At 41.0% G+C, this 143,161-nt stretch overlaps 6 protein-coding genes and 1 long non-coding RNA gene across 11 annotated transcripts; 5 read left to right on the forward strand and 2 right to left on the reverse strand.

Annotated features, from left to right (window-relative positions):
* Nucleotides 1-347: 347 nt before the first annotated feature.
* map3k22 (mitogen-activated protein kinase kinase kinase 22) lies at nt 348-44,257 on the forward strand. Of its 3 annotated transcripts, none has more exons than XM_026179638.2 (18): nt 348-963; nt 14,440-14,523; nt 16,496-16,540; nt 22,135-22,244; nt 26,686-26,723; nt 30,569-30,668; nt 30,947-31,063; nt 31,274-31,388; nt 32,810-32,943; nt 33,499-33,572; nt 35,159-35,220; nt 36,634-36,705; nt 37,232-37,384; nt 38,552-38,700; nt 38,806-38,937; nt 39,905-40,034; nt 41,289-41,466; nt 42,094-44,257. In XM_026179638.2, exons 2-18 carry the CDS (start codon nt 14,505-14,507, stop codon nt 42,320-42,322), a joined length of 1,857 nt encoding a protein of 618 aa, XP_026035423.1. In that variant the 5' UTR covers nt 348-963; nt 14,440-14,504; the 3' UTR covers nt 42,323-44,257. The 3 variants fall into 3 exon arrangements, with proteins under 3 accessions (XP_026035423.1, XP_026035425.1, XP_080162145.1); XM_026179640.2 differs by having other exon boundaries at nt 32,825-32,943; XM_080306019.1 differs by lacking the exon at nt 348-963 and having other exon boundaries at nt 13,423-14,523.
* Nucleotides 44,258-45,897: 1,640 nt separating this feature from the next.
* cry-dash (cryptochrome DASH) lies at nt 45,898-51,459 on the forward strand. Its single transcript, XM_026180178.2, has 14 exons — nt 45,898-46,277; nt 47,471-47,643; nt 48,015-48,108; nt 48,193-48,323; nt 48,417-48,565; nt 48,676-48,764; nt 48,869-48,942; nt 49,056-49,145; nt 49,235-49,314; nt 49,408-49,467; nt 49,571-49,728; nt 49,841-49,960; nt 50,150-50,326; nt 50,953-51,459. Exons 1-14 carry the CDS (start codon nt 46,215-46,217, stop codon nt 51,058-51,060), a joined length of 1,566 nt encoding a protein of 521 aa, XP_026035963.2. The 5' UTR covers nt 45,898-46,214; the 3' UTR covers nt 51,061-51,459.
* On the reverse strand, nt 50,056-57,878 carry LOC145430945 (uncharacterized). The gene is made up of 2 exons (XR_013911292.1): nt 56,118-57,878; nt 50,056-50,294 (listed from the first exon to the last, which is right to left on the reverse strand). It is a non-coding gene; the product is annotated as an uncharacterized LOC145430945 (long non-coding RNA).
* On the forward strand, nt 51,736-55,131 carry myd88 (MYD88 innate immune signal transduction adaptor). The gene is made up of 5 exons (XM_026180179.2): nt 51,736-52,205; nt 52,615-52,746; nt 53,467-53,644; nt 54,192-54,283; nt 54,392-55,131. Exons 1-5 carry the CDS (start codon nt 51,896-51,898, stop codon nt 54,544-54,546), a joined length of 867 nt encoding a protein of 288 aa, XP_026035964.2. The 5' UTR covers nt 51,736-51,895; the 3' UTR covers nt 54,547-55,131.
* Nucleotides 55,649-99,617, forward strand: oxsr1b (oxidative stress responsive kinase 1b). Of its 2 annotated transcripts, XM_080306020.1 has the most exons (19): nt 55,649-56,013; nt 64,615-64,727; nt 70,890-70,998; nt 77,649-77,790; nt 84,924-84,979; nt 85,207-85,316; nt 85,714-85,815; nt 85,907-86,040; nt 86,341-86,389; nt 87,711-87,776; nt 87,855-87,977; nt 88,172-88,249; nt 90,728-90,763; nt 94,333-94,509; nt 94,675-94,730; nt 94,820-94,872; nt 95,254-95,322; nt 96,225-96,289; nt 96,842-99,617. In XM_080306020.1, exons 1-19 carry the CDS (start codon nt 55,944-55,946, stop codon nt 96,914-96,916), a joined length of 1,683 nt encoding a protein of 560 aa, XP_080162146.1. In that variant the 5' UTR covers nt 55,649-55,943; the 3' UTR covers nt 96,917-99,617. The 2 variants fall into 2 exon arrangements, with proteins under 2 accessions (XP_080162146.1, XP_026035427.1); XM_026179642.2 differs by lacking the exon at nt 88,172-88,249 and having other exon boundaries at nt 55,652-56,013.
* Nucleotides 99,618-100,203: 586 nt separating this feature from the next.
* On the forward strand, nt 100,204-104,459 carry slc22a13b (solute carrier family 22 member 13b). The gene is made up of 10 exons (XM_026179641.2): nt 100,204-101,220; nt 101,439-101,542; nt 101,978-102,132; nt 102,646-102,817; nt 102,910-103,030; nt 103,112-103,206; nt 103,294-103,508; nt 103,655-103,763; nt 103,853-104,047; nt 104,126-104,459. The coding sequence occupies exons 1-10, from the start codon at nt 100,846-100,848 to the stop codon at nt 104,199-104,201; spliced, it is 1,617 nt and encodes a 538-aa protein (XP_026035426.1). The 5' UTR covers nt 100,204-100,845; the 3' UTR covers nt 104,202-104,459.
* Nucleotides 104,460-124,173: 19,714 nt separating this feature from the next.
* Nucleotides 124,174-133,582, reverse strand: LOC113029365 (xin actin-binding repeat-containing protein 1). Of its 2 annotated transcripts, XM_080306021.1 has the most exons (8): nt 133,448-133,582; nt 132,996-133,160; nt 132,800-132,887; nt 132,323-132,676; nt 131,222-131,300; nt 129,554-129,699; nt 129,180-129,227; nt 124,174-128,803 (listed from the first exon to the last, which is right to left on the reverse strand). In XM_080306021.1, exons 2-8 carry the CDS (start codon nt 133,121-133,123, stop codon nt 124,502-124,504), a joined length of 5,145 nt encoding a protein of 1,714 aa, XP_080162147.1. In that variant the 5' UTR covers nt 133,124-133,160; nt 133,448-133,582; the 3' UTR covers nt 124,174-124,501. The 2 variants fall into 2 exon arrangements, 1 of the variants encoding a protein (XP_080162147.1); XR_013911294.1 differs by lacking the exons at nt 124,174-128,803; nt 129,180-129,227; nt 131,222-131,300; ... (2 more) ...; nt 132,996-133,160; nt 133,448-133,582 and adding an exon at nt 130,372-130,511 and having other exon boundaries at nt 129,561-129,699.
* Nucleotides 133,583-143,161: the final 9,579 nt, after the last annotated feature.

The raw sequence follows: 143,161 nt of genomic DNA on the forward strand, positions 1-143,161 counted from the left end.
TCGTCTAAGTTCAGCATGTAGCTTTAATTATGTCACAGTTATAGCGCAACAACACACAGCAACAGAAGAGGACCCACAGTGCTTTAGAGACAGGCAAAATTTAAAAACTATGTAAAATTCAGTGTTTTAGTGGTAATTAAAAATGTCTCAATTTGCAAATCGATGATGATTAATCTCACAAGTCATAAACACTGCCCTCCCCTACACAAGCTGCTTTTATACGTTAGGTTGGTATCAGATCAATACCAAAAACTTGCAGTATCTCCCAGCATTAATGTAAGGTCAGCTGCCTTTATAAGTTAAAAGTATTGAGATTGCTATCATCACTGTAAATGTGTTTACTTGGCATTGGATCGATAGTAGTATTTGCAGTATAGCACAGCACCTCCGTCCACCTGAACTTTGCGACACAGAGCGTAGGAGCACAGGAAAATACGTATTTGCCCCTGATGTCCACGGTGTGGCGGTACTCTCTGAGGTTTGAAGCCGCTGCCGTGGAAACGCACCACCGGACAGCGTCACCACTTCCTGGAGCTCACGTTGTTGCTGACATCAGAGGCGCAGCTCCGGGGTGAAACTCGGCTCTCTCGCTCCTCTCCGTAGTGTGTGTTGAGACAAGCAAAGCGCAGGGCGAAGAAGAAGAAGAAAAAAAACTTTACTCTGAAACACATCGGCCACTGCAGGTTATTCCCCTCTGTCCACTCCACTCTGGATTTATGCACCTCTGAAAGAAGAAGAATATCTTTGCGCCTGAGTGCAGCTAGTTCTTGTTGTTATTTCTGCGCTTAGTCCAGAGCGCAGTTTCCGGATATCAGCTCACTGTTTTTGGAAGATTTTCTCCGCATCTGTTAGGATTTTTCCGCTCTTCCTGTCGCGTGTCTGTGATAACTTACAGCCCACAATCAGTTCATTTTCAAAAATCCTGCAGCCGCAACTGGATCATGGACACACACAGATAACAAGGTAAGAACCACTGTGGGGTTTTCCCCCTTATTTGGGAGCACCGCTTGTTACTATTATTTCTCATTTATAGGAAATAAAACTCCACGACAGTACAGTAAACTTGCAGATATTAATTATGTTATTATGGGTTCTTTTTAAGTGAGTGCTCGTAACACAAATCACGTGCAGTGCATTTACAGGTAGGCCTTCCTGCAAGTGGAAAGTGTTAGTTGGAGAGCTTTCAGGTGATTTCAGTGCGGCTGTTATGATGCTGAATTTGGATTTGGACAAGGAAAGAGACACGATAAAGTTTTAAAGACACAACAAACTTTCTGTTGCAACAAAAAGAAAATAGTGGGGAGGGGGGAAGTTTGCTTTTTGCTAAGTGGTCGTTTCCAGTGCACAGCACAGCATCTAAAGACATCTAAATTGCATGTCTTTAGATGTGACTGATTGCTGGAAAGTCAGTGCCATCATATGTGATTGTAGAGTCATTCATAGCCCGTGTCCTTCCCCTCTCTCTGCTGTCAGTTTTCCAGTCCTCTGTGATTCACTGTGGTTACTTTAGCTGGTGTTTTTCTTGAAAAGAGGAAACCTCAGTGTTCTTGTCCTGAAAAGTCCTTCGTGTGTTACTTTTTTTTGTTTCCTGTCCTTTTGTTTTCGGTTTCGAAGAGATTTTTCTGCCTTCCTGAGGCGGTGAGAAAGCGACGAGGATGCAGGTGAGCTTCATCCAGAGATGGCAGAGCTCTGAGATGATGCGCTAAATTAGATCTAATGAGGCCACCGTCTTCATCAAATCAAATCAATTGGAAGTGCACTCACGAGAAGGAGCCTGAGCGGCACCCTGATGGATGAGTTCATCATCGCTGTGGCGTGCCCTGGAGCTCAGGAATAGCCTTAAACTGAGAGTCAAACTGTCAAGTGGAAACCACCCACAGATATGGCTGGCGTGCCTCTAGCAAAACAAACCACTGTGCTGATAAGAGGACAGAATCCCACAGTGAATGGTGCCAGACACAAACGTGCTGGGTTATTAATTGCATTTTGATGGGACTAATGAGGACAAAGGTCAGGGAGGAGGAAAAAAACAGGTAGAAAGTCTGTTAAGCAGAGTTTCACAGCGTCCCATTTAATCTGAAAAACCTTTGAGAACTGCATGGGAGTATGTCATGTGCAACAGAGTTTGCTCATGCAGATTGTATTATTATTAATATTAAGACCCCCCCCCCCCCTGCAGTTTACTTATGAGAAAGTTATGTTCACTCCTTTTAACATCATGGTGTCACCTCTTAGTGTCACACGGGAGGCTTTGCCGGTCATTAGTTCAGCATCACGGCCTCCTTTACCCCACGCTGTCCGCTCCACGATGACCATAAACCCGTGCTATCATATGCTAAATTCACGGGAGCTTCACTGCTTTCCAGATGCCCACTGAGGAAAAGCTGGCCTTTCAAAGATTACTGTGAGAGAGATGACAGAGTACAGAGAGATGGGAGGATTGGTTTCTCTTGAATCCTTGTTTTTTTTAATATATTTTTTAATATTGCTTGATTACCAGCTGTGATAATATGGCTGCTGTTGTTTTCACCGAGTGTTCATGCATGTGCTATCGAGGCAATGTTGTCCCAGTGGCACCGAGTGTGGCGGGAACCTACTAGAGCAAAATGGCCTGTCAGGGATTTATTGGTATTTTCTTAGGTGTTTCTAACAAGACAACTTTTCCCTTTGCAGACCATAATGCAGAAACTGATGCTTGTCGTGACAATCACATAGTTTATCCAGCAGAGCTGCTCAGAATCCTGTGTCAGTAATACTCTACAGTAGGGCTGTTCGATATAACGATACATATCGGATCAGTTTACGCTATCGTTTGTTTCGTTGTGTCGCAAAATAAACTGTTTACAGCAACATTTTTTCATCGTTTTGATGGTCACTGTAGTGGCTATATTCATTTCTTAAAGTTATCTCTTTCTCTTATATTTAATATAACCACACTAAGGACGGACAAGCGCCTGTTTTTATGCGTAGCAACAACGACGGTAAAACCATCACGTGTCCGCTTGTTTATTTTCCACATAAACCTTTCACAATAAAGCTCAAGATCCTGTTGAGACTTTTCAAAATAAACTGAATCACGTGAAAGAGTATGTAGATTATTTATGGATGAAAAGCAAAAAAGAGCCGTCAGGTGCTAAAAAATAAACCTTAGACTCAAACGTTAGAACAGGCTTTTCCCCGCAGCACGCCTTGTAATAAATACTCACAAAGAAACGGCGGCCGTTACAACTTATGTCTAAAATGTATCGTTTCATGCATCGGTTAAAACACTTGACTCCAGGTACACGATGCCCAGCTGGAAACACTTCACACAAGTCGAGCTGCCAGAGGTTCACAGAATTTACAGAAAATGTTAAATTTTTGTGATTTATATCGTTATCGGGACAGTAGATGTCTTCTATCGGGATATGATATTTTGGTCATATCGCACAGCCCTACTCTGCAGTGAGTCCTGCAGCACATGTTGCAGAGTAGCGTCACAGCTGAGCAGACAGTGCAAAGTCAAACTGTCTTCATAGTGAATCGCAATCTATTTTGTGAAGTGCAGTGCTGCAAAGTTAATAGACAATAACTCCATTATTTGTTCCTATTTCTATACAACTCTTTTATACTGTATGTACAGTACTGTGCAAAAATCTTGAGCTACCCCTAATTTCTTGATATTTTGCAATGAAAGTGCGGCGGGGCAGCAATCTATTAAAATGCGCAAACATGCAAAAAAGTACTGTAAATAGTCACTGTTGTACCTGTGTCCTGGCCCCCTCTCTACATATTGACAGTTTGAACCAGAGCTTTCAAATTTGGATTCATCACTCCATCAGACCTGTTGCCACTGATTTTTTCAGTCCATTTCTTGTGTAACATAGCCTCTCCTCTCCGTTTACCTTCCTTAAGAATGGTTTCTTGACAGCCAGTCTTCCACTGAGGCCATTTCTGATGAGGCTTCAGCAAACCGTAGATGGATCTGCTCAAGGTCCAGATGCATCTCTGAGGTCACGCGTCAGGTTCTTTGATGGATTTGTTAAAGACGTGACTTCCCGGTCATGTTCATCTGCTGTAGATTGTTTTTACTTCTGCCGCTTCTTGTTTTGTCCTCTTGTTGTCCAGTTTTGTCAAAAATGTTTAAGAACAAACTGCACAACATCCTGAATTATGCCAAGTTTTCAGCAAATGACTCATTTGGAATCATTTTCTTGGTGCCAAAATACTATTTTACGCCTGTCACACTGTGTTATCTTTGGCATTTTATTGTGAATTCAGCTAAAGAAAGGGGAACAAATTATGTTTTTCCAGTGTGCTGGTAGTAACAAAGTAACAGAAGATACCATTTTAAAATGTTTTTCAGTTATCTGTTATACTGCATGTATACAGAGTGATTCATAGGTCAGCGTTAAGTGATGTAACAAACAAAAAAAAATCTTCAAGTACAAGGACTGGACTGAAAATCTGTGAAAAAGCACCAATGTCGAAAGAAAAACTTTAAAAAGGCCTCCAGAAAGCCTGGAGAACTGTTGCTCAAGACCACTTAAAAATTACAAGAAAGCCTTCAAAGCAAAATATAAAGAAATAAGGGGTATTTTGTGCAGCACTGTTTAAATCTATAAACACCAGATGTAAACAGATCAGTTTCAGATGTGTTTCTCAAAAATCTGGTTTGACTACAAAAACCAACCTTTGGTTTGGCAGCTTTTATAATATACATTTAAACTTTTAATGTATGAAGTCAGAGTTTGACGAAGGTTGTAGTCTAAGACATGGATACTGTGTGAAGACTGATGGACCAAAAGAGAAGACAAAGAAAACCTTTTTCAGTTCAGTTAATGGAAAGGTGCAGTTTAAAAATGTGGAATTGAGCTTCGGCTATAGTTTTGTCCTTTTGATTTCCATCATTCTTTAATAGACTCCCCATAAAATCTGAGCTGAGTCCATGTCTGTCAGATTCACTTGAAAGCCAAAATCCTGGCTTTGATGCGCAGAGCAGAGAGAAAGTTTTCAGGAGCACTGCAGTTTTTATTTAAGGCTCATAATAAAAATGTTTAAATACCAACACTGTGACTCTTTCTAAAGAAGTTTAAGTGAACTTGTTGGTCATGTTGGTGCTGTGAAGTGCAAGTCACCATGCTCTGCCAGGTCTTTCTAGTAGATTGGTGAAAGACATCATTCAAAAGTAAAAGACTCATAAAAGCGTTTCAGGCTTTGATGAATCAGTCTGAGGTTGAATGAAACAAAGACTGTGTCGTCTGGTGTGACTAAAAAAGGGCATTGGCCTGATTTCTATGTACTGTATTTGCAAAGTGAAATAAAAGCCACATGGATTTCGCCAACTCTACGGCAAAGCCTGATAGTGGCAGTAACATATTTCCACAGCAGGAACTCGGAAGCAGATCCAAACCAAAGCAGCATATATTCAAATATACAAAGAGATCATGCTTAAGGAAAAATATACAGCCTCAGTGGAAAGATTGACTAAAAATGCTTTAGTGGTTTTGAGACTATTTTCTGTCTTTACCCAGCCAAACCCAGACATCCATGAAAAATCTGTAAATCGACTTCAAGATAACAGTTGTTGCACAGCTCGTGTTAACACGTCATGTTTAAAGAACACAGATTGACGCTGGACAAATACAGGTGTGTAGTGCTTCCTTTGCCACACATTGCTAAGAGTAGCATTACCATTACGTGCTGCTAGTTTGCATAGATAAATTTAAGCCTCTTTTCATTCATCTCGGACACAGTTGCAACATGTTAGGACATGTTCTGTCACGATGTAGTTGCGCGGGGGGGGGGGGCAAAAATACGACTCTGATCGAATGTAAAGTGAGCCTACGACAAGCAGATATATGGACAAAGTGGAAGGACTTAGTCTGGGTCAGCTTACTTTATCTGTGAAAGTGCAGTAAGGTCCGGCCCCCGCTGCTCCAGAAACCAAGAGGAAGTTGTCCTGATTGAGCTTTGTCTGCACGGCTTTTTTGACCGTAAGGACAATGCCGTCAGCAGCAGCAGAGCCCGAAGCTGCAAGGACAGGCGGCCAGAGAGCAGAAAGTCTACATACTAAGTCATACATGTTGAGGCTTGTGTGTACACAGTTATATAAAATGCTACACAAGGCAGGTGTCATTCTTTTCCATGTATAATGGTTTATCCCTATAAACAGAAGTGAGGCCAGTTTGCAGTTTGTTGCAGAGACTTTAAATAAAAATGACTCGGGAGACTCTTGGAACTTAATTATCACTTTGCTTTTGGATTCTTCACTGTCGCACTTATTTAGCCTCTGTGAGCATCAAATGCCCAGAAACGAGACGCTCTTCATGGATAAACAGCTTGCTGGCAAAGCCGAAACGCTTCCTTTAGTCTTCCTGAACCACAGCTGTTTGACATTCTGTCTCGTGAAATGGGTTTAAGTCCACGAGCTGTCTCTGCATGACTGCCTGTGGGTGGAGAAACACAATGAATCAATGTGCTTGTAACAGCATGCCACCTCGTAACGGAAAATACAGCTTACTTTACAGATCGTACAGATTTCTCTCGGGTGGTGAGTAGGGGTCTGGTGATCCAGGGAGTGGATGCATTGTGGATGGCAGGAGAAACCACTCTTTCTTTTGGCTATTTTTAGCCACTGCTGTGCGGTTGATGATAATGGAGGGCAGATCTACTTATCTCCTAGCTAACAGAGCCATCACTATCAATGAGGAAGATCATCTTACGCTGGAATCTGATTGGTAGCACTGGACTGAGTGAAGATAAAACACTGAGCTCCAGTTCATACACCTCTTTAGGTTCTGGTTACACGCCTTTCTCCCAACATTTGTACCGTCTTCTCAGATTGCCGCAAACAGAAGTGATGAAATGAAAGTTTAAACTTTCAAGCCAGCGTTCGACCCGGCAAACATGCTAAACCTTGATTGGTTCCAGATTTATAAAGCCTGACGTTTGCTGGTAATGTCTCTTTTATACCATTGGAAACTGACAGTGTTAAGAAATTTGACTTCAGGAAATTGATATAATGTTGACCTTGCATGCTGAAAATGGTATGCTAGCTTTCGGTGGTTAACCGATCATTTTAACCATGCACATCATCTGTTACCTGTTGCGTTACATCAGTTTTCCCCAAGTTGAATGTTCCAAGATGGTGTGATAAAGGGCTGCATGACTTTAGAACAGTGATATTCATTCATACAATGAAAATCTATTGGTTCTTCTGGAACAAAGTGAGCCATTGCATAACTGAAGTAGAATAAACAAAGATGACGATATCAACGTTGGCCGTTGGCCAGATTTCTATTTTTAAGCTTCGGTGTTTGCCTAGAATTTCGCAATCAGTGCATTCCTATGTAGGATGAAGGGAAAGCTGTTGGGTTTTGCAGCTTAAATGAAACTTTTAAATGGTTGTGCTGCATAAAATCTGCTTGTTTTGGACGTCCTTTTTTATAGTGTCGATGTAAACGTTTCAGTCTCCATCTTAGTTGCTTAAAATCGTGTGCAATATGAAGCAGTGGGTCTGAATGTGAGACTACAAGCTCCTTGGCTAAGCACTTAAGTTAGGCTTAAGTTAGCCACCGATCATTTGGTTTCACACCATAATAATCCTTCGTTTTATAGTCATATGGTATGACCAAGATTTATTAAAAAAAACAACTTTTTGACCCAAAATGAGCAACTGGTAAGGTTCATACTTGGTGATTTCCCCCTACATTTTCCCTCTTAATAAACCTTCTATCGCACTCATTTGTGCAAAGAGATAAGTTTAGTCATTGACCTTCTAGTGCAGCGTCTCTAACTGAACATGCATTTGACGTAGAGCTGGGCGATATGAGATTTCTTCATATCACGATATGTTTTTTTCATTTCAGGCGATAACTATATCACGATATAAGCCAAATAACTATATTTGTAAGATTTAAATGTGCCGTTGCTCACAAGTAAAATGTGAAATAATCAGCAGCTTGTTTTTATTTAAATATTTATTTCCCATAATAAGTTCAACAGGGTAGATGTACTTAAGGAACATGAGACTTTTTCAGATAAATAAAGGCAAATATTGCAAACTACACAAAAGGCAGCCGCTAAAGCGTTTAAGTTTCAAAATAGAACAAACGAAACAGACTAAATTGTCAATTCCACTTAGAAACAAAATATTAATTCTAAAAATAAATCTTAGTTTGTTTTACAGAAGAACAGACAAAACTGACTAACTTTTGTCAATATCAAATAAACTGAGAACTAAAAGGAAATTCTCAATCTCTCCTTGTTGTATAGCTTAGCTTTTCAAACAGTTTTAACAGTTACATTAGTCTGACAAAAGCCGAATGACGAATTAGCGCTTCCAGTCAGAGACTGAGGCTACGTCCACACGTACACGAGTAGTTTTGAAAACGGAGATTTTCCGTTTCAGTTTTAAAAAATAATCCCGTCCACACATAAAGGCAGAAATGAAGGAAAAGGCTGCTATGAACATGCCAAAGCAGCAGGTGGCGCTAGATTCCTAACCGTGCAGAAATGTTGGCCAATCAGAAGTCTAGAAGCCTCGGTGGGAAAAAGTAAACAAAGCTGGGGCATAGAAGCAGAACAGAGTCGTATGTGTGGACGGACAGTAACTGTGTGTATATGTAAGCATTTAAACACTGCAGAGAGTAGAATTAACAGTAACAGTATTGTAGAAATTCATTTCACCGAAACAATAACGTAGCGCACAGTGTGACGCATGCACCAGTTTATTGTATTTCCAGACTTGCTTTTGGCACAATTTACAGTGCACGCTACTCTGTTTTTTGTCAGACTTGAAATAGCCGAAATACCTTCACACTACGGAACTTCTATGGCTCTTCCGTTCGACAATCTCTCCGGCATTGGAACCATCGTCTGTTTTCTCTTCGGTCACGCTCGGTTGATTTTTCTAGTCGGCACACTCATTTCCTCCATTACGCGCTGGCTCCATTACCCGCTGGCTGCTTCCCAAACAAACACACGTGCGGCTTGGCACTTGTGCTGTAAGTAACAAGTCACGCGACGTGACGCTGCGGCTGTGATTGGTTCGGCTCTGCGCTACTTAATTTGGATTGGCTGACCTTTTTTTTTTTTTTTTTTTTTTTAAGAGGACAAGAGCGGCGAGGTCTATCGCGATAGAGAAATTAAGCTATCGAGTAAAAGTTATATCGCGATACTTATCGTTCTATCGCCCAGCTCTAATTTGACGTATAAATAATGGCTTCACATCCAACGGGAAATTTCCTTTATTTGAAATACACCGTAGATTTAGTGCTGGAGGACAGGAAAAATCCTCTTCATGTGCTGTAGGACACAATCATTAAGCCTGTTGTTCCACTAAAGGGCTTAGATCTCTTCTCAGCAATAACTCTCCTGAGACAAAGAAAGGGGAACCAAGGTTATGATAAAGCGCTTAGGCCCCACACAGAATGACATTCTCCCACCCACACGTGTCTTCCACCACCCAGAGGTCCTCAACTGTGTCCCTGCATAGAAATCCCTCAGTGGGCTTATTGAGCAATAGGACATAAGGTATTGTCTTACTTCCCAGAATCAGCAAGCATAACCCTCTGACTCATGCGGGGTGGCCACAACACAATCTTGGCAAGCGTTTAGCAGACAGGACACCCCTGCTGCTGACCTTTTTAAAAAGCGTAAGTCACCTAAATAGCCACGTCTCGCTTAATCACCCTGCACTTCCTGCGGGAGTTGCAATTCAGACAGTCCACCGGGTATTATGATGTCAGGCTTGCGATGCATTGTGCGGTTTCATTAACAGTAAAAGATGTTTGTTTTAACCTTATTTTGGATACAGCGACCTCCATTACGACCTTTGCTTTTGTTATAACAGGTAGTACTGTTGCTACACTGTAACAGGACCTTGGATGTATTTTGTCCACTGTTGCAGATCTGTTGGCTTCCAATAACTCCCACATGATTTGGAAATCATTTAGCAGACTCCTGAAACTTGAATGTGTAATTCATCACTGCCTGTAACATCTTGCCTGGATTAGCTGGTGTCACTTTGATTACTTGCACAACATAGGCGGTTTCACGTGTTTCATATCAAGCGTTGTTGGAACTGAAGGAAAAAAAACGGAAACTGTGGAGGTATTTGGGTTTAACGGTGTGTGTTATCGTTGGATGTCTCTTTCTCCCTGTTTCCATTCTTCAATCTGAACTGAGATGACCGTATGATGAGAAATATTACAGGAAGAATAAAAGGGACCAGAATAGCCTGGTGCTTTGCATATCTTCCACAGGTATACTGCCACAACATTCCTTTATCTCATCACTGATCACTTCCTCTTCTGATGTCTGTGGATCAATTTCTTGTTCTGTGATTGTTGGAGAGGGGAAACCCAGCACCCAACCCCGTCAAATAAGAAAAAAATATATCTAGAGGTTGACCTCTGAAATGGTGATTTCTCTGGGACTCCATGTCAAGAGTGATGTCACATATGAGATCATGCTGCTTTGGCTATCAGGCAGCTGGAGGACAGACCTCCCACTTTCTCTAGTCTAAATTAGGAGGGTGTTTCCCTCAGAGATGTGGCCCACTTAGTTACTTAGTTGGAGAGTGATGTATAGACCTGTAGAAGGTTAGTGTACAGGCGTGCGGTTGAAGAGTTTAGCTCTCCTTTGTTATTTCTCTATAAAGCGCCGTTCTCTTATGTAGTGACAAAGGAGAGGTATCTAACAGTGAAACATTAGCCTGCCTGACTGCTGACTTTTCCCTCCATATCTTGACGGTGGAGTGCGTCACAGTGTTTCAGACACTTCTGGAGCATTTGCAGGCTCAATGCATGCTTTTCCTCATAGACCATCTAGCGCACAGACTTGACAGTCCCCTCTCGTAAGACACGTGGCTGCTGAGCAACAAGAGCGAGCGGCGATTAGCATTTGATCTTCAACAAGCGGGGCTGTCACATTACCCGCCTGCCAAGAAGTGTGTGGAGAACTGGGCTTGCGATCAGTGGGTACCACTAGCCTGGCATCATGCTGGGCAGAGGAGGGAAGCAGATGGCCCATCTGGTGACTTGCTGGCATAAAACAGAGGCTGTTCTGTTCCTGTGTGCGTGCGTGCATTTGTGTGTGGCATCAACAGACTGGGCGACGTGGTGTTAGGAGACCACCTGTCTCGTGGCTCATCGTCTCTTTCATGTGTGGTCAACGGCACCGTACAGGCGGAGCTTTGCTCGTATTCCCTTTCCTAATAACGTCCTGGTCTTTACACCAGATGTACCGAACACACTGAATTAGAGCTGGGCGATATGAGATTTTTTCATATCACGATATGTTTTTTTCATTTCAGGCGATAACGATATCTATCACGATATAAGCCAAATAACTATATTTGTAAGATTTAAATGTGCCGTTGCTCACAAGTAAAATGTGAAATAATCAGCAGCTTGTTTTTATTTAAATATTTATTTCCCATAATAAGTTCAACAGGGTAGATGTACTTAAGGAACATGAGACTTTTTCAGATAAATAAAGGCAAATATTGCAAACTACACAAAAGGCAGCCGCTAAAGCGTTTAAGTTTCAAAATAGAACAAACGAAACAGACTAAATTGTCAATTCCACTTAGAAACAAAATATTAATTCTAAAAATAAATCTTAGTTTGTTTTACAGAAGAACAGACAAAACTGACTAACTTTTGTCAATATCAAATAAACTGAGAACTAAAAGGAAATTCTCAATCTCTCCTTGTTGTATAGCTGAGCTTTTCAAACAGTTTTAACAGTTACTTTAGTCTGACAAAAGCCGAATGACGAATTAGCGCTTCCAGTCAGAGACTGAGGCTACGTCCACACGTACACGGGTATTTTTGAAAACGGAGATTTTCCGTTTCCGTTTTAAAAAATAATCCCGTCCACACATAAAGGCAGAAATGAAGGAAAAGGCTGCTATGAACATGCCAAAGCAGCGGGTGGCGCTAGATTCCTAACCGTGCAGAAATGTTGGCCAATCAGAAGTCTAGAAGCCTCGGTGGGAAAAAGTAAACAAAGCTGGGGCATAGAAGCAGAACAGAGTCGTATGTGTGGAGGGACAGTAACTGTGTGTATATGTAAGCATTTAAACACTGCAGAGAGTAGAATTAACAGTAACAGTATTGTAGAAATTCATTTCACCGAAACAATAACGTGGCGCACAGTGTGACGCATGCACCAGTTTATTGTATTTCCAGACTTGCTTTCGGCACAATTTACAGTGCATGCTACTCTGTTTTTTGTCAGACTTGAAATAGCCGAAATACCTTCACACTACGGAACTTCTATGGCTCTTCCGTTCGACAATCTCTCCGGCATTGGAACCATCGTCTGTTTTCTCTTCGGTCACGCTCGGTTGACTTTTCTAGTCGGCACACTCATTTCCTCCATTACGCGCTGGCTCCATTACCCGCTGGCTGCTTCCCAAACAAACACACGTGCGGCTTGGCACTTGTGCTGTAAGTAACAAGTCACGCGACGTGACGCTGCGGCTGTGATTGGTTCGGCTCTGTGCTACTTAATTTGGATTGGCTGACCTTTTTATTTTTTTATTTTTATTTTTATTTTTTTTTTAAGAGGACAAGAGCGGCGAGGTCTATCGCGATAGCTTAATTTCTCTATCGAGTAAGTTATATCGCGATACATATCGTTATCGTTCTATCGCCCAGCTCTACACTGAATATATTAGTTCTTTGCAATCGTATTATCCGGTGAATTCAGCCAAATTTAACGCTGGTATCACGACACATTTAGAGCACCCTTGCTCTTCCACATTTCCTTTAAGTTTCAGCTTTCCAGCTTTTTAGCTCGTGTGATGCCAGTGCACTGACAGCAGTACCCTGTCTGTTCCCTTGTTCAAACTCTGTTGGCACTCTGTGACTCTACCCCTCAGGCTGTAAATTGCTCCAGTGGCCGCTTTTTATTGCTTTTATGAAAAGTTTTCTGGCTGACACAAAGAGAAAGTGTTTGTGTCTCTGCAGGCACGCCGGAGCATTTATCTGGGCTCAGTGGGGTAACACAGACTTTGGCGTAGGTGAAAACACACAAACTGACTTCTTTTGTGTTTTAATTTCCTTTTGTGGCTTGTGTTTGCTATTTTGTTTTCCGTATTAGCTCTTCTCTTCACTGTGGTGTTCTGACTTTGAGCTGGACCGTCCAGTTAACCATGCGATTGCGGAGTTTACGGCAAGGAATTAGAGCAGCATTACTCAGGGATTTTAGCCAAAACTGACATCAAGTGTGTCACCGGTGACTCTGCTAGTGTCAGACTGTAGCCACTGACAACAGTAGCTGTGATTTTTGTGTTGTCTGTGTGTAGCAACGAGCAGCCATTAGCAGCTAGGCCTCTGATTGCTCAGCCAAAAGAACCTTTTAACCCTCTACTGCAAGAAGAACTTGTGTAACTAAAATGTAGTTTTGCTTCATCTAAATACCCAGAGCTGCTAGGTAATATGTGGCTAACATTAGCAATCTGAGCTTCAATTAAGATTGAATTTCCCATGTAGCTAGCAATCACTCATAGCTAGAAGTGTATTTTAGCATTTACTAAAAATAATATCGCGTTACGTTTGAGCTCAATTGCTTTTCTTCAAGCTGCTTCAAGCTGTCTTTAAATGGATGTAAACATAGGTTTAAAAAGGTCTTGACCTTTTTTGGATTTCTGAAGTGTGCACAATACCTTCTATGGCTCTGTGATTGATGCTGTAATGGGGAACACACTGAAGTCCCAACCACTGCAAATATTCAAATACCACAACACCGTTTGGAGCAGCTGAGGCACTAGTTCTTGTTCCTCTTTTTTTTTTTTTTTTTGTTGTTGCATAGACTGCATTCAAAGAACAAACAAATGCTTCCTGCAGTCTTTGCGTGAGAAATATGTGCACGTTGGCCTGTTTAAGGGGAACGCTTCAGTGGCCGTAAGCATGAAGTGGTGATGCACGAATACTGTGAGATGGATGTATTTGGCTTGAGATCTACCATAAGCATGCATTTTCACTCACTGTGCTGACTGCAACACAAAATACGGATGCGAGTACAGATTCTCCGCTACTTTGTTTTGGAAATTCTCATGGTCTTTACTTGCGGCAGGTGTTCGGGCAAACCCCCATGCCCGCCTTCACTGATGCCGTCTTGCGGTTTTTGTGGTGGCAGTAAACACACACCGGGGGCATTCACAGGACTATGACTAATGGCTTTCATGCTATTTTTCAGAGTAGAGGATATGTCAATCTCAAGAGACTAGTTTAAATAAAAAAATAAATAAAAAAAAAAGAACAAATAAAAAACACAAGCAGTCACACCGTTGTGGAAAAATAACGCGCTGTGTTGATACTACCACCTGCGTCCTGTTTTGTCTTTGTTTTTGTGCACTCTCAGAAATAATGCTCGCCTCGCTGAAAGAAAATGGCACAGTTCTTGGATGTTGAAACCTTGTTGTTTTTTTTGCCTCACTCTCAGGGTGAAGTCTTCAGCAGCAGAGAGAAGTTGAGCTCCGTGCTCTAGTTCAACAGGGCCACTTCCTGATGATGACAGTAAACATGGGTGAGTAGCGTTTGAAAGCGAGTTGCTTTAGGCTGCACTGTGTACGTACAGAAACATGCTTGCTTACTGGGAATATACACACCTCTCGCTCTTCCTCTGGCAGGAACAGTGCAGAGAAAAACAACACATGTAAAAGCACAGTGTTTTAAAAAAAAAAAAAAAAAGAGGGAAAGAAAAGACAGTTATTTTCAGATTTTGCATTGTTTTTTTTTTTTCTGTTGTTCCTCATTTTTAAACCTTTCCTCAGATATGAAGTCTTGATTTTGGCAACTTGAAGGTTGTAGAAGAGAAAAATAACGCCTTAATACCTGTAACAACAGTGTGCATGTTTCCAGTGTACTGTGTTTATTTATCTCCTGCAAAATAAACTGTATAAGAATGTCTCTGAATGCACTCATGCATGCCTAAATTATGCAAAAAAAAAAATTGCTAGCTGTGGACGCAGTGCTGTAAAAAAGTATCCGCACCCTTCCTGATTTTTTTTTAGTTATTTTGCATATTTGTCACAATCGCATGTTTCAGACAAAGTAAATTTCATGTAAATAATATTAGACATGAATAAATACAACATGCAGTTAATGAAGAAATGAAATGACCATTTTATTTACTAAGGGAAATAAGTCATCCAAACCTATCTGACCCTGTGTGGAAAAAGTAATTGTCCCCACAACCTGAGGAGTGTTTGTGCCACCCTTGGCAGCAAGAACTGCAATCAAGTGTTTGCGATAACTGGAATGAAGTGTTTTACATCATAGAGGAGGAACTTTGGCCCACTATTCTTGGGTTCCTGCTTCCAGAACAAAATGCTTGGATGTGCATTAGAAGTTAGTGAGGGTGATCTCTGCCTATGCAGCTTACTAGGGCTACCCTTGGAAAAAAACCCTGATCTGGTGGTTGTCACACCACATCCTTTTTGACACACATTGAGGTCTCAAAACACATTACAGGAGGTTTTCAAATGCTATCATTATGGGGGAGAAATTAAGGTTCAGCAAAAGCATTGCAATCAAATTTGAGTGTGGACTTTGACTAGGCCACTCCAAAACCTTTATGCTGGTTTTTTATTGTTTTTTTTTTTTGTTTTTTTTTGCGTCATTCAGAGGTGGACTTGCTGGTGTTTTTTGGATCATTGTCCTTCTGCATAACCCAACTTGAGCTTTAGAACACAAACTGATCGCCCGACAGTCTCGTTCAGGATTTTCTGGTAGAGAGACGAATTCATGGTTCCATCAATTACGACAAGTCGTCCAGGTCCTGACGCAGCAAAGCAGCCACAGACCATCGCACTACCATCATTATGTTTGACTGTTGGCTTGATGTTCTTTGGTCAGCAGTGTTTTTTTCCTTTGAACTCTCCCATGGAGGCCATTTTTGCCCATTGTCTTTCTTGTTGTTGAATCCTGAACTTTGACCTTAACTGATGCGAGGCTTTCAGTTCCTTAGATGTTGTTCTGAATTGTTTTATGACAACCTGGATGAGTCATTGATCTGCTCTGGGGAGTAATTTGGTAGGTTGGCCACTCACCACTGTGCCAAGTTTTCTTCATTTGTGGATAATGGCTCTCACCGTGGTTCACTGGAATCCCAAAGCCTTAGAAATGGCTTTGTAACACTTAACAGACTGACAGATGTCCATGACGTTGTTACTCAGCTGGTTCTTTAGCTCAAGATCTTTTAGCTTACTTCACTTTTGTCACACGGGTTCTTTTGGGGTTATAGGGTTTTTTTCCCCCAAAAAATGAAATCATCATTTAAAAATTTATTTTTTTTTAATTTGCATTTACACATAAGTGTGACAAATATGCAAAAAATGTGGATGGGGATGAATGCTTTTCACAGCACTGCATGTTGTTGTTTCTCAACAGTAGATTCTCTGAACTCAAAGTATCAGCAGCCAGCATATGCTGTCAATTGTTTTATTTTGGACCTGCTTTCACTGTGATCCAAAATGATGATGTTTTTTTTTCCACAGATGACGGTCTCCAAAATGGATCTGGACAGCACAGAAACTCACAAGGTAAACACCCAGCCTTGATGGAGCTACAGGAATTGTATGACATACTAGGCCTGTTCTGTAAATGTATGTAATGCTTTCTGGACAAAAGAAGAAATCATCCCCACAGTCACGTCAGTGTGTTACGTAAGGTTTTCCACCTGACATAAATGTTGCTGCATGTGGTTGTTCTTGGCATTGGGCTTGGCGTGTCCATGCATCAGTGCAACAACGCGAATGGCTGGAAGCGTTTCCTGATCCAGGTGTTATAAAGATGATTTAAGTTTTGGAAACGGGAGCAGGAATTGTGCGATGCAACCTCTACCCTCTGGCGTTATGGAATTCTCCTGTAGATTTTTTCCTGCTCTTTTAGACAGTGTGCGTCTCTTATTTTAGCGTGGCTTCGTATAAAGTCTTTCAGCTCTGTCGAGAGTTCAGTAAATAGAGCTGCAGCAAATTTCCTAGCTGATTGTGAGCTTTGAAAAAAAAAAAGAACTCTGAAATTCTGAATTTTGCAAAATGTACATAATGCTAAAAACTACTCCCCATATTCAACACACATTAGACTGCTATTAATAGCTCTCCTCAAATAATTGCTTAACAGATCTTTCCAGATCTGTAACAGTAGTGGTGACACGGCTAAGCCAAGCTGACGCAGGCTGAGAGAGGAATGCCACGGCCTGCAGATACTGAATGGGCATATTTGCAAACATTGTCCAGTGAAAAGCCTTTAGCACAGACCTTGTACAAACATTAATTGCACAACCACTGTTGCACACCCACCTACATTACATCAGGGTCATTATTCTTGGTGAAAGATTAACTTCTGAGGTTTAAACATTACATCCATTAGGTGTCCAATTATATCTGCCACGGTTTCGATAAACAGCGAGGTGAGAGCTGGGAAGCCCGCCTTGCTTGTTATGGCTGACTTGTGTGTGTGTGCATGTGCTTGTGTGCTTGTTGTGCGTCAGAGCTCGAACCGTAGTGCTGCAGAGTGAGGACACGTTTGGCTCCAGCCGCTAATCCTGCCGGACGCCTTTGGCATGATGCGTCTCTCGGCACCAGGAAATCCCCTCAATGTCTTCATTCAGGCAGCCTGCATCTCTCACTCTCACACACACGCACACAGACGCTCTGCCTCGCTGGTCCTTAAATACTTTTGGCTTGCAGAAGTCGTATCCTCTCGTAGCTTGTTCTATTTTGTAAGCAACTTTAGGGTTTGGGGGAGTTGTCTCGCTCTACCTTCATCTCCCAGCTTCTGCTCTGCTTTCATAAAACACTCAGCTCGAGCAGCAGTTACGAGAAGACGTCTCCTTTTTATTGTCACCCATCCTGAAGCAAAGTTCTTGCTTTATTTCGTCCACTGCCACTTTCGCAGTTCCCAGAGTTAGCCCGTGACGAGACGAAAGATGCTGGGCGATGATGCAATGGGCAGCAACCGGTCGACATTGTGTAATGTTGCTCGCTCTGCCCGGCTTCCTGGAATTCCCCCTTTTTCTTATGCGTGTCACATTTTGCGCAACACACAATGAGAGCAGATGGGGGGGAGCTGAAGGTAGCCCAATTTATCAACCCTCCCCTCCTCTTCTCAAAACATTTGCAACTATTCTGGGTCACACGTTGCCATGGGGTTCCTGAAGCAGTCACTGAGGCTACTTCTGGCGGTGATGTGTGTTTGGTGTATGTGGCAGTTGCTTTCCACTGTGCTGGTGGTTAGCCTTGGCTGGCCTCAGCCTGGCAGTGGCCGTGGATCAGTTGGGAGTGATGTAATAACTTCACTTACAGGCAGCCATCAGAGCCAGCTCTGTGCACCACCACACATTTCTCACATGCTCTCACTGCCCCCACCCCTGTTCCAATGAACCCTCTCACACTCGTTTCTCCGCTATTATCCATAGGCTACAGAGAGCACAAACACACACACATATGCGCACACACACACACACACATACACATACACATGCTGGCCTCTGTTTGTTTTGTATCCTTGACTGCAAGTGCACAGGGTAGTCTGGAGCTGTAAGCCTGTAGAGGCTGGACTCAAACAGCAGATTTCACAAGAGAGAAGCAGTGCAAATGAGAAACAATGACAGAGGTAATATTTGCAAGAGTTAGATTGTGAGATTAGTATTTGGATATTTAACAGTTTACATATTTATTTATGTATTGTGACTCATTTTCTCTATTTTAACAGAATATTGTTGGATTTGAGGGATTTTGTGCAAAAATTAGCTTATTCAGCAAATTAATTGATAATGGAAAACATTATCACGAGCTGCAGCCTTGCTCTCATGTAAAATCCTGTCACTACAGAAGGAAAAATAAATATTTTTGCATGCTTAATTTATTTTTTTGTCATATTCAGAGTTTTTTCCCTTGTGAGTCAGTCAAAAAATACATGAATATCCTGATGTGGAACAACATGGTTAGCACAGCTCCGCGTTCAGAACTTAAGACAGTGATTCAGTTCCTTCCTGTTCCGAGAGGACATGCCTGGTCGAACGGTTAGTCAGCCACCGCTGCTGACAGCATACGTCATAAGTACCCGGGTCTCCTATCGTCTTCTCAGGGCAGTTTACAGCACTTTGCATGCGTTTGTGTGATGGTGGCAGGACACATTGTGTTGTTTTACAAGGTTATTTACATAAATAGGTGTTATTTCATCTGTCTTATCTCTAGAATCTCCTTAAGGGAGAAAACTACCAGAAATGACTCAGCTGCCTCATAGTTACTGTCCTTTTCTCAAAAAATAAATAAATAAATAAATTCACCCACACAGGTATTCATAAAGTTGTTAGAACATAAAGGAATATATATTTTTGCCTGATTTCCTGTTGGATATACTGACTTTGCAGTCATTTTAGTGCTTTCAGACACTACGCGATCCAATGTGCAGTCTGGACCATGCAAGAGTACTTCTTATACTGTTGTTGTTGTTTGCTCTGTGGGCGCAGCTTTTTTTGTAGGTGGAATTTTTCTTATCAGTTGACATTATTTAGTTTCTTTTTAAGTGGAGGGACTGGACCACACAGCAAAGAAGAGAAACATGTCATTCACACTTCACTCATGTGGCTAATTTGGAAGTGTCCGCTGAAACTTAATGCAACTAAGTGGCAGATGATGGACTAGGGGTAAACATAAGTGGATAATGAGAGAGCTGCTGGAGCAAATGAGCTCTGGTTGAAATGAAGAATACTTTAAATTCAGGTCAGTTTTGTTTACATAGCGCCTAATCACAACAGCTGTCTTAAGGCGCTTTAGATTATAAGGTAAAGACCCTTGACGTCCTGTGAGCAAGCAACAGTGGGAATAAAAAAAACCCTCTCTTTTAGCGGGAAGAAACCTCTAGCAGAACCAGGCTCCGGGAGCGGCAGCCATCTTTTCAGACCAGCTAGGGCAGGGGTGTCAAACTCAAATACACAGTGGGCCAAAATTCAAAACTGGAACAAATTCGCGGACTAACTTTAATATTTATTGAAATATATTTATTCCTCCAGATATAAGAATGAATCTTTTCTTATGGACTCAAACACATTTTGCTAAAAAACTGAATATGGAACAAGCAAAGCTTAATACTAAACAATATATATATTAGCTGTATAATACCAGTAGGCCAGCTCTGATAGTAATTTGGTATGGTATGGCCCGCGGGCCAAATTTGGCCCGCAGCCTAATTACATTTGGCCCGCGGGCCAGAGTTTGACACCTATGAGCTAGGGTAAAGAGATGGAAGAAAATAGTCAAGTTGAGAGAAAATAAAAAAAAAATGAGATAAAACACACTTTTAATACATTCTTAACTCTGATATTTGGTTGATACAGACTGTGTCATCTGTTTTCACCATTAGCTTTTCCTGGCTAACATTAGCTAAAATTAGCTAGCTGCGTGTTTAGCGTCAATGAGCCCAGTTTGTGATTGAATATCTTGTCTACTTGGTTTGCATTTTAATAATATCCCACTACTGTTACCTTGTTTCATTTTAAAGAGCTGGTTGGTCGATACATCTTCCCTGTTCTCTCCCACTTGTCCAGGAGTCAGTAGGCGAGCTTCGTGCCATTGGGGTTTGTGTAGGTTTTATTGGTTAGTCTCTGTGAGCAACTACCTATGCAAATAGATACAACTGCAGCACCACAAAACCAGCATTAGTCAGTAGAGTTGGTCTGTCACGCTTCATAACTGACACTACAAGCCATAGGAGAAATAAATAGGCCCGTATATGTTGGGAAAGATAGCATGTCATTAAAGGTGCCATTAGTATTAATGGCTGTTGCTTTGTACTCATGTAATATGAACCATGAGAAAATTTACCGTACAGTAAGGTATACCAATTTGAATAAGAGTTACAGAGCGCTCGGTATGAGAGGAAAAACGAAAGGTAGTCTGACAGTGACGTGTAAACTGATGTTTATGCATGAGTGCATCCTGACCTCTGAGTGAACCTGGTGTACTGGCCTACTGTCTGAGAACAGCTGGCCACAAGAGCCGTACAGTAGGAGCAAGATCAAATGCCATCCCAGACCCCATCTGCTCCGTGTGTTACTATGACTCTAGCTTTCATTCCCTGTGGTCTTTTACACACACATATAGACATCTATTCTATTAAAGAATGCGGTTTTTCCTGCAGGTGCTGTTTGTATTGCACTGCACACACCCAGCACAGGTGTGTGTGTGTGCCTGCGTGTGCATTTTTTAAAAATTATTATCATGACTAGACCTTGGATATATCTGAGAGACAGGAAGAAGCTGAGGTCAGCGACCTCTTTCTTATACTGTAATCACCCAACTCGGATTCCATTAAAGGCTTTTAATGGTAAAAGATGACCGGATGCCCTTTTTTGTGAGCACATCAAAAAAGGTGAAGTGAGGAGTAGAAAACTGAGAATTGTTGGCTTTAATACCTTAAAGGTTATTTTAATGACACAAACGGATGTGGCACTTTAGTCCCAAAATATTTCATATTGAAACGTTTTCGACTTTCTCTTTTACCGCGCAGTCGCTTTTTTATAACATTTGTAACTGAAGAAAGGCAGCCTTTATCTGAATTATGCTCCTGAAATATCTCCACTGATATATATGTATTAGACTGCTTAATAAACAAGCTGCAGGTGACCACGTCGCCCTTTTTGACAGGCGTGCATGAAGCCCATACACGTGTTCCATTATTAAAACAACTTTATCTTTTGTGGCTTTTCTATGCTTAAGTATAGCATTAAAGAATGGCCTGCATTGTTATGTTTACCCATATCATCAAAGCGAAAGACTTGAGTCACACATATCTCAGAGAAATATTAGGCAATATTTTTGTTTGTTTGTTTGTTTTATAGAGAGATAATTCTACCCTTATTAGGTATGTACCGAACATAAACTAGATTCTTCTCCATTAATGGAAACTCACACATGAAAACAGGAAGAGGCATGCCAGATGTTGCCTCACTGGCTCTTCTGAGCCGGTACAAACTAAAAACTAAGGTCATGCTAAATGTCAAAGAGCACTCGTGTGTGGCCAGTAAAGTCACCAATAAAGTGAGGTCATTTGAAACAGATAAGGTATTTCTGCTGTACTTCCTACATTTAAGCGCAGAGTGTAGCTGACACATTTCTTCTTTCTTCCTTAGACGACGAGGAGGCACTTAACTCCATCATGAAGGACTTAGCAGCCTTGGGCCGTTGTTACACCCAGCACAACAGCCACAAGCCCAAGAACCGAACCTTACTCTACAAACAGGTACTCGTCGCATCCACATGTGCTTTTTCTCCTTTTATACATTCAAAATTGTTGAAGTGCTGATTTGAATCTATAAGAACTTTTAAAATTGGCTGTAAAATGTGTCTAAATATCAATTTTTTTGTTTTTATTTTGATTGCTCTGTTGCCTGTGTAGTATGGGAATCAGTTTGCTTAGCCATATTTTAGTTAAAGAGCTGAGAGGATGTATAATGCTGCAGTATTTCTTTGGTTTAAAACTGCCACACATCCTGCTTAGTTACACTACTTTAACCTTATCTGTCACTCTGTTTTTACTCAATACCTCAGCCCTGCTTCCTTTTTTTATTTTATTCACTGGAGTTTGAAGGTTGTGATCTAGTTTTGGAGATGATGAAACAAAAAAGCAGCATATTCACCGCTAGGGCTGGGCGATATATCGAGTTTTTTAAAAATATCGATATATTTTCATACGAGATATAAGATGTGACAATATCGTTTATATCGATATAGTCTATGTTACGTTATATTTATACTTGTGGAGCCGCAGGTATACCTCTCTTTCGTCCACTTTTGTCTCTACGCAACGTTACTCGGCCTCACCTCTCCTTCACTGAACACAACTCCCCCCTCCCCCTTAGCTTCACCTGCAGGCAATGACAAGATGAAAGCGGAATATCTCCGTTAGCGAGTTACCGTGCGTGGGGCTGGACGGCGTCAACGTGTTAGCGAGCTAACCGCGCTAGCGAGCTAACCGCGCTAACGACATGCAGCCAGGAGGGGCTGCACGGCCTAAAATCCTTTCATTTTCTCAAAAATCGACAGTGCGCCTTATGTATGAATTCTGGTTGTGCTTACTGACCGCGAACCGATTTTATGTGGTACACAGCGCTCAGCAATCTGTCAAAAAATGTTTTAATATGACTTTGCTAAGCTACGGAGCTGCACCACTTGATGGATTGTCGGAGGATTACGGCTACCGAGGAGGAGCCTCGCGGAGTGATACGTACTGTGTGTGTATAAGGACCTGTTCAGAGACGTGGTGCAGCTCTGAAATCTGTCTCTTTGTTATTATGCTCAGCGTCTATTAGTTTACATTTTGACTGCACAATTGTGAGCTTTTTGTTATGCACAAAAACAACATTGTTTTCTTTTATTTATGGACCATGATTATTTAATAAATGCTGATAATTTATTTTTGAGTAATTTCTTCATGTACATCTACGCTGTATGTAAATAAAAGTGCCCGTGTGACATCTGGGACACAGTGTGACTAGGAACTCTCTTTTTGTTCTTAACTTATGGCTTTTAAAAAAAAAATCGAGATATATATCTTATATCGCCATCCAGCTAAAAAATATCGAGATATGAATTTTGGGTCATATCGCCCAGCCCTATTCACCGCCACAGCATGGTGCAAAAGTCTCGAGCCACTCCTCATTTCTTCATATTTTGCTTCCAAGGAGCCAGTCTTTGGATATCAGCTGCTTATTAAAAAAAAACCAAAAAAAAACCACAACTCCTTTTCAGTCCAGTGCATGACACTTTTCAGAGATTTGTTGTTTGTTTGTTCAGATATTAAACGCTGACCTATGAGTCATTCAAGCATAAAAAAAACGATGCCTAAGTCGAGGGATGACATCTTAGCGAAGGACTAATTTTAAATTGTGTCTTTAAGCGCTTTGTTATTTAAAGCCTGCCACACAAACACATTATTTGTTCACATTTCTTTAGTTGAATCTATGAAAAATGTCAAAGATGATGCAGTTTGGCAGACATAAAAAAAATGATATTTTTGCAGAAACAACATGATTTCTGCATGGTGTGCAGCCTGTCCTTATAATAGTCTTCTCAGAACTGATGGAACATATGAAGGCAGAAGAGTAACGTCAGATCGCTTTGCAGTTGCATCAGAAAGGGCATCAAACATAAAAACTGTCAAATCAAACATGCAAAGCTGCCTGCTGTGGTGAACCCCTGTGAATAAGTGAGCAGCTAAAAGTAGCTTCTAGATTTTGATACTCTGTGCAGTGTTATCTGGAAAGCATCTGATTCTCAACAGCCAGGGAAGTGCCTAGAGGGGGACCCGGGGAGGCCTGAGCACTGCTAATCTTACAATACCCAACACTGTTGGGTTAGAGCATGGCCAGGATCACTAGTAATGTAGTTGAGTATATTTACATGTTAGTACATGTTTAATATACGTGCACTTAATTGAAATATTTCTATTTCATGTCACTTTCTGTTTTTACTCTTTAATTCCATTAACCCTTTACAGCTGATCGGAGCGGGCACGCTCTGTTTTGCGTAACTATTTTTAAATCCCAGTAGCACTGCAACCACGTAAGCTAGCGCAAAAATTTTTTTTGCATATGAAACCGGAGGAGTTGTACTTACATCTCATGCCATCAGCTTGTCCTAGGTCACGGTTTCCTTCCACATAAAGCTTTGCAAAAACTGCATAAAAAGCGCTTGCAGGAACAAAAACATAATATTCCAGAAACACGCTGTGCCGGTCCGATCAGCTGTTCATAACACTTCCTACGTTGGAATAGACGTCAGCGCGAACTTTTGCATTTCCGCCATTACCTGCCCGAAACCGGAAGTGACGTCATTTTCCCGGAAATGTAGTCTTTTTTACTATCAGGCCCTCAGAGCCTATACTCGTCTTTTTAAAAGTTATCTTTGACTTTATGACTTTCTGTGTCGTTTTTGGGATGCTTAGGACTCATATTGCACTGCTGGAAATAGTTTATTTTGATGCATATGCTGCTTTTTTGCAAATTTGCAGTATAATATTTATTTTCGTTTTTCCTGCAGTGTATAAAAATTGGTGTATTTCAAAAATAAAACTATGAAGACACTCAAAATAAATTTCCTGTGGTGGGAAACTATTTTGTGCAACTTTTTTGTATTTACAGTTTTGAGGGATAAGCCTCTTAAATTTCTCTAACTAGAAATATATGTTAAAAAAGCAAAAACGATTTTCAATTTTTTTTGTAGTTTATTGCACTTTTTTGCAATTTATGTAATTACTATGCACTTAATGAATACATATTATTAAAATCTGGGCTATAATGGTTGTATTGATGTATAGCAACTTGAAATGCTCCCAAAAATGGCTCCACAGCAGGTAAAAATATAATATAAGCTCTGGCGGACTTGGTTCTATGGTAGGTCTTAAAGGGTTAATTTCACTGTTAATTTTTCACAGTTTTTATTATTTTTCTAGTCTGATTTCTTCTGGCCCCTCCCTTCTTTGTTCTTAGTTAAAAGCATACCTGGATAGAAAAAACACACAACAAATAAGAGTCATGGATTGGCCTCCCCAGAGCCTATACGTCAACATTATTGAAGCACTGTGGGATGATATTGAGAGAGGCAGCAAACATCCAAACAAGAGCTTTAAATGTCCTTCAAGAAGCCTGGAGAACTATTCCTGAAAACTACTTCAAGAAATTATATCAAAACTTGACTAAGAGAGTTCAGGCTGTGTTGAAGAATAAATGAGGTCGTACCAAATATTGATTTTTAAGCCCATTAGAAATGTATAAACTCTTATTTTTGCCTCATATAATATATTTCCATATATGCTGACATGTGAATAATGAAATTGCTGGACTAATCACGTTTTCCTAGCAGAACAAAAAGAAAGGAGGTTTGGCTCAAGACTTGTGCACAGCATTGTCTTTCAAGCGTCTTACAGACACCGTCCGTCAGATTGACAAAATCCTTTCCTGATGCTTGGTGGGCTTTTTATATATCTATCTATCTCTCTATCTATATATATCTATATAGAGATAGAGATAGTATTCCGTATTGGAGTATTCCATTCCAATAGTTTCCGGTATTATGTACATTTATGGCAGTTTAGAAACTAAACCAACACATTTTGGACAGCTTATCGTTCCCTTCAGTCACCTTGTGCCTCTCTGAAGTCGTTTCCTCGTGTATCTTTGCGTGTCTGTGGAATGATAATTGGCGAATCCTCTTAAAGCAGCAATGTTTATGATGAGACATAAACAAACAGCGAGGAGCAGAGAGGGTTTCCGGCCGTCACGGTGCTGCTTTCCTCTGCGAGTTGTTGGGGTAAACCCTTACGTTTTTTCTTCCGCACCGATGTGATGACAGCGTTAGTGTAACACCGTTACCTCATGCAGACATGCAGGCTCCTCCAGATTCCTGCTCCCATTGGCAATGACTACGAATAGAAAACAAAGATTTGTCGGGCCATCGTCAGTGTTGAAGGATAATGTTGTCTTTGTGCTGTAGAACAAAATCCGCAGCAAATCCAGCAACGTGGATATAAAACATGTATCATCATAATGCTTTTTGTCACCTCAATTCCTGGTCCAGCTTATCGTTTTCATTTATTAGGCAGGCCAAATCCCACAGACAACTATGAATCATTTTAACTTTCCACTTCCATAACTCCCCTCTGTTGTTATTTTTCCTCTCAACAGGATTTAAGAGTCAAGCTGGAGCATGAGAGAGAAAAACGGTATGTTTGAACCTCTGTATTGTTTTTTCTGCTCTTCTGTCCAAGCCTTTACTCTGTGCTTCGGATCTTTTTTGTGTGTTATGCTTTGCCATGCCTGGGACTTTGTGTCTAGAGGAAATCACAGTTACATGCCAGAGGAGCATAAAGAGAGGGAAAATTTCTACTTTGACATTTAGCCGAGGCCTTATGTTTCAGGCTCGGATGGGCTGTTTAAGAGGGAGGAGAGGGGGGAAAAAGAGAAGAGGGTCAGAGAGAGAGGGAGATCAAAAAGATGCAGCGAGAGCCAAACGTTTGAGTACAATGCGCAGACTTCCAGGCACACCCCAAATTAATGCTTCATCTTGCGCGTTTTCTCCTGCTTTCCCTCCACATTTTTCAGTCACGAGACATTTGTACTCGCTCACACGGCCAGCTTTTCACTTACTCAAGAGGCAGAGCTGGTTACTCAAACTGTTTGGAGACAGTCTAGCAAGCAGTTTTTTGTTTTTTTGCCTCATAGTTTGTTTACCCAATGGGATGTTTAAAAAAGAGAGAGAGAGAATTTCTGACACTTAACTTGGTGTTGGTCTTCATTTTGTCCGCACTGGGATCCCAGCTCTGTCATGCCACGCACGGATGCTAAGTTGGGTCTCGCAGCTCTGGAGAAGGTCCACTGGTTCCACTGGCAGACTCTGACACTCTAAAACAGGGGTCCCCAATCCCAGTCCACGAGGGCTGGTGTCCCTGCAGGTTTTAGATGTGTTCTTGATCCATCACAGCTGATTTAAATGGATAAATTACCGTCTCAACTGTCTTGAAGTTCTCCAGAAGCCTGGTAATGAACTAATCATGTGATTCAGGTGTGTTGACATCTAAAACCTGCAGGGACACCGGCCCTCGTGGACTGGGATTCTGGACCCCTGGTCTAAAACTTTACTCAGGAGCCCGCAGAGACTGAACTGAAGTGACAAACACGATATGTTCTGTTAACACTGGAGGGAAACTGACCAGAACCTACTGCAATAATTGCCTCGATTCATCAGAATATAGACGAGGGGAACGGGCATCGGTTCAGCGATACTGTGATAAGAAAGCCACAGGCTCAGAGGAGTGGGAAAGAGAAGGAAAGCGGCGTGCTCGGCCAGCAGAGCACTGATTCACACTGGGCCTTTTCACTTTTTCACAGCCCTAATTGGCTACTGCTGAGGAAGAGACGAGTTTTTCATGTTCCTGTCTCTGTGTTTCTGCGCCCCCCCCTCCGCCTCGTCTCGCAGTCTTCCCTTTCTCACGAGCTCCCTTCACTCCACACTGCTCTCTCAGAAAAGACAGCCAACAGCTCACTTTAGAAGATGCCATTCATAGACTTGAAAGGAAAATCTCTTTTTTATTTAATGATTTTTTTCTTTCATCCGCTTTGTCGATTCACACCCTCGTCGACCTCTTTCCAGAACAGAAAAGGATCGAAATCACATTAAAACCTGTGTAACTTAAATATTTATTTAACGCAGCTTTAATCAATATTTCTGTATATTAACAGGGGATCGGGTAACTCGAGGTATGCGACAGTGAAAAGGGTCACTCGGAGAGACAAACCCTCTGAGAATTATTAACAGGCTACAGTCAACACCAGCTCTGCAGAGCGTTGCAGGATCTTTCAGCTCACTGTTTTGGTTTTCCACATCAGGTGGTCTTAAAAGCATGACTCGATGAAAGCTAATGTTGCGTTTATGACTAATAGCTGTGGGTTTTTTATTTAAATAAAATAAAAAAGCAGTTTTGCGATTGTGAACTGATTATTTAAAGTAGGGATGTCAAAGTCATTTTACATTGTAATTCATGTACATCCTACTTTGATTTTAAGAGGGCGGGATCAATGAAACAAAGTGATAAATGTGTGATAAAACTGTCTCTGGAGTCACTGTAGAAAAAAATATATATAAAAGCTGTAAATATTTTTTTTTCATTTAATTGCTACTTAATTATTGTGGTGTAATATGAATTGCAGTAGGAGATTTGTATTATAAGAGTAGGTGTAAAACTGTTAAAAGTTCTTATATTCCAGAAGGACGGATTGAAGTCTCTTTTTGGAACGATTGTGGCCCTCGGGCCTCATGTTGAATACCCCTGGTTTAGAGTTAGCAAAACCTTTTTTTCCTTAGTTTAAGCCTCTAAACGGGGCTTAAACTGCAAATACTCTCAGCTAAGTAAGAAAGCAAAGCCTAAAAAAAAATATAACCCTCATAAAAAATTCAGTGAATGGAAACTGAACTGCATTTCTTCGATCTCGATCTAAAATCTCTTTCAGCACAGACCCTACGAGCCGGCTTATTAGATTAGAAGAAGAAAGAAAATAATCTGAACTTCCTTTCATACTCGAGCAGCTACTATCAAGACGATCTGACTGCACAGATCTAATCCCAGGCTGTGCGGTGAATAGCATTATATTTGAGGGTCCTCTACCTAACTCGAGGTATCAGGAGTCCCTGAGTCAGGATGATCGTGTTGTCCGTCCACAGTGGAATCGGATCTGATGGTCTCTCTCTCTCTTTTCATTGGCAAGCACTGAAGGTTTGGGGCAGGAAATAAGAGCTGTAGAGCGACTCGCTCTCCCCCCTACCTCAAGGTCTACAGCCAGAGAGAGAGAGCGGGAACAGAGCCAAACCTTTTTTTTTCTCTTAGTGTTTATATTATTGTGATTTTTTTTTTTTTTTTCTCCACGAGACAAAAGGGAAAGAGAGTGCGCTGGGACGTGTGAAAGCATTCTTCCAACTCTGCAAACCTCTGCGACTGAGTGTGTCCGCATGCAGAGGAAGAAAAGCCATATCTTTTGGAGCCGCATCCTTGTACAAGCCCCCCAAACCCCCGTCCCCACATCCCTCCAGCTCTTTATCGCACACATCATCACCAAATCTAAACAGAGACGAGGAGTGTTTAGCTGTGCCGCCGCTTGCCTCTGATCTGCAGCCTCCCCCCTTTTCCCAGAATCCATCCAAATGAGGGAACCAATGAGCGGTCATTAAGATAGGCAAAGCTTTGGCCTCTGATGAGGAAGTGATGGGATAAAAACAAGTCCCTTTTATCAGGATACTATAAAGAGATAGTAGCGCTGCAGATTCTTCAGAAGCAGAGAGTGAGGTGGGGGTAGATGGTGGTGTTGGGGGGAGGACAGGACAGGAGTCTCTCTGCTTCTCTCTCTGCTTTATTTTCTCAGGCTGCCTCCCCCTTTATTTTCTCTCACAGACGTCTGTAAATATCTCCATGTCTCTGTATCTTTCACTCTGTCACTCTTTAAAAGACGAGGGAAAGACACACATCCTGCTGCTTTTGCTGCCGCTCCAGATTTTTCCCCCCCTTTCCTCTCAGGAAGTTTCCCATCTGCCTTTGTGCTGGCTTAGCGGAGAGGCCCAATGGTGTTGAAACAGTGGCCGATGCACACACTGATTGGGAAGCACACTCATGCATGTAAAGTTTTACAAACACACATGCGTCTCATATATACACTCACAACAAGACTTTTGCTGATAAGGTCGGTCTCGGACGGGAATACACGTAAGCATACAGTAGATAAGCACAGACATGCAAGTGGAGAGTATGTCTGCACTTTCTGTTTTCACTGCACTGATTAATGCCCTCTTAGCATCTCGGTGGCTCGGCTCACTCCTCTCCTCGACCCTGCTGACCCCCCGTCCGTTTATCTTCTGTTTCCCGCTGCTGTAAAGTAAATGAAAACGGGTTCTTAGAGATTTATCAGGTGCAAGCTAATGCTACAAACCAGTAGCCAGCAGGCTGTCAGCTCTGCTGCAGCCAGACACAACATGACCGTCTTTCTCCCACCTCTGACCCGGCTGGCCTTCTCCTTTTTCCAGAATCATCCTGTTTCAGAGGCCGCTGAAGATCAAAGAGCTGCTGCAGAAAGTGACCGAGGCCTTTGGCCAGCAGATGGACATGTTCTTCATGGAGAAAGAGGTAAGAGAATGACTCGTGTAGCTGGCGTGTTACAGTTTTATCTGTTGTTTTTCGTGACAATCCTCCAGTATGCACTGCAGTACGCGTGTCCTCGAAGTGGCGTTACGTTTGTTTTCTCAAGCTGTCAAGATCCAAGAAAAGCTTTGTTTATTTACATGTTTTTTGTTTTTTATTGTGAAACCCTTGATGTCATACATGTGCTGCTGCATTCACGTGCTCTTGTTGCTGAACAATAGAGAATTGAAGCTCATGTGCTGTGTGCTTTCTTGTCCTATCAGCTGCTGCTGCCCCTGAAGACGCAGGAGGACCTGGATCAGGCGGTGCTGACGCTGGGCTGCAGTTCGGGGACCAATGGGCTGCTCAGGATACTGCTAAAGACTCCTAAAAACAACCATGTGAGTTTTTAAGATGCTCACTTTTGGGCAGTTAGTGGGAACAAAGGTGAATGAAGTCATCCTTTTTAGTTTTTTGTTTTTTTTGCAAAATGAGGAAACAAACTGCTTCCACACACGGTGATGTAACTGAACAATGAGGTAATGCTGTCCTCTCTTCCTCTGCTGAGCCGATTCCCTTTTTTCACTCTCTCCTACTTCCTGTGTTTCCAGTACCTACAGGTGAACAGCAGGGACAAACAGAGCGAGATGAAGTCATCGAGGTCACTGGGAGATTTGAAGGGCTCCTTGCTAAAGGGCTCAGAGAGGGTGCGCAAACACTCAACAGGTGAGCTTCCATGTTTTAAAAAAAGTGTTTTTATGCTGTTTTTATTAGTTGTTAAATGTGAGAGGAGGCAGAAAAGCACTCTGCTGATGCAAAGGTTTCTCAGTCATGTGCTAAAGCCTCAAGGATGACGTATCAGTGTCACCTGACGATGCAGACGGCCGTCAAAGTCGCAGGAATGTTAATGGAAAAGATGGGGCGCATGCTTTATCGGAGTAGAAAATGCAAACCGGAGGTGAAAGCAGCCAAGGACTTGTCATGTCAAAGCAAGGACAAACTCCTGCACTCATGCTAAGCAACTGTCTGGCCGCTGTCTTTGGCCTGTTAGCTTTTTGTCATGTTAACTGTGACCATACTTGGATGTATATAGTAAATATATAGTAGCTTTAGTATTCAAAGCACATGCATGAGAGCAGTTTCTGTCTTCTCATCTAAAACTGTGCACAAAAAAAAAACCTTTTCTTGTCACGTCACACTTTGTAGTCCCCCCCCTCCTCGTCCCCAGGCATGTTTGGTTTATTTTAATATCAGCTCTGTCCAGAAAGGTCAGCGTCTCGGTCGTATCTCGGCCTCAGACACGCTCAGAATCAAACCGGTGCTCGCTCCTGCCATCACGTTTGCATCTTTGCATAGCAGCTGTGATCGCTCTTGCGAGCCTATCTTCGTCATGTGGCCGCAAGCGCATAAATCGTCCAGAATTATCGGCCCTCCATCAGTTTTTCTCCCTGCCAGCGAGGCACGAGTGCGAGACGAGGCGAGCGGGCCGAGATAGGAGCGCGGGGAGTAGCGGCAGATGAGAGGTGACGGGAGAACGGTCACGGTGTACGGCTGAGTGAAGACGAGATGTGAACCCGGGTACCTCGATGACGTATGGGAGCAGACTGTGGCGTCAGGGGGAAAGAGGCAGAAAAGCTGAACAGTCGAGACAAAGCGGTTGTAATTTGCAGCCTTCAGTCAAACAACAAGACTTTGATCGTATTTCCAACGCTTCTATTCGTCTTAGTGCCTTTTAGCCTCTCTGCGCTGTTTCAGTATTCCTGTCAGCCCAGTCTGCGATAGTTTCAGTAGATCTTTTTACCGTGACAAGGACGAGCGCTCAGTCTCCGCCGCAGCTCAGCCAGGAGAGCATTCGTCACAGTAATTGAGGTTAGAGGTGGCGGCAGTGTAGTTTAGTAAATCATTTCTCGCAGTCCTGGCACTGCTGAACTCGTTCCCATGAATAACACTGTGACGCCGTTTTCTCCCCTCTGTCCCTCGTTCCCATCTCTTCATCTTCCCGCACTCCCTCCACTTCTCAATTTCTCCTCTCGCTCTCATTTACCTCCCCCCTTCCACCTTTTGCATTACTCATCCGCTCAACTTTAATTGTTTCATTCCCCTCTCTTTTATTGGCCGCCCCTGGTGCTTCTTTTCGTCACTTTCAGGTTCCCTCCACACAGGTCGGACGTCCCCGCCGCCAGGCAGCGTCCCTGAGGAGCAGCAGCAGATCGCCCGCCAGGGCTCCTACACCAGCATCCACAGTGAAGGGGAGTTCATCCCAGAAAACCCAGACCAAAGTGTAAGAGTCCATCAGCCGAATAAATGCTTTATGCATTGTTGCTTCTTGAAAAAGTTTGAATAGACTTCAGAAAAAAGATCTTTTTGATGTCTTTGGCAGGTTGACATTTATTCAACCAAATGTAGTTAATTTATTGTAGTTAATGCACTGAAATGGCCAATATTGGCTGTTTTCATAGATTCTTTTCCCATATAATATTTTGAGTTCTTGACTGGAAGGCTGAACTCTTGGGCAGAACTGTGTTTTTGTCGAGATTTAATCGTCTGAACAGTCTTCGGTGATTCATTGTTTACTCTGCTCGTATACTGGATTGCCCTGTATTGTTAGCAGCAGCAGAAGTACTAGCACTAATTTGATTTTACAAGGCTATATAGCCACATATAACATTTCTGTGCAGTATTTAAAGAGGATGTCAAACATTATTCAAACCCCTTCAAATTCTTAAGACGTGAGACAGTAACAAGCACAACTCCACCCGCACTGCTTGGTATGCTCTCTCCTGTATGATTGCATGCTCCGTGACCCTCGGTCTCCTTGTGTTATTGTATCTGTCAGATGTTGGATCCCTTTGGGAGTGCAGACAACTCGCTGTCGAGCAGCTGTCAGTCAATAGATCAAGCACTGGACAGGTGAGTCATCATGGAGCGGGTGATTTATAGCCCTCGTCGTTGTGGATTTATACAGTGGCTACTCAAGAACGTGCACTGTTTTCAGCCGATATAGCTGATAGCAGGCTTGAATTCTTTCTTCTTCTTTAATTTTTTTTGTTTGTTTTAAACCAGTGTGCTCAAAGTTTACTGCAGCTTTTTTTTTTCTCATGTGGTTTGTCATCCATGTGCATTACTAGAGTCACACATTTAAGAAAATGCATGACTTGTCATGCACATTGGGGAGTGTGTGTGATAAAGGTTATTTTCTGTAGCAGCACTAAACATATTGTTACGATAAACACCTCATTTGTGGGTTATGTGTTGATGTCAGAGGCTTAAAAGTGTTCCCCAGATGTCTGCAGAAAGTCGGTAGATTCTTTAAGTTCCTGCTGTTCCCTAAACGTCTTAAGTTCAGGCTATCAGTAGGAGCTGCAATTTATTGATGTTGCCTAAATGGCTCACATGCTGGTGATTGGTGTGATCAGCTGTTAAGTAGATGGGACGAGGTTGTCAGCCACACATAAACTGACAGATACGGATTCCTTCATTAATCTGTAATATATATATATGTGTACACGTCCTTGTGAGACATGGTTTGTATCACAGAGTGCTTGTGTACACACTTGGATGTGAGCGCCTGTGTTGCAACAGCCAGAGGCTTTTAGCAAAGTTTGTAAATGTGCTAAAGACCAGCGTAGCTTCCCTGCGACCCTTCCTCCGCTTGTCTGTGTGGAAAAGGAATCGGGTCACTTTGCTGTTGCCATAGCGACAGAACTCTTATCTGGACGCCTGGATTCCTCCGTTATCACGAGAGAGAGTGCGTGAGAGACAGACAGAAACAGAGACTGAGTGGGAGATGTGAGAGAGTGAGCAAGCAACATGCTGGAAAAACTGAGCCAGAAAATGAAAAGTGGCGAAAGAGTGAGAGTAGAGTGGGAAAGGCTGAGGAGAGAAAAGAGTGAATTTGAATCAAAGGGAGAATAAAAGCGAGCAAGCGTGGAGCTGACAGAGAGAGAGCAGGACGGAAACAGTTCTACCTGCACGAGGCTTATCAGGGCTCCAGGCTGCAGAACAATGGCAGGAAACGAGTGCATGGAACTTTTCCCTGCGAACGGGCATGCGTGCCCCTTATCCAGGGGTCTCGTGGCCCCGCGCCGCCCTGCGGTCAACAGAGACGTCACTCTCTGTCGGTTCGTCGGGACGGGGCTTGTTGGAAATGTCCAGGGAGGGAGAGAGGTTGGATGCACATACAGACATTTAGTGACATATGTTATATTGCTGCTAGTTCAGTGGCGAGCAGTTTGACTTTGTGAGTCCACAAATCTTCCTAGAGCTCAACTTTTCAAATTTTGCCACTTTGTTGTTTTACATCAGCTGTGAGTGACAGGAAGATAGTTTGAATACTAAAGCCATTCCCTGCGTTTTGTGCCGCTTTGCAGTCGAGCCCCATTCTGATGTATCAGGCCAGCAGCTGTAGCCAGACTTTGTTTGAAGATAAGGGGAAATTAGCAACTAAAAGAGCAAAAAAATTTTCAACTTTCCCTTCATGCTTTCTGTCATTTCAGCCCTCCTTACTCACAGAACACCCGTGACAATAATTACCTGAACCTTAACTTCGAATACAAAGGTAAGAGGGGACAAATCTTGCAGCAGTTTCTCTCCAATTCTAAAAATGTCTTTTTCTCAGCCCCCAGCTGCCAAACAAAGAGAGGTGTAAAAAGCGTGTTCGTTATTTGGAGGCTTTGTCTGTTCTTACTTTTTGCTGTGGTTCTTATAGCTCCACATTCAGTTTTACAGGAGAGGCTCTTGCTTATCTAGAGTGTTTCCCCTTGAAGAGAATGCTAATGAAAGTGGAGATTATATTATTTTAGGGCTGTATCTGTAAAATGAACAATGGGTTGTGGTGAATCTCGGCTGTGTTTCTTAAGTTTGATGAGGCGGTGAAGTAAGATAGTACTGCGTCTCTTCCTTTGCTATCTTCCATACACTCCCCCTGTACAGACCCCTTTATTCACTGCCTTTTTCTGTTTTACCTCATCCCATCTTAATAGATGTTGCTGCCCTGCCGCAGCATGATCACTTCCCCTCTCTTCTCAATGGCCCCCTGCTCATCTCGTCTCTGTCCCTGGGGTCCCGGTCTGTCCTCTTTTCCTTCAGAAGGCAGATCAAATGAAGCAGGATGAGAGATAAAGCCAAACTAGCCTCCGTGAACAGAGAAGCTGCATTGGCTCTCTCAATCTGGCCATTTCTCTTTCCCCTTTCAGCTCCCCCCATGCTGTAAATGAAAAAAAGAGAGTTCTGCACATTGTCTGTGCCGATGAGGGAACGTCATACTGTAGCTGCAGCAGAACTTGAAGACCCACTTGGGTACACAAGCACGTGCTTGCACACACACGCACCACCCTCCCAGATGTAAAGCTGTGTGGCCCTTCTGCTGAGGGCTACAGTATTTGTTTACCATTCCCTGTGAGTAGATTTTTCCTCTCCATCCCACTCTGCCAAACACAAAAAATAACTCCGGTATCCATGGGATACAGCCACAAAAACAGCATGAGGGGAGGCAGTCATCTGACAGAACAGCTGCTTTCAATTCCAAGTGGCTCCGCTCCTCTCCGTTTATTGTGTGTTTGCTGTGTGAGGGGGGAGAGTGTCAGTGCTCTCATGCGTCAGCCCCCCCACACCCCGCCTTTAGTTACTGCTCCACTGTTCAGAGCTAATGCTAAGCTAGCGCACGCAAGCTGCTTTCAGTTTCCGCATTGGCTGCAGGGAGGCGGCCCCGTTCAGCGTGCAAAGAGCCGCGTTCCATTCTGCTGCTTCACAGCTGGATTTGACACATCAGGGATGAGCAAAAATGGGAATGCAGTGTCTTGAGTGCCCGTCCAAGCATTTAAACCGCCATTATTAGACTTAAAAAGTGGATAAACGCATAACTGTGAATCCAGAAGCATTGTTTCTGTCATTTGGGTGCAATGCGAGACTAATTGTTGAGGCTTTATTTTACTTGCTGACACCTCTCTCTGCCTCAATCCTCTCTTTTCAGGTCGTCATGGAAAAGGAGGGACTTTCCCACGCCAGTTCCAATTGCCAAATCGCAGCAAGGATTACGGAGATAGTAAGAAACCAGCTTTGCTTAAACAATTACAACAGCGCTGTTACACAGAAATAACAACAGAACATGTCTATAGAACAACACGGACACAGACCACTCTTTGTCCTGCAGTGTGGTCACAGTCTTCTAACTTCAGATGCATATTTCTTACTTTCAAACAAGATATTTTGAAATATTATCCTCTTTTAGAGAGTTTCTTTGCACCTCGTGGAGATTTATTACACTGCTGGCTCGCTGTTTCAGGCAGCTGCTAGTAATTGCTTACTCAGAGGCTAACCTTGGCTAGCAGTGATTTACGTTTCCCTGCGGTGAACCCAAGCTTGTATAAAAACACAGCGCCCTGCTTCCTGTCTGAAGGGAAGTGGGATGGAGTGGCGAAAGGCAGTCTGCTCTGGCTGGCCTCACGTTTCGGCCAAGAGCAGACTTTATGCACTGCACCTGTGAAGTTAACTGTGTGAAAACAGATTCACAATGCAATCAAGAGTAAAGTGTATGACAAGTCTGATTATGTTCGTTTATGTGTTTTCAGGACGTAGGACACTTCCGCGGAGCTTCATGCCGCAGGAGAATCTTTTTCAGCTGGTTCCCTCCAGCCGCACTCGAAGCTATAATGGAGACAGCACGCTGCAGTACAGCGATCTGCGCTCACTGGGCAAAAGCTCCCAGCGAGGTACAGCCAAGTGTAAGTGATTCACTTGAAATCTTTTGAAACAGGGGGAACGTGTGCTCGACACTGTAAAATAATCTGTAATAGTTGTGTGTTTGGCTCATGTGACCAATTGCTATCGATGACCTCAATATAAATACAAAAAATGGACACGGGCAATCCAACTGTTAGTGGACATGTGCTGATCATTCGCTTGATTAAATATTAGGCATTTAATCTTTGAAAACTAAGCAGCTACTTAAAAAAAAAAATACTGTACTTGCATTCTCGATCGCATAAAACAGAGAAAAGCAGAAACTCCTCACAGCAGAGAGGCTGAAACTGGAGTATTTTAGTGTGAAAGTGACTGAAAAATGTGAGAAAAATAGCTTCCACATAATTATGTGTTGACTAAACTGTTGATTTGCGGTGTTGTTCACTTCCACTTTGATCAGATGGTTCCTAATTTAAACAGAGGAATGACTGATTTCAATGATTCAAGATAAAACTTTTGCAGTTCCACTATTTCAGGGTTGTATCTTCCTTATACAGATGCATTGTAATGTATAATATATATCAATGAGGATAGATGTAATGCACAGTCGTACTGTATGTCACAGGCAGAATTCCCCCCTCATCGTCCAAATTAAGCCGTTTTACGGGCTCACTAATCACATCTGTCCTCATTTAGTCTATACATCCTGCCCAGAAACTGTCTTCATCATAATACCAAAGCTTGGCTCATAAGTCTGTGGTCGATGTGTCCGTCTCTGGTGTCCGTCTCACCCACGCGCGACCAAACAGTCTAACGCAGCCACAGAGAAGCCTGCTGGTTCCAAAACAAAGTCCCGGAGTCTGAGCCTGAGAACGTGGGAGCCGCGCAGATGAGCTTTCTAGGCTTTCACAGTTTGTGTGTCTGTTGGTGGGTTGCGGTTCCACTGCTTGACTGTGATATCTGGGGTTTCCCCAGTCTAAGAAGGGTCTGCAATGGGAGTGATTTAACAAATTGCGGTGCGCTTAACGTCTGGTCTCTGTGAAGTTGATGTGTGATCAGTGGAGTTTGACGTTTGCTTTAGTTTTTTTTATTTTTATAAACATGCTCTCAGATCCGTATATCATAGAGAAGCTGGCTGTCATAGGAGGCTTAGCAACACAATTAATTACTGAGGGGGGGACTCATAGTCTGGCGTTTCATTTCTGCAGCACCACGGGCGCCAGTCAACTGGAGACAGGGAAAGCTGCTGGGACGAGGAGCGTTCGGGGAGGTCTACCTCTGCTACGATGCCGACACAGGCCGCGAGCTGGCCGCCAAGCAGGTGCCGTTTGATCCTGACTGTCAAGAAACCAGCAAGGTGAGGGGAAATATATCAAAACTGTTTGGATTTGCATGAAGTTGATGGCATACGATGGGCTTTTTTAATAAATTGAAGACTCTAACTTTGGTTTTTCTGCTGCAGGAAGTGAATGCTCTGGAGTGTGAGATTCAGCTGCTGAAGAATCTGCGTCACGAGAGGATTGTGCAGTACTACGGCTGCCTTCGAGACCTCGACCAGAGAAAACTCACCATTTTTGTCGAGTTCATGCCCGGGGTGTGTATTCTGCGGGACATTTTAAGTAAATTTAATCACACTCGAGCAGCCCTTAAATTTCGAAAGAACAATTAACGTCTGAGAATGTGCGCGCCGGACTTGGTTTGGCTATAAAGATAGGTACTGAGACATTTTAACACAAACATTAAAATCAAACCCTTACCAGCCACATCTGCTAGAATCTATTTAGAAATGTCACCAGCTGTCAACAAACATGTCCTCCACGCAGTTGATGTCAGCAGAACAGCTCATTTTATGAGATCATATTCTCCCTAAATGAGCAACTTTTTAATGAGCTACTGTCGCCTGCGGACCCTGTCCCCGAGCCTGCTTTTAATATTTCCTGAGCTATTTTTTTTTTAAATTTCCCAGAGACGCTGAGTGTCTTAGTCACACATTGTCTGGAAATTGGAAATGTTTACGTTTCGCCAGAGTTGGCAGAAGCAAGACAGGAGGTGACAGAGCCAAGCTTTTGTGTGGCTGCGTGGCACGGCTTCACTGCTGCGCCTGACCGATAACACTTTAATGGCCCGAGGGAGGGAGGGCCGTGTGTCCCTCGGAGAGACCCCGAGAGCTCCTAAGGTGTCCCGTTGACAGCTGAAAGTGAGGAGGCAGAGGTTTTGTTTTCACCGCAAGTCCTAAAGTGCGTCACAGGTGTTACAGGATCAGGTCTTAGCTCCTGCCGTGTCCCCAGGAGGAGCGGAAAACAGGAAATTGAAGGAAATGCAGCTCACTGGTGCAGTTTGGACTCAAAGTCAGTCAACAGACTTCTGTCAGCACGTTATATGCTTACATTCTTGGTTTTTGGCCTTGAGAATTGGCTGCTTTCACAAATAAACCCCAAACAAATTAGCTGGAACACCCACGTTTTCCAGAAAAATAAGTGTATGTAGATTTTTCTCTAATTTCGCATGCGTGTCCGTCCCATCCATTCATTCGCTCACAGGCTTTCTGTTTGTCTCTGTAGGGCTCGATAAAAGACCAGCTAAAAGCCTACGGAGCCCTGACGGAGAAGGTGACGAAGAGATACACCAGGCAGATCCTCCAAGGAGTCTCCTACCTGCACAGCAACATGATTGTACACCGGGACATCAAAGGTAAATGAAGCCGCAAGCTCGAAAAAGGCCAAGGTTGGATTTTAATTGGATTTGTAACCGGCAAACACTCACACTTGGAAATGCTTTTTTCAATGGGGTCCTATAGCAGTAGCTGCTGCAATAGGCGGGGGGTCAAAACTACAGATTCATTCATTTTCATTCGGGTTGACATTTCCTCATTTGGTCATTCGTCGTCTGCAGAACGTGCCTGGAAAAATGTGCTATTTTCAACTCCCCTTTGAGATATATTAGGCTTCGTGCTGGTGAAACTGGCTGTTCTAAAAATGCTCAGCACCGGACGGAAAGGTTTTGGTTTGGCTGCCCACAGCTTTGGGAGTTACTGGGTCGTTAAGCGGCGGCCAAGAAAGAGGGGAATATACTGACTGGTGGGGGAAAAAGATAGTCGGTCTCACAGGACCAGGCAGGGCTCTATGAAGAGCACATGTGGGTGTGATCTTTCCACTCAAAAAGGCTCTGCACGTGTAATGTACGGTGTGTTCATCTCACCACAGAACATTTCTGTTTTTGCAGTAAAAAAAAAGGGACTTAAGCTTGGCACCACACGCACGTCCACATTCACTCCGGACCAGCTGGAAGTTTCTCTGAATTTATTTGCAAAGGCTGGAATTATCAGAGAACCTGTTGTCCTACGTACAGGAAACGTGCAGGCAGTGGAAGAAGCAGCTCGGGGCAGTAAAAAGTAAAGGTTATAGTTTGAGCCTCCAAGTTTCTTCTTTTGCAGCCTGCCAGTTCTTTGGTGGGGGTGGAGGGTGAGTGGCAAGTGGTGCACATTAGTCACTGATCAAACAAGCGGCGTGGCTGAAGGAAATGGGATAGACAGAGCTACATTCGGAAAATTACTAAGATAGGAGGAGAAAGGGTGTTGAGGTTCGACGTGTCTCTTGTGGAGCAGACAGTTTATTTAGTATTTCATTTTCTGAACCCAACGAGGCTTTTTCCTCAGTGTGAGAAAAGTGAAAGAAAGATAAACTTCCCTGTTTGGCGTAGCTGACTAAACGCAGGATTTGTATAAAGACTGCTGAAAGATATGCTTTTTAAAAATAAGTCTGCCAGTATTCAGTTACCCAAACAGTCAAGACCTTTTGCCTTCTTCCGTCAGCTTGAATTGCTGGCACCAATCACTTTTTGCCCATAACAATAATTGCAACTCCAAATTGTCAGCGTCCCTTTGCGTCTGACAGCTCTCGGGAGAGTCCTGAATACTTTCAAGCTCGTTTTGTTTCGATCCACCAGGTGCTAACATCCTGAGAGACTCCTCGGGAAACGTGAAGCTGGGAGACTTTGGAGCCAGCAAACGTATCCAGACCATCTGCATGTCTGGTACAGGCATCAAGTCTGTCACTGGCACCCCCTACTGGATGAGCCCTGAAGTCATCAACGGGGAGGGATATGGGAGGAAAGCTGATGTGTGGTAAGGAAATTATTAGATAGAACTGTATTGATTGAAGGGGCGAACAATATCAGATTGCTGCCGTCGCTGTAAAAGCAAAAGCAATAAAATGACCTTGAGCAATAAATGATATTGTTATCAGTTGCTGCGATATGCACTCTGTTTACTAATACTGTTGATATTTAACACACTGAGGCGTTGAAATTAGAAATGCAGTCGAGTAATAAATGGAATAAATGAACTTTTTTAGTTACACGCTACTTCAGAAACTCACATAAATATGAACTTTAAATAAGGGCTGTATGTGCCGATAGATTAGAGCACTTTATACAGTTTTCTAAGAGAGCGCGCTTACTTAAAGACTTGATAAGAAGCCAGATATACTAACGTATCATTGCATTGCCAAACAGTGTTAACTGTAGATTTTTGTGAGATTCAGCAGTTTTTGGGCCCATTGTTCTAGGGTGTAATTGGTTGCTCCAAGCTTTAGAGAAAGAGTACAATACTGGAATAAGTTTGTTTGGATTTGCGCTCGTGTCATAGGGTTAACTCTGGTATTTGACACAACAGTTGGAGGTGCAAGGTAGACAATAGACACAAGCCGAGCTCCATTCAAATCATTTTTCCTGTTGTGCTGTTTTCCTTCAGGAGTGTCGCCTGCACCGTTGTTGAGATGTTGACCCAGAAACCCCCGTGGGCCGAGTACGAAGCCATGGCAGCCATTTTTAAGATCGCCACCCAGCCTACAAAGCCCACGCTTCCCGAGGGTGTGTCCGACGCTTGCAGGGACTTCCTGCGGCAGGTGTTTGTGGAGGAGAAGTGGAGGCCCACTGCAGACTTTCTGCTCAGCCACCCATTCGTTCAGGGCAGCTTCTGAGCTCCTGTGGATCCCCTTCCCCTTCCCTGCCTGTGAGGCCTCCGTGGCCCCGGTGCATCCCCTCCTCTCCGGCCCGTCCCATCCCCAGGGCCCCCTCCCCTCGTCACCAAGCTCCAGGGCTCAGTACCACTCCCAACTTCCTGTTATCCACCACTAGTGTCTGCCTTGTCGAGACTCCTGCATCCTACTAGCTCCACCTGGACTATTCCCTGAGAGGGAAGGGTGACTGCTGTTAAGACCTCCAGAGTCCTCTGAGGTTTTGCATGGTGTTCCCTCAGGAGGGCACTAACAAGAAGGCAGTCTCACAAGCTCCAGACTGCTGTCCTTTTAACAAGCGCAGGAAAAGTGACCAAGGTTAGAGCAAAGTGTCGCGTCTCAACCTTTAGGTATCACTTTACACCCACTTACTGCTGCAGAACAGCGTCTCGGGATCGAGGAGACGTAATTGTGATTACATTGATCACACGTGACCGTACTGTAAGTTTCTTATCAGCCTAAAGAAAGCTGTGGGCAGAATTTAAGATGGTAAAATATTTTTCTATGATGCATATAAAGTCATCCTAGCAGATGAGATGTCTATTGTCATTCTAGAAAAACAAAATGTAAATGTATTTTTTGCCAACGCCTTACAATAAGAATTTGTAAGTAAGAATGTCTTTTATAACGTCTGCGAGGGTCAGCAGTACCCTGCTTTCATAAGCACTCACAAAAACAAGCCCATTTTAGGAAGGATTGTCAATGTTGCACTTTTTGATATCATGCATTGAAACATTTCCGACGTGCAGGATAATCAGCCGAGGAGATATTTTTCTATTTGATGCATTTTTTTTTTATATATTATTGAGAATTGTGTTTCAGTGTAAAAGAAGAAAAAGAAAAAGCGAACTGTTTTTGCGCATTCGTGTGCAATGTCTCTTAAGCAATACCAACACTACTGTTGTCATTCCATCCTCCCATGCAGCGAGCCTTGTTCCATTCAGAAGTGGCCAAAGAAACGTTGCAGAGACTGAAACCTTTCGATAACTTTTAGAAAACGTGCAGTATTAGTCATGTCTGACTTTTTTTGCCACCTCAGAGCCCCATATAGCCTTTCCTGTGTTATGGCAGCTTTGTGCACAGACCAAATCGGACGCATTAACGTCACTTTTTTTTTTATAATTTTTTTTAAAGATTGTGAAATTAGACCGAAGGAAGCGTCTTGTTTATATTTTTGCTGTAACTTCACCCCACGCCTTTATTTAGCTTTCCACGCCATCTCGAATGGGTCTCTTAATGACTTTGACGGCACACCGTGGTCTCTGTGACGTCATGTGAGGCGGAGCTTATTATTACAAGTTGCCAAAAAAAACAAAACATTGAGTTGAAAGGATGGAGTGGAATGATGTGTTCTTTAAAGTGGAGATGAAATGAAAGTTTAACTGTGGGGTGGGGGGGTCGATGTCGGAGGTGTCGTGACTTGCTGTAACACACAGGCACTTAAAAGAATGACGATCCAATCTTTTCAACCCTTAGTGCCTTACCTGAGTGTGCTTGCAAACACAAACGTTCACTGCCAAAGCAGAGAGCTTCCTTGTAAGGCGAGCGGCTGTTTAGTAGAAAGCACACGCAGGATTAGCTGAAAATCTTTTATATGGAAAAACCAACAAAAGATTATACTGTACATACATATTGTTCTGCACTTTTGTATGAAATTTCTTTTTACATTATAAACAAAATCTATTTGAAATAGCTACGTTATACAGTAGATTGTACTGTGATTTAGACAGGAGAATGAATGGTTGCCTCTTTTAAGAGAAGGTAGGCAGGATGAACAGACTGGGAGGCTTTCGAATGGGACGGAGTTTGTTTGGTCTGAATGACAAAGCCTTGAAACATGAAATGTATCAAGTCATTGAACTTTTGTACATTTAACTTAATAAATTGAAGGTCTTAAGACTATGTTTCACAATGATTTTTTTATAATTTGCAAATTGAATTAAAAGTTGACTTTTATGACACTTTTTTCCCCCATTAATGTATGTATTTATAGTTGTGATCTCATGATTGATAGATGGATGGTTGAATGCTGAAATTGATATTTTCTTTTGGACTCTACCAACAACTTTCTTATTGGGCTTATGATTTGGCAGCTGTACCTCCATGGTGGGAATCTCCTGTTTCACCACATCCCAAAGGTGCTCTATTGGATTGTGATATGATGATTGTGGAGGCCATTTGGGTACAGTGAACTCATTGTCATGTTAGAGAAACCAGGCTGAGATGATCTGAGGTTTGTGACATGCTGTGTTATCCTGTTGGAAGTAGCCATCAGAAGATGAGTACACTGTGGTCATAAAGGCATGGACATGGTCAGCAGTAATACTCTGGTATCTAAACAATTCTTAAAAAGGCCAAAAGTGTATCAAAAAAAATCCCCCACACCATTACACCACGACTGCGCTTAACTGCTGGGCAGGTTCGATCCATGTTTTCATGCTGTTTACACCAAATTGTGACCCTGTCATCAAAATATCAACAGAAATTGAGGCACATAAGACCAAGAAATATTTTTCTAATCTGTTCTGTTTCAGTGTGCCTGTGTGAACTGCAGGTTCAATTTGCTGTTCTTTTTCGACAAGAGTAGCACTCAGCATGGTCTTCCATAACTGTAAACAGTAGGGATGGTTGTGTGGAAAAATCCCAGTAGATTAGCAGTTTCTGAAATACTCAGACCAGCTTGTCGGGCACCAACAACCATGCCACGTTCAAATAATTTAAACAGCCTTTCTTCCCCATTCTGATGCTCAGTTTGAACTCCTGCAGGTATTCTTGACCATCCTTAAATGAATAACAGCCACATAGCTGATTATGTTTCCATTCCAAGCAGCTGGACAGGAATAAAGTGGCCATGAGTGTGCATTTTATTTCACCCACTTGCTTAATTCTTTTCTATTTAGATCACAGGTTCTCAAATTTTTCTGAATCTCTTACAGAGAAGAAAATTCTCCATGGATCCCTTCATAATCGTAACGTTAAGGGTATTACGCTTATTACTATTTGTGCTGTTTACATATGTATTCTTACTGGGCACATGTGATGTGACCTATCAAAATCAAAAGTTTCTTTTGGCACCAAGATAAAGTGGATGGGAGTAAAGGACACAGCATGATTGTTTTTGTCATAGATGATCTCCAGCTGTTGATATGTACTTTTATATATTACAGAACAGCTTTATAAATTATTTTGTGGACCTAATGGCTATGGGTGTAGACACATGGGGGTTTTGTGACGTCATTTGTAAGAGGCTCGGTTAAATGACTGAACCTTTTGTAATTGTGCCTTACGTTTTTATTACTTTGTTGTTTTTATATGTCAGTCTAACTGAATAATAGTTAATAGTTATAACAGACACATCCCTATTACATGGTAACTCTGTTTTAAAGAAAAAATGGGATGTAATTTAAAATTGTGTATGTATATTCAATTCAATTAAGACTCAATAAAATAGCTTTTCTTCAACTCTGCAAACTCATGGTTAGGACCATATTTTCATAAGACGGTATAAGAAAAGGCAACACACAAACACACTACTTAGTTATCCAAAGACAATACGAAATATGATTTATTTTTTTAAATGCCAGTATAAAGCCTAATTTGAAAATAACACAATATAAATAGTTAGATAATTTTGACTAAAAACGATTAACACCAACACTGTCGGAGCAGCTGTTAGAAAACCACCTTACAAAACCTGCCGTTTTGTAACGTCGTGTCTGAAAACGTGACTGCCAGAGAGGAGCCGCCGAAGAGACAACTGACGCTAACCCGGGAGGTACAACTCTCTGACACCGAGGTCTCTCTTCCTCAGTGCTTAAAACAAGACTATTGCTGCTGTGGTGGAAACAAAGCAAACATGTCTTCCTCCCGTACAGTAATATGTTTGCTAAGAAACGACTTGCGTCTCCACGACAACGAGGTAAGAACATGAGTTTGTAGAAAAAAGTGCGACGTTGTTAAACTTAAATGTTTTTTTAAAAAAAACACGATTACTTCGCATGTTAATTATTTGATTTGTTGACGACATTAAAGAAATTGTTTAAACATGTTAACGTCGACATTAAAATTACAATAACTCCAATATAGCCTGCAGCCACGTTACAGCGGTATTACTACCGGTACAAGACCTCCAGAATAAAAGCATGTTCCCCAAAGCTAATGATTACACACTTTTAATTTTTAAACTGGACTGCTTTTTAACCCCTATCCTGTTTTAAGTATCTAACACAGTGGTTCATAACCTTTTTGGAGGTACCGAACCCCACCAGTTTCATATGCGCATTCACTGAACCCCTCTTTAGTGAAAATAAAATAAGATTTTTTTCAAATTCAAGACATACATATGTTTTTTACTGGTGCACAAAATGAGCCGTGCATGTCACGGCGGAGGCTCTGCCGAACCCCTGAGACCGACTCACCGAACCGCTAGAGTTCGATCGAACCCAGGTTAAGAACCACTGATCTAACACTATCGAAGGTTATTTTCGTAGCTGCAAAAATTGCATAAATAAATCAAAATTTCGAGTTAGTATCTTGACTTAATAGCCTAAAATTTCGAGTTACGTATCTCGAAACTTCGACTTACTCGAAAATAAATTCCAAATTTTGACTCTGCCCAATGACTGTAGAAAACATTGGTTCTGCCTGGCATTTCCCCCCGGGTGGTGGAAACAAGCTTCCACAAACTTGTGACATCTAGTTACAATTTAAGAAAAAAAGAAATATATATAAAACTGAGCCAAAAACCCCCCAAAACAAAAGCATTGAGCATGCTTGCTAACTTTCAGGGAATTTTAAATATTAAATTCAATTTTCGTTTATTAGGTTTTCTTTTCTTTTCTTTTTTTTTATAAAGTAAACCATATCTAGGGTGGTACTGAGTGGTTAAATGTACAGCAACTTAAGAAAGCAACAGCAAATAGAAAAAAAATGCAAAAGCACACAAAATGTATTTATTTAACACAATTCAGTGAGTCACATACTCTACTTGGAGGACAGAAACAAGCCCACCTCTACCATCCATATCAATAGTCAAAGGTGTTTCTATCATAAAATCAAATGTGCTGTTTCACATAATTGCTGCAGTATGTTTATTGTATGCTCGATATGCAGCTTTTCCACTGGGCCCAAAGAAACACTGAACACATAGTCCCGCTGTACTGCTTCGACCCCAGACACTATGTGGGCACTTACAACTACAGCTTACCAAAGACTGGGCCTTTCCGTCTGCGCTTCTTACTGGAGAGTATCAGAGACCTCAGAAACACACTGATCAGCAAAGGCAGGTAATAAAACTATCACTCACAAGATTTTTCTTTACCTAACCCCACTGTCAAGTTTCGCCTTTGCTACACTGTCGCTAACTCACAGTCTCTATGAAAGGTTTATAAGAGATCAGTTTACTTTTCTATCATGTTATTGTTAACTCAGTGAAGACACTGGCCTTGGCTTTCTAGGATTGAATTGATACGTGTAACAGGATCAGGACGCACCTGGACTTACAGCGGTTATGTTTATATTAGCATTGCTTCTGCACACACTGTTCCCATCACTTTTTCCTGTCAACTAGCACTCTACCCAGGATGCAGCTTGCCTGGCATGGAATGAGGCTTATATATGTGTCTCTGTGTTTATTTTGTGTGTGTGTGTTTGACAGCAATCTCGTGGTGAGACGGGGTAAGCCAGAGGAAGTAGTTGCAGACCTCGTCAGGCAACTGGGCTCTGTCAGTAGTGTGGCTTTCCATGAAGAGGTGCTCTCTCATATTACAGATAACAGCAAAAGTGCTGTCTGGCCATTGGAGCGTGGTTTTCACCATCATGTGCTTTTTCTACAGGTTACCTCAGAAGAGCTGAATGTGGAGAAAAGGGTAAAAGATGTGTGTGCACAGATGAAGGTCAAAGTTCATACCTGCTGGGGCTCTACATTGTACCACAGAGATGATCTTCCATTCCCCCACATGTCCAGGTGTGAAAGCAGATACAGAGAGGAAGCTACCCTTTTTGTAAAAGATACACTGCAGGTTAAGAAGTGCCTTGTAATATTTCCCTCTGTTTTTAGGCTTCCTGATGTGTACACTCAGTTCAGAAAGGCAGTGGAGAGCGAGGGCAGGGTGAGGCTGGTCTTCTCAACCCCAGAGAAGCTAAATCCCCTTCCTCCAGGCCTCGAGGAAGGAGCCATTCCTACAGCAGAGGACCTGCAACAGACAGGTGAACAATCCACCAAGACACATGTCCGCGCATTTATTCTATGTGTTTATGATTCAGGATGTTTATTATGTCTAAAGAAGCCTAATCATGAAACACTTTTCCCCTTCCAGAGCCTGTGATTGATCCTCGCTCAGCCTTCCCCTGCAGTGGTGGGGAGAGTCACGCCCTGGCCAGACTTAAACACTATTTCTGGGACACTGTGAGTGCAAAATGTGTTTTACATTAGCTGCTGTTTAGAGAACTATGGAGAAAAAAAAATCCCAGATGATCTATTAAAGATCCTCCATGATGTCTGTTTTAAAGGATGCAGTTGCAACGTACAAAGAGACTCGTAACGGTTTAATCGGTGTGGATTATTCCACCAAGTTTTCACCTTGGTGAGTACAAATGTATCACTGCCTCTCTGCTCCACTTTGCTACATGGAGTTTAATGTTTCATTGAGGTAATTCCCGTGATTCTGTCTAATGGTGCGGCTTTGGTATCCTGCAGGCTGGCAATGGGTTGCATTTCACCCAGATATATTTATCATCAGATCAAGCAGTACGAGAAGGAGCGGACAGCTAATCAGAGCACATATTGGTGAGCACACAGGCTGGTGATATGTGAAAATCTATATTTGTCATATTTTATTTTTTCCCTATCTGATGAGCTTCCCTGCTGTCCTACAGGGTAATTTTTGAGCTTTTGTGGAGGGACTACTTCAGGTTTGTGAGTGTGAAGTACGGAAATAGGATTTTTCAGGTCAAAGGTACAGTAAGCTGATGTTTTTATGTTACTTTTATTATTATTGTTGTTGTCTGCATGAAAAGGTATATTTCATGTCACTGTGACTTCAACTCAGGACTTCAAGACAAATCTGTGCCATGGAAAAAGGACATGAAGCTATTTGATGCATGGAAAGGTTTGTGCTCTTCACTCATCCTGCATGAATTATTCTTTGAACTGAAACAGTACGTATAGTATATGAATATAAAGGTGAATTTATGTGCAACTGGAACGTACAGAGGGACGCACCGGAGTGCCTTTTGTTGACGCCAACATGAGGGAGTTGGCAGCGACCGGCTTTATGTCCAACAGGGGGCGTCAAAATGTCGCTAGCTTCCTCACAAAGGATCTGGGCCTTGACTGGAGGATGGGAGCTGAGTGGTTTGAGTCCCTTCTGGTAAGCAGTAGTTGTTTATTATCTTTATAAATTATTTCAAAGCTTAGTTGTTTAAGAATATAATATTCAGATATTAATACAAAACTCATCTTTTTAAATGTTCCTTACAAAGATCGACCACGATGTCTGCAGCAATTATGGTAACTGGCTGTACAGCGCTGGGATTGGAAATGACCCCAGAGAGAACAGGAAGTTCAACATGATCAAACAAGGCCTCGACTATGACAATAATGTACGTTTGACAAAGTAAACACCGTTTCATTTCCTTTTGACATTTGTCTAAAACTTTACCTTTTGCGCTTCAAGACAAAACTGCTGAGTCACCTGTTGTGCAGGCTTTGCTGTTTTATTATTGAGATTAAAAATAGGGCAAAATGTGAGGAAATCAGTTTTGACTCATCGGTTTGCGTTTGTCTTTCAGGGAGATTACGTCCGACAGTGGGTTCCAGAGTTGCAGAATATCAGAGGAGGTGATGTGCACACACCATGGTCACTCAGCAACGCTGCGCTGGCCCACGCTCATGTGACCCTCGGCGACACCTATCCCGCTCCCATTGTTACGGCACCTGAATGGAGCAGACACATTAACAAGAAAGCGGTGGGTGTCTGGGGGAAGGGAAGTAGTTAGTGTGATTGTGTAGTGCTGCTATATTAGTGTTTAATCCATAACTGCTGCAAATAAAAGCGCTTAGATATAAATAGACTTACTCCACTATTGTTTGTACGTTCTAGTTCTTGTACTTCTTATCTACTACAGCTCTAAGGCCTAATTGCACTTTTAACCCACTACATGTATCTGGCAGATATTACTACATGTTACTCTTCAGCTTTATCTAAACTTAAACTAAACTTTCCATAAATAATAATATACACTTATATCTCAGTAAATAGAAAAGCGTCTGCTGCTCCAGTCTATTTTGGGGCCCCTTGTCACGTTGTCACCAGTTCCACAACAAGAGAAACACTTCCCCTTAAAGTGTTTCATTTATTAAAATCAGAAGAGGTCGACACTTTCATTGTGTTGTTTTAGAAAATAAAAAAATGTTAATATAATTTGTGACATAACATTGTTTTTGTGTCTTTTCTACCCAGTGAAATATCTTGCCATCCCTCAGATGTATTTGAAAACAAATTCTACATTTCTTTCCTTATTTTATTTTTAATTGTGTGTATTTTCTTTTATGCAGTTTTAAAAAAGTTTTTTTCTTTCTTTCTTTTCTTCAGGGTGGCACAGGACCTTCACCAAGAGGAAAGAAAGGCCCGTCTCACACCCCCAAACAGCATCGGGACAGAGGCATCGACTTCTACTTCTCCAGAAGCAAGAACCTGTGAACACGTGGACGCTCCACTGATTTAATCTTGAACTGTTTCCATGAAAATCTGTCTGGCACGTTGATGTATTGATTCAGGGAAGCTGAAGAATGAGGATTTGAGGAAGCACATGTTACGGTGCTTTAACTTCACTGATCAGGCCATCAGTTCTGTAGAAAATTGCCACATCAAGGGCCTTCTATGGATCCTTCGCTGTGTTTCCGGCTATGCAGCGACTGTGAAAAACCACAATGTGGTTTTTTTATGATTCAGAATCACCTGTAATGACCTCATATGATGTTTTGAACAGATTACTGTTACTTTGTTCTTGCAGGTTTTCTGTGCATTTATACTTTGTTTTTGCTTTATGTGTGATGGTTACAAAACGGCTATATTAAAGTTGCTATCTGATGCACTAAATCTTGACCTCCATTTATCAGAGCAAGGAAGTCAGTCCGCTCTTTCTGAGCAGCTATACAGATGAGAGTAAACGGGAACAGAAAACGTGCGTGTCTATTTATTTTCAGTGGAGCTCGCTCCTGTGAGAACTTTCATTTATCCTTGACAAGCTCTCTTCTCTTGTGGTCGCAGGAGTAATAGTAATAACAATAATGTCGGTGTTTTAAAAATAAAAAAAGAATCGCACTTTGGGTTGTTAGCTCCACTTGGTACATAACACATCTCCTCCCCCCGTCTGTGACGCACTCCGGCGCAAAGACTTCACTTCCTCAGTCAGGTAGGTTGTGTTGTAGACTTCCGACACAACACAGCATTTCAATCACGTCTATCTTTATAATGTTTAGTCTTTCTTACTTATACAAAAAACTCCGTTAACTTAACCGGAAACTTTTGGAACATGGCTTGCGCCGACTTGAAAGTTGACTTGGAGAAGATTCCTCTCGTTGCGCTAAACATGAGCGTGAGGAAAAAGCTGGGACTTTATCTGAACCCCAAGCACACGGTAGCAGCGGACTGGATGGCGCTCGCAGAGGCCATGGGCTTCAACTACCTGGAAATAAAGAACTACGAAGTGTCCAAAAACCCAACCTGTACGGTTCTGGAGAACTGGCAGGCCCGGAGCACAGACACGTCAGTGGGGAAGTTGTTGTCAATGCTCTCGGAGCTGGACAGAGAAGACATCGTGGAGGATCTGCGACCACTGATAAGTGCGTTACTGCCATTCCACTTAGATCCACTTGTCTTTAATAAATAAATGCCTGTCGTCGATTAGGATTGATTTTTTTTTTTTGCATTGATTAGGACCGGTCATAACTTCTGCTTATTCTTAATGCATGCTTGCTTTTGTACCCCACCTTGCCCCTGTCGCCTGGTTCAGGAAATTATTAACAATGAATTCCAATGTTGCTTAAATAGATCTTACACTCTTGACTAAGAGAGTGTCTTTCGCAATATTTGCCCAAATGCGTAAGCGTTAGTGTAATAACCGAGTTTAAACACAGCTATATGTCCATCACATGGAGTCTGCTGCGTTTGTACCTACATTCCCAAGGCATCTCCCTGAACTGACTGCATGTTTGCGCTCATGTGTGCCGTTTTGCGCCGTTTTGTTCCCAGATGAGGATGTCCGGAAGTACTGTGAGAATCTTAAAAAGAAAGCTGAACCCCCGCTCCAGGTTCCTGAGGTCGACAGCTGTGTCCCTCGCACCCCTGAGAGGTCTGGGATCACTGTGGATGATGACCCTGAAGGTGAGCATTTGTATGAACTTACAATAATATATATGCATACACATATGCTCACATTATGTCGAAATATTTTATAAAGAACCTCCCATTAGCATTAACAATAGCGCTTCAAAGACAGCGTAAATGACTCAGCACATGTCCTCTAATCTGCTCATCTTCAGCATCGGTGCAGTATTACTGCCACTGTCACTGAAAAGCTCTCTTTGCTACATTTGGCTGATATGGTTAAGTTCTGCAGCCCTATATGCATTAGTTTTAACTGATTGCAGCTTAACCAGCTACATAACTGTGTTTGCATAATGATTTCCTTCACTTTGTAAATGTAGGCTTCCTTCGAAATTCACAATACTTATTAATATCAACTTATTATAGTTTTTTTCCTTAATAAACAGCACAGACTCATCTGTTATATATTCGAAACTTCGAGACTTTGTAGCTGTTTGTTTTTTTGGGTGTTTTCTGTGGTAAACTATCACAGGGGAAAAAACACTCCTACTTGTCTCTTCATCTGACCATTTATCTGAAGCACTAATCGTGCACTGCTACACGGCCTCGCTGCTCCTGTTTCCTCCGCAGCCTTGTGGTTTTCTTATTATTCTTATGTACTTCGCTCTAGGAGTTTTATGTTGTGTCAGTGATGTCAGTTTCTGATTAATGGCCCTCTGTGTGTGTGTTTGTGTGAAACTTTAACCATTGAGTTGAATCGAGATGTTTTGAATCCAGGGGTTCCCGAGATGTTTGATGCCTTCATCTGCTACTGCCAGAGCGACTTTGCGTTCGTCCACGAAATGATCCGTGAGCTGGAGCAGACGGACTACAAGCTGAAACTGTGTGTGTTCGACAGAGACGTCCTCCCGGGCTCCTGCGTGTGGACCATCACTAGTGAACTCATCGAGAAGAGGTGGGACACTGACACATTTACTAACCTGGTTTTTGTTTGGTCTTTTCAGTTTTTTTGTTTTGTTCTAATTTTAACTTGAAAAAGTGATTAAGCGAATAACGTTATGGGGCCAGGTGTGAGTCTGAAACTCCAAGTAGGTCATTATGGTCCAAAAAAAGCAGTTTACATGATACTGATTTACAGTTTGTTTGTTTTTTTTTGTTTTTTTTGCAATTCAATTTTGCATTTGTTAGTCAGATGCAACACGAATTCCAACAGGCGCAGCCATCAAGCATGCACTAGCGCAGGATGTGGTTCAGACTTGTTTGCCGTTTGGTTAATAATCTGTGTATTCGTGCCTGTGTGTGTCGATAAAATGTAGAAATGGAAAGTTCAGAGATGGTTTAGAAAGCCAGACATAACTAACGTCAGTTTCATCTGAAATTCAGATATTGAAAGTCACCTGACAGAAGAAATCCAATTCTCAGCCAGTCATGTTTCCTGAAATCTCTGTTTTCTTGCTCTCACAGTTTTTGCAACTGACTATAACATGTGACCTTGCACGCAGGTGTAAACGGATGGTGGTGGTGATTTCTGATGAATATCTCGACAGCGATGCCTGTGACTTTCAGACCAAGTTTGCTCTCAGCCTTTGTCCTGGTAATGCACACACACATATATAAATATTTTATATTAAACAACCCTGGTTTAATTTTTCTGGCTTATGCGTGCAGCTTAATCATTTATATTCTTTTTTTTCTATTTCAGGAGCTCGAAGTAAACGCCTCATTCCAGTGATCTACAAGCCGATGACAAAGCCCTTCCCCAGCATTTTACGCTTCCTCACCATTTGTGACTACACCCGGCCTTGCACGCAGGCCTGGTTCTGGACTCGGCTTGCCAAAGCTCTGTCGCTGCCATAACTGTGGAGCAGGTGGTTAATCATATTTCAAAGTGCCTTTTTGTTATTCCATTAAAAGATTATGTTGGACAGTGGCCAAATGCAACATTGGAGGAATCTCATGATTACACTGTATGTATATATTTTACTGCTTCAAATTGCACTTCCTTTGGAGACGATACAGATTCCTGCACACTGTCATTATGAAAGTGAGACTGGACAGTAGTATCCAACGCCAGCAAAGTTCTCAGTGCACAGAGTCATTATCATATTATGAGATTTCCTCTTCTAACAGGGGTTTTGTGTGGCCCTATTTTGTGTTTTATGTGTGTTGCATTGAAAAGAAGGGTACATTCTTTTGCCACTTCCTCTTTTGAGCAAACTTGTTCATGAAATTGAAGCTTAAAGAGGAAGAACTGTTTTGGCTCTGATACTTTCACAAGTTCAGTTCTACTGACAGCTGACACCTGCCTTTTTGTGCAGCAATTCTGTTACTGTGGGATCTCTACTTTTGAGTTTGTGTTTTTAAAATGCTATTTTTAGACCAATTAAAATAATGTTGTTTTTTTAAATAAACGAATAAAGTTAACGTGGTGTATTATTCAAAGTCTTTGTTTGTTTGTTTTTTTTAAATAAAAAATTAATAATATGGAACTATAAAATTAAATATACCTTTAGTTTCCCTGCATTTGTTGCGACTGTGCAAATCCTGTATGGTATAAAATAAACCACCAGAGGTCTCTAATTTAATGCGGTAAGGAAAACTGTGGTCTACGCTTTACAGTAAACGCACGAACACCCAATCAGAAAGCAGTATACGTGGTTCTGTCCAATCAGAGGCAGGCTCTTGCTGGAGAAACATGCCTCCTCTCACAGACTGCTCTTTGAGAATGTTAATCCCTGACTTTTCCCTGTCAGGTGTTTCAGTTGCCTAGCTTGGTGGTTTGATGTTTTCACATTGTACGCCATTCAAACTATATTATATGATGAATCAGTAGAAGCATAATGTGCTAATTTTAGTGGAAAAGAAGTGGTTTATATTGAGGTAATAAGTTGAACCTAAACCTGTAAGGGCACACTCTGGGGCGATGTCGCGTGGGATCCGCCATTAAAAGTGTGGCGGAAGCACTCGGCTTGTTTCGGCAGTTTTCCGAACCGCAGCACTCAGCGTCGATAGTGTGCCACACTCAATATGTCCGCCAGGAAGGGTCACATTTTCTCAGTAGGAATGCGGTAGGCGGGGCTGCTAGGCTAGTGTCAAACTTTGGGAATGACAGGAGTGCTGCAGGATTCGCAAAGAAGGGGAAGTGTCGCTCTTGTTAGTCCTGTTTGGATTACTTTGACTAATTTTTACGCCCGCTTTTTGGATTCACCACCTTTCTACACACAGAGAGTCCTGCCCCAGCGGATCCCTCAGCCATGTCGGAGGACCTGAGCTCCCAACCCTGGTCCATCAACAAAGATGATTACGAGCTACACGAGGTGATTGGTATGTGATCCTTAGCTTGTTAGCTACGTGTAAACCGTCAGTTTGAATTTCCCCGTGAGCTCTCTCTGAACGCAGGGGTTAGGACGATGAACACAAGCTCGTACCATTCAGATGTTAACCGAACAGAAAGAAGGCATCCTCCTTCTCCTGAGCTGCGTTGAGTTCTTCGCCTTTGGTAAATTGGCCAATTCTAGCCGGGCGGTGTTGTGACTTGGGCAGTCAGAGGAATGCCTCCCCCGAGAGCGATGACCCCGTCCGCTGGGGCTATGACGAAGTCGTAAACGAACGTTAATAACGTTATAGTCTACGTTCTGGAAAATAACTGCTTTCATTGAGCAGCTCTTCATACATGTGAACAGCTAGCTTGATACTTTCATAAATGGACTTTAGCTAGAGGACGCCGTATCTGTGGATAGCAATAGTATTAATTGTGTCACATTTAACCTGCAGGATTTATTTATTTCTTTTTTAATAGAAGTGACAAAGTTATTTTTTGGAGGGGGTGGGGCAACTAAAAGTAACCCATGTAAAGATACTGTAGCTAGGCTAAAACTTAAACCCACTGTGTTATTATTCACTCCTATCTCATTTTGTAATACACTAAACACAGGAGCTAAAAGCCCCCCTCCTCAAAAAAAAAAAATAAAAAAAATACATAAAATAATAATAATGATGACAGGGCAGAATTTGCAGGCTGTAGTCCTCAAAGTTGGGTCAATTCACTGCAAGAGCGTTTACTGAGGACCAATCAGTATTAGAGGGCTTCACAATACTAATCTCATGGCTAACATAAGCAATAATCTTTTAATATTTGCTCTTGTTCCTCTGATACTATTCTAAAGTTTAAAAAAAAAAAGATTCCTGGAGGCTTGTTTCACCTTTCCTTGCAGCGTTAAGAGGATGACTTAATGAGGAGCTTTCACTTGTGTAGTTATGAAAAGTCCAGCCCCACAAATAGATGACCTGTCCTACCTTTGGGCTGGCTTTGTTTAAAAAAAAAAAAAAAAAAAATCTCAAAGGGAGAAGGTGAGGAGAAGAGTGTGAAGAATATAAGCAAAGTATTGTTCCCCCAGACTGGTTCATTTGTGCCTCTGGTTCACTTTTGCCCAGGCAGTGCATGCTTCCTCTACAGGGAATCTGTATGTTTACAGAGGGTCAATTTTACAAGCCCTAAAGCACCCTTTTTTGTATTTTTAAAAGAGCTGAAATTAACTTTGACCCAGTTGTGCCCTCCCCAGTTTCTTGGAAAATTTGTACCGGGTCACCACGCAAGATAACGCCCTGAAATTTGGCATGCCCACAAAGATAAAGCCCTTCTTGTACAGCAATCAGCTCTGCTGTATTTTCCTATGAAGTGTTTTTAACACAAAATTGCTCACAAAAGTTTGAAACTAGTGAGACTGTTTCATTGTTGAACCGATTATTAACTTGGCCTCAGAAAGCGGTTGTACAGTGAGCCTTAGTTTTGTCCCCTCAGATTATTTTCAGGTTGTGTCCCTTAAATCTGAACATGCTGGTTTACTTTGCATGTCATCGAGTTTAAGGAGATAACCATCCGTGTGAGGCTGCATCCTCGGGCTCACACTTTAAACAAGAATATTCCTGTTCCTCCTCAGCTTCAAAATTACAGTCCCCTCTCTCTCTCTTTCTCTTTTAAAAGTTGAAGGAAAGATCTAAGATGCTGCAATTTCCTCTCTTGAGACCAACCATGAGAAGAGCTATTGGTTTCTTTTAAAAAAGCTAAATTTCCCTTTCTATTCTCAAAGCTTGTATGTTCTTCTTTAGTCCACGATTACGCTCTTAAAGACTTCTTATGTTCTTAGCACAAGTGGGAATCACATTAAAGCAAAGTCACACAGTCTTGCCCTCGGGAGTTACATATACGTTTTCATGTCATTGTGAAATAACTTGCTGAGTGTCTTCTTTATCATTTGTTTCATAAAACGTCAGGCAGGAAATACAGAAAAATCCTCATGACACCAACTTAAATCTTAAGGTTGTTTGTTTTGAGACAAAACCAAAGCGACTTGCTATTGCAATTACAAGGTTGAAAATGGAAAATCACAGGCCTTTTTCTTTAAGAACCTCATCTCACTTTCTTTTTAATTTAATAAAATAGACGCTGACTTCTTCGCTGCTGATGGACTTTCAATAGACGGACCAATTGGCTTGGCTTTTCTTTAGTTTGTAGCGCTCAGGTATTCATTAGTGGAGCTAAATTACTACTGCAGATAAGAGCAGGAGCAAGCCCGGCTCCCCTCTGAACCCTCCTCTAGTCCTCATCCTAGCAGAAAGTGTTGCATAGATACTGTATAAATGGTCTCTTTTCATGGAGATGCTGCACAGCTCTCTGCTCGGCTGAGAGGCTCCTGCGTCGAGGATGGCTCTGTATACACAGCGTGCCCATCGAAGCTATTGTTTTCTGTAACTTCCCTGGGGAAAGAGGACTTGCGATTACATGGTTCACACCCACTCTCTCCCTCTGTTAAGGATTGGATCATACTGGACATGGTCCATAGGAAAATAATACAGCTCTCTCTCCGATCCTGGATCATAATTTGGATCATTCATGTTGGCAAATCTAGACTGGAAACTTTCTGCTTCCAGTGTTTGTATCCACCAGCAACCATGTTTCCTCCCTAATGCTTGCTCTGTCCCTTAGATGGCTTTAAAAAAACCTTCAGTAGATACCACAACAGGATCCAACCTCAGGCTAAGATATCTGTAATTTAATGCCATTTTAAGGCTTTAAGATTTAGTTTTTAAAGTAGTTCAAGCTGGAAGATGAACATGGAAGAGGAATATGCACTAAAAGGCTGTAAGTGCTGGACCGGTGCAGTTTCTAGTCATGTGTGACATTTCTCGTTGTACCTTTGAATAACTTGTGGAATGTCAGCCAGGTATGCAGAAGAAATGTAATAAAAGACAACTGACGTCAGGCACTGAAATGGCCTGGTGAGAGCAGGAAAGATATGGTGAGAGAGCCGCTGTCACATTGCAGGCCACAGCTGAAAAGGGGAGACATTGACTCAGGCCTTATTTCGTGACATAAAGTATTCTTGCATACAAGCTGGATTATTTTGTATGTCATCGAGTTTTAGGATGTATTGTATACAAGTGCTATTTTGCACTTGTATACAGAGAACGCATAGGTACAGGTGAGAATAAGAAACCACAAAAACATCATCCATCTGGAAAACATTTTGAATTGACTTTTTGCACTTTCATGGACAGAATAACATAATTGTATGTTTAAAAATTGCTTTTAATACTTGGATGAAAATCCTTTGCAGTCAATCACTGCCCAAAGGCTAAAAACCATGGACGGCATCCAATGCTGCGTTTCCTCAGTTGCTGCTTGTTTTTTGGTCTTTCCACATTCAGTTGTATATTTAACAACTGAGCAGAGTGCTCTGTTGGGTTGAAATCAGGCGACTGACCTGCTCGTGCTCGTTTCTTTACCCTGAGAAACTCTCGGGTCGCTTTTGCACTGTGAAGTGCTTTCTGATCGATTTTGCAGCATTTGAGCTGAGAATGTCGCCCTGTATGCTTCGCAATTCATCCTGCTGCTTCTGGGAGCAGTCACATCATCAATAAACACTACCGACCCGTTCCACTGCCAGCCATACGTGCCTGAGCCATAACATTGCCTCCATTATGTTTGACAGATGATGTGGTATACTTCAGATCGTGAGCTGTTTCTCTACTTCTTGATACTTTTCCCATCCAGTTATATTGTTAACCTTCATTTCATCTGTCCAAAGATTAAATTGGACTTTTTTAAGGACTGTGCAAACTCTTTAAGATGTTTTCTGGCAAAGTCTAATCTGTCCTTGACTGTAACCTGTGCTTTGCACCTTGTTGTTTAACACTCTGTATTTACATTCCATCACTTGAATTTAGACCTTGACAATGTTACTCCTACTTCCTTGAGCATGTTCTTGACTTTGTTAGACGTTATGAAGTTATTTTTCTTAACCATGGAAATAATTCTGTCATCATGCACTTTAGTTGTCTTCTGTGCTCTTTCAAGCCTTGGCCACTGGTTTTGCTGTCTGATAAGTTTATTATGATTTTTCAGTCTAATGACTGGCCTCCTTCACTTACATTGACATCTCTTTGGGCTTCATATTTAAAATTGCAGTGAAAGGCTATTAGATAAAACTCAACACTTTGCATCCACTTCAGATATTAAGGAAATGGGCCTCAGGTAATCACGAAACTAGTCGTGCCTCTGAAAATGGTGGACTGTATATATAAATGGGTGTAATTCCTAAACAGTTAAAACAAAACATTTGTAAAAACCCCTCGAATTAAAGCTGAAAGTCTGCTTTTCAATTGGCCATTGTTTGTTTAGTGGCAAAACTACAAAAATTCTGACCCCATGATCTGTATGTTGGCTCTCATTAAACCCTCATTACAGTATTTAGACTCAAATGGTAAATGCTGTTGCCCCAAAAAAAAAAAAATCTATAAACTTTGATGTGTCATTCACAAATAACAGGGTTATAGTATAATGCTGCCATGCCAAACTCAACTTGTTTTGAGGAAACATGCTTACTGAAAACACTTTCTTCTTCTTCTTTTTTTTCCTTCTCCAAAGATGCTTCTCTTACACAAGTTGTTTTCACGCTGTATGCAGCTGTACTTGCTATTTGGAGGCAAGCGGGTTGTTGCACATACAGTGTTTTAAAACTAAATGTGATGAATGATCTTAAACTTCCCTCTGATGGTAATTAAGACTCAGACAGCTTCAGACAGTAAATGGACCCTTTGGTATATGCAAAATCTGTAGGGATGCTTCCTCTTGACTCAGCACTTGGGTAATTATAGATCTTAATTACTGGAAACCAGGAAGCAGTATCCCCACTCTAACTGCGTTCATACAGTCATTTCTTTAGATGTTTTGGCTACAGTTCAGACAAAAAGATAAAAACAACACCTGAAAATCTTGATTTCTATTAAATCTATATGCGTATGAAAACGCATAGAAATAACCAAGGTAGCGTAACACCATGTCAACATGTCACATTTTCAGCTGCCGGCTGGATCGTCTTCATTTGATTTCGCCTAATGAATTAACTTAATATATGAATTTAATTTTGCCATCAACTTCCAGAACAAGCAAAATGTCGTCGTCGTCGTTGTTGTTGTGCTGCTGGAAATAGAAAAAAAAAATAAAAATCTGAGCCAGAACTTTTGAAGTATTTGTTTTCATTTATGTGGTTTGACAGTAAATAAAGTTGATTCATTTATTTATTAATTAATGCACAAAAAAAGAGGGGGGGGGGGGGGGACAGAAGAAGAAGAAAAACTACTGCTTTATATCTGCAGCCTTTGTATCTGTGCCAGACTGCTTAGTAGATTAGATGCTTCAAAGCCCTGGCACTACTGCAGTGCTTGCCTTTTGTGAGTATGGCTCTTTTGTGTGCTCTCTCTCATTCGGGGAGAAAGGTTGGTGATGATGTGCTGTCTGTAAGAATGACGGTGATGTGACTGAGGCTTATTTTGTAAGATCTGGATTTTTTCTTTTTTTGACTTGGCTGTATTCAGTGAGTCATAATAAGGTCAGACTTCTTCTCAAATTGTTATTAGCTTGCTGGCTTTTACCTAATGCATTTCCCTCTGTGTGCATCATAGTATATTTACTTAATTTATGGGGGGTTTTTTTAGAAACTAAAAGATGAGGTATTTAAAAATCCTTTAAATGAACACGTAGCAGACACACGCCTGCTCTGTGAAACTTTGTGCTAAGGTGGGGGAGTTGCAAATAGCAGCTGATAAATTGGACTACATGTCCTGGTGGCTCTTGGTACCCTTTGACCGCGCCTGCTGTTTACCCAACAGCCTTCCTCTTTTCCATGCTCTCCACACACATGCTCTCCAGCCTGTCCAGCCACCCCTGACGACTCACTATTTGTTTGTGTGGAGGAATTTACACTCCACTGTGTACAGGGAAACTGTCTCTCTGTGGTTCTGCCAGGGGCTGAACTCCCATCACTGGCCAGCCTCCAGAGGTTTGTTTGGTATTGGTGCAGGGAGTGGAGGGGTCGGGAGGGGCTGGAGGATACATTTACAGCACTGTTCAGCCACCCCTACAGCGTTCAACGGTGGAGTGATCCATGATTACTTGGACGGTGCAGAGTTGTGCAAGGACAACCGCACATTATGAAGAGGTTACAATTAATAGATCGCACCCACCCTGTAGGAAGTAGGATTTCATATTTTGTGTATTCAAGATCAGTGAGCACTGCTGTAGAGGGATGGAGGGGTGGCAGCGAAAGAGGTGGGGAGAGGACAAGCACTTTTAGTTAGCAATATTTCCTCTGTGCCACTGTTGTTTAAAATACAGAGAAAACATATATTGTAACTTTCTAATGTTTGCAGGTAACAGATTAACATTTGATGGGAACATTTTATTGGAGTTGCAATAATTTGATAAGTAGTCATCAGCTGGAATCGCTTTTTTCTTTTGTCCTTTTCAGTCACCACATCCTTTGCTCCACCTTGCGTTGTTGGTTTGAAGAAGGCAGATACATTAATTATGACAGAAACTTGTACAGGATAAATTGGGATACACAGATTTTGCCATTTTATCCTGTACAGAGCTTGAAAATACGCAGATATCTTGAACAAAAACAGCTGGATTATGTTAACTTCATGTCTGTCATGTCATTAGGGAGAGCATTAGTTTTTAATTTGAAAAGAGTTGGGTTTTTTCCTGTAATATGCCCCCTTTTTAAACTTCTATAAACAACAGTCTCAATGAAAACTCCAAACAATGAGGACTTTGTTAATATTTGGGCATAGCTTAATATGAGGGCACTAGAGGTTAGAAAAAGCATACTGGGGGAGTGGGCCAACTCACCACTAACTCCTTCACTTACCAAAGCCTGTTGCAAGAGGAGAATGTGCTACTTGCATTGGCAGGCGTCACTTATACACGAGAGATCTTGTGGAAGCAACCTTGTTTGCGCGTGCTTGGTGCTAAATGAGAGCAGTGAGGGGGCAGTGAAATTACTGCGCACTATACAGGGGAACATTTACATGCTTTTAGTCCTAAAGTATCATGTTATTCAAGATAATGATCACCCACTTGTGTTTAATTTGCCATAAACTTTATTCAGATTGCAATCTACATTTTTTGTTTTATTGTGCATCAGATTAGTAGTAGGCTAAACAGATTTAAGGGTTTAACGTATGCATTACACTGAAAATGTTGTGTATTGCCAGCTAGAGTTTCTGCTCTGTAAGCCCTGGTTTTTCACTTCAGTAATAGAGCAATGTTAAAAAAAAAAAAGAGGGAGAGGAAAAAAAGGGACTTGTCAGGGATGAAGCTCTTAAGGATATGTAAGGTCAAGCAGTCACTGGCTCCGATCAAGCCTGCTTCATGAGAGAGGATCTGCATGAGCGGATTCATAATTGATGAAAAAAACAGTTAAGCCGTACCAAAGAGAATTTGGATGACATGTCGGAGTATAACACGGTTTAACCTTCTTGAACTCTGAAGGAATTTGAGGTAACAGATAAAAGTTATGTTTATTATCCTGTGGTAGCCGTGAATTTTGGATGTGCTGTGCAAAAGGCTTGAGCCACCGTTCTATTTCTTTTTATTTTGCTTCCAAGGAACCAGATTTTCTTGTAGTTTTCAAAGTGGTCTTCAGCAGTAGTTCATTTTCGGTCCAGTCTTTATATCTTTATACTTTATATAAAAACAATAAATAAATGATAAAGATAATTAATACTCTACTGTGAGTAATTTAACCATTAAAAAGTCACCTAACTCAAAGGATTAACCAGTGTTTACACGTAACGGACAACTTCACCAAGAACCAATTTAAACTATCTTTAGACGCTTTGTTACTAGCAGCCTGTCACAAAAACGGCTTATTTCTTTAGTTAATCTATGAAAAAATGCCAAAGATAACAGTTTGACGAGCATAAAACAGCATTAAAAGCCTCATCAGAAATGGTCTCAGTGGATGGGTGGAAGTCAAGAAGCCATTATTAAGGAAATGTAATGGAGAAAAGGCTGAGGTTTGCCAAATTACATAAGAACTGGACTGAAAATCAGAGGCAGCGAGTCTAATGGAGTGATGGAGCCACATTTTTGGTTCGTCCTCAGGCGGTGAAGGCTCTGTCATGGATATATATATATCGGTTATTTCATTACATATAAACTCTATGTGCTTAACACAGAAGATAAAGACATCAAAACCTGTGTATGACAGTGCATTGAGGAAGCAATAACAGAAAAACAAAAACAAATCAATCACAAAACCAATGAAATCCCAAATAAAAGTTACTATAGGACAGTTTCCTCCACTGAGTGGCTTGAATCACCGTTAGAGTCGGGGTAAAGAGTTCAGACATCTGGAAGGAGCTTAAAATAAAAAGGAGATGGCTGATGTGTATCAAACGGTGATTAGGATTTCTCTTTGATGTCTTCTGTTGGAAGTTTTCAGGGCACATATAACTTTTGGAAAACGCCACCATCCGTCGGGAGAGGCTGAAAAACATTGCCGGGGAGATGAACTATGACCCACCTTTGAAAGAATGACCGATCAAGGTATTAATAACTTGTTTTCTTGTGCGTTTCAGGGAGTGGGGCCACAGCTGTGGTTCAAGCAGCCTACTGTATACCACGCAAGGAGAAGGTGGCTATTAAACGCATCAACCTGGAGAAGTGCCAGACCAGCATGGACGAACTCCTGGTAAGACACATGACACTGCTAATTAAATGTATGTCAGACTGAACATTTTTGTGACCTTGTTACCTTTCATGTGTGATCAAAGGCCAGCTACTCCCTTACAGCACAAGATTTCATTTAGGGCTTTGTCTCTGTGATCTGTACATGTGGATGGAGTTAGTTCCACCTCTGCTTTTCATTACTCGTTTTCTCCGAGCCCTCCTCCAATCATCCCTGTCACTTCAAACACTATTCTGATTGTTCTCTGAAGGAGGACTCCACTTATACTGCCAGGAAACTATTAGACCACCACGGGACATCTTCCTCAGGGCTGTATTGGAGCCTTCAATACAATCGTTTGCTGCCGCTCTGAACATTTGCTTTATGACTTGTGGTTCAGATTTTAACGGGAAAGGTAGAGTGATTAATGAAGTTCCTCTGCAGAGAGGGGGGAGGAAAAAAAATAGGATTCTTGCTCGTGGCTCCTGTTCTGGCTTTGTTGATGAAAAGAAGTTTCTCACGCAGCTTATGTATTTGTCTTCTTTTTACCTTTGTTTCCCACTTCATAACAGGAAGATGGTTTGCTGACAGTTCTCCTATTTCAAAGCAGGGCTTTTTAATAGCACACTACTTGGCTTGGACACAATCTAGGCCAAACTGTGTATTAACTGTCAGTAATGTTTTTACAGAGCGTGCACACACACTCCAGATTTCAGGTCTTTCAGGTGATAAATGAGCTGATGTATAGACCAGAAGTCTGCTCTGCTACTCATCCAAGACTCTGTGGGGGGAAAAAAACCTGTGGGAAATGAATATTGTGTAAACCTATATGTGTGCATAGAAGATCACGATAAGAGATTGCTGTTAGCTCACTTGCAATACAACCTGAAAAGGATCCTATCCCCCTGCTAGCCCTCGAAATTCTGGAGGATGAATCAGGGGAGTGTTGCTCCCGGATTCTCGGAGCAGGCAGTCACATGGAATACAGCAAGATCGGATTTCCTGCCTACAGTTTCTCCCCTAGCTCCACATCCAGCTGGGTGCCCAGTTAAAGGATTTACTCTGTGAAAGAGCTGCTTTAAATTAGGATGCAACAAGCGTTTGAAATTCTTCCTTTACACTCTAGATGTAGAAGGCCCTGAAGTTTATAATTGTTACTGCTTTTAAAGAGATGAACGTCTTCCTGTTGAGGTAGTAGCTGATTTTATGCTGCGTGGATGAGTTTTCAGCTTTTAAAGATGTTTAAACTCTGTTTTGCTCATTACGACCTGTGATCGATATTTTAGAGGTGTTAAAAAATATAAATTCCAAAAATTAAAAATTGGTATTTCTGACAACAAGCAGTCTAAATTGAACCATTTCTGAGAACTAGATGACAAAGACTGATTTTTGGTATATTTTGCCTTAGATTTGCAGTAGTTGTGTGTGCACGCTGTAGTGACATCGAGTCACAGTGAATGTGCGTGTGTGTAAGGTCCAGAGTCGCTGATAATGACGTAAACATTGCTTCTATAGTGGCTTCTCTGTGTGTCTGCCATCAGTGTGTTTCTGTGGCACCAGTTTGTGAGCCACCACTGTATTCAGTTGGGGACAATAGCTCATTTATTTTTTGCTCCGTTTCAAGGCCATCGGATACTGCAGATACTGAATAGATCATTCCTTATATAGAGAAAATCTAAGTGGCGTGAAGTGGTACTCTGTTTCCTGGAAAATGTAAACTTATTTCGAAGGCACAAGCTGGTGATCAGCCTGGCGTCATTGCAAATTTTTAGACCCATCACAAGATGGAGAGACGAGGTCGGTGTCACTTCCTTTCATGTTGCATCACTTGTGTCACAAGGTCATTTTAAAGAGCATCTTTGCTTCCCTATTTTACCCACTCGTGGTTTAGAAAAATGATGTGTAATTGGCAACCGCTGCTATTATTGCTCTATATATAAACAGTATAATTTCAGTTAAGGAGAGCAGCAGTTTTATTCTTCCGTCAAAGGAAAATCACCAGTATTGAAATTAAACTGTTTTAGCCAAGTTGGACTTAATTTAATTAAGAATTAAATACATTTTTGTTTAACAAATATCAGGAAAGTACGCAGACTTGCACTCACTGGCCACTTTAAAAGATCTCTGTTCAACTGCATGTTAATGCAAATATGTAATCAGCCACTCAGAGCAATGCAACTCTGCTTTGACCTGATAGGAAGGCGGCAGCAACTTGAATAACCACTTGTTACAACCAAGGTATGCAGCAGCGCATCTCTGAACACAACACATGGCAAACCTTGGAAATGGGCTGTAGCAGGAGAAGACCACCCTGGTGATCAATAGAAGTGTTATAGCTAACTATGTCCAAGCCTTTGTGGGTATACTTTGTGTACCCACTTTCTGATGGCTGCATCAAGTGTGCTAATGTGCCACAGGATAAGCTCAAATAATCTCAAACTGTTTTCTTGAACATGGCAGTGAGTTCACTGTATTCAAATGGCCTCTGCAGTCACCAGACCTCAGTGCAGCAGAGCACCTTTGGGATGTGGTGGAACAGGAGATTCACATCATGGCTCTGTAGCCAAGAAGTCTACAGCAACAGTGTGATGCTATCATGTCAATATGGCCGAGGTAATGAAGTAGCCAGTGGGTGTAAGATAACCTTAACTACATGCAGAGCAGTTGTACCTCCCGGAGGCCCATTGTGAGTCAGGGAAAGACCCCGGGCAGTCTCTTATTGAAAGATTTTAAAAGGAAAAACAAACCTGAAATATGAGAATTTTTGTTGTTGTCATGATATAATCTTTCTGTAGTGTTGAAGAGCGCATGTCGTGTTCAAAATTAAGGACAAATGCAGGCGAATTTTCTGTTAAGTGAGTAAATCCCAACACAGTGCCACACTACCAGGTTAATGTTTGTACCAAAATAATTATGTAATAAAAACAGAGTGACTAAGTGTGTTTTGGTGTCATTTACAAGCCTGCAGCTTCTGTCCTCTGCTGCCTCTCTGGATGTTTCATACACATATATACACAAAACGCTATTTATTTTTTCCCCGCCCACATTTTACCAAGACATGCCGCTGTGCTGCCCAAGCTCTGACCCTGAGCTTTTTGTTTAACTGTAATCATTTAAGCATAACGCTACCCAACCCGTGAACAGTAGCCAATCAAACAATGACAGTAAAGATGACAGTTTTTGCAGTGGCACCAGGATTCTGTCAGTAGCATTAAGCCAGGAAGTGAGGGGTCTCTGAGGAGATGAATCATTTATTACATATAAGCTAATGTACATACTCATGCAGCTTATGAATATCACACAGATGGTCATTAGTGTAGTTGATTCGACATTTTGTCCTATTTAGGATACCGAAGGTGCTTCTTCTAATTTCTTCAATGGCTTAGATATTAAAATTATAATTGTAATCTGGTCCAGGTGAACTTATTTGTTGTGCAGAGGTGTGTCAGCTGTGTGCTTTGCAGGTTAGATGCACTGAATGAAACGGCTCTATGCGCTGGCATGAAGTCATCGTAACACCCAACAAAGGCCAGGGGAAAGACTGGTTGGAGGAAGTAGTTTTGCAATTTTTATGATTTCAGCTTCAGTAATCCCTCAACAGAAAGCATATAGAACATGTGGATGACAATGAGGTCTATCAAAAAAAATGTCTGACAACAGTTAATGGTTAGCACAGTGACTACACTGCTCAATTTAGGTTTAATGTTTTGACCAAGTTCCTTTTATTAAGAGGATTGAAGAAGAATTTCACCTGTTGCATAAAGTACAAAGTCAAGGACATTGTAGTTTATGCAGGTAAAGTATTTGGAAGATACTTGAACTACTTTTAAGACAAAACACAACGAGTGAGCATCAAGTATTGAAGGTTGCACAGTTAAAAATATAAAAATTGTGTTTTGTGTCATGAGAGCATTTCCAGGATCATTGCTGCAGAATGGGTTTACAGCCACCTAATCCTCACAACAAAGAGTCTCCCTTTCTCACATCGTCTGCTGGAAAAGATGAGAACTGCCAACTGCCCGAGTACCATATATCCCCTGTTATCTCATTGTTTTTCTCTGCTGGGGTTACCCTGCCTGGTCCACAGAGCAAAGAAGAGGGAGGGAGAGCCTGTCTCACCCTGATGGGGAAGACGACTCGCATGGTTCACTTTCATTGACAGACTTAAATTTATTCAGCTGCTTGATGATCAAATATAACTTAGTTTAAGAAGCCAAGTGTGGGTATGTGGGCTCACCTGTTGGTTAGTAAACTCAAAACATCTGTGAGGTTTCTCAGTGTCTTTTTTCCTTGTTTATTTATTTATTTTCTGGGAAACTTGGGTACTACTACCCTTTACACTCTGTGTGCATTTAAACATAACATAATTTTTGTGGTCCAGTCACTTTGATGCACGCCTGTAGACTCCCTTATTATTATGTCACTTCACCTTCTTAACCCTCTTTTTGACTTCTAAGGACAACACGGCATCGCTCACCAACCCCAGCAATTCTTAGGCACTAACTGAAGGACCCAGAGTCAATAGTGATGACTCTGCAGCAGATGCTTGCTGCTGCTAATGCACATTGTGTAGCTAAGCATTTATGCTGATTGAATATTTGACTTTGATTGCTTACTCTTTGGCTCACAGGCATCTATTGATTGATACCTTAGCTTGAGTGTTAAGGCTTCTCCTTTAAGCACCTTACGAGGGGGGGAGCAACCTATCAACCCAATACCCTAATGTCGTAATTTTTGATAAAACCCCAAATCATCTTAAAACGTTGTTTGCACCTTTTGTATCAACAGTATATTTATACTAATAATATGTTTATACTTGTTTATACTATATGTTCAGATGAAATGGTGTCTATTCTGAATCAAAATTATTAGCCAATCACCAAGGGTTTTTTTTTTCCTTCAACGTGGCTATTCAGCGTTCTGCAGAAAGCATACATTATTTCTGTTTGCACACAACAACGGAATTATTTTACTTACTTACTTTATTATCAAGCCGTGTCACAAACCTCTGCTTTAATGATGGGCTTTAACTTTGTAATACTCAAAGACTATAATATTAAGTTAAAACTGAGGGTTGTCTTCCATTTTGCACACAGTACAGAAACTTTAGCAAAGGTTTGAGCTGTCGCTTGATAAACCAACCAAATTAAAAATATAATATAATATAAAATGCTTAAATTTCTTTTTATTTCTTTTTTGGACACAAACCAAACTTTTTGTAATTTTTATTATTTACTCAACACTCATACCAGGGTTGAATGGTGTTTCTCTTGCCTTTATCAGCTGTTGTGAAAGCCGATATCAACAGATGAACAACTGGCAGCTGATCATTTTGGCACTATTTAACTTAAAACTAAAAGGATTTTAAAAGTGGTTGGTGGTCTCCTGACACTCTTCTGCTCGAGTGGTTAATAAGAAATAAGTTGCGGTGGCTCTGCAGCTACAGGTTCATTCACTTGCCGAGCCTTCAAAACCTGCGTGAATCAGTGGTTCCACCCGCAAAGTCGGACAGATTTTATTCCTCTGAGGAAGCTTGTCTGTCCTCGAATGAATTTGGGACTGGTGCTGAAGTGATGGATTAGACCTCTGTGCCAGCATTACCTCAGCTCCCTTCTTTACACACACACACACACACACACACACACACACACACACACACACACACACACACACACACACACACACACACACACACACACACACACACACACAGCTTTAAAGCTGTATAAAAGGCTGAGTACAGACTGCGTTGTCTTTTGTTTTTAATCTTTGCAGGGATGTGCATTACACTGACTGTGCCTGTGTCTCTTGTGAATACTGACATCATTAAAATTTTAAGGATCACGCTAAATTGAAAGAATAGCAGCAGCATCAATGTATTTGTCGTGACTGTTCAAGCTTTTCTCATCCTTTTTGGATGAAGTGAAGTTATTATAATTAGCTATTAGGCTCTATTTGTTTTGGTTTTGTTTTTGAGATGAAATCACAAGTAAGATGTATTGAGTCTTATGATAGCTCATCTTAGAGCCGACAACTCTGTTAAGAGCTCTAAAAATGTTTTTCTTGCTCTTCAAATCATCGGTATAGAACCTTTTGGCTCTGAAAATTTCAAGCCATTTTAATGAAGTGTGTGTGTGTGTGTGTGTTAGCAGATTAACATATATTTCATTTTTCTTCCTTTAACAGAAAGAGATTCAGGCCATGAGCCAGTGCCACCACCCCAACATTGTGTCTTATTACACCTCCTTTGTGGTAAAGGATGAGCTGTGGCTGGTTATGAAGCTGCTCAGTGGCGGTAAGTGATGCTCCCCCCCTTATTTATAATCTGTCAACACCTATCAATTTAAATATTTTGATTCCCCTCGGGCAATTATATGTAATCTTGTTCTAGAAAGAAATTACTGTCTGAGAGGAAGATGCAAAGGATCCATTTGTTTGTCCTGCCCACTTAAGTTATGTTATCGGGGTCCACAATTCTTTGGCAAGAGTGTGAGTGTTAGGAAAGCTGGGCTTCTTGCTGTCGGTGATGTTAACTGTGATTGTGGGGAATGTGACAACACTGATCCTCATTGTGTCCCCTGTGAGCTGCAGTTCTTTCCGGGCTTTAATTCAGTACAGTGCTGGAGCTAATGACAGAGCAGAGGTAATAACAACCCACAGGCTGGCGTCATGGCATCCATGTGGCAGTGCTGCAATTAACTAGTGAGAGGAGCGTGAAGAGGAGGCCACCATGGAAGAAGAAAACCTCAGAATACAACTGTTACATCTGGAACTGATTATATTGTTCAGGTTTAATTTCATCAACAACATGTATTTGGGCTTTTCCATCAGGGCTGTGAGGTAGTCGAGATTTTACCTTGGACCTTGCAGAGACAGAAAAGGCATCCAGAGAAATGTGTTTTCTGCCAAACTTTTGTCATCTATGAGAGTAATGAGAGTGATGGTGATTTGTTTACAGTGATGCAGAGACCACTCATCTGCCTCTTCAACCTGCTTTCCATCTCAAACACTTAGCTGTTCAAGCACAAATGTACACAAACACACTAACATACTAAACATTTACACTCCCTTGGTACTCCAGTCCCCCTGTGTAAACAGCGTCCCACTGTAACGGATAGTGCCCAGGTGGCGTGCTTGGCGCACTCAGATACTCGAGTCAGGAGTCCCTTGGCAGCCGTCTTGCAGCTGTGCCCAGAGCACTGTGCCCGCCAAGCGACGCTTAAGCAAACGGCCAGCTTCACAGCAGGAGCAGACACCACTCAAGATGGGCTCTCTCGTTCCCCTTATCCCAGTTTAACAGAAGGCCTTGATGTTGGGTTTTATTGTGCAGAGTAATTAAATGATGGCCATGGCGACGTCTGCCATGGAGACGGACCTGAAATGAGGTCGAGTTTATAGACCATCACTCCACAGGCAGAGCATACCAGCCCAGAGGAAGGCAAGCTTCTGTCTGCAGCTGCTGTGGCTTGATGGAGCGTAAGAAACCCTCCACCCTACAGCTCCACCCTGATTTCTTTCTTATGCTTCTGGAAGACTGATGACAGCTCAACAATCGGTTAGATAAACACTGGACATGTTTTGGATATTTTTTTAAAGACATTTTAAACAGTTTTTGGCTAAAAAGTCAAGTTCGTCAGGTGTCATTGCTAGTAGAGAAAAATGTTGTTTTACATACTGCAGCACCTATTCACACTTTCAGACATAATTTATGTTTTCTGAAACTATAACATTAAGAATAAGATGATTTCTGACTATTGCTTATGTTGACTAACACAAAAGGAACTCTAAACTGAGGGTACTTTTAGCTATGGAATAACTTGGTTACTTTAACTATCTTACAGTTAGAATTATAATGGTGTGAGACTGATAATACAGACAAATGTAATCAGCCTCTCAAGTGAGTCTCTTATCCTGCTGACAAACTCCACGGTCCCCTTCTTGGACTGCAGGTGGTGATTATAGTTTTTGTTCTCTGCAGCGTCAGGCAGCAGAGCCCATGAACCAGTTCTCCACCTGTGCAGTTTCTGATTAGTGCTGCCTGGCTGTCCGTACTAGTGCCCGACCACATTAACAGACACTAAAGTTTGTCTGACTACAGGAGAGGATGCTGTCTGAACAAGCAGCTGAATAATATTGAGGACCTCTTTGATAGGAGCTTGGCCAATAAGGCAATAACTTAAACCAGAAAGAGCTGGGCCTAGCTGGTTAGCTTAACTTTATTCATGTGTGTCTCTTAGGTAGGTGAAAATGAAAATGCAGAACATCTGGGACTGAATGCCTTTGGAAAATCTGTGTATGGGAAAAGGGTACTGGAAACTATAAGAGACCTGTTGAAGTAGACACTAATCTCAGTAAGTCGTCGAGATCATAGACGGTGATTTGGAGAATGTAAAAGCCAACGAGCACAGAAGCAGAAAAAATTAGATCACTAAAAGTAGTTTGTAAATTGAAGTCAGTTCTTAGAAACCTTTAGAACCTTTTGAATGCCAAGTGTCTGACTTGGCATGTTCAAGTGCCATTTAGGGGTTTTCTACTCCTAACTGGCAACACGCCTGAGGACTAGCATGTGCTACTGGGATAAGAGTGGCACGCTGTTAGCCACCTTTTGATAAGTAGTAAGTTGGTGATGATGCTTCTTTAGTATATGTGCCACAGTGTTGTAGATTTAATGTTCCCTTTAATGTATTTGAGGTCTAACCCTAACACAGGACGGATCTCTTATCTGACTCTCCCATTCAAGGCTTAACTTGCAGAGTTGAGTTTCAAAGTAGGTGCGCTGCAGGCATAGTTTTTCAGGAAATTCCTGTTCTGAATGTGACATGTGAAGGACTGTTTCATTACAGCGTCGCTTAAGCTGTCACTGACTCAACTCTCAACGAAGATACATCTTCGGAAACCCACAGGGATGGAGTGAGTCGTGCCAAAGCAAGAAAAGGAATGCGTTTCCAGATCAAACGGCAACTTTTCCCGGCCAACTGTACCTGCGCTGCTGCTGAGCTCAATGCACTGCCACCCAAAGTAGAGCCCGGCTGACAGCAGATATGATTGAATTTAGCACATGAAAAAGCTCTGCCGAGTTCGGAGCCGGTGGATTTCTCAGATCGTAGTGTGGTCCTCAGCTGCTGCTAAAAGCTGATGGGGAGCTTTTCGAGGCGTCTCCAGGTTCACGTAGAGAAGACTATGAAATCCAACCCTCCTAAAATTTTGCATCTTATTAAAAGTTTCTGACAGGCTTCTTTCAGTCTGAACCAGTAACCATATTTTTACACCACCCTTGCCTTGCTGCAACCCCTCCCATATGCTGTCGTCACTTTCTTCCTCCAACTTTACTTGGCATTCCCCATTGGCCTTTAGCACAGTTGGCAACAGCTCTCACTTCCCCATACCCCTCCTCCCCCTTTTTTACTCTCTCATCCTCTCTAGATCTCTAAGTTCCTGCTCTGATCATAAGAATACTCTTCAAAGGTGACGTTCATAGATAAAGCAGAGAAATGGAAAAGTGCTGCCGCTTAGTCACTAAAAATGTGCATGAATGTAATTGAAATAATTATTTTTGCAGTGTTTATATTCTCCACAGTGCACTCCACTGTGAAGGCTTAATTTATTCCATGTGATTTGTAAGAACTCGTCCTCTGGATTTCTAACCTATCAGGTGTCTTTCCCATGCAGAATGAACCTTTGGACTGTTAACCTGTCAGTCATTGTCAGTTTGCTAAAACAACCTAATGAGGCATGAAGAGTTCAATCAGATGAATCTGAAAGAGGCTGACAAGGCTGGCATTTAGTAATCCTCCAAAGCCTGCATCATGCTGTGTGTGTTTGCACTTGCGGGACCTTTTCCTCGGGCCACTTTAGTTTAAAAGAGACTTGTCAGCAGCCTTGCCAGGCAGTGGGATTCTTGCACAATTCATGAGATCACAATCACAAGAGAATCAATCTCTCCAGATTTCAAGCTATTCACTTGTAGCCAAGCAGTCAGTTACTCACCAAGCAGTGTTCCATGAGAAACTACTGGCCAACACCTGAAACATGCAGCTCTGAGCATGTTATAAGTGAGATATAATAGCTGGTTTGTCCAGTCACTTGCCAAGCAGTTCTGTGAACGTGCTTTCCTGCAAGAATCTTTTTTAAGGTGCAAGTTTTCTTTACAAAAACAGCAACAGTTGCCTAAAGAGATGCGATCAGCGCAGACAGTCGCACAGACGGTGCTCGAGGCCCTTGCGACCGATCAGTTTAAAGTTAGCCCACTGTATGGAGTGATAGAGAACTTGTACAATCATCCAACCACCTGTCAAGTATTGTTTTGAATGTATGTGGTGGTTTTTCTTTCCTCTGTAAAAAACCATCAGGTACCATAGGAGATTATTGATATTTGACATCTTTAACAAATAAATTAGATCAGCTGAAGTAAATGGACCGCTACTTATAAATTGCTTTTCTACTGTAACTGCACTCAAAGCACTTTTTTACTACAGCCCAATCAAATGCACTCATCCTCATACAAGTGCTTTTTTAAATACTTAAGTGCTTTGTCTAACATTTGCACACACATTCGCACAGGGGGTAACCAGCTTGCCCAGGAATACTTCAACAAGCAGACTGGGGAATTGATCCTTTGGATTGGTAGACCCTCCCACTCTACCTACTGAGCCTCAACAGCCCTGTTAGTGGACTTTAGAGGTTCTGGTCGGTGTGTGTTCTGAAATAAAGACTTTTAGTAATGATCTTTTAATCTACCTCTTGGCAAGAAAGTGAAATACTACATTGCCTTATAATAAAGTGATGCTTTTATTTAATAGTATAAAGATCAAGTGGAGTCATGACTTTTCAAATTCTCTTGCGTAAAAAGCCTGTAAGGTCTGCCACATTAGCTTCATAATCATCCTATTATTCATCTGCTAGCTCATTTGGACTACATAACCCCTGATTTGGATTTGGCTCTGTTCACCTAGCCTCCTTTTCCGCAAAGCTTCCCTCATTGTCAGCTGTCACCTCTTTCCTTCTCTCCTCCATCGAGCCATTTCACATATGGAGATGGAAAACAGACTGAGCAGAAGCTCTGCGAGAGGAAGGAAACTATCTACGAAGGAGGGGAGAAAAAATCAAACCGGCTGCCTTTTCTCAATGAGCTTCAAAGAGCCGTCACATCAGAGAAGCTGCACTCTTCTTTTACTCTCCCAGTTCACTCCTTCACATGCTCACGTACACACCTATTATTTCACACTCAAACACACATCTAGGATGCATTTCCTGCTGATCCTCATGTGTTTTTCTTCCTTGAATTTTCGTTGTTTCATTCCCTCAGCGCTGAATCACATTTTCTGCTTTGCACCGTCACTGCGCGATAAACCCGTTGAACTCATCGCCTCTCCCTCGCTCCCCTCTTCCTCTGCCTTTCTGTCTCGCTGTGTGTACGACTCTGTAATAACACTGTCTAGTCTCAGGTGGCCCATCATCCTCGGCTCCTCTGGGGTAATGCAGCGAGTGCTCGACTAAGTGCCGCAGGCGAAGACATCCTGAAATGATTGAGCAAATAAATATCTTTGCACCTCTAGTCTGGCATTGTTTGTTAAAACACAATCAATTTAACCTGGAATTGTCATGAGCCGTCGCCAGACCTTAAAGGGACCTTTTTCCAGCTTCTGTTTTAGAGTTGCAGGGACAGATGCACAGTGTGGCTGTGTGACGTTTGTGTCTCGCTGCAGCACAATAAAGGTTGTCAGGCAAGTGGCTTTCTTTTCGCTTCTCTGCTTTGTTACCACTCACCAGTGTCGCCCAATTTTCTGTCACACAGAATGCAAATAACTCGACCTCTTTTCAGAGAGGTATTTGGTTTTTTTTGTGTGTTTTTTCTTTTTTTATTTTGTGGAAAGCTGCACAAAGGAGCTTGTATACTGACAGCAGTCAGTTATAGCACTCTTTTATGTAACAGGAGCAAAGCAGTTGGAGACACAGTGACCTGTCTTTTTTGCTCTAATCAGGGCAGGTCAGTTAACACAGCTACTCTGGTTCTCCATTCACTGAAGACAAAAACAACTGTTTGACTCGTACCCTCAAATGATGACATATCCCCCCCCCCATGTGGATTTTGATCCATTTCCAACGCATTCACGTCAGGTTGTGCTTAGTTTTGTCCCCTTTCATATAAGATCAATAATCAAGACTCAAATCACTGAGCTGTGCTGAAATTGATCTTGAAATGTTCTGTAATTACTTGCATCTCTGAAAATATTCTCTGCATATTTTCTGCACATGCTGTACATATGGTGTTTACTTATTGTGATTTGCTGGCCTTTTTTCCAGCACCAATGTGGGGCCGTATTTAGTTGTACTGTTGTACAAAGTATGACTGTGCTATGGCAATAAATAGTTAAAGTTATAATGTGATACTTTACACTTTCATCAGAAATTCAAGCGTAGCTGCTGTTTTCTTATTTGATCTTAAAAATCCTAGCACAGTAGGGATTCTTCTAAAGGTTGGGCTTACCCTTTGGTTATTAATGTTCTGGCTTGTTCCAGTCTCCCTCCATTTCCCCATCTATTGTTTGTTTTGCCATTGCCAAATTAAAAGGTCATGGAGCTGTTTATGGTTAAAGTGCTCTATTTTAACAAAGCTGAATGATTTGTTTTTTCCTTTAATTAAATCAGTTTTACTGGAGCCGGGAGAAAGATCCTTGTGTACCCCAAAATCTAATTTGTCCAAACAATGTAAGATTATACTTTGAGTTATCTTGACTGAATGTCTGCCAATCCATGAGGAAGTATGTGTTTTCATAAAAAGGATTTGGTTTGGAGTAGACTTAACAAATGGTACACGCTGGCCTGCGGTGACTCTGGATCATCATTTACAACGAGAAACGATTTTTCTGACCAGTCTGAACATTGTTGAAAACTGATTGTTAGCAGTAAAGTAAAATGAAGAGTTGCAATGTTTTTGCTTTCCAGGCTCAGTGCTGGATGTGATCAAGCATATCATCTCACGAGGGGAGCACAAGACCGGCGTCCTGGATGAGGCCAGCATAGCCACAGTGTTGAGAGATGTTCTTGAGGGCCTGGAGTACCTACACAAGAACGGACAGATCCACAGGTAACCAGGCCTGTTGTGCTTGAGGGTTTATTGAGCAGAAACGCAGCCCCTGATATTCTCTCCTCTGTCGCTAATAGTGTCATGCTAATAATATGCCTGCTTTGCTACCCTAGGACATTATGTTTTTATGCTGGGCAGTTTGTATTTGTATTGAAGCATATGTGTGAATATGTGTGTAACTGCAACATTAAATCACATCATGCTGTTTGCATAGAAGAGATTCCTGTATAAATTTATGGTAGGCCACCAAAACTTTATGTTTTTGACATGCAGATTTAATTATTAGTCCTTAATATTAATGAATACATAAATCAAGCTCAGACGTCTTTCCTTAAAAGCCATGGTAATGGCTGCTCTTACTGGGCTCATTAAAGGTTTTTATAATGGACTATATCAATCACACATGTGTAGTAGAGCTGTTCTGGTTTAAGTTTCTTAAAGAAACAGAAAAACAAACGTAATAAAAAAACAGGCCTAAACTTTGACTTAAAGTATATTAATAAAATTTTAAACAGCCATAGCTGAATTTTGTGTGAGATGATTAAGGGGGTTAAAATATTAATAAAAAAAAATTAAGGTTGTGCAAATCTGGTAATTGAACTCAATGAAGTCATTTCTCATAATATAACAATATTGCTAGAGCCTGCTATCCTCGTGCTTTGTTTTTGTTTTTTAAACCACAAGTGGCACAAGTTTATGCCCCTTCTCCATCATCATGGATTTCCAAGCTAATGGGCTGTTCAGAGTCTTTGTACACTGCACTGTCTGAGGTAGCTAGGAAGAGAAAACTTAAACTTGCAAATGCTAGTTCTGTTTCCATAAACACGCAGATGGTAACTGATCTCAGAGCATGCTAGTCTTCCCATCGATCTTCCATCAAAGACCAGAGGTTTATCCACAAGGGGCATGAATAAAGAACCAGAAAAAGCTGGTGACATCACAGCTTGCCCAGCTCCAGCCTTTGTAAATCGGACACTGCCATGAAAATGACACATGCTACAGATTCCAGTGGCTCATACTCAAATAGTTAAATTAATAGCCACCAACTGATATAAATACAGATATAAATATAAAAAATATATTTATATCTACATTGATTAAATAGTTTGTTAAAGGTTGCAGCCACCTGCTGGTTGAACCTTCTGTTTTGAGGGGCAGCCAATCAGGAGAAAGTTTTCTAAGTATGGCATATGAGTTGAAATGGTTTCTTTCCCACAGGATAAACAGATATGCTACAATAAGGTCCAGTGCTTTAAGATAAAGAATCATTTTGAACTTGCTTGATTTTGTTTTAAGAAAATGATATGTTAGTGGTTTGTATCAGATTAGTCATCAGATGAGGCATTTGACTGCGCACTAGTAATGGACACATTCACTTCTGAAGGTCAGGGTCATTGTTATGTATATTGTGACGTGGCAATACTTCACCAGTGGGATGCAACAAATGGGGGGGGAAGCAGCAATGATTGCTTTGTGGCTTACCACTTAAGAATGATTGTGAATGAAAATCAGTCTGTTCAATTTAGATGTATCATCTTAGTTTAAAAACTGTGAAGGCGTAATCACTGTGTTTTTAATAGGTGCTGAAAAGCATCTGAAAGCAGACTCACAGCTTTCACAGGCTAATGATGATAAAGAGTTTCTCTATGAATATGCAAGTTAAATGTGTCAATGACAGATTTGCATGCCACAGGAAATACCAAAAGCTCCCCTTTAAGCCAGTTCAAGACCTAGCTAAGTCCCTGCACTCAGGCTGTTATAATGAACTCTAAGCCACCATAATATTTCCTACGTATGTAATATTCATTGCTCACTTATTCACACTCCTCTGTTCTCCCACCGGCATTCGCTTAGCCTTGGTCAGGCTACGTGCGTAAATAATGCATAGCTTTTTGCCATGGATAAGTGCTCAGCAGTAATCAGAGTAGAATGCCAATGAGAAACGGAGAGAGGCTTGTTCGACCATGAGCTCGGATGAGGAATGTATTGTCAACAGCTGTGTAGCTGAACTAATAGACAATGATATCATCAGCTCATTAAGCTGCTAATTAGAAAAATACTCTGTCATATAGAAACTACAGATGGAGGTAAAAGGACTTACAATAAACACTGTTTAAATTAATGTGTTAATTAAAAGAAAACTCCACCGCAGCGGTGCCTCTGCTGCAGGATGCAAGTGTCAACTTTCAGCATAATCTGACAGGGTTATCAGTCAGTGCCAGAGAGGGGAAAATGTTTTTGCCTTTTTTACTGGTGTCTGTTGGAAGGAGACAATATAGAATCGCGACTAGATCGTTAATCCTCCACGTCACTCCAGCCCTGGACTGCAAGGTGTGATTTGTGAGAATGAAAATGTAACGTAACTCCAGCGTTGAAAGTTCTTGACGTGAAGAGAGTAAAGGGTGACGAGTTGACGAGCGCTTGCTGATGTAAATATCCACATACGGCCCTGTTTTCACCCCGTGTAAGCTGGATCATATGAGTCGGTGCCTCGGGGCAGGGGTGAGGAAAGAGTCAAGGGGCTGAGGCTTTATGAGACAGGAGGGGAAAACAGAAAGTGTCACATGATACGTTCCATGCAGGCCAGGACTGCAGGAAAGCAATTAGAGTCTTACGACCTGAGCTGTGGGCTGAAGCGGAGACATTTATCACAAGACGGTGAATTGCTTCACCTTCTCATTCACAGCAGTCTGAAAAGTCCCTGATTCAAAGGTGACACTTGTCCTCTAATTTTAACAGCATTCAGTCACCAAACACATAAGAGAAGAATAAAACTTGTGCTTGACTTTTTTCCAAGTTGATTTGTTGGAGTTCAGTAGCTAAAGCCTCCTGGGCAGCAGCGATCTTACTGTTGTGGTGAGCTCTTGGTGTTACGCATCTCTTAAACTTCACTAATGAGGTACATGAGAGGGCTTTGCCGAGCGAATGACTCACTGCGTGGTTTGGGTATGATTAAGTCATGGTGGTCTCTGGTTTGATTTCAAATACAATGTGAAATTCAGGGATATGGAAACGGCAATTAAAGTGGATGCAGAAGAAAAATCATTTTGTTGGGATGATGGTATTCTGGAAAGAGGGGAGGATGGAAAAATCTGCAGAAGACCCACAAGGCACCTAATAAACCTTCTTTTTACTGCCCTGTTAGGGCCACTGTGTGCCTGGCACCGGGATGTAATGTCATAGGAGGTGACCTGGTGGAGATGCAAGGTGCACAGTCTGCCAGATGAGAATGATAAATCTTCTTGACAGTTTCATACCATGGCTGTTCCCACCTGACTATTGCCCGGCTATAATTTCAGCAGGTCATAAATGTGAAAACACCACATGTATCTTGTTCACCATTTAGTATCTTTTGCTCAGATAACACCTTTTAAATTCTGGAAACATTTTAGAATTTGGTTACACTGCATATAAGGGGGCGAAACACTCTACTGAACATATGTCTCGATAACTCTAAGAGTTCATTTTTTTTTCTCTTTAAATTTACTCCCCCCACCCCATATCTGCTCCAGTATTTCTTTGAACTTGCATGGTGCATTGTGTCACCAGCTCCTCTCTCCTCCTCCTCCTCCTTTTCCTTTCCTGTGAATCTTAATGACTGGCCACACTCTGCAGCCCCTTTTCTCAGAGCATCACAATCTACTGCAGTGAACCACAGCCTACACAGTTCCTGAATGAATGCAGGAGGTTCAATTAGATCGTCTTCATCACGCTTTGTGAATGATGGAGAGCTTCACGTGTTTTTCTTTCACAGCAGAGCGTGTTATAAGTGAAAATCCTCATACAAAATTATTTTCGAGGGATTATTTGTTTTCGGTCAATTTCAACACGCTGAACAGGAGCATGTCACGACTGCAGTGGTGATGATGATGTCATATATGGAAATGTAGATGCTGAAGTCACTCTGAGGACATGAGAGAATCATTGCTAACATTACGGTTTCTTTATAAAAGAAGCATTAAAGTTAGGACTGATGTACCTTGAAAAGAAGCTGTTTTGAGAAACAAAGAGTATTTGTCCATTGGTATCAATACATCAACAGTGTTTTTTTTGTTTCATTTTTTCCCCTGTTTGAAATACCTAAGCAGCTGTATAATATTACAGTCACACAAGGAAAAACAGTGGTTAGTGGTTGGAGAGCTAAATTATTGCAATCATGTGTAATAAACGTGCAGTCTCCTTGCCTTTTGAAATTGTTGCTTTGAAGACAGGGACCAGGTCTGCGATCAGTAACGGTCAGTTGTTGTCTTCAAAGTGACTTTGGTGCATCAATACTGCGATAAACTGGCACTAACACTGACTCAATCTGCTCTTAATTTGCAGTTGAATGTGTTGAAATTGGGAAATTACATGCAATCTGTTTGTGATTAACTATGATAAATTGCAAATTTGTTGTTGTCTGCATGCAGAGAAATCCACATTAACTCCTTACATTCAACCAGAACCTCACAGATTTAAGACAAATTCAAAAATTCTGCAAAATGACATTGCATGGCAAGGCATGGTTGCCCTTGTTTTTATGTAATAACTGGTTGCCACCTGGTTTTATTGAGTCGAGTCCCCTGTTGTAAAGAGACACAATGCAGACGAGTTTGATTCACTGGGACATAATGACTCAGATTGCAACTTCTTGCGGCCCTCAAGTACTTCTTTAAAATTTTCCAATCCTCCAATTTTGAATCCTGATAACTTTTTTCCCTTGTTGCCTCCAGCAGGTTGAAATTTTAATGTCCAGTGAAATGTCAAAACAGTTAGGCGACGTTAATGGCTACATATAATTTAATGTCACGTGGAAAGAACCATTTAAAAAAAAAAAAAACTGCTTAAAAACCCACCTTATTTTAATATAAGGAAGTACAAGTAAAAATGTAATCTAATTCAAATATAGTTTTTGAACTAAACACCTCTGTTTTGCTTCTTAGGTCAGTCCTGTCTGCTTTAGCTGTAGTCTGTTTTTTAACTCAGATTAGCAAATGTAGCATGCCAATGCAACAGTCAGCATTGCTAGCACCAACATATTTGACTTGTAGCTGTGAACATGTTAGCTTACCAGTGTTTGTATTTTGCTCAGAAGACTATTGTGCCCAAACTACTGGCTGTACACTCTTAGGCTTAGACTTTAATACTAAAAAGAACCTACTAAGATGGCTAGAATAAATGCTGAATCACAAGCATGAAAAGACACGACTGGACCTTCAGAGAAAGACGGTGACTGTGCAAATGAGGAGAGGTAATCTGAGGATACCTCCAAACCTTCCTTTTAGCTTAGTTGGTCCACTCAGCACCACCTTTCCAGTCCTGTTTTAAATAGCAACATCTAACTATCAGACGTAAAATATTCCTATCCTAATTTCTGAAGTAAAAATGGTCGTCTAAGAAAAAGTAACAAGTGCGGGGAACTATGAGATACTGTGACCTGATGTCACCGAGCTGTTATGTCAGGGCGGCGAAGTGACAGCGGGACAAGCTGGAGAACCACGAGCTCAGACACTTGTATGACAGAAGACATTTCTAACAGTCTGTCTCAAAGCCAGTAGCAAACGCTGTCATGTTCACTTCTCATCCACCCTTTCTGTTCCTCTGCATCTGTGTCCCTACAGTGACTGTTACATAATTGGGCTCCCCTAGATATAAATTCACATTAAAGTATTGAGCACAATCAGCTCTTTCTGCCTCAGCTGTAGCTTAGAGAAGACATTGGTGCAACCAGCATGCTTAGTATCCCAGCCTGCTTCTCGAGAGCTGTTTAATCCATAAAGTCATTTAGCCCTGAAGTAGGGATCCCCATCTTTAACATTCCTAATGTCCTAATATTGTCACGTTCGCTGCCTTCCTTCCCTCTGGTACTCAGCATTTACCCACTCCCTGTCACTACAACATCTTTTGGCTGTGTGGTGTTTTCAGTGAAGCACTCTCACTGAAAGTGGCCTCTACACTCAAGTATTCATCAGCATTTGAACCAAAAATCTAAAGCGTGGCCTACAAACTCTTGGCTCCCTTATGCATGCTTTCTTGGGTAAAACTGTGCACTGAGCTTGTAGCTGCAGGAGAAAAGGCCTGAAGCCAAACTGCCTTCTCTAGTTCCTTGAGTAGTTTTTGATAAACTGGAACCTCTGGACAAATCGGAAAATCTAAAGGTGTAAACGTGCTTCAGCACTCGTCTTGTCTGACTATCTTTCATCAAGAATCATAAGAATCTGTGCAAACACCACATTTCTCTCTGCAGCATTTTCCCCTACACATATTTGGTATTTGGCTTGTTCTTTTACAGTCTTTCTGGATTGAATTATATTCCTAATTAAGTGGTGAAGAGAGCCTTTGTTTCTTGGAAGCTGTGTCATTCTCATCTCAAACACTGTGCTCTGAAGCCTATTCTATTTTTACATTCATTCAGATGCATTTTAGTTTGCAGGCTGGATCCTACAGCATTCGATTTCCAGGCTTTTTACTGCACTGCCTCCATCTGGTAGCAACATAAACTGCTCCGTGACTCCGATTCTGTCTCCTTTGAATCGTTTGTCTGCTTGCCGATGCAATTTAAAGTGCAGTCTTGGGGTGATTTCTGGAAAGCAAATCTTTCGGGTGTAGTAATCTGTACTTGGCATTCTGTGAGCTTTTAGTGTTACAGTGTTAAAATGTACATTGATTTCCTGAGAGGCTGGACAGCACAGAGCACTAGCTGTGGTCCTCAGTGACACTGCTGCTATCCTTTATTTATTTTTATTTATTTTTTTTATATCCTCGCCTTTCGCTTGACCCTTCGTCATTATCTCTGTTGCTATGACAACTCTGTGTCTGGCTGGTGAGGTGGCAGTATTCGTTCTGTGTGGCAGACAGGCAGTCAGGCAGCCGTCCCTGCTGAATCCTCTTATCGCCACCAGGGGAGGCTGAGCAGGGATGAACAAATTAACCACAGACTGTGTCTGTAATGAAGTCTCTCAACAAAAGAAATGGTGCTAAAATTATAAGAGCTAGTTGCTTGATGATGCCTCCTACAAATTGTAAGTGCTTTTGAACTGAAAGAATTCCTCAATACTCAAATTATTCAGACTTTAAATGTCTTTGCATTTTTGATGTGACAGCTGTGTGAGAAATGTTCGTTTCATATACAAATTCTTGTCTTGTCTTCGCAGAGATCTTAAGGCTGGAAACATTCTCCTCGGGGATGATGGTTCAGTGCAGATTGCAGGTATTTACCCAGAAGGCAACAGCGCCTTTCCTCTGCTGTCATTAGTGATTGGAGTTAATGTGCCGCAGCCTCATTTATTGCTCCCCCGTTCGACATCTGAATGTTTCTCGGTGTATTTATGCACATGAGCTGCAGTCTGTGGAGGGAAACACGCTCTCTCGACAATAACATTATTGACTCGCTGCTTTGGGCTATTTGTCTGTTTGTCTCACTTTCTTTTCATTCAGACTTTGGCGTCAGTGCCTTTCTAGCCACGGGAGGTGACATCACTCGAAATAAAGTGCGCAAGACTTTCGTGGGAACGCCATGCTGGATGGCCCCAGAGGTCATGGAGCAGGTCAGTCCTCGTCTAGGAAGGAAGTAGCCGAGTTTCTTGGAGGCACAAACGGCCAATTACAAAGCAGATATTTTTGTTTTGACCTAATTTTAGACCGTTTTAGAAATCTGCCATTCTGCTGCACCATCACCAGTAAGGCAGGAGGAATTAAACTAGCAGATTATTATTATTATTATTATTATTATTATTATTATTATTATTATTATTATTATTATTATTATTATTATTATTATTAAACAGTCTTATCTTGCATTTTATTTTATTTTTTTTATTTTTTTATTTTTTTTTCTACTGCAGTGCAGAACTAGCTGGAGCTAGTGAGGAGTCTGATGTATCTTTTGACTTGAATGAGGTGATGCGGTACAAAGTTGTAAATCACTGTGTCTTTCTTGAACAGGTGAGGGGTTATGATTTCAAAGCAGATATTTGGAGTTTTGGGATCACGGCCATTGAGCTCGCTTCAGGAGCTGCACCTTATCACAAATACCCACCGATGAAGGTACAGTTTAATATGCCTAACAAGCTAGATTATTACTATTTTACCGTAACGATGAATAGACGTGAGTCAAAGTCTTTCTCGTGTCTTTTAGGTCTTAATGCTGACACTGCAGAATGACCCTCCAAGTCTGGAGACCGGCATCACAGATAAGGAGATGGTAAAGAAATACGGCAAATCCTTCAGGAAGATGATCTCACTGTGTCTACAGAAAGACCCTGAGAAAAGGTGCTTTTATTATAATTTACTTGTATACATTTCTTTTTTAATCAAATGCAATTTTTGCTCATCTGCGGTAATTACAAAATTGATTTACAGTCTGTCAGTTTACACTGAGTAGAGCGGATTTACATGTGAAACAAAGCAACCTGTTACTGGAGTCATACTGAGCAGACTTGTTGTTCCAGCGACATTGTTTCACTAGATAAAAAACCTAGTTGTACAACATTTACAAATTTATTATTGGCAGCCGCAAAGCCGAATCAGTCAGGTTAACAGAACTAATTCAGTGTCGCTGTTCTTTTTCAGGCCAACATCATCAGAGTTGTTGAAGCATAAATTCTTTCAGAAGGCAAAGGTAGGTGTTTGAGCTGCCTCCACAACTTAGACCGAATCTTTTGCACAGTGAGTCAGCAGCATCTCTGCTTCAGGCAGCTCTCGAGGCGGTTGATGAGTAAAGGTCTGTGTCCGCTCTAGTGTTTGTGTGTGAATGGCCTCAGCTCAGACTGTGCTGTTCATGACTGGATGGATTGTTTGTTGCTCGCAACGTTTTCAGTTGATAGAAGCAGGGGGTGTAATTGATGAGTCACAAGATGAAAATAAACCAATAACAGTTTGTGCACTTTGTGTACTTTTTCAACTTGTCAGTGTGTCTGACCCAAGCTGAGATCATTGCAGCCTTACTCTTATTATTGTTATGTTTCTAACAAAGGCAGGGATAAGCGGTCTAACGCCAGTGTATGGCTGCTCAGTACCCAAGCAGCTGGAACAACCAGAATGCTGGCTCAGCAAGTCACACAGCCCAAATACAACCTGGTTGGTTTTCTAGCTGTGATCCCTGTTCGCTGTAATTACTACAGTACCGTGAGTGGACAGAAGAGGGCAGACTTTGTCAGTCTTTTATAGCTGGTGTGCTGTTGAGCATGCAGGAACTACTTTTAAACAGCCATTTATGAATTTCTTTTCTGTTCATCTTGTTAAATATTATTTGTTGTTATCTTGCAAACAAGGATACTTAACAAACGTGCTGTAACTTCAGTCATCAGTAAGGCATCTTATTGATTGAGGCTTAGTATGAGATTTAAAAAGACTGACTTGACTCTCAGAGTGAGACTTTGATAACTTGGCAGCAAAACGTTGCCCAGTAGAAGTCTTGAACTCATCAATGTAAAATTAGAGGCCCTTATTTTGATGACCTCAGTGGACTCGTGTGCCATGTTACACCGCACTAGTAGGCGGTTGAATCTCCTTTTGCCACCAAAACTTACTCAGTTCTTTGCAGCGTAGATTCAATAAGACAAGAAGCAGTTTAAGAGGTGTACTTAATAAAGTGTGCATATATGATTCAAATCTAGGTCAAGCTGTCATGTTTAAAGTAAAGTAACTGCCCTTTCATGTGCAGTCTGTAACCATGTCAGAAAGACGGTGGATACTTCCCAGCTTTGAATGCACAGTTGTCTTAGTGATACCTCTGGAGTACCTAATGAATTGACCAGTGAGTGTATACAAGGTCATTGGATCCAAGTGTTGCATGTTTTTAAGACGGGTGTGAAAGATTTTGAATTCAGTCCTAAATTTGACCAGAAGTCAGACCGACCAATGATAAGCTTCCGTTTGTCCTCGTCAAACATGTTTGAATAAATACAAATGTTGATGATGGTTTCTTTCTCTCCTGGCAGACACACGAGTATTTACACGAGAAGTTGCTTCAGAGGGCGCCGACAATAACGGAGAGGTCAAAAAGGGTAAGGCAGCAAAGCTTTAAACCCGCTTCTCTACTGCTATGAAGATCAGCTCAGATGTGTTACATGTGAATGCATCAGGTACGTCGAGTGCCAGGCTCCAGCGGTCGGCTGCATAAAACAGAGGACGGCGAATGGGAATGGAGCGACGACGAGCTCGATGAAGAGAGCGAAGAAGGCAAAGCAGCTGCTGCAGCCATACGGGTAAATGGAACTTCCTCCTTTTTTTTCCCCTCACATGCACATATTAACACTTTAGCTGTAGTCCACGTGTTGTGTTGTGTCCTTTGATCACTGTGCTCTGTTTAAATTGTCATTCTGTGCAGTAGCATGTTTGTCCATGTGTCTCACCTATATATATGTGTGTGTGTGTGTGTGTGTTCTGTCTGATGGCCAAGGAGCAGCAGGTGAAGCCTGTTAGTGCCCCCAGGCGACAAGTGCGCTTCTCCTACCCTCTCGAGCTGCCTGCACCCAGGGTTGTTCACTTGCCACCCTAATACAGATGGCATTCCCCTAACAAGGAAGGACTCTCACATGTTAGCTGGGTTAAGCCTGATGAGGGGAAAAAAAGCTGGATTATAAAGTTTATCTTTAGAGCTGTGATGAAACCGATTAGCAGGTCTCGTTTGAATAGAAAAACAAATCTGCACATAAATAAGCTGTTATCCTTGAGATAATGCTTGGTTTGTTTTTAGCTTTCTGTAACTTTACACCAGTAATTAGCAGACTGCAGGAAAACTTTACTGCTTTGTTTCTGAGCTGAAATCTGGACGTGCTGTAGATCATATGTTTGTAGAATTTGACCCACAAGTCATTCTCATCAGAATCTATTAGTCAGGATTGCAGGTCTGTCTTTAAACAGGGAAAAAAGATATATATTTCACAGGGGAGGAAACCAACTGTAGCTCTCACAGAAGTGTTAGATTTTAATTGGATTCAGAATATCAGTAGCGCTTTGCTTTTGGAGAGCATTATTTAAATCAAAGGCGTGAGAGTTACTGTTCCTGGAAGCCATCTGTATTTTTAATCTGTCTTTTTAAAGTAACTTTCTTTTGTAATTTCTACTGACCAAATCACATTTAATTAAAACAAGGCAGGTAACTTATTAGCCGTGAAAACGATCATTAAGTGCACTAATAACCATCAAGGGAATAAAACAGTGTCTACTCCTTTCTCGCTGCTTTGTAATTGGCTGCTTGATGGCAAACTGAACTTTCACTGGCTCTAAAGCTCTAAAGCTCATTATATCTACAGACTCCATGAATTGGGGGTCAGTTATTTAAACTCTGCATATTTTTAATACCAACCTGAAAAACTCCTCTCCACAGCGATGTAATTAAAGATTGTTTGTGCTGTGCAGAGTGGCTTTGTGTGAGTCCGAACACAGAGCAAATGTGATTTCTGGCATCAGTCCAGTCCTTATCATGTCCTCCCAGTGAAGTCTGTTTGTCTTCATTTGGTCTGCAAGGCTTTTGTTTATCGCCACATATTTTTTGGAGTTGGATTAAATATGAGGTTTTCCCCTTTATTATTCACAGGTATGCAGTTTGACTTTTAAAAACGTTTTTTTTAATTAACTTATTCCGCTTCTCTGCTTTGCAAGCACTAAAAAATATAACTGTGAAATATGTTACCACTCGTTTATACCTCAGTCATGTTTCAGTTTAATTTCATGAGGTTTATAGTGATGATGTAATCTTTCTGGGAAATTAAGCTGAGAGGATTTCTGTGGATAACACAGGTACAAATTAATTTATTGCTGGGTGTAGCTGTAATACAAACCGAGATAGCAAAGTGTGGACAAACTTGCCCGAATCCAGACTTTAAATCACTCTGCTCCACTGAGTGGACTGAAAGTTTTTTGTTTGTCTGGTTCAGGCAAAACGGCAGTTTCTAGGTTTAATAAGGAGTGACGGGGAAAATCAAATCCACTCTTCAGTGTCAGACTTGAGGAGTCAATAGAAGTGAGACGTGTGAATGAGAAGGAGTCAGTGAAGCTGCAAGGAACAGAGAGAGAATACCTGGGATCAACAAGAGACGAGTGTCACGGGTGATTTGTGACAGACAGACAGACAGCAAGAGTGAAAGGGAAGGTTTACAAGATGGTAGTGAGACCTGCTATGATATGTGATTTGGAGGCAGTAGCACTGACAAAAAGACAGGGGGCAGAGCTGGGAGCAACCGGGATGGGCAGAATTAGAAATTAGTACATCAGAGGGATGGCTCAGGTTGAGATGAGAAGTTGAGAAGTTGGAGAGGCAAGGCTGAGATGGTTTGATGTGTGCAGAGGAGGGATAGTGGATATGCTGGACATTGCATTGGTTTTTGAAAAGAGGAAGACGACATAAGATTACAGGATGTAGTGAAAGAGGACATGCAGAAGCTTGGTGTGACGGAGGAAGATGCTAGGGATAGGGTGAGATGGAGGCAGACGAAAGACGACAAGCGTCAAACTGAGGAAGGATACTGAGTGCAAGGAGTTAAAAATTCTGTGTGATAGGAGGGAGGTTGATGGGTTTCTGTCAGCTTACCTAGAAAACAGAAAAGGCTGTTTTCAGTATGTCTGAGATGGGATTAAAAGTCCAACTCATTCCCAAAACCTTGCCTGACTAAAATTTGAACCCACCCTCTCCTTCAGTGTAGTCACTGTTGCTGTTAGAAGTTCTGCTTACTGAAACCAGATAAATCAGCCCTTTTAGCATCAGCCACAATTAGCAAGTATTGTTAGCACTGGTTATTGCTTTTCCCAGTCTAATGATATCTTAAGAAAGTTATCATTAACTGTGCGGACACAAAGGAGGAAAGTAAACGAGTGAGCCTTTTTAATGAGTTTACTTTTGCTTCCAGTGTGATTATTTGCATCCATGTGTGCTTTTATTCTTTTTAATTAATTTAACTCCATCTTGATGAAGTTGTCATCCTGACTGTTGCTTTCTTTTGTCTATTTTTAACAGTCACCAAGAGTGAAGGAGGGATCACAGAATTCGGAGGTGAGTTTAACCATTTTACAGACTCTTTAAATGACCGTAACTCTGTTACCATTTGTGCCGGAGACACAATTCTAACGGTTTCAGAAAGAAGAGAAAGACAAGCTTTTTAAGGATATTCACTGTATCATGTTAGCTGTTACATTCCCCTGAGGGGTCTAGGCAGGGAGGGGGAAGTAACAAAAGTGACCGGGTCAGAAAAAGGAGTCAAGGAGGCAAAAGGGTTAAATTAAAGAGTTTTATTAAAATAGCTCAACTAAAAGAGACTGACAAGCCGCTATCACCATTTAAGAAAACAAACGAAACTCAAATGTTCGTCAATAAAGCACAAAGAAAGTCAAAAAGAGTGCAGCTCACAAGCTGCAAACACAGACACGCAGCTCACTAGCTGAAAACCACAAAAAACAGAGCTCACCAGCTGTAACCACACTAATGGCACTCTGGCCCAGAGCTCACCTTTCCCTGGGCTTAAATCTCCTTAATTACTGATGTGAGTCAGCTGTGTAAAAGGGAAAGGTGGCACCTCAGGCAGAAGAGGTAGTGTGACACGCCCACACAGGCACCTTCAGGAGGAGAGAGGCCCTGCTAGGGCCGTAACACCCCCTCCCATAAATACAAACCCATGGTTTGTCAAATTACGATAACCAAAACAACTAATCAAGTCCGTAACCGTCGCATCAACAAATTGCAGGCTTTCCACCTACCAAACCCCATAGCAACGGTTAGGCATTTCCTGCGGCAGCTGCCAATCCCATCTCAGTGGGTTCACAACATTGCTAGAGAGTGGCCCCAGACCCTCAAAACAGTGTCCCATGTGATAGCCAGGGCTTCAAACCATCACATGTGGAGAACCCAGCAGGCAGCTAGCAGGCTTTACTGAAACACAGACATGATTGTTAGCAAGGGGTGCAGGTCTGAGTGGTGGTTTTAAACATGAACTTTCTCCCCGCAAATCATTTTGAGGACCGGAGAAATGGTCAACCAGCGGCAGCTCAGGGTTAATTGACCCCTTACACTGACCACAGGAGCCCCTTACACAACTATGCCCCAAGTGTGGTCCTTTGCTGGGCCTGACAACCTTGTTAGTTTGAGAACCATGAGTGACTGTTTTCAAATCAGGCCTTCTTCCCTTTCGATACGCTTTCCGCTTAAGTTTCACACAACCAGCAACCACATGGCCAGGCTTGTGGCAGAAGAAACACAGTTTTGCTTTGGAACTTGAAACCACCACTTTTTCCAGCCTCGTTAGCTGGCTCCCTCCTAGCTCTCCAAGATGTATTGTAGTGAGAAGGGATGTCACATTCTACAGCATTTGTTTTATGAGTTGGGGTAAACTCATCGGCCAGTATGGCAGCCTGCTGTAAAGTGGAAACCCTCTGTTCACTTAAATAAAGAGCAATACACTCAGGAACAGAGTTTTTAAAATCCTCCACAAGCATGAGCTCACGTAACGACCCCAAACTGTTAACCTGGCTTGCAGAGCACCACCTACCAAAAAGCTTTGCCTTCTCCCGAGAAAAGTCAAGGTAGGACTGACCCTGTGCCAACTCCAAACCTCGAAAGTTCTGCCTATAGGCCTCAGGCACAAGTTCATAGGCTTGGAGGAAGGCACTTTTGATCTTTTCATAAACTAGGCTGTCCAGCCTAGACAGACCAGAGCAAGCTTCCTGAGCCTTACCTGTGAATTTACACAGCAACATCAACCCCCACACGTCTTCAGGCCACTGTAATGCAGTTGCTATGCTTTCAAACACACTGAAGAAGCTCTCAACACTGGATTCACAGAAAACGGGAACCAGGTGGATGTTATTGCTTACAAACGAGCTTCTAGACACCTGTGCACTGATGGCTTCATCAGCCATTTTGGGGGCCGGAGAAGGCTTAGCAAACACACCCTAATTAAGACACTACGACACCCATCTGCCAACTCACTCAGCGACTACTGAACAATTAACAGAAAACTACACAACTTACTTTAACTGACCAACTTACCTCTTGCCACACACACATATTAACAAATACAACTTACCCAGTTCCTAAGCACAACAACCTTTACCTACCTATCTTCTGGAGCGTGCTGGGCTCGAGGCAACTTTAAAGGCAGAACTTCAGCGACCGGAGCCCTGAATTGCCTACCCCCAACAGGGAACTAATCCCCGCCCAGGATTACTCCAAAAATAAAAAAGGCAAAATAACAAAAGAGTGCCCGAAAGAAGAACTTAAAACGAAGCTCAGCTGGACACTCACCTAACTAAACTGGGAAGTTGAATCTCTAAAGGTGAAAAAAAAAAAAAACCCAGATAATCAAAAACCAATTCCAACTCAAAACTCCCTTTTCAACAATCCCGGACGAGCCCCCACTTATGTTACGACCCGGCTCAAAAGCCGCAACATAAAAAAGGAGACGAATACCAGCGTGTAGGTGAAAAGAGGCTTTATCTTAAAATGGACTATCAGGTTGTCTAAAATGGCTGGTGCCACCAAGGCAAAGACTAGTGAGCTCCCTGGGAAGCTTGCCTCAGGTATGCTTTTATCCACACCTGATTAGGTGTGGCCAATTAGCACCAGCTGAACACACTGAGCAGATTAGAGGCTGCAGAGGGACGTAACATTAGCACAAAGCATTCACAAGGTATTTGACAGATTACAACAGACGAGGTGAAGAAAATGAGTTTTCTGGGTATGTGTGAGGTGGGTTGCAAAGACTTCAATTTGGAAACCATTGCCTTCACTGTAGTCATCTTGGGAGTCCTGCTTTATTTGGATTGCTTGCAGAGTCCTGTTCAGTTGCACAGACCACAAGCTTCAACATCCAGCACATTAATCTGACTCAGTTTCCCGTCAAAGCTTATCCCTGGAGGTGAGAGTTGGGCTTTCACCTACAAATCAGATCAACCAGCAGTTTTCGGTGGGATACTCTGCAGATTCCAAGCTCAAGGGCGTTATCACACTAGGTCATACTGTCAGTGGATTTTTCTCATTATCTTCTGAGGCGTCTGAGGGACGAACATTTTGCACAAGTGATTTAAACTTTGCCCTAAGACAGCTGGGATAGGTCCCGTGATCCTGAATATGGATAAGTGGAAGGAAATGGATGGCTGGTTTTGGCCACATCAGGACAACCATTACTCACTACACTATAGACTCGCCAGATTTGGCTTCATGTAAGTTTTCTTGAAAATGAAATTCATAGGGTCGCCGTCGTGACACAGTGGATGTGGGTATGTGTAGCTGGTTAATAAGGGGCTTCCAGAGAGTGATCCAGGGGTGCACGAGAGGGCCGCCGAAAAGCGGGGTAGTGGCCGAATTTTAATCGGATAAGTTTCAAATTCCAGTATTGACCTGTATATGACACAAAGGTTTGAGATCATCAAAAGTTTTGGCATGAAATCATCCTGAGAGTGACAAATCTTTGTAGCCAGTTTGAGTATGTCTAGTGGGTGTTAACATTTTGACTTTAAACTAAAAATAAAACCTCATAATCTTCCTTTAATAATAGTCAAACATCACCAAAGTCAGCGACTATCTTAATATACAGACCAAAAAAGTCAATCAACCAATTTTCCCTTTAGGTTTTCCAGACTCCTGAGCCTTTAAGTAGTCATCTCCAGCCTATGGCCGCAGGTCTGGCTGAACTACCTCAGGCTGCAGGTCAAGTTCCGCTGCAGCCCACACCAGCCACCGCTCAATCTACTGCCCAGGCTGCATCTCCCCCACCAGGAGTACCTGCTGCTGCTGTTCCCCCTCAGGCTAGTCTCCCTAACTAATACTTCCCATCATAAGCTTTTATTTAAATGCTACATGTTTACCTATCATTTTTTTTGTAAAGAGGTAGTTTGCTCATCTTTCTTGAAGGTATCAAAATATAGTGTGAAAGTGCAATTTTAGTAAGATTTTTCCTTCTGTTTCCACAGATTTCAGCTGCCTCAGGGGATGTTCAGGCTCCCATTAGTTTGGTATTAAGGTTAAGGTATGTTTGACTCATTTCTCATTGTATTTTTACCTTTCGGTAAACTTTGCGCCTCTCATTTGCATTCTTTCTTTCCATCATCCCTTCAGAAATTCAAAGAAGGAGCTAAATGACATCCGCTTTGAGTTCATGCCAGGGAGAGGTAAGTGTGGCTGTCACAAAGCAGTATACAAAATGTCCTGAGGCAAAGAGTTGACTGTTCGGGGTGTCACATTTGTGCATAATCAGTAGGAAAACCGACAGTTTAACAAATTGCATGAGCTGTATTTGGTAAATTGGCTTTTTGTCATTGCAGCTAGTAAAGCACATGGGTGCAACAAAGCACAAACGAGCTCATTTAGAATGTAAAGTGCTGAGAACAGAAGGTGCTTTTTTTGGTTTGTTTGTTTGTTTAAGCAGGAAGAGCGTGAGTGTTTTGAAAATTATTAAGCCGCGGTCGTGTTCTGTTTAATATTTGCTTTTATTAAACTCTGTTGTGTTGGTCCACCTGTCACAGTCGTCGTCTCATGCTCTGACTTTTCAGACACAGCAGATGGTGTGTCTCAGGAGCTGGTGTCGGCAGGCCTGGTGGACGGGAGGGACTTAGTAATAGGTCAGTGATTTCAAACATTCCCCTGCCACGTTAACAAAATCGCCTTTTCTCACTCAGCATGTTTTTGCTCAAGGCTGAAAACGAGCCTTTTAAAGGGGGATATTTTTAACTCAAGCAGGTCTGCATTACTGCACATTTACTGCATTAAGCAGGCATAATAAAAGCCTTGCTGTGCAGCCACACAGGCCAGGGATTCAAGAAAACCTAAAAACAAATAAGGAATATTCTCTCATGTTGAAATGTAGTTAGTTGTATGATTAGTTAGTCTAGTTAGAAGGTTAGACACTGAAGAATATGTTTAGCTTCTGCTTCCACTACGCTAATTCATACTTATGTGAACAACTGATGTAGAGCCTCTTGTATTCCTAGAGAGATGCGGGTTACAGCGCAGGGTTACAGAAGGGTTTGAGATTACAGCATACTTGTGGTAATTGATACAGAAGTGTAAGATATTTAAGATATTTGTATTAAAACACTCCAAAAAGCAACATAACTAATTCAAATGAAGTCTAGTTGACAGCAATACTTGGCTAGTAATGTTGGCACCCATCTGTGGGTCAGATTTTCAGTGTTACAGCAGTTTGAACAGACGAGTTATTTAAAAAAAAAAAAAGAAAGAGACAAAATATAAACATAGCTTTAGAAATCAAAACTGTTTTTGATAATTGGGTATTTTAACACGGCAAGGTGGAGTGTGCCTCAAGTGGCTGTTCCAGGAATTGCCATTTTTGGCATTTAACTCAGTTTTAAACTCCAAAAGTTGCAAATTAGATCAAAGAAATTGAGCAGGTAACAGCATAATGTTAAATCTCACAAAGGCCTATTCTTGGTTTCCGAGTATAGACAGTGATGTTAGGATGTATTTCTTTTCATTCAACTTAAAGATTTCTTCTCTTTTTTAGTTGCTGCAAATTTGCAGAAAATAGTCGATGAACCTCAAACCCATAAAAATGTCACTTTCAAACTGGTGAGTGTAACATTTTCCATACTGGTTAGAGATCTTATAGAATTGAATCTAAATAAACTATAGAAGTTGTGTTTCGGAAATAATTTTCAGCTCTGTGGTGTAGTGGATTACACACTCGCTTGTGGGTTAGAACCTGTGAGGAGAACAAATCTCCTAGCATAGGTTTGGGCACTTAATAAGAGACTGGGACTGTTGTGGATTGCCACACTAACCGGCTTATAAAGAGATCAAATGAATTGGTTCGGCCATCCACAGCAGTCCTAGTCTCCCATTTAGACCTCTTGAAAAAATGTCAGAGATCAAACATTAGAAGCTGCCTCACTTGATATAATATAACAAATGTTTGGAAATCTGTTCAAGTTTCTCGTGCGGGAAACAAAAAAAAAAAGGTCTGCTATGTCTGCATATTTTGGTATCGGTCTTAAAAATCCTGTATCGGTCGGCTTTAATTTATTAAAACAAAAAACTCTTTAAAGGAAAACAACGTTATTGCTTTTCTGCTTAAAGATGTTTCTGCTCATCATTTTAAATCCATGTATTTATCTTTTTTAGGCTTCTGGAATTGAGGGATCTGAAATACCAGACGACATCAAGTTGATGGGCTTTGCCCAGCTCAGCATTAGTTAGATGTTCTACCTGGGACCGTGACTTGCCTAAAAAATGTGAAATTAAAAAAAAAAAAAAAATAGTTTGAATGCATTTTTTTTTCTTTCCATGGCTGTAAAGAAACCACTACTGCCAAAGAGAACAGTACCATTATTTTCTTTTTCTTTTTTTTTTCTTTTCTTTTTTTGTCACGTATAGGATTATAAAATGCCACCTGTTGAATTTTAGGTGGTCAGCTGAAGTATCAGAACGTACAGTATGAGAATCACTCGAAAAAGTTTACAATGTACATGTAGAAGGATGCAATTATCCACAAGAAATGTTTTCATTTCCAATCCCGGTCTCCCCCCTTTCCTATCTCTAATGTGACGCATTTGCACAATCTGAACTAACACCCTTGAACCCTGACAAGTGTAACAATGCCTTATATATTCATCAGAACTACTGAATGCACATTTTTTTGGGGGGTGGGGACATCCCCGGTTACCGTATGGAGCATTACGTTGTCTGAAATGCACAAGTGTGCTTTCAGGTGCAGATGCCAAACTTTTTGCTGCAGCTTCACACGCCAAATAGAAATAAAAAGTTTCACATACTCTTGTTTTGACGTTGCAAAACAAATTACTTCCTACAGAAAGAGATGGACGCATCTTAGTGTCTCGGAGTCTTTGCATTTAAAGGTTTTTCATATTCTTTATATTTTCCTATCATCAACAAATCCCATGAAAGACCAGTTACTTCCTGAAACATCTGAGCAGCAGCTTTTTTTTCAACAAAGTAAATGATACAAGTCTGTGGGGACTATTCAGCACTTAACTGATAGACATTAGCTCTCTGTGTAGCATGTTTGCATTGATTTAAATTAAATACCAGAAGCAAAGTATGCGTAAAACTTTGGATGTGCAGATTACTATTATTATTATTATTATTGTTATTAGTATGATCACGTCTTGGGTTATGTTATGGGATTTAATGACAATAAATGACCCAATAAATTAAAAATTAATGCCCTTCTTTAAAAAAAAAAAAAAAAAAGCATCAGTGCTTTCCAAAACTCCAAACCGGCCTTCGTGTTGTGATTGATTGAAATACGTGTAAAGTAAAAAGTTTTGCAGCAGCTGAAACCACATGTGCTGTCTGAGCAGATGTGTCCCTCTTGGTGTTTGTTTGTCTGTTTGGAATTGGTTTTAACAAATTCTCACAAAGAAAGAGAAAAAGACTAAAGTGTGTATTTGTTTATGTGAATGGATTCTGAGTACTTGATTTAACCTTTAGTATGTAAATAATGACATTTGGCTCTGATTGGTTTGTTTTTTTTATACTGGGTGTTTCACTCTTGGCCTTCTTTCTCTTAAGACACGAATTGGGGTTGTTTGGCTGCGTGAAGGATGACGACGATGACACTGCACATCAGGCTTTGAATTTGCTCGTTTCTTTGCAGGACGTATTATTGCTTAATCTGTCACGTGTGATCATTTGCGCATCAACAGTTTTCAGCTTTTAACTTTCTCGCCTTTTGAAAATATATATTTTCCTATGGCGCTGTCCCCATGCAACATTTCCCCCTTCCAAAAAAAAAAAAAAAAAAAGATCTTTCGCTGGGCAACAGAAAAAGTGTCTCTTAGTAAGCACCAAGTGTGGGAGCTGTTTACAGTAGCTAGTCCTTTTACGACGCATCTGAAGTAATACAGCTGCTTTGCCATCGTTTCTGAAAGTGTCTTTAATGAAGATTTCCGTCACTTTTGAAGCTCTGAGCCGTGATTGTAAACGTGTTGAATGATCAGAACTGTTCGACCGCGCTCTGGATAATTTTGTGCATTTATGTCCACCGATGACGTGGCTCGATGATGAATGTGCATATCACAGTTATTTGGCACCGACGGCTGCAGAAGGTTCATTTACCGCTCTGCTCTGCTCTTATGTGTGGATCTGAAACGCCAGCGAGGTTTTAGTGTTTCATTTGATGATGTGACAACTTCGTAACCAGATGCCATAGTGAACCAATCTGAATGCATTCGTTTTTCTTTGCTTGCAGATGAAATGTTACAAGGAAATATTTGAACACGTTTATAGTCAAAATACAATTTTACGCTAGCCTTAAATTGAAAATGACCAAGTGTAATTTTTTTTTCTGTGTGTGCGTGTGAAGTTTCTCTCTGGTTTTGAGTTTGACTTTCGCTGTCTTTGAAATGTACTTCCTGTTACTTGTGAAGCTACCTTAAATAAAGATGTACAGGCGTGTCGACCCAGGTTTCCCCCCTCGGAAGGGAAGCGACGAAGTCAGCCACGCAATGTTGTGCATACGTTTTCAAACTGCAGTATTTGGTGCCATTCTCCCGTTATAGTCTGCAGACTGCAGAGAGGATTGGTCTGTATGAGCCCTGAGAGACGTGTGTGTGTTACATAGATTGAGCTCTGCTTTCGGCAGAGTTGAAGATCTAATGGCTTTCTCATCCTTTCTCCAACAGTCCCACTTACACGCAGTCTAAGAATAAACTGTAGCAAATGAACAGATGACCGGTTAAAAAAAAAAAACTAAAACAACCCATAATACACTTTTGTCCAGGCAATAACTAATCAAGGCTGTAATATATTTGAAGTTTGCACCTGTTTTCAGTTTAGTTTCTTTCCATTTCATTTCCTCTGATTTTAATTGTTTTGGAGTTCAAAGCATGTTTCTCTTGATTATTTTTAATCAATAAAGAATGAGCATATCAGCCTCCTTTTAGAGGTCTGTCGCTTCTTTTAAATGCACCATTCGCTGTGATTTTTGCAGAAGATGTGGGCAAATTGCACACAATAAACAAAGGCATCAGAACTGATTCTAGATCTGTGCATTGTCATTTTCCTCACGTTGCACCTGTTTCTGTTTCAGACTGAGCTTGCTCCTTTGGTATCAGTTCCTCCAGATTTATTGTCCTTACTATCAGTTTTATTGTGTTCACTTTCTCCTCTCTCAGCATTAAAGGGCTGCATCAGCAGACATGTTTAAAGCAGGAAAGCAGGGGGAGACGGATTCTGTAAGGCTTTGAAAACTTTTTACATTTAGCATAATGAGTTGACCCTCCTGTCTGTGTCTGTAACTACGAAAATACAAATGCTATCTTTGACCTATGTAAGGGAAACACTGTTGAAACAAGGGTCTGACTGGGCAAACATCCAGGTGGACTTTGTCTCTAAATCGCCACTTTGCCAGTTTGGGATGGCACATTGTTGTGTAGGATGAAAGGCAACAGAAGTTATCAAATTCTGCATTGCTTTCTTTTGAGGAAAAAAGCAAGAAACTGAGAATAAACGTGCTTTTTGCTCACAGAATTTCATCATATGTGCATCATTATTAGCCCAGAGACAGATCTTGCCCCCCTGTGACCATTTATTGGATAATCAGAAGAAAATAAATGGATGTTAAATGTGAACTGTTAACTGTCCTGAGCTATATATTTAGATCATGACTTTTATAATAGAACTTGTTCAGTTTTTCTGTCTAATATTACAGAAGTTTAATGAGTTTTAAGAGGCTAATGCTGCCATTAGGTGACAAATAAGATGGCATTACTACTATCAAACGTACTAACTAAAAAAAGAAAAACTAATGGAGTGTTGTTATATACCTTTATCAGATGTATGCAGCCGTCATATATCTCTTAAAGGGAAAGCGACATTTTAAAAAAGATTACTACATCAGAAGAGATGGGAGATTTAATGAAGTTAAGAAGTGGATTAATCAGTCTAACCAATGGCCTGTTTTAGTGTTGAAACATAATCAAAACCTGATACTAATGGATCACATTTGGCAGTGTACAGTACATCAGCAGTCTGTTAGCGAGTTGGGAGGTCGTAAAAGCACAGTGATTATCAGTTTAAACATTAACCAGGTCACGTTGATTACTTGTGGCTGAACCAAATCTTTTCTCATTTTCACATGAAGCTCTGAGGACTTAGATGTAAATATGAGCAACTTTGGGGAGATTTTGAAGGAGATTAATTCATTTGGTTTATTTCAGAAACGTTTGGTGGTTGCATTATGCATCCCAAGCATATTTCTAGCTTTTGACGTTATTGGCCAGGTGTTTGTCGGCATGAGCTTCCCACACAACTGCAACACCGACTGGATCGTGGAGCGTGGGCCCAACCTGACAGAAGAGAGGCAAAAAAATCTGACCATCCCAGTGAAGGAGGATGGAGGATTTGAGAGCTGTTTGATGTTCACGCCGGTGGATTGGGATTTGGAAATGATTGAAAAATATGGGATCAACACCACAACAGAATGTGTTAATGGAACAGATTTTGAGGCATCTGGTGGTGCCTCCAGCATTGTGACAGAGGTAAAACGTCCTTAGTGTTCGCAGGAATGTACCTAGTTGTTCCAGGGATTCTGTTGGCTTGCTCTGTATGAGCTGATGACCATCAGAAGAGTAAATCACAGCAAAGCATTTCAACATCTTTTTTTTTTTTATATAAATGTCTCCTCTCGGGTTGGTCCTTTACAAAAGGAAGTTGGTGTTTTGCATGACAATAAAACCGACTTCTTCTCTGCTACTAGTTTGACCTGGTGTGTGACAGGAGCAACTTCATTGAAGCATCACAGTCCATCTACATGGCCGGTCTTCTGGTTGGAGCACTGGTCCTGGGCTCCATGGCTGACAGGTATGGATCATTATCCTTATGTAATGACACTGATTAAATGCAAATCAACACTGAATAGTTTTAGTGTTGATCTTTTAACCCATGTAAAAAATAAACTTGCAGTAGCTTTAATAGTAGTCAAACTGTGTAGTTGTAACTTATTGCTTTGATTGGGACGTTAATGAGGATGCACAGAAACGGCTCATCCCAATGAGTATGATTTGTTTTTCATTCTTGTCAACAGATTTAGTCCAGATTCTTTTTACACGCAGTGATTCAGACTATATCTACACCGTTAGGGTTGACTGCCAAGTGCAGCATATTAAATCAGGTCACCCACTGGACATAATAAACATGATGTTGGTTTATTTTCTAAATTCTGAGGAAAGACCATACACATCATGCTTGCATATTAAAGTCCAGGATCAGTGAAACAGCTCTTTCTTGTCTCTGTAGGTTTGGTCGCCGCTTTGTTGTCCTGCTTTCACTCCTCTTGCTGATGGTTTTTGGTGTGGGAGTTGCTTTCTCACCCAACATCTACGTTTTTATAGTTCTCCGATTTTTAGGCGGAATCTCGGTCTCCGGCATTGTTGCTAATGCATTTGTAATAGGTAGGTACGATGTTTAGTCACAGCTGAATTTAATGCCACAGTGTACCCCTGCATCCTCCCTGGTACCACTGAAGAGTATCTACACAGCACTGTACATGCAAAAAAACCCCAATAATTTCTTGTTTTTTTGTATATTTTTTGCACAAAGTTAAATGTTTCAGATCATCAAACAAATGTTAATATTAGACAAAGATAACGCAAGCAAATACAAAATGCACTTTTTAAATGGTGATATTCACTGTTTCTGCTGCAAATCATAGTACACACACACACACACACACACACACACACACACACACACACACACACACACACACACACACACACACAAACATGCCAGCAGTGAATCTAATAGATTTCAGCTTGTTAATTTAATTCTATCTAATAATCCAGGTGTATGTTGTGTACAGAAGTACAAATGAGTTTGGCATGATCTTGTCAGGGGACACACGCATGCTAAAGAAGACTGTAAACCAGAAATCATCCTTTTCCACATTTTCTGTTGGGCTGAAGGAGGAGAATGGAGTGATTCTTCCAGGTTTGCGTTGTGCACCATTATCTGCCACTCCACTTTTCCTCTTGGACTGATGCTGATGTCTGGTGCTGCCTATTTTATCCGCAATTGGAGGATCCTGCAGCTGGTGCTCTTCTGCCCACTTATCCTCGTTCTGGGTATTTTCTACTGGTCAGTTGGCACTCCTGTCACATTAAATATTATTACCAACATCGTAGAATAACTTTATAAATAAAATGACAGTTTGTGATCCTTTTAACCAGGATTCTCCCTGAATCAGCTCGCTGGCTCATTACCCAGGGCCGCAAGAAAGATGCTATAAAGGAGATCCAGAGGGCAGCCAAGGTGAACAAGCGAAATGTCTCCAAAGACCTGTTGGAGAAGGTGATCAAACTCTTTGGCTTCAACCAAAATCAAAGAAAATATAATACTGAAGCACACTCACGTAAAAATGTAATTGTTTAGCTGGAGGATGAGACTACAATCAAAAGAGGAAACATGTTGGACATCTTCAGGATATCATATCTGAGAAAACGTGCTCTCATCATGAGCTACGTCTGGTGGATATAATTTTTACCCTCTAAAAGCTGCCACATTTATTTCCTCTCCTTTTTGGGTTGACTAAAAATATCTCTCATGCTTAACAGGTTTGGAACTAGTCTGATGTACTATGGACTGAGCCTGAACGTTGGCAGTTTTGGTCTGGATATTTACCTGACACAGTTCATCTTTGGTTTGGTAGAATTTCCCGCACGTCTGGGCAGTCTGCCTGTCCTCCAGCTCATTGGGAGAAGGATTGGTCAGTCAGTAGTGTTACTTTTTGGAGGTTTAGCTTGTCTTGGGATCCTTGTCATACCAAAAGGTACTTATATGCTTTTTCATTTATAATCTTGAAGATTAATTTTCCTAAAAAAATAGTCCTATAAAAGCTAAATCTGTTAAATGCTATGTCTAGCAGGAAATGTACTCCACAGTATATGTGTAACTTGTTTTTTGTTTGTCCATCAGATCTTCCCATAGTAATAACAGTCATAGCTGTATTGGGAAAATTTTCTGCCACTGCCAGTTTTTCCATAGTCTATGTTTATACGGCAGAATTATATCCCACCAATATAAGGTAAGGCATTATAATAATGAAATGCTCAATTTTATTTATTTATTTTGATCCAGTGAGTTTGATGATTGGTTCATCGTCTGTACTTGCAGGCAGAACGGTGTGGGTCTGAACTCCATGTTGGCTCGTGTGGCAGGCATCCTTGCTCCTCTAATCAGGCTTCTGAGCACCTACCACTACACCATTCCCATGCTGATCTATGGAATCATCCCCCTTGCTGCTGGGGGTCTCTGTTTACTACTGCCCGAAACCCGTAACGTTGAACTTCAGGACCATGCCGAACTTACGTAAGTTACCAAACTCCACTTCAAAAACCAAAAAATCTAAAGGGTTTTTCATAAATATTGTATTTTTTTTTATTTCAGCAAACTTGAGGATGGGGCTGCTGAGGATGGGTCTTCGACTAAAGTGGACAAAATGGAAAAGAGCACAAAACTGTGATTTATATGGTGAATTTATATGGTTCACACCTTTTTACACTCATTTTCTAAACCAGTGCACTGATAAAAAGATTTTGTATACGGTTCGCTAAAATGAGCAACTTCAGCTGAATGTTTTTGGTAGTTACAAACTGTTAATGAATCTTGTTCTTCCAAAAGTTATATAATATTTGATAAATTAGATGTATATGTATAGTAAAAGAAGTATAAACTGTAATTGTTATAAACTACCCCCAAATAAAACTCCCAAACACCAACCCCCTGAAGACTATGCCCCCCCCCCCCCCCCCCCCCCCCCATGTGTGTGTGTGTGTATATATATATATATATGTATGTATTAGGGGTGCAACGATACACAAAATTCACGGTTCGGTTCGGTTCGATACTTTGGTGTCATGGTTCGATATTTTTTCGATACAAAAAAAATGTTCATGCCTTTTTAATTTGTCATTTATTAAAATTATAAATATATATTTTAACTCAAAAGTACAGTTTTTTTAATTTAACCCTAACCCTTGTGCGTGTTTTTTATTTTGACAGCGAATGCGCACCTGCGGACCACTTATGTGCAGCCCTGGTTATTTAGCTCGTCATATTGCAGCCACAGAAATTATTTTGTCCATGAAACCATAAAGCTGCACTTTCTTTTTGCCTTATAGTCTGATTTGTCATAACTTCTCCATTTTGTGGTAAGCTTTTCTTTGGCTGTCACTTCTTCACCCTGACCTGTCTTATTTGGCTCAGCAGAACTAAAATATATATCCTGCTGCTTTTACACACACACACACACACACACTCACATAAGCTCAGCGATTCTCTGCGCGACCAACCTCTCACATGTTTAAGCTGCGGGAGATTTCACTTGTCATGTTTGCATAGTAAGCTAACGATTAATAAGACGATGTCAGAGGAATTGGTGCACAAATTATCATCACTCACAGATCAGTGCTGTCGCTCTCTATACACAGTTCGCACGATTGCAAAAAAACAAGCGCAAATTCAAACGTGTATGAATTGTCACATATTGACAGTGGCTCACCGATGCCAATGACATAATTACCCAGCTACATTTCTGAAAGAATGCAAAAGCATTGACATATATTTTTCCTTCCTACAATAGCCCGACGGGCAGGGAAGAGATAGATTTTGGTAGCCCGACTGAAAAAAATCGCTAGCCCCAGGACGTCGGGCTAGCGATTTTGCGAGCCCTGTATCTGATTGAGGAATCACTCATCTTTGGAAAAGAGAGTTTATTACAGAGAAATGTCTCTTTCCAAAATAAAAGCTATACTATCCGCTTCTTCTGGGCTATATTCTCAGCAGCATAAGGAGAATCATGTGCTAACAGCTGTCTAAATGACTCGGCTAAAGTTAGTAGCATGCTTGTTGTTTTTGTCTTTGCACTAGGATGATGAAGGAAATTGCCGTCCCGGGTTTCCTCCGTGGCGTGAGCGATAAGCAGAGTTCTGTCCTTTCCTTCTAAGATTCCTAATTATTTAAAGTAACACTCAGGTATGCCGTTCAGCTGGGTTAGTTACAGCGCCGGGAGCAGCTTGGGAGAACAAGGAAACACAGACTGCTTCAGGTTGCCTTCCCAAATCAACTCAAAGGTTTATTTGATACACAGCAGTTTATATAGAGAAAAAAAGGTTCGTGTGTCAGCTTTCCCAGTTCAAACCGGTACAGACTAAATAAGGAAACGTCTTCCTGCCTTCTGAGCAAAGTATCCCTTGTGTAGTTTATCAGTTCAGCTATAATTTATGATCATCCCAGCAAAATACACTCCTAGACACAAAATACAGAGTTCTTTCATTAGTGAATTCCGAAACAAACCACCTAGCCTTTAACGAGCCTTTTCCAGGAGATAAAGAAAAAGGGAGGATGGGAGTAAGGAAGTGGTCTCATCTCTGTGGTGTTTTTGACCTTGAGGTACCAGCTTGTGAGTCTTACACATTAATTCTTGGGTCACAGAGAAAGAGAAAAACAACTAGTAGATTGGCCTTATTGAGTAACAGTTTTCCTGTATAAAACAATATCCTGTAAATGCTTACCGTGGTATCAAAATATCATAACAGTTCTCCCCTTTTATCATGTAATGATAACATAGTATAAAGACAGAATGTAATAACATAATATAAAGATAAATCATAAATGTGAAACAAATCATAAATGTAACTAGTCCTTCGAGTGAGCTTAATATCAAAAATTCCGAGAGCGTATACATGGTATCACACAACAGACAATAATCATCGAAAACATGCTGCAACGGTTACAAAGGCTACAATTAGTTTCTTCCATCTTCCAAACGTGTCCTGTAGCCACTTATGTAGCCACTGACCGTGACCTGCATTGGCAATTAGTTCTATCTGCAATGCTTCAAGTTTATTCATAGCTTGTGTGAATGAACCGTTAGGGGCGGTATTATTGGGAATGAAAGTACAGCATACATCAACGGTTACTAAACCACAGGTACCGGTCCAATTAACAGGTAAAGCTAATCTAAGGGTATTATTGCACATCCAATAAGCATGTGGGATTGCTCTAGTTAGGCGCGTGACCATGTGTGATTTAACTAACTCCCCCCAGTCAGTGTCATTTAATACACCGTCTGGGGGAACAATGATCGATTCTCTGCTCGAACTTGAACTGTGTGTGTGTTCCTCCAGATATGATACAACTTCAGCCACAGAGACAGCTAGCCATGTCTCATTACAGCGTGCACCTGGGGAGTCAGAGAAGAATGTATAGTTATCCTTTGTATAATCTATGTGGGTGTCTGGGCCAGTTAACTTTAGTCTGCGCAGACATATCATACTAGTATTAAAATGGAGAGGGATCTGTCCTAAGGGCAGTGAGGGCTTTAACCTATTCTTAGGGCGTTTCATTGGGGCGCAGGTCCCTGCGGTGTCATTAGATAACTTCAATAATTCGCCTAATGGAGTCTCAGGGTTAGTTGGTGTGTGTGTGTGTCTAAGTAGGCAGTCGAGAGGGCTCAGAGTCAACTGTAAAGTGTCTTTAAGGAGAGCATTATCTCCGCCGATTTTCTCTAGTCCCTCAGTGAGGGGGAAACCGGATATGGGGTATCCTACTATTACCTGTTCTGGATTAGCCTTTGAACAGACATAACAGTTACTGTTTCCTAAATCACGAGCGGCTGTTCTGGCATTTTCATACCAGGCGTTAGCTCCTGCTCTATGGGGTGCATAAGATGGTTTATTAGTGGCGTCTATGTTGCTATTTACTGATTTTAGGGAGCGTGAGGAGTGCGTTAAGTAGGTGTCTTGCAAAATGGAGCATGAGGTATAGTCAGCAAAATATAACCTGCAGAAATGTGAACATGGTTGCAGTTTACAATACAAAATAGCAAAGAGAAATCCTAAGGTTAATGCGATAGATATGATAAATAACCTAAATATATAAGAAAAACAGTTCTTCAGTCGTCTTCTGGCCTGGTCCCAGGTTCGAGAGACAGAGAATAAGCGTCGTATGATGACAATGGGCATTTCATTTTCTCCATTATCAGGATGAAATGAGTCTGGCTTTATCAGGTTAGACATCATGTGGTACTTTTGGCTTTCTGTTCCTGCTGGATGTTTGAGTACCTTGTTGTTGTTCAGGTGAAGCATCAAAGAGCTCTCTGAGTCTTGGCTCTTTCAGGCGTTGTGTGTTAATCAGTGATTGTGTGTGTGTGTACATTGGATCCGGGCGCTGGCCCGCCTGAGATGTCGTCTACCCGTGTGTTTATTTGCTCTAGTTCCAGGCGCTGGCTCGCCGGAGATGTCGTCTGCTTGATCCGATGCCTGAGATGGTCCGATTGGGCTGGTCTTAACCCTGCTGGCATGAATCCACTGAGGTTGTCCGTCTGTGAGGATGCTGGTTCTTCGTCACTGCCAATACAGTCTGGGGCTGGAACACGCGCGGCCTCCCAGAGAGTCCTTGGTTTTAGTGGCTTCTCCAACATGCGTCTCCTTGTCTCCACTGGTGGAACTGTGGAGGGGAAAAGCTGAGAGAGACAAACTTTCTGATAGTTATTATTCAGTTTTTCTACCAGGTTGTGAACATCAGTGGACAATGCAATATACATCACCTTCTACTAGCGGTGCCCCTCTGGAAGCTGACCATGGTGTTGGAAATAGTCTTATTTCAAATGGAAATAATTTGGTTACTGCAGATTGAGTCATTCTAATCTCACACAGGACTTGAGTAAGTAATTTGACCCAGGTCATTAAAGTTTTAGCACACTTTTGAATTACTTCTAATGTGAATGAAGATCCTCTATCACTGTTAATCTGGTGAGGTATTCCGAATCTGGGTATTATTTCATTGCTCAACTTTTGACAGACTACTTCTGCAGTTTCTTTTGAGGTTGGATAAGCTTCTACTCATTTACTAAATTGATCCACTATTACCAGTAAGTACTTGATACTTCCTTGCGCTGGCATATGTGTAAAATCAATTTGTAATGTATGAAATGGAAAATCTGGTTGTGGTAAATGCTGATGTTTTGCTTTTGATTTTCCTACATTAGTTCGTGCACATGTTAGACAGGTTGCTAATATGCTTTTTACTGCATGTGATGTTTTCTCAATTACAAATCTTGATTTTATTGCCCCTATTACCCCTCTTTGTCCGACATGACTCACACAGTGAAAATGTCGGGCAAGGACTGGCATCAGGGAATATGGGAGGGCAATCAAACCCTTAAGATTTTGTATAAGCCATCTCTGTCATCTAAGGTACAGTCATTATTCTATGCAGAGGCTCGCTCTTGTATAAATTTTAAATCAAAATTTGTTTCTAAATAGTCTGGGAGTGTAACAAGTGGCAGCTGTAGGGGCACAGATAATACTTCCTGCGGCGGTGGGAGCTGTGATGCAGCTGCAGCCTTGGCTGTCACGTCTGCTAAGGCATTACCTGTTGCTTCGTCTGTGTCAGCTGTACTGTGTCCTTTCGTTTTTACAACTGCAACGGCCGATGGCAGCTGTATAGCCTGAAAAAGTCTTTGAACAAAATCAGAATTTAGCAATTTATTTTCCATCAGCAGATCTAAATCCTCTCTGTCTCCACAATGTGCCAAAGTCATGCACAACGCCAAATGCATAGCGGCTGTCTGCGCAAATTGTCACATGCTTATCCAAATGTAGCTCACAGGCGCGTATTAAAGCCATGAGCTCTGCTTTTTGTGCTGAGTGAAATGGTAATGAGTGAGCCTCTAGTATGATGTCAGGCAATGTTACCACTGAATAGCCACAAAGAAATGAGTTGTCACTCGGCCTTGAACAGGACCCGTCCACATAAACCGTGGCTGAGTCTGGGATAGGTGTTTGCTCTAAATCTGGACATGGTGCTGTGGATTCCTGTATACGTGTCATGCAGTCATGATCGTCAAGCCTGTCTGAGCCATCCTGTCGGTCAGAAGAACACAGCATAGGATCAATAAATGTGCTGGCGAATCAGGTGTGCTGCTCGCTTTTATAGTGAGATTTGCATATGTTGTTTAGTTATGTTTGCTACAATGGTCGTGACCTGGTGATTGGTGTGTAGAATAGTGTCATGTGAGAGTGTGAGCTTCTCGCAGTCCCTTATCATGATAGAGCAAGCTGCTACTGCCCTCAGGCAGGCCGGCATTCCTGAACAATTCAGGCAGCACCTTTGAGTGGCGGAGGTCAGCACTCCCTGTAATGCATTGAAAGAGGCAGTCATTTCTGTGGACCACAGTATTCGAGGAGGCTTGTCTTTTTTTTTTTTTTTTTACAACAGTCACGCAGAATGTGGTCATGAAAAGAACAGTCTGGTATCCACTGTCTGCAATAGTTCACCATGCCTAAGAAGGACAGCATTTCCTTCTGTGTAGTGGGACGAGGGACGGAGGTCACAGCTTTGACCCTGTCTGCAGTCATGGAACGTTTTCCGTGAGACAGTGTGAATCCCAAATATTGAACAGAAGTCTGACAGTACTGCATTTTCTTTGCTGATGCTTTGTGGCCAGTCTTTTGGAGGTGCTGGAGAAGCATGTGTGTAGCAGTTTGACATAGTTTTTCACTTTCAGCACAGAGGAGGAGGTCATCCACATGTGGATCAGGGTGCAGCCCTGGAGGAGTGAAGCACCATTGAGAAAGCAGCAGAGCTGTCTATCATGCCTTGGGGCAAACGAGTCCAAGTGTACTGCTTATTTCTATGTGTGAATGCAAATAACGGCTGTGTGTCACAGGTACTGAGAAAAAGGAGCGGAGCATAAATCCACCACGGTAAAATGTGTATGCAATGCATGTCAATATGCTGTGAACATCTGAAACGAGAGGTGGCAGAGGAATGTTGACTGCATTAATTTGCCTCAAGTCTTGTATGAAACGCCATACGCCAGGTTTGTTAGGCTTTGGCACAGGATTGACAGGAGTGTGGGCTTTATTACTCCTGTAGTCAATAAATCTCCTATCATGACATCTAGGGCTGCGGCTTTTTCCATGGAAATGGGATGCTGCTTGACATATACTGCTTGTTGTGTTTTAATAGGTGTACGTGATAAAGTGTACAGTCAATAAATCCTATATCATTCTCACTTTTAGACCACAATGTCATATTCTGGTATTCAGCTGGCAATGTAACTGCAGAAATAGTACAGTGGATAGGGTAGGTTAGATCTATGTGACGACATGGTGTAGTTATGTCATAAACTATGTCTGAGTTATGTGACAAAATCACTGTTTGACCTTCACTTGTGTGAGCAGTTATCATGTTGTTGAACAGTGTGAGAGAAACAAAAGTGTGGCTCCCAGTCATGGGATTACCTGTTAGTGGCGTCTGTACACGTTTTTTTTTTTTTTTTGGCACAGTGTGTGACATAGAGTACCGGACAAAAAGGATGTTGAGTTCATTCTCTGCTGAGGGTCCAGCTGACACAGAGGATGTTCCTTCTCCATCATGTCGGTACATAGGGCAGAGAAAACATAAGCTGTTATCAGTGTCAGCAAACATTTCACCCTTTATGTTAAATGAAATACACAAATTCATTTTTGCTCTGGGTGTCTGCGGCTGCTGGAAAACTGAGCTGAATTTGCACCTCTAGCTTGTCCAACAGTGCATAAAGCGTTTTATGAATACTAGGATAGATTCATCAGGCTTCTGTTTACACATAGTTACTGCATTTAAGTCACTTTTGTCTCTGGACATTGTTAGCAGGAATTTCTTTAGATTCTTAAAGAAATCGGCGACTTTGTCATTATTTACCCTCCTTTTGTCCATAGCGGTAACATTTGATGCATCACGTCGCGGCATTCTATCATATATTTTCTACAGGACTTTTTAAGCAGACTACTTTTCTTATCACAAATGATATTCAACATTTCTACTGACCTGTTTTCTGGCGATAATCGTTCGGGATAAGGCTCCGAAAAGAAATTAGAATGCATTGAACTTCTTAAGTTGTAAACAAAGTCAGTCACATAAGCACTCCCGCATGTTCTGGATACGTGATCATGGACGTCTTCACCGATTCGCGGACGTAGGTTACACGTAACCGGAAATGGGAGTTATACTGAGCCGTTATTTGAGACTTTATTTTGTATTTTATTAATTTTTGGTTTTACAGGTACTTTAGATTTTTTTATCGGACCTGTCTGTGGTCTTTGAATAATTCTGACCCATGTTCAGTGATTTCCAGAGGGGTTTACACGCTAGGAGGATTTAGGTTAGTATTTTCGCTGCGGCACAGCTGAGGTCACTTTAAATTTATTGCTAGCAATTTTTTGTTTGTGTGAGCAACTCTCACTTAGCGAGCAACTTCTCGCTTAACGAGCAACTTCTCGTAAAACAACAGGCAACTTCCTGTGTCTTTCTGCTTTTAATTTACTGCTTTTAACCCTTGTATGGTAATCGGGTCTGTGAGACCCGTTCAACTTCTCCCTGTGTCACTCTTTGGTGAGCAACTTCTCACTTAACGAGAAGTATTTAAGACAACAGGCAACTTCCTGTGTCACTCTTTCTGAGTGAGCAACTTAAACAAAATTAAAATATTCAAGACAACAGGCAACTTCCTGTGTCCAGCAACACCACACAAGGGTTAATTTACTTTATTCGGGGACTGAGGAAGTCAGTCAGTGTATCTCTCTGGATCACTAAGTGAAACTTCGTCAGCATATCCCGTTTTTTTATGGATCGATCACTGAGAGAGGTATAATAGGTCTTTATATAAATATGAAAGACGCATATTTACCTTCTGTCAGTCATCCCACTTCTGACACCAAAATTGAAGGAAATTGCCGTCCCGGGTTTCCTCCGTGGCGTGAGCGATAAGCAGAGTTCTGTCCTTTCCTTCTAAGATTCCTAATTATTTAAAGTAACACTCAGGTATGCCGTTCAGCTGGGTTAGTTACAGCGCCGGGAGCAGCTTGGGAGAACAAGGAAACACAGACTGCTTCAGGTTGCCTTCCCAAATCAACTCAAAGGTTTATTTGATACACAGCAGTTTATATAGAGGAAAAAGGTTCGTGTGTCAGCTTTCCCAGTTCAAACCGGTACAGACTAAATAAGGAAACGTCTTCCTGCCTTCTGAGCAAAGTATCCCTTGTGTAGTTTATCAGTTCAGCTATAATTTATGATCATCCCAGCAAAATACACTCCTAGACACAAAATACAGAGTTCTTTCATTAGTGAATTCCGAAACAAACCACCTAGCCTTTAACGAGCCTTTTCCAGGAGATAAAGAAAAAGGGAGGATGGGAGTAAGGAAGTGGTCTCATCTCTGTGGTGTTTTTGACCTTGAGGTACCAGCTTGTGAGTCTTACACATTAATTCTTGGGTCACAGAGAAAGAGAAAAACAACTAGTAGATTGGCCTTATTGAGTAACAGTTTTCCTGTATAAAACAATATCCTGTAAATGCTTACCGTGGTATCAAAATATCATAACAGATGATGTCGGCGTAAATGTGCAGTCATATTCGTTGTGTTCCCACTAGTGCTTTCAGGTTAATCTCGTTGAAATGACCTTAACACCACAACACGGCAAATCTCCGTTAACGAGCTACCGCCGATCACCCCGTGCATGGGGTTAGACGGCCAACACATTAACGAGCTAACTGCGCTAACACACTAGTTCCCACCCATGTAATTGAGCATTGCATGGCACATCCAACATACTGTTTTACTTTAGTCCATGACTCGCTTACCTTCAGGGTCATACGTCACATGAAAACCAAAATAATTCCAAACGCCAGATCTGAATGAGGGTGGGGGAGGTCCATGTTGCAAGGAGAGCTTAACTTCTGTCTTGCTAGCTTGCCCTGCACTCTTCCTTCTGACTATGCTGTCTGTGTGGAGCGCTCAGTGGATCTGCGCTCGACAGTGCAGCCTAGGCGGAGTAGTCGAACGCAGATTCACTGAGCGCTCAACACAGACAGCATCGTCAGAAGGAAAGTTGATAAAATAAATTACAAATGTTGTATTGTTCGATACATATGCGTACCGAACCTAAAGCACTGTATCGAACGGTTCAATATTGATACGAATATCGTTGCACCCCTAATATGTATATATATATATGTATATATATATATCTCCAGTATGAAGAGTTGGACAGCACCAGGGCCCGACATGGTTCACGCCTACTGGCTGAAGAAGCTGACTGCACTCCACGAGCGTCTGGCAGCACAAATGAACCAGCTGCTAGTTAACAAGAGACACCCGGAATGGCTAACCGAAGGCCGGCCTGTCCTGATCCCCAAGGACCCCAAGAAGGGACCGGTCCCCTCCAACTACCGACCAATAACAATATATATATATGTATATGTATATATGTGTGTGTATATATATATGTGTATATGTGTGTGTATATATATATGTATATATGTGTGTGTACATATATGTATATATGTGTGTATATATATATATGTATATATGTGTGTATATATATATATGTATATATGTGTGTGTATATATATATATGTATATATGTGTGTATATATATATATGTGTATATATGTGTGTATATATATATATGTATATATATATATATATATATATATATATATATATATATATAATACAAATACAAAGAGCCTGTTTCATTTGTTGTTATCTATCAGTAGTCTTCCCCTTATTGAGTTTCTATCTCAGTTCTTATCGTTTTTATCTGATTTAGTGCTCAGTTTGTATAAAGGAATCAGTGAACTTTTATCTACATGTTTCAACACTGCAATTAATTTATTATTAGACTCAGCTGAGCCCACTCACAGTCCTCAATCCCCTGCGTCACTAGTGAAGGCTCTGAAAAACCTCCTAATGGCCTCTGGTAGGAAAAACATCTCTGTGCTTTTCCTGCTATCTCAATGCAGCATTCAGTATTGCTGATCATAATATTTTACTAAAGAAACTAGAGTTCATTGTTGGTATTAAAAGAGGTGCACTGCAGTGGATTGAATCGTAACTGTCTGCTTTGTGCATCTAAATGGGTCGTCTTCTTCACATGAACTTAGTCATGCAGTTCCACTGGAGTCTTTGCTAGGAGCAGTTTTATTTACATTATACATTCTTCCCTTGGGTAACACTGTTGGAAAACGTAGCATACATTTTCACTGCTATGCAGCTGATTCTTTATCTATGAAGCAAGAGGGCACAAATCATTTAATATAACTACAGGTATGTATTAAAGACCTAAGGCTTGGATGTCCTGCAACTTTCTTCTTCTAAATTCAAACAAAATTTTATTTGAACCTAAAAATCTTAGAAACATGACGTCTAAACAAATACTTACTCTGGATGGCATTACCTCAGCCTTCTGTAACACTGTGAGGAAGCTTGGAGTCTTTTTTTTTAATGAATATGTCCTTCAATCTGCATATTAAACAAGTATGTGGGCCTGATTTCCACCAACACTATATTATTCCAGTGGAGCACTCAGACTGTAGGCTCTCTTGTGGTTTCTAGAGTTTCTAAAAGTGGAATAGGAGGCAAAGCCTTAAGCTATTAGGCTCTTCGGCTGTGGAGCCATCTTCCACTTCAAGAGACGCACATCCTCTCCAGTTGTAATTAGACTCAAAACTTTACTTTTGATAAGCTCATAGTTAAAGCTGGATCATGTGACCCTGATCCATCCCTCAGTTATGCTGCTATAGGACCAGAATACTGTGAGACTTCATGAGCACGTCTTCTACACTCGTCTCTAGTTTTGTTGAAGGTTTTTCTTGTTAAACGGGAGTTTTTCTTTCCCACCTTTGCAAAGTGCTTGCTCATAGGGGGCCATTTAATTGCACAACAGTGAGCATGATACCTGAAAGTATTGAAATGTTAAGTTTGTTATGAGTTCTCTCTGTGGCAAAATTACACAGTACACATATTTGATGATAGTAGCTGTATTGAGTAATGTGGCACACTCACACAGACTGCCCTGCCCCATCTGCACTGCAGATGTCACCGATTAGGCGATTTGATGAGAATTTCAATAGTGGATACTGTTGGCATTTTTTGAGTAGGGTTTTCATAGTAGCTTAACAAAAAAACAAAATTCAAGTAGGAATATTAATAATATAATGTATAAGGGTAGAACGGGATCTTTACTAAACTACAGTTTGTTTAGCAAAGGTCCTGCAATGCTAAAGTGAAAACTCCCTAAATTATTCGCCTTCCTGTGAGCAAGCACATGGTGACAGTGGGAAGGAAAAACACCCTTTTAACAGGAAGTAACCTCTGTCAGAACTAGACTCAGGAAAAGGATTTAAAAGCCTATGAAGATATTATTTTTACTTTTGATCCTTTCAGCAAATTTTGTATTTTTTTAATGTTACATATTGTAACGATACACTCAGTGTGTGCTGTTTTTATATCCAGTTGAATTGTTGTTATCTTTGTTGTGCCACTAATTTAACTGAACTTCTTAGTTTGGATTAAGTATGGATACTCGACAGCCTGTGATTGTCGCTGTTAAAGCGTTCTTAACAGAAACTCTGTAATGGAAACTTTCCAAAAGATACAGACATTTTATTTTATAAATAGTACTGAGAATTAATAAAGCCAGTTTTACTTTACATAATTTGCTGTTGGCTAAAAACAACACATTTTGACATAATCCCTATTCTAGGAACATATTTCCTGGTGAAGATGTTTTTTTTTCCTTCCTGTCAGCACTTGAGGTTACCAGGAATCTTTTTCTTGCCATTAAAAATATGTACCTGATGTATGTCAAGTTATGTTTATCCATGGCAGTGATATTTATGTTGCCTCTTTAGTACTTTAGAAATATATATAGGATAAAAAGTTTAGCGTGGCTTTACGATACTAACAAAACAACAACAATAAATTAAAAAAAATCATTGATGTAGCACAAAACATTGAGCTCTAAATAAAAGCTGTCTCTGATCTTTCTACTTTGAGCTTCATCTCTCAGTTGAGCCAATGACTGTACAACAAGCTGTTTTGGTTCTTATGTGCACAGTAATGAACTGTTCATATAGCATAATTTATACATTTAAGATATGTCCATAAATCAGCACAGGCTGAAATCTCACCATTTTTCACAATTACTGTATAGTTATGTGAGGGTTTGCTTGGAGCATTTAAGTGTATGTTATTTTCTTCATTTTAATTTAAGTATGTAATGGAATTCTTAGTTTACTAATCCTTACATTAAGAAACTGTTAGACTACTCTACTGCATAAAGACATCAATTGTATACAGAAAAAAATATTTAATTAGAAGAATGTTTGATTTGCAGAAAGAGACAAAAAAGAAGTCGCTTTCTTGAACTACAGTGTAATGATTGAAAAACATGAAGGCCGAAAAAAAAAGATCAGAGAGCCTCCATATTGTATATACAAACAATTTAATTGTGACAGTTTTTACTTATAAAAAAATTAATAAAATCAAATCCATACTTTTCAGTCTCTCTCCTCTCTCACACACAAACACACCAAAACAGAAAAGTAATATAAATAAAGTGCAGTATATCATAAGGTTTTTACATTTTTTTTGCATTAAATGTTAAGCAATACTATCCATTTTTATTCAGTCTTGGTAATAATCATTTGACAGTTGACTAACAATCAGTTTAACCAACAGGCGGGACTTGTCCCGTCGATGTTCAAAGACACATGAAGTACATAAAACATCCAGAGTTGATTTCCAGTGTTGAGCTTGTGTCTGATAGCTGTTCACTCCAACTCTCAACATGACAACTAAAGACATGTTAGTATTCATTAGGATGAAAAACCACATTAAACCTATCAGAGAGATAAAAAAACAAACAACCCCAAAACCAACAGTCTGGTTCTTAAAAACACTGAATGCACAGAAGACCACTAAAGTGCATGATGCCAGAATTATTTTCATATTTAAGGAAAACCCTTGCACAACAACTAACCAAGCCAAGAACACACATGCTGTAGGTGTCAATGTGAGCATGAATGGTTGCCTGTCTATGTGTTAGGCCTACAATAGACCGGCTCCCTGTTCAGAGGGTATCCCACCTCTCACTCTATGACAGCTGGGATAGGACAGACTACAAGGCATTTTTGGAAAAATCCCATTACAGCACATCTCTATCTACAACTATAGTAACCAGTCATTATTTAGATCAGTTACTGTTCACTGGCTGCCAACCCTAAGACCATGTACTTTGTTACAAACAAATTTGTGTCATGAAAATCTGAAATAATTTAAGGTTCATACAACCATGTTGTCTCTGTAAGCATTGAATGTTTATAGAGACAATTATCAACTGCAATCACACAACGTTATTGGGATGTGATAATAAAAGACAACTCGTACATGGACATGTGGCATGAAGGATTACAGATTAGAGGAGGTTTCCATTCAGCAAGGTCAGGTTGATGAATGGTTAATGTGTGGCATCTTCTGTCACTGTATAGCAGCTTTAGAAATATCCATAAGATTCTGGAAGGAATGGCTTGTCAAAGGCATACACAGGATAAGTGATCTTTACTCAGGGGGAGTGTTTATGTCATTTGCTGAAATAACCCCAAAATATGGTTTGATAAGAGAAAATAATTTTTGGAAATATTTACAAATAAGGGATTGTATTACCAAAGGAAAATTTACTCAAAGCTCAAATATGGTGGTGGAGTTTTTAGAATTGTCCAGTACAGCACATAGAGCAGCTGTTTTCTACAAACTGTTTAACAATCCCAAAAAAGAGATATGTGAAAACTTGAGGATTATATGGCAGAGAGATTTGAGTTGTGCAATTTCTAAAGAAGACTGGTGTAGAATTTTGTCATTCTCTGATAAATATATAAGAGAGGCCAGGGGTAAATCTACTCAGTACAAATTAATACACAGATGGTACTTCACTCCGTCCAAACTTTATAGAATGGGAATCAGTCCCAGTAATATATGCTGGAAATGTAGTTCAGATCCAGGGACATTTATGCATGCTATTTGGAAATGTGGGAAAGTTTATCCCTTTTGGCAAAAAGTATTGGACAAAATAGGAAGGTGGATTGGTTTGATAATACCCTTGTCACCAAGACTGTGCTTACTAGGGGATCGGTCGGTGTTACCTGGGGTTTCAAAATATGACTTTGTGGTCATAAAGGTGGGGGTGATTGCAGCGGCTCGAGTTATTCTCAGTGGAGGAGATGGTTCCTTCCATATAATAGGTGGAAAGAAAATATGCTGAAAATGGTGTTGTATGAAAAATTCTTGGCTAGGATTAATGATGATAGGTTCCCCATGTTTTGTCAAAACAAATCAGAATCAGAATACTTTATTGATCCCTGGGGGAAATTATTTTTTGTTACAGTGCTCCATTATAAACCAACATAAACCAACCAACTGTTAAAAAGCAGATTCAAACCTGTATGAGCTTTTAGTTTTCAGCAATGTTTAAAAATATGTTCATATATATATATGTATGTATATATATATATATATATATATATATATATATATATATATATATATATATATATATATATATGTATATATGTATATATATATATATATATATGTATATATATATATGTATATATGTATATATATATATATATGTATATGTATATGTGTATATATATATATGTATATATGTATATGTATATATATATGTATATGTATATATGTATATATATATATATGTATATATGTATATGTATATATATATATATATATGTATATGTATATATGTATATATATATATGTATATGTATATATGTATATATATATATGTATATATGTATATGTATATATGTATATATATATGTATATGTATATATGTATATATATATATGTATATGTATATATGTATATATATATATGTATATATGTATATGTATATATATATATATATATATGTATATGTATATATGTATATATATATATGTATATATGTATATGTATATATATATATGTATATATGTATATATATATATATGAACATATTTTTAAACATTGCTGAAAACTAAAAGCTCATACAGGTTTGAATCTGCTTTTTAACAGGCTGTTGCCAGCATCAGCCTCAATGGCTGATCATTTAGGGCAGGAAGGAGGAGGCACTAAAGGAGCTCCAGCGGGCAGCCAGAGTCAATAAGAAAAAAAGTACCAGAAGATGTCCTAAACAATGTGAATAACATGTAACACAGAGAACTTTGGTTTATCCATATGATATCAATGTTTTCTAAAGATTATTTTCCACCTTCAGATAGAGATGGAGACTACATCTGAAAGAAGAAACGTACTGGACATCTTCCGCATTTCATATCTGAGAAAACGTTTTCTGATAATGGGTTTTGACTGGTGCGTCTTCTCAAATGGAAATCACATGCATGCTGTATTCTTTAATAACTAAACAATAAATCACAAAAACAACTTGAAACTAAAAATATCACTGTGACCTCTAACTCTAGGTTTGCTCTAGTCTTCTGTTCTATGGACTGAGTCTGAATGTAGGAATGTTTATCTCACACAGTTGATCTTTGCTGTTGTTGAAATTCCTGCAAACTTGTGCGGTATGACTCTAATTCAGCACTTTGGAAGGAGGCTATGTCAAGCGTGTTTCCTACTCTTTGGAGGTACCGCTTGCTTTGTGGTCCTTGCTGTGCCAAAAGGTATCTTCCCGATCTGAAATCTATTGTTATGATTGAAAGAAAAAGTCACTCGAGGGCTGAGTTTTCCATGTGATTTTCTACTGTTGCCCTATCAGATCTTTCCGTGGTGGTAACAGTCTTAGCTGTGCTCGGGAAATTTTCTGCCACTGCTTCTTTCAGCACAGTCTACGTTTATACAGCAGAATTATACCCCAGAGTTTTAAGGTAACGTCACTCACCAGCAGTGATTCTGGTAACAGCAAGATTTTCTTTTCTTTGTGTTTGTTTTAGTACATAATCTTACAGTGAATTTTACAGCAACAAGTTCTGCTAAGTGTCGGTTTGATTGATTTTTCGAGCTAATCAGTAAAATGTAAAGCATTGCAAAAATCACCCCAGTTTATGTTTGTGCAGGCATAATGGCGTAGGTCTGAACTCCATGTGTGCTTGAGTGGCGGGTATAATCGCACCACTGATCAGGCAACTGGAAAGCTACCATCCCATCATCCCAATGCTAGTATATGGCATTGTCCCTGTTGTTGCTGGATGTTTCTCTTTCCTGCTGCCTGAAACCCTCAATGTTGAATTTCCAGATCACACTGAAGTAAGATAAATGCACTATCAGTAAGTGTGTTTCTTCTTTTTTTGACTTAGAAACCCAGTGAATGAAGCAAAGGGAGACGGATATTGTGCTGAAGAAGTTGAAGAACACAAGCTATAATTTTTATTGAAACCATAATGGGACTAAGTATAAATTTGTTATGTTAAAAACTGAAATGTACAGTGTATTAAGTGGCTGATTATTAGTTATTGAAAGAGAATTTCTCAGTTTTTATATTAACTTCTAAAAGTGTACAAAAAAATGGATATAGCCATATATTTAGTTATGTTTTTGTGTTACAACAAACATGCTGAGATCCATACACATCATTTACAGACAGAGGAATTGGGCTAAAAGTTAACAGTGTCTGTAATCAGAGCAGTTTTCCACAGATTGCGTAACTTATCTCAGTTGTCTGCATGTACAGAAGTATTTTTTTTCTATGTTTTTGTCTCTTGCACTAAGGTGAAACCTTTTTTTTTTATGCAAAGTATTTTGTTAAATGCACTGGATAAATAAAATATTGCAAGTTACCGCCTGGTGTTTTGAGTGATGTGTCACCTACTACGATAAAGTGAAGTGGGAAGGAAGTGAGAGGACTGTTTTTACAGCCTTTGGTTGTATTGGTTTAAATATTAATTAGATGTATTTGTGGAGGTAAGAGCTGGGGATGCAACGCTTCAATGAGGAGGCTCTGCTGCCAGGTAGAAATTTAGACAAATCCCAAAACCAGAGGAGAGTCAAGATTTTGGTTTTATTTGGTTTCTTTTTGCTCTTTCCGTGCTCGTGTAAAATTTAATGCAGTTTTATTTTCATTCAAATGTTATGTCACAGAGCTAATCACAGTTATAGTGAACAGAATCATTATGGCACCTTTAAATGTAATTTATGAGCACTCAGGAAGGAGAATGGAGCACCGACAATTCAGCAGTAATGGAAAGTGAAGGAACGTGTCTTCTTTATTATGATCTGTACAGACATAATAATCCTAATGCATTTGCCTTTTCATAGTTTGTATTACTGATATAAAACAAGAACAACAAAAAAGTCCTAAGTGTTATTGCTTTTATGCAATAATAATAAAATCAAGCTAATTTCTGATTTATTTTTTTATCGCACTTTAAACAGTTTCTTAATTTAATGTTAATCTGTTTAATTCTTTGCATTTTACAACAGTATTTACAAGAATTATTTTTAAAAGCTGTAAAGTTATTTTGTAAATTCACTTTTAAGTTAAAGTGCATTTACATGTGTGAGTATGTACAGGCCCTGCCCAGTTTCTAAATTTAGTTACCTATCGTTGCAATTAAGTTGTAGGTTATGTCTCGGCACGCTATCATTCATTAACAAGAAGCACATGAACACACTGCAAAGCTTGGACAGGATGGCCTCAAACACAGATTCTGTGCCTTCACCGTCTCATCTGAGCTGAGGATAGAAAGAGAGCCCAATTTTATAATAATCAATCAATGGAATTAGTCAAACATTCATAAAATCAAAATGCCTTGTGGTACTTACATGTCTACTGACTGCTCATGCCTCAGATTCATCATGCACCAAATCAGCTGCATTCTTCAAAAGCCATCGATCCTTGTGTTGAGCGTGTCCAAATCCCTCATCGTAATTCCCCTTTCGTCTGAACAGTTGTTGGTAGTGAAATATGCAGTAGAACTCACCGTTTAAAGGCGCGTAACTGTACATGCTATAAATGAGCACAAGGTTTGTCAGTCATTGTTCAAAATAAAGAGAGTAGTGGGGACAGTTTTTGATTAACAGTCGATGTAAACATCTTTCAGCTACTTCTTAAGCATATTCTGGCATATCTCCACTTTTCTAATTAATAGTGGGAAACTTACAGGTGGTCCTAATCTGTACATTGAATCAAATTAGCAATTGCTATGTTATCTGCATCACATATTGGACTAAATAAAATGTTTCAAAGATGAAATGTTTGGTGGCAAATGATAACGTTTAACTGCAAATGTCTATCTATCTATCTATTCTAGTAAGTTCTTATTTTGTGTTGTTTGTAGCCTTAGCTTTGCTAGTAGTTTTATCCTGTAGCCTATATTTTAGTAGTAACCATTTGCCAAGTGGTTCAAGTTAACTCTCAGCTTTGTGAACGGGAGATGAGAGAAAAAAAGGAAAGTCTAAAAGATGCCGACTATAAGAGCACATGAACAAAGATCAGTTAATCACCATCAGTGACACAGAGCAGATTGATATATATGATGTAGCATGCAAAACAGGGCTAAAGTCTTTAAGTTTTCTAAAATTTCACAAATTCTACATTAGCACACAAAAAACAGATTTAATCTATCTTTCTTTATTTTTTTGACGACTTTTTAACCTGACAAAGTCGAACTGAATGGAGTTCATTGCTTAGTAATGATGCAAATGGAGAAAAACATCATTTGTAGCATGTTAAGCTCCACTATATTTACAAAAAATTGTTGTTTGATCACAAACCAACAGTCTTATCAGCACAGGCTAAATATGGAAATATGGGCCACTAAGAAGACTTTCTAACACCCCCCCCCCCGGCCTGTTTGTGGCTCAACTGCTGTGAGCTCGTTTTTTTTTCCTCATTCCCTAGAGGCTTGTTGAATGAGGATTTGGGGGAAAACAGTCTGTTGTATATTTACAGTTTATGCATCAGAAGACATTTAATAAAATACATTTCCCTGACATAGTTTTCAGAGATATGTGCAGACATTGCAGTTAAGATAACAAACACTGGAAATATGGGAAAGTCTTTGTGTTTGTTTCTTTTATTTTTTGCTTGCCTGGTTTGTGTGCAGTTGCATTTTGGCCAAGTTTTTACATGCTGCAGCATCACATATCTGCAGATCACAAAATACGTGAGTATCCAGTTTTAACATTCATAGTTTAGTATGTTTTTTTTTTAAATATTTCAATTTAGTAATACATATTAGATATGTTAGATATTTACATATCTAACATATCTACTTACAGTTATAAAGTTATAAAGCTGGAAAGTTATATATATAAACAATATAAAGTTTTTAAAAAAGGACAAAGACACTAATCCATCAGACAAGAGGAATCACTGATTAATGTTGCAGGTTTTTTGTATAAGTCCAACATCCCACCTTAATTTTTTCTTGCAATGTTTGCAGCAGAAGCACGCTTTGTGAAAAAAGTATTTGTCTGCAGTTATTTTTTCCATCTGATAGACTGGCTTCAGACATGCTGAGCACATCTCTCGAGAAGCCGGTTGAAACTGAAGAAAAAAAAACAAGACTGACCTTAGTGGAAATGTTTTTTTTTGTTTTTTTTTTAAACCAAAAGCATTTATAGTAAACCACAGTGAAATGAGAAGTGAAAATCAAATATATATTTTGATTATAATGCAAATCAAAGACAGTTTTTAAGATCAAAATAGATACAAAAGCAAAAACCCAAACTTTAAGCCTTATAATTGATCTCTTTTCATACACAGTCATATATGTGACAGCTTTCACATAACGAACAGGTAAAACGCTGCCAATGTGCTCCTATTCAGGCACCGATTTATCAGTCTGATTGATTGGCAGCTTCACTTCTGGGTCTGTGGTGACCTGAATTGTAGATGGACTGATTATGACATGCCTTGTGGACGATGTCACTGTTTCTGTCTGAGAGTTGACCACAGTGGAGGTCCTGGAAGATTAAAACTTTGTTCCGGATCCTTCGGTCTTCTCATGTTTGTCGGTGACTGGTTTTGTTCCTGTGACACAGTCTGTCTGAACCTCGAGCGTGCTGAGCTGTCGAGGACTGAGTGGGATGGAGGTGGATTGTTTCTGACCTTCTTTTCGTGGGTCATTTCTGTTTTGAGCAGGGCTGTTGCATATCAGCGTCTTTGTCGTCCGAAAAGTCTCCTTCAACTTTTGGCTCTGCTGACACGTCGGGCAGATCAAAGCTTCTGGTGGTGCCAGGTCGGTTTTATTTGTCTTTCTAGCTGCTGATTGGATAGTGATAAACGCAGGTGAAGGTGGAGGATTCGACTGAGGTTTCCCAGAGGCTTCATCAGTGCTCGCATCTTGCCTTGCTGAATTAGTTGTGTTTCCCTGCATGGTAGCACTTTTCAGTGATTTTGTTCTGCTTGACCCAATGCTAATTTTATTATCACCGCCAGAGGATGGGGATCCTTGTATAACCCCAAAGGATTCTTTGAACAGACGTGATAAGCCAGCAATATCTGAGTCAGATTTCAGTGTAGAGACGGCATAAAGTGCCTTCTTTATGGCTTCCTCTACATCGAGGATTCTTGCTAAAGTCTCCTCTTTAAGAGTCGTGATTTCCACACTCGCTCGCTCAAGATCTCCAAAAACGTGTGCCATCGATGACTTGTTTTCAGCGCTTTCTCTTGATACTGGCAACCTTTCGTCTTTGTTGTCAGCTCTGACCTTGTTTTGTTTCTTTTTGTTAGAGCTGACAACCCAATCGGGGACGTTCTCAAAAACTCTCCTCAGAGACCTTACATCAACCTCACTTGTGTCTTTTTCAATTTCTTCAACTCGGCTCAGAAAGCTCTGCAGTTCCCGCTGTTTTCGTAAGTTGTCAAATATTTCCATTGCTGCTGGTATGTTCCCTCTCACGATCTCATCCATGTGAACTGACAGTCGCTGTCGGCGCTCGTCGTCAGTCTCAGTTCGCCCTTTCTTTTCCCTCATCTCGACTTTGCTTTCTTGCTTCTTGATTTCTTTCTCATGCTTGTCTCGACTGTCAGTGGTTTCTCCACAGGTGTCACATGATTGATTGCTTGTAATTTCTGCCACATCTGGATCCACATGTGCAAGAACAGACATTTCTTTATTTCCAGCCACTGGTTTCAGGTTTTTGTTGTCTGGTTGGGGGATTTTCAGTCTTTTGGGCTTTACAGGGGCAGTCTTTGTCTTTTTACCTCCAAATTTCTCAAATGCATCATGGAAATCTATGTGACTTTCATCTGCTTCACTCGTATCACTTTTGGCTGCTAAATCCTGGGTTCTTTTCTCCTCTGCCTTGATATCAGAATTATTTTGGGTTGACTCGTTATTGCTTTGTTTCTCCTTCAGATGTTCTGGTTTAGGTGGAATGGCTGGTTTTGGACCAGTAGGCTTTTTGCTTTTCTCTAAAATGAGTCTCGTTGTTGGGTTACTCTGGGTTTCGTTTTGGTGTGGAGGCTCTGGATTTGCTGCAGTTGCCTCTTGTTTCACTGATATTTGACTTGCTTCATTTTCAGTCACAGTGAAAAGCTCGTCAGCACTGGTCGTTTGAATAGACACCACATCCACGTGTTGAGCTTTTTCTCTGTGAGGCTTTGAAGAGTTTCTGTATATCATAGCTCCTTTAAAATCTCCTCTTGTGACATTAACGTTAGATCTTTCTAAAGATTGCAAAGCTGCTTTAATTTTACCATGAAAAACAACTTCCTCATCCTCCTGTTGTGCAGGACTTGTTTCCAAACTTTGTGTAGTGACCATAGGAGTTTCTAAAGGTTGTTTCTGCGCCCCCCTTGCACCTTCCTGACCTTTGTTGCTGCACGATTCAGGAGTGTGTGTTTCCTCAGGAGTAGCATCTTTGTGGCTTGTTTCTATATTTTTGTGCTGGTAATCTGTTTTCTGTGCTGAGGTGAAGTTTTCTTGAGGAAATTCTTCTTCTACTCTTGAGCGTTTCACAGTATCTGCTGTAACCGAGGGAAAGAGCTCCTCAGATGATTTCTGAATAATAGTCTTTTGTTTTTCTTGTGATGACTGATGCAGTGCAGTTTGGAGGTTAGAGATCTCTTCATTCTGATCTACCACCTTGACTAATTGAGCTTCGTGGGCACCAAGCTCGTGATCTTGTTTCTCAAACTTTTCATAGGACTCCTGCGTCGCAACTTTGGGACATGCTTGCTCTTGTGCTTCATCAGTGCATTCACTGCTTGTACTATTTTCCTGCACATGAGACAATACCCCAGAACTGCATTCTGTAGAGACATTTTGACCTGCGTATATATTTTTGTGGATCTTTTTCTTTGCTTGGTGTTGACTTGGGTCTCCAGAGAACATGCTTTTAAGCCTCTTTACATCCACGGGTACCCACTCAGTAGTTTCCTGCACTTGATCACTTTCCTTTTCATGAAGAACTTCCTGTCCAGCCATAGTTTGGTTTTCAGGGAGTTCTTGAACTGCTTCTTCAGTCTGAAGACTTTTTAAATACTCAAAATCTCCCTTTTCAATGCAGCTTTTGAATAGTTTTACACTCCCCTTTACTTTCCCTTCAGGTGTTATTGATCCTGGGCATGTTTGTTCTTGAGAGAGTTCAAGTAGATCACCTTGGACTGACTTAGTAGCAATTTTTATTTCTTTATGGCCTTTTTTACTCATGTCACCCCTTTCCAGCTCTGATTGATCACATTCAGCACATTTTGGAGGGACGAAGCTCTTCACATCCTTCTCATTATGGTATTTGTAGAGGGAGTAAACAATGACTTTGGCACAGTTGTTGTCATCCTCTTGGATTACCACTCCTTTTCTCAGAGAGTTATCTTGATTGAGAATATCCTCAACAAGCTGAACCACACTGGCAGTTCTGAACTCCGTGTCCTTGTTCGCATTGAACTGATGTTGTTGAACAGGTGCCGTCACCGCCGTGGTCTCGATATCCCCTTTGCTGTCCTCCTTTAGGTAAGTGACCTGAGGTTTTAGGTTTACCCGTGGTAGCAGCTGGAGTATGAAGTTTTGGGCACCGCCTTCAGCCACCTCGTCATGTTTTATCTCAGGCCCACTCTCTGATAGTGTAAACTTAGCTTTTTTAGCAATCATTGTCTCATTGACCTCAATGATAAAGCCAAACGATTGGATGACTCTAATCTGGTAGAGGAAATTCAGCGTTTCCTTGATGTTCTCCACCATTGTCTCAATTTCATCCTCGTTCTGACGTCTAATTTTGTCAAATGGCATTGATTCAAAAAGATGGGTTCTGTTTTTAACATTGGTGGTCGTGTTGTCCTCACTTGCACCGCTACCGCTTGTGATTTGAGTTTTTGATGTATGCACAACGGAGGGCTCTCTTTGTATGTTGGTGGAGATAAAGGGGTTGTTTTGAAAAAGAGCTGCCCTTGTTTTAATAATTTCATCATTCTTTTCCAAATCGGATAAGCTTATAGACTCCTCTTCAAAGAGTGCTTCCTCAGTGGAAAACTCATCATTACATGAGAAGTCGCGTTCAGTTCTTTGACTGACATGAGGACATGGTTGTTCACGGGGCTCTGTTGCTAAATCATTGCTTGTGCTTTCATTTTTTCTGTGTATACTCTCACTGCAAGCCATTTCAAATAGCTTTTTTTGTTTTTGGACTTCCTTTGTCTCATCCCCGTTAATAGAAACCTTTCCCTGGATTTTACCCAGATTTGGCCCAGACATGTTCACAGACTGACTCTCAAATATCCTTCTGGTAGCCTGAACGTCTAGTCTGACCGTCTCTTCCTCACACTCTCTGTCAGTGTCTGGACTAATACCAAGAGATTTTTCAGCTTCCATAACCTCTTTAGCACTTTCTGCACGAGGCGTTTCTTTTGTTTCCTCCAGAACAGCCAGCGTTTTACTAAAATCACATTGTTTCTCACGTCCCCCTTCCATGTGCATCTTGGGGGTGTAGTGAGACACTTTGTTACTCGAGCCACAGTTCTCAAATATCAAGCGTTTCGAAAGGACCTCTCCCTCGTATCCAGTTACGTCAGCTGTCATCCTCTCTGAGCTCAAAACTTCAGCAAGCTCTTCATCTACAACATCATCCAGCATCTTCACCTCTGGATGGGTGTGCTTCAGGAGACGCCTCAGTTCACATTTCTGCCTCTGTTGATATAACATTTCTTTGGAAAGCTGGGGCAGATTAGGTTGCGGAGAATTTGTCCTACAGCTTTCTTCTAATTCTGGCTGATGTCTTGCTGAAGGAGGTAATGGTAAATCCTCTTTTTCTTGGACACTTGAGTCTTCTGACATCTTAGAAGAACAAAGGAATGTTTCTTACTGTTTCATCCATTCAGAGAAATTCATGCTCAAGAGCAGTCACACCTACTCACAGGAATGAGAGCCATGCCAGGTGATTTGTTTTCCTCATGCCACGCGTTAGCTGCTTAGCTGAACTCCAAAGCAACCAGCAAGTACAACCACAAATGCAACCACAAAATGAGTAAAAAATAAAAGCGTGAGGAAGTCTGTGAAGGGAATCTGTTTCTTTATTTTGCAGGTAAGCAGCATATTTTGGATTTTTGAGCCAAAGGGAACACGATACTGCTCGCTGTGCAAATTCAGTGTGCACAGAACAATGTGCATCAATCACAACATCATGCAACACCACAGTGACATTGCACTTTACCTTGATTTGGTTTACTCTTTTCCCAGACTCACGTGACACTTTTCGTTCCTGCAAAGAAATAATAATAATTAAAAGAATTACATCAGCATTATTGTTTGGCTGCTGCCAGAAATTCACTTATCAATAATTAATTTATGATATATTATGATGACATATAGATACCAAACTTCAATGTGTAGCTGAAAATCTACACTATAAAGGCTGGTGGAATAAACCTTTAACTCTTTATTTTCATTGCCAAAAAAAATTTTGATTTTTTTTTTTTTACCTTGCATAAAAATCTCTGAGATAATTCTTTCAGTGTGTAAACTTTAAACAAGTTTACTTTCTATAGTTAACGGTGAACTAAAAAGAAGGGGAGATGTGACATGTACCAATTTTACAGGACTGTTTGCTGATTCCTTGGTTCCCGCTTTGGACAGATAGAGAGCTGATATTGCTTTCACCGAGACAGAAAGTTTCTCCTTGGTTTGGACAAAAGAGCTGTCTCTGAAGTCTGCAGCTGACCTCCTCTTTTCATCTGCAGAGACATCAGACACGGGAGCTTTAATGTTAAATTTTGTTATGGCTCTGTTAAGAAGTCAAACTGATCAGGGTTGTCTCGTGACATTTTCATCATCGACACGCAGCCAGATTGGAAATAAGTCGTGGCTCGTTTAACAACATACGGCTGACATCTGTGTTATTAACAAACGGCTCGTGCTATTTGTTAATAACACAGGTCCCAATTCGGGGTCCAGCACTTTCGAAGCTGATATTAACAGCTGTCATGTGGCCGAGTTATAAATGTACTGCTTGTTGTGGAGCAGGAGAGATACCCGACTCTGCTGACACGCATACTAGTTAAAACAGGCAAGTCACTGCAACAACGGTTGACTAAGCATCGAAGTTCAAAGGTAAACAGATGTGTCTCAAAGCTGTTTATGAAAGTACAGATACTTTATGAAATCATGAGTCCACAAGCTGGAAAACACTGCAAAAAAGGCTCTGCGACCAAAGAAGAAGAAACATAAAACTCATTGCAGTATCAGTTAACTAATATTACTAATAGCTACTAATATTTCAGATTTGGGCAACTGTTAAAAATGTGAATAATAGCCATTAGTTTTCAGCTTCTACCATACATACTGTATTAAGCTTCTTTAAGTGCATGTGCCACTCCTTTCATTCAAAAATACAAATCTCTACTCACAGAAGAAGAAATATTCCCAGTTCCTTTCTCCCTATCTTCTTGGTTTCTTCCAAACTTTAGTTGTCTGTTGGTTTGTGTCGTGTCATGGAGCCTCTGCCACTCGCTCCTTCTTTCTGTCCCATTCCTCTCCCGGAAACAGCTGACCCTTTCACCCTCCTGCACTTATTCTGGTCTTGTAGCACACCAGCTATTTCTGTCTGGTTGTGGAGTGGCTTACTATTCCTACACCAAGTTGAGTCATCCAAAGCTTTGACAGAACTCGCTGAAGACAGCTCTCCAAGGCACGTCTAACATCTTTGTTTATTTTTGTTATGTTTTTGTGCCCAAAGATGTTTCTTTCAGAACAAATTTTTGAAAGAGCCACATATGTTTATTTTCTTTCTGATATTTTCATCTTAAGCTGAATCGTCTTCAGCAGTTTGTTATTTGACCCTGAATTTATAGAACCAAACCATATTCATCATAGTTCACTGTTTACTCATTACCTAAATCAAGGCGCTGTATTTCCCGGTTTTATCAGCCGGTCTTTTACCTGGAAGCTTGCACTTTGAAGCTCGCTGTAGCTGCTTTCATTATTGCAACGTGTAATTTATGACATGAACTCGCGTTGTTTGTTTATGTTGCTACTCACGTATCCCTAATCAAACTGTAAAAAGTTTAAATCCGAGCTCTGCTGATAACTACTCAATAAAGAGATAGTCCTTTAATCTTAGAAAAGTGAAACTATTGTTCTGAATGCTTTAAAAAAACATTAATTTTGTCCGTTTCTTTAACATGATAGCAGGCAGGGTAATATGATATTCAGGCTGACACAACCAAAGCTTTGCTGAGCTAGAAAGAAGATACTCACCAGCTTGAGATGCTGCAATTTTTTCAAAATCAATACCCCCTATTGTTCTTTTCCTCTCTGGCCAGTGCTGATTTACTACCTATAGAGAGAAACAATAAAACATCACTGCTGCTAAGTAAACTCATTGTGCATCATAGTTTCTATGTGTCAATACAGTTGCAGGAAAAATCTAAGCATTACTAGAAAAAATATGCTATTACATGAATGAGAAAGAAGTAAGGATTCATTAGACCTAAGGCAGGTCAAGAACCACTGAAGTGTGTGATGGATGAGCCGATCTTTTGTGAAACAAGTGCTCAAAACGATGTTCAAAATGATTTTTCTCACAAACAGCTGAAAACACCTTATTAACTATTAAGCAAACGGGAAAATGAAGTGTTTTCAGTGTGTGTGGTAGTTCTTGGCAAGGGAAACGCTGTGCAGCTAGGAGAGAGAATGGATTCCACCAAATGTTGGGAAATTCTAAATGCGTGTGTCTTTTTCTTCTTCTTCTTCTTTTGGCTGCTCCTTTTAGGGTTCTCACCGTCTCTCTAACGTCTTTCTGCATCTCATCCTTCACTGTATCCATGAATCTTTGGTGGGGTCTTCTGCACATGTTCAAACCATCTCAGCCTTGTCTCCCTAACTTGTTTCCAAAATGCTTAACCTATCCACCAATGAAAGTCTTAGCATCTTCAGTTTTGCCAGCTCCAGTTTTTTCCCACTACCACTCTGTAAACCTTCTTTTCCACTCTTGCTACTATCTTTCTGTCACAAATGACCCCTGCCACTCATCTCCACACAAAAGATCACTCCAAAAGTTCCAGCTTCAGTTTCTTAAAGTATTTAGCGGCAGCATAATACTGAAAGTGAAAAGGTGGTGGTGCAAAATACTTCAAGATGACTGAAGCTGGAATTTCTGGAGCGAAATCAATGAAAGCTTTGTTTATGCATCTTTGCACTTCAAGAAAGAAGAAAGGAATATTTGCTGTATTTACAAATATATAAAAACCCTGATATTTTTCACACATGCTTTCATCGGTAAATATTTGAATTTTTTACCCTTTAAACTAACTGTGGGTCTATTAGGGAATCTTAAAGTAATAATGAGGTTGTATTTACCTTTCGAGTTACACGATCATCCTTCACATCAGTTTTATCAGCGCATGTTTCCATTCCCTGTTCCTCCACAGCGATCTGTACATCCTCAACCTCTCCGTTCATCTTTGACACGTCTGTCGTGTAACTTGATGTGAAGTCTGCAGCTCTAAGGCTGGTCTTTGCGTTGTTTTTAAGAGAGGCCTTTGACTCAAACAGAGCTCTCAAGGCCTCTATGGACCCTGTGCTGCTTTTAAGGCTGCTCATTGATTTGCTGCGGGTCAAATTGGTTTTGGCTCGAGACTTTTCCTTCTCACTGTTTTTCCTCATCAGAGACTCCAGATGAGTCTCTTTACTTTCCAGTCGAGATGGCGTTATCTGAAAAGGATACACAAGGGAGGGAAGTGTGTGTAAATCCAGCTGCAGTGATTATTCTTTTTCCTGCTATGCCATTGATGCTTTTCATTAATTGGACAAACAGCTAAAAAAATCAGAAGTTACCTCCTTTAGCACCTGGTTTGGCTTTCTGTCATCGTTATCTACTGAGGGTCCTTGAATGGATTTGTTCCCTTTCACAGCAGTTTGATATCTGTCACAAACACAAACACCACATTAATGATTTGATGTCACTAATGACCTACAAGTAGCTTAGAGGGGTGCACAGATACAGAGAGACTGATGCTTTTTTTTTTTTTACCTGGCCACCAATTGGGACACTGACGTCGTCTTGTCCCGCAGCCCCGCATCCGTCCAGACTGGCTTATCACATGACGAGCTGAGGCTCTTCAGCGATTGGGTACGCCTAATATTGCTCTTCCATTCCATGATCAGGTCACGGGTGCACACAGTTTGGATAAATCGCCTAGAATACAGACGCATAATCAATAACATTTGATTATGTTTACATTTCAAGTCCCATAACAAGCATTTATCTTCACTTCATTCAGCTCCACTAACTCACAGGTATGAAATGCCTTGACATCAATAATGCATAGCTCTCAGGGAGTGAGAGAGAAGGATTTGGACGTGTGCCTTTCAATTTAACAGCGATGCAGAGTGCAGCAACTGCTCGATGTAAAGACACGAACTCGAGTTTGATGAAAGCAAGATGACGGCGTAAGTAAAGGAAGTTTTGAGAAGAATAGTTACCTTACAGATGTCGGTCAGTGTCTGCTCTCTGGGAAAATCAAAACACTTCCGCAGCATCACAAGACCTGCACACGGTATAAAGGCTCTGCGAGCAAAGTCCTTTTTCTTCCTCATTACCTTCGACTGTAAAATGTTCGATGAGTAGCAAACAGGGTGTACTCTAAATCCACTGACGTTATAAATTAGGAAAACTTTTATCCTGCAATCCTCATTTTGCTCTGCTATTGCATTGTGTTGTGGCTCCTGCGCTCTCAGGGGAATCATTGATGTTAGATTTCAGATTAGCCCTCTGATGTAATTGTGTGATCTTTGAGCAGCAGTACTCTCTCTATTAAGTAAAAATTAGATGTACTTTATTGATCCTGAGGGCGCCCGGGCCATTACAGCAGCAATGTGGACAAAGGAGAAGCATAGAAGGCATTATTAAATCAAAGGAATTATGATGATACTCATCTTTCATGCTGACAGAGCGACCTGGTTACAGATTTACAGATTTATTGCTATGTGAGAGTAGCAGTAGTATTGTGACTGTCCAAAGTTTGCACTGTTGTGTTCAACTGAAATTTTCTTAAGCAAAATAGAGAATCAGGAAGGAAGAACAATAAGTTAGATACAAAAAACAAAAACATTAAAAAAATTCACATATGTGCAGAATTCCTAACGTTAACACACCATTAAAGCAGTTTGGCTGTTCATGGAAACGGCTCATTATGAGGTTATGAGGCCCTTATACTTTAACTGTGAACAGTTATGCTTGTTGAAGACAGGCCAGTGTGTAGATGTGAATGTATGCAAATCAGCGTGGATCCGAAGTGGGCCAGACTAGTGAAATCCCCCCTTTCTGTCACTGCAAGCAAGTTTAATGCGTTTAATCCCCGAAGTGCATTCTCAACTTAGTTTTTCAAGAATTGCTCTTGTGGTAAAGGAAATAAGTCTTTGAGCACTACGCTTGGAAATGTAAGAAATAAATGTGTAGCTCACTGATCAGACTGACGTATATTTCTAAAACATGTTTGTGTTAATTCACAAAAAGATTTTTTTTTTTATAGATAGTGAAGGAAAGGGAAATTTTCTGTCATTTAGTTATCGATTAATTACTGTGGTGTCGTATGAATGGCCAGGTAGAGACGTTTAAAAACTGTAAAGCTGTAAAAATACAGTAAAAATTCCAAAGTTGATCCAAAGCCATCCAGTGGGCCAGATTGGAGTCTTTGCCAGGGTCAGTTCTGCCCCCCCGGCCTTATGTTTGACACCCCTGATTTAAATAATTTTAAGTAACTTTTTAAGCATTTACACCGTTGTCATTTAAAAAAAACATTATTTATAAAATTAATTTATAAAAAGTCATTAACTTTGTAAAAACCTCTTTGGAGGCCCCATTTACAAGGCTCTTATTTTAAATCAGATTCCAAGTTGCTGACTTTCCTTTGGTTTTAGGAAGCCAAGGGAGGAACAAGTGTTGAGTAAATGTGTCTCCACCCAAGAATTCCAAGAGCTCCTGACCCCAAAGTGTCAAATGAGAGAAGGAGGAATCTTGCTGACAGCATCAATACTAACGCAGGACCCCCCAACCAGAATTCACTGCCACACGCTGCATTATAATGTCTGTGAAATGTGTACGCAGACTGCCAACCTGTGAATAAAGCCCATATAAACCACTGCTGGCTTTTCCTACAGCCATAGCCACAGTGTGTATGCAGACACAGCAACTCCCCATCCCCCTCATGTTAAATAATGCGCAATTTTTGATAACTGTGCCATCTTATGGTGAGATATATTTACTGCAGTAAATCCATACGGGTTAAGTAATGTGTTTAAAGCTGCATTTAAGGTATTGATTTTTTTTGGCCACTTGGGGGCAGTGAAACAACCTGAACATTTACATATTATGGCTAATTTATTATTTGCTGTTTTTCTGTATTTTTGTGAGTCTGCGCTGTGAAACACAGAGCAGTTACATTTTCCGTCCACCTATATAGTTAAAATATACACAAATTGCTTTGATTTTTAAGGTAATCTGACTGCAGACACGTCTTTTAAAAAATAATTTAATTGTATTGAATTAAGATCTTCTAGTGTGTAAAATTTAATTTGAATGTGGTGGTATTTAGATTCTTACCCGATCTGAGCACATTTTTCGTGTGTCTTTTTTAATTAATTAATTAAATAAATTATTGATTCATTACCTCCATTTCACCAAGTAGATGTTATAGACAATGGAAGCTTTTGTCAGAGCGCACAATTCATATTCCCCCTCTTTAGTCTTGCTTTCTGCTAATCAGTCTTCAAACAAAGAGAGAGCAACAGCAGCAGCACACACCCCTGGGGCAAAACTGTGAGAATCAGCCTGGTTGTCTCTCCCCCCCCGCCCTCCCCCTCTGACTACAGCCCTCATCCCTCCCATCTAAAACCCACTCCTGTCTCTGAGGCACCAGGGAGATGAAAGGGAATATGCAATGCGCCGCCTTTGACTGCGAACTGTGCGGCGTTATTAGGGGAAGTTTACTGGCCTTGTCTGCGTTTTAAACACACTTGCCTACATCAGGCAAGTGTTTACAGGGAGGTTCCGTGGTTGATTGGTTGGTGGGAGCCTTTTAGTACATGCAGATTACACTCCGTGTCTGATCCGGGGCTGCAGAGAGCACCAGCAGACGCACACTGATCTCTCTCTTACTTACTGTCCTTTCTCACTGTGCACAAGCAACTAGGAGAAGAAGCTCGGCCATATTTCAACCCGATAACATTCGTAGACCAGCAGAGGGCGCAAAAGACCACCGACAGGCACAGCTGTGTATGTTTCTCAGCCACATTCGGGTTATGTGGGAACATTACAGTGAGGCTATTCAAGGCCAAACTAGGTTATTGCAGTGCACCAAAATAACTCACAACATACAGCAGCGAGAACAGACAGCAGAGAGCTGTGGAAGATAAGGTCAGCGCTGCTCAATAAATTACGTCGTGCATGAAAGTATTTAAAATAAATAAATAAAAATCCCAGACAGTGAAATTCATTTAGATGCAGGGTAACTCTTCGTGTACCAGACAAATACTCCCCTAGTCAGGCGTTACCTCACTTAAACCTGCTGCAGTCGTGCATTTCTGATGGGCCCTGTCTGCATCACAGAGGAGCCAGACTGTGGTGTTTGCTCAGAGGCTCGTGCACGAGAGTGACACACGCGCGCGCGCGCAAAGACACATCACGCACCTCATATGGCCAGCTGTCATGAGTTTGGATAATATGCATGCATTGTGACACAGCGTGTGTGCGTGACTCAGTACTGGCCTGTGTGCGCGCGTGTGTATGTGAGTCATGCTGCCGCTACTAGTGATACTGCCCAACATGTAATTGAGGTAATCTAGCTGCTGTTCATTCAGAGTATTCATGACATATGTGGAAAAAAAAACAGGCTTAAAAGATTAATTATTAATCATTAAAAATTAAACAAGTAATTATTGTTACCACAAGCTTCTGCTAAGCAGTGTGCTGCACCTTGGATTATTTCTTTAAACACACATTCTTTCAGATCATTTTTTGGCACATGTTGGGATATCTTATTTATTCAACAGTCATTTCTTGGCCAGATCACTTTGATGCCAGTAGGAAGCCCAATTAGTTAAAAAAAAAAAAGTCCCATCTGTAGTTTAGATCTCAGTCTTCCTTTTAGACTCAGACCACCCTTGAAGAGGCTGAAACAGACAGCTACAAAGAGAGGTAACTTTAGTTTGCTGGTTTTTCTCTCGTGGTCAAACATTGATGCTGTGTTGTTTTGGTAGTTTTACATTTTCCGTGGCTTTCGTGTTTAACTTGTTTGTTCTGGCTTTTAGGCTAAAGGTGACTGCGTCGGGCTATATGAGTGCATTTCTTCTGTGCAGTATGCAATCAAAAGTCTCTGGATTAAATGTAGTAAATGCAACACATTCAGATCACTTTGATTTCTTTTTTCTTTCATTTTAATCTCATGCAATAACTTAGTTTGCTCAGTGTGTTACTGGCTTTCCTAACATTCAGACATTTGAGACAGAAATCCAACATTTCTAACGAGCTATACAGCACAGATTTGTCAGCATCTTTGAAACACATCTGCTCCGCCGCAATATGCATTCTTGTGCGTTCATCTGTTCTTCATGATGTGTTTTTGACGTAAGAGCAAATGTTCTGTGTGTGCATCCAAAACAGAAGTATTCACACAGAGAAAGAGAGAGCAGATGATGGTTTCCGGATCGTGCTGCCAAATGTGTAAAAGACGTGGAGGATGCACTGTGTGATGATTTGGCTAAAAAATAAGAAATGCAAGATTCATTTTCGTACTAACATGACACTTCTAATCTAATGTTTCACATATAGTGCTGTCAACCTTTAATAAATGAGATTAGTCATTGATCCAAAATGCTGCAGAGAGAGTAGTGTCAGGGACTAGAAAGGGAGAGCACATTTCTCCCATATTGGCTTCTCTTCATTGGCACCCTGTCAAATAAGAATCACATGTAAAATCCTTCACCCCTCATACAAGGTCTTAAATAATCAGACCCCATCTTATCTTAAAGACCTTGTAGTACCATATCAACCCAATAAAGCACTTTGCTATCAGACTGCAAGCTTACTTGTGGTTCCTAGAGTATTTAAAAGTAGAATGGGCGGCAGAGTCTTCAGCTGTTAGGCCCCTCTTCTGTGGAACTGGCTCCCAGTTTGGATTCGGGGAAACAGACACCCTCTCTACTTTTAAGAATAGACTTAAAACTTTCCCTTTTGATAAAGCATATCATTACAGCTAGATTAGGTGACCCTGGACCCTCCCTAAGTTATGTTGCAATAGGTTTAGGCAGTTGGGGGCTTCCCCTTTCTTGTTCACTCACTATATGTTTACACCCTCTCTGCATTCAATCATTAGTTATTATTAATCTCCGGCTCTCTTCCACAGCATGTCTTTTGTTCTGTCTTCTTCACCTCACCCCCAACCTGTCATGGTAGATCGTTTTCCTCCCTGAGCCTGGTTCTTCTCCAGGATCCTTCCTGTTTAAAGGAAGTTTTTCCTTCCCGCTGTCGTCAAGTGCTTGCTCTTATGGGGTCCTTTGATTGTTGGGCTTTTCTCTGAATTATTTTGTCTCTGCCTTACAATATAAAACAAATATAACTGACCTTGTTCTGCCGATTCATGTACATGACTAATTGTGCACTCTGGATCGTTTTCTTGGGCCTGTGAAAGCACAGGTAGAAAAGTCACACAAGCACAAATCAAAAATGACTGTTTTTTTCCCCCCTTTTACACTGATCACATATTCATAAGCAACACCAGCACCTGACAATTAGGTTTCGTCTTTCATTTTTTGACTTGATTGATAGTGAAACTTAGCCTACTGCAGTTTGCAAAGTTGTTGCCACAGACAGGTTTACGCTGAAGAATGGGCGGAGTGTTGAAAACACTACAGCGGAACTGATTTGTCAGAGTTTCGTGGAATATATACACTCAGCATATAATGAAATTTATATTGGTAATGATTACGATGCTGGAAACATATTAGAAGACAAAGCATCATGAAAAGAACTTTATAATATTAATGTCTGTGTCAGTAATAAGAAATTCCCTCTATAGATTATGTCAACTGCTTTTGTGATGTTTTGATTCCACATTTGAGCATCTTTGTCGGTTTGTCTGCCACTGACTAGTTCCTTCATTCTTCTCTCAGTAAAGAAAGTGAGGGGGAGGAAGAGAGAGGGACTGCAGGAGAAAGAATGAAAGAAGCAAGATAAAGGTGTATATATTTATTCTTCAGCTGAGTCACAAATCAAAGGGAGAGCTGGAGAGGAGCCGAGGCTTAAAAGAAATCTTATTTTAATGCAAGTGGAAACATCAATACCGATCTGCGGCTGCTGAGTTTACATTACATTTTTACAGTTTGAGTCTTAGTTATTTATGTGCTTCTTATTAGGCAAAGTGAAAAACTATTTAAAAAACAAAACAAAACATAAAGAGCTTAAAAAGCTTTTGTCCGCCATAAATGCAAGGAGCTTGTAGTAGGAGTCGATGCAGTCACTGATAATATTTCTGCTTCTGCGGAGAAACAGTACAGGATAAACACGATTTTCTTCTGTTGCCAGAGAAACTCCACACGTGTTTTTTCTTGTACATAATGGATTCTAACTATGTGTAGCAGTTTATTCAGGCAAGCATCATGTTTTGGAGAACGGTGAAGGAAACAGAACAAAAATAAAACTGAGAGTTACCAGAGTATTTCACAGATGATTTGTTTCCAGTGCCTCAGGACCTAAGTGGGAATCTATGTGTCATTAGGAAAGTCTTTCCAGTGCTGAAAAGACAAAAAAACAAAACAAAAAAAAAAGTTCAGGGACAGGCTGTCAGCTTCTACCGACACATGGCTATGATTTGCAGGAGCACTCAACCCCCTCCCTCCTCCCCACCCTTTCCAAAGGAGAACATGAGCAGTGCTAAGAAGCAGCACATTGTGTTTGCGTTCCCTGCCCCTGTCCTGCATGTTTTCCTGCAGGTGTGTAAGCCAGCGTGTTGTGCTTGAGAGAAAACGTGCGTCAGTACAGCTGAGTGGGAGTGACTATAACCTTTTTTTTCCCCTGTCCCTGAACAAAACCCCGCCTATTTCAGTGTGCCCGCGCACATGGGTAGTGCCGAGCCCGCGTGCGTGTGTTTTGTGTGTCAGCAAGAGTGTATGTTTCACACGTGTGACCACTGTGGAGGAGCCTGGTGCTCTAAGCTGCTTTGCAGAGCTTAGGAGGGCAGGCGCTTGCTGGCTACTCAAAGGGCTGTGCTTGCTACATGCCTGGAGGGGGTGACGGCATAGCTGAGCACTGGAGCATGGTGCCCAGGGTTTCACATAACAATGCTGGGTCAGGGGCAGCCCACAGAGGCCCTGCACTGAACTGTACATGGCCACAAACATAGCTCTTGTTCAGCAGTCGGAGAAAGTGGCAGCAATTTATCAGTTAATGAAAGTCAAAGTACTTCCTGCTCTTTGGTGCATTGGTAGCAAAGTACTACTTTTTAATCACGAATGATGTCTTTTCACAGCGTGTGATAAATGTGATATCGTTGGTGGTATTTTGCTGCTCATATCTGATGAAGCAGGTAAAAACTGCACAGTTTGCACTGCTCTACATCTTGAGTTAGTGCAGATGTACTTTATGCACACACAAACACATAAACACAAACGGATAGCACGCATGCAAACATGTACGCATGCAGTGTACACTTTTACTGGGAGCATGGAGTCCTGCAGGACTTCATGTTCGCTGCTGTTGATAACACACACACACACACACACACTTTTTCTGCCTCTCCCTAGATTCAGTTCATGTGGGGAGCTGGAATATCAGGTTTCCTGTCTGTGTGCACAGTTTGTACTTGCAGCGTCACCTTTGCTCCTCCTCCGTCAGCACAAGGCAGCACTGCATCGGGGCACTCTATGCAACTCTCCAAGGATATGGCAACCAAACCACTGGCGGGCCCTGTCACCAGTGGGAATAAAGGGTTGCCAGGAGATAATTATCACAGGGAGTTAAAACGGGCCTTTGTATGCATTTGGATAATTGGTTGCATATGAAGAACAATGAATCCTAAAAGTGTTTAATGAGTTTTTATTGGTCAGTGCTGCTGGGCTTTTGCTGGCCAGAGTATTTTGGGGCTTTGTGTGTGGTTCATTCATGGTTTCATTCTGTAAAAATGTGCAATTGTTGTTTCTGCGCATTCCCCTCTTCTGCGGAACCCCAGACGACCCTCCGGTGGCGCCAGTCGAGGCTGGGCCCTGTGAAAGAGGATGGGAAAGAGGAGGAGGAAGACAGGAGACACGAGTATGAGGGAAATGAAATATATTAGGACAATAGAGTATATTAGGAAGCTGGAAAAAAGAAGACACATAAGTGCTTAATACTACAGCACAAAATTTCAATACTAGGAAGGAAAATCAAGATGCATCTGTTTGGTTCCCTTCTAGTTTCTGAGAAATGAATTGCTCCTGTGTGTACGCTCGCTTTTATCTAATAAGCCAGTCCCGAAGTTAGTTATTGTTAGTTAAGCAATCAGCTGCACCGGGAAAGACTTCTGTGGTTTGACTGTGGGCCCAGTGGAGCCTTGCCTTTTGAAATACGATCCTGCACGAGAGACGTCACACGGCGCAGCTCCTGGAATGTCCTGCGTAGACTGAACAAACACAAACAGAGGCCTGCTGTAATCTCTTATCTCTGCCTGTGACACTTTGTACTGCAATACCATTAAATAGGCAGATATCTCAGAGAAGCTGCATTATTGATCTTTTATAGCTGGAGAGGATCATATTATCTGCATATGCAGGGAGGTTTTGTGATGACACGTGACACTCGTCCTTTTAGCAGTTCTTTTACACTTTATATACAGTCACTGGTCATGACCAGATATGTAATTTCATTCTTATATACAGTTATAAAGTCATCTGCACCAGTTTTGTCTTTGTTTATGAAGCATTTGAAAACTCTTCTTTTTTTTTTTAGAATTTGACAAATAATATCTCCTGTTTATGTCTCCGTTTATGTCATCAATCTTTGATTTATTTTTGGGAAAACTGTGATAATTTTAACAGAAACCTTGAGTTACATGGATTTGGAGAATGGTGACATAATGAGGACTGTTGGTCATGATGTCACGGCCTTTGCTGCAGAGATCTTTTGAAGGATTGTGTAACTGCACATGCAGAATCCTTCTGTCTCACATATGTTGCTTCTTTGTCCTATTTGCACTCGTATCACGAGCCTATGAAATTATAGGACCTCTCACGTATAACAACAAGTGGAATCGAGGTCTTTAGTAAACAGTTAACGGTCTCGGTTAAAAAAAACAAACAAATATTACAATGCTCAAAAGCTTTGATCTAAAACCCATTCTACACAATGCTATTCATGCTGTTTTGTTGTGGTTGGATTTGCTGCAGCACTTCCTTCAGGATCTGTTTTGGTCATACCAACCCTCTCCACTGGAGGCACTGTCCCACAGGCTCTCTGCACAGTCCTTGCTCATGAAGGGCAAGATGCTGTATACAAGATACTGTAAACATGATGCAATCATATTGAATGTCACCCAACTATTGCAGTGTATGCTCTCATTTTATGTGCATGTTTTAATGACTGAAAGAACAATAATGTGTAGCAAAGCTTAAGAGGTCTTATTTTTTTGCACAGGAGAATAATAGAGGAAACAAAATGTAAATTCAACAAAATGCAAAATGCTGCATATATAATCCAAAACGTGTCCACAGATTGGCAACTGGGTTGCCTTTTCTATTGTGATTAATACTGCATCTGACCTCAGGTTGTCCACTCGGACATGTGACGCTTTGAAACTGCACATGCAGAATCCTCCCCTGTTACACAAGGCAATCACCAGATCTGTGCATGTGTTTGTGTGCGAGAGTGTTTTGAGGGCTCGGGAGCACATGACCAGTACAGATATGATTAATTACTGCAGCTTGAATGGACATTCAGACAGAAAATGGACTTTATTTGCACATCTGTGTGTACTGAGATAAAACTCCTCTTTACACATTAACACACCCAGTTTATATCAAAGTTTAACATTTACACTCAGGGCAGCTTTTTTAATACTTGCCTCATCCTTATACTCACCTTTTTCTCCTGATTTATTTCTCATATTTAAATCACGCAATCTGAGGGTTTATCTCACAATCTTTTATTTCATATTAATAGTCAGCCTCCAA

The sequence above is a fragment of the Astatotilapia calliptera genome, chromosome 9, assembly GCF_964374335.1.
Source record: "Astatotilapia calliptera chromosome 9, fAstCal68.1, whole genome shotgun sequence".
Lineage (NCBI taxonomy): Eukaryota > Metazoa > Chordata > Actinopteri > Cichliformes > Cichlidae > Astatotilapia > Astatotilapia calliptera.

Bases quoted from the DNA above. Each gene is read 5' to 3' on its own strand.
- myd88 (XM_026180179.2), top strand. From the start codon at position 51,896: ATGGCTTGCGCCGACTTGAAAGTTGACTTGGAGAAGATTCCTCTCGTT. The intron at 52,206-52,614 runs GTGCGTTACTGC...TTTTGTTCCCAG, and splicing joins GGATCTGCGACCACTGATAA to ATGAGGATGTCCGGAAGTAC. The intron at 52,747-53,466 runs GTGAGCATTTGT...TTTTGAATCCAG, and splicing joins TGTGGATGATGACCCTGAAG to GGGTTCCCGAGATGTTTGAT.
- cry-dash (XM_026180178.2), top strand. From the start codon at position 46,215: ATGTCTTCCTCCCGTACAGTAATATGTTTGCTAAGAAACGACTTGCGT. The intron at 49,315-49,407 runs GTACAGTAAGCT...ACTTCAACTCAG, and splicing joins TAGGATTTTTCAGGTCAAAG to GACTTCAAGACAAATCTGTG. The intron at 49,468-49,570 runs GTTTGTGCTCTT...TGGAACGTACAG, and splicing joins GCTATTTGATGCATGGAAAG to AGGGACGCACCGGAGTGCCT.
- LOC113029365 (XM_080306021.1), bottom strand. From the start codon at position 133,123: ATGGAATGGAAGAGCAATATTAGGCGTACCCAATCGCTGAAGAGCCTC. The intron at 129,700-131,221 runs GTGAGTATCTTC...ATGTCTCTGCAG, and splicing joins AATTGCAGCATCTCAAGCTG to ATGAAAAGAGGAGGTCAGCT. The intron at 129,228-129,553 runs GTACATGTCACA...ATTTCTTTGCAG, and splicing joins CAAACAGTCCTGTAAAATTG to GAACGAAAAGTGTCACGTGA.
- oxsr1b (XM_080306020.1), top strand. From the start codon at position 55,944: ATGTCGGAGGACCTGAGCTCCCAACCCTGGTCCATCAACAAAGATGAT. The intron at 84,980-85,206 runs GTATTTACCCAG...CTTTTCATTCAG, and splicing joins TGGTTCAGTGCAGATTGCAG to ACTTTGGCGTCAGTGCCTTT. The intron at 94,873-95,253 runs GTAAGTGTGGCT...CTGACTTTTCAG, and splicing joins TGAGTTCATGCCAGGGAGAG to ACACAGCAGATGGTGTGTCT.
- slc22a13b (XM_026179641.2), top strand. From the start codon at position 100,846: ATGAGCAACTTTGGGGAGATTTTGAAGGAGATTAATTCATTTGGTTTA. The intron at 103,764-103,852 runs GTAAGGCATTAT...CTGTACTTGCAG, and splicing joins TTATATCCCACCAATATAAG to GCAGAACGGTGTGGGTCTGA. The intron at 104,048-104,125 runs GTAAGTTACCAA...TTTTTATTTCAG, and splicing joins CAGGACCATGCCGAACTTAC to CAAACTTGAGGATGGGGCTG.
- map3k22 (XM_026179638.2), top strand. The intron at 38,701-38,805 runs GTGAGGGGAAAT...TTTCTGCTGCAG, and splicing joins ACTGTCAAGAAACCAGCAAG to GAAGTGAATGCTCTGGAGTG. The intron at 41,467-42,093 runs GTAAGGAAATTA...GTTTTCCTTCAG, and splicing joins GGGAGGAAAGCTGATGTGTG to GAGTGTCGCCTGCACCGTTG.